Raw genomic sequence first — 144,179 nt, forward strand, 5'->3', positions numbered from 1 at the left:
ACAGTTTCACTGAACACTTTAAAACTATGGAGCATAACTTATATTATCTTGGTATACCTCTAACAAATTTTAAAACAAAATGGTGGAGCAAGGCATTCTATTCTAAATTGCCCCAAATATCTGTGACACTTCTGAACTTCGAGGACCTCTGTACTGCCCAGTGGTCACAAATGTATCTAGTAGAGTGTCAGCAGCGGTAACAGAAACCGCAATACTCCCTGCAAGACACCAACAGGGAAAGAGAAGCACAATAGGTTAGATAGATATGAAAAGTTAGAATAGTGGTACTGATAACACTTAATATATTTAATTTGTCCTGGCAGCAATGCTAGTAGAGAAGGATTAGTATTATGCCCATTTGATACATAAGAAAAACTGAAGGGTAAACACTGGCAATGTGTCATCCAAGACCACCAAGTTAGCAGACAGAAAAGAAAGTGTTTTAATCCAAGCAATAGGATTTCCAAAGCTGAGAATTTTCTAACGTGGATGTTAAAAACCATTTCTTTTCTGTAAAAGTTAGCTAGTAAATATTTTCAGCCCTGGGGGTTTTTATGGTTGCTGTTGCAACTATTTAACTTCGTCACTGTAATGTAAAAGCAGCCATGGACAATATGTATACAAACAGGCATGGCTCTCTCCCAATAAAAGCTTATTCCAAAAACTGAAATCAGCCAGACTAGACCTACAGGCCATAGTTTGCCAACCCTTGCCTTCTTTTAACTGCTGTGGCAAATGATTTGCTCAGCCATGAAAACATGTCATACAAAAACAGGATTTAAGCCCCAAACACCCTCATCTTCTTTGACTCTTAACTCTTGTGAAACTGCTAGATGTTTGTAAGCAGCACTGATTTGTTTCACATGGTGAGACTAGTCTCTTTGGTAAGAGCTAGAAACAGACCCTGGATGTGAGTTTTCCATAATAAATCATTAATTTTTGCACCTCTTTGGCTGCACCTGCTCATCGCCTGTATGCTGCTTGCTTACATTTACCATGATCTTTTCTGACACCTGTCCTGGCCCAGCTCCTCTTTCCCTTTTACTTCTAAGCTACCTTTTTATTTTTTTCTTTAGATCTATGACTTTTTTTTCCCCATTAGTGGTCCCTATTTCCCATTTGCAGCTGTGATTGCAGCACATTTATTTATACCTATAGCATCTGTGTTTCTGTGGACGCTCCATAAATTCTATGAACACTTCACATGATGAGAGGATTAGCACTGGGTGGGCAAACTCTTAAGAGCTCAATGTTGTTCATAACTTGAATTGTGTTAATACGGTAGGAAGAAGCGGAGAAGGACCTACAGGATGAAACAAACAGGAGAAGGACCTACAGGATGAAACAAACAAAACCTAAAGTGAAAGTAAACTCAGCACATTCCTCAAAGAGACTTGGATGAGAGCCAAAAGGAAAGTAACTACCAACACACACACACACTTTCTTTCAAAGAAAAAAAGGAGAGAAGAAAGAAAATAAGGGAGGGAGAAGGAAAGGAAAGAAAATGAGAGAAATCTGGAGATAATTCCCGACTACTTACAGAGTTTATTGCACAGCTGACCCTTAAATTGAAGTCTGCTGATTCACTATCTAGGGGTTTTTTTCTAGAGGCCTGAACACCTGGAAAGAAAGAACATTTCTAAAATGTTCCTTCTATTGCTCTAACACATTATATCGTTAGTCCTAGTTCTAATCACTCAGGCAAAATGACTGGGGCTTCTTCCCACATCTGGAAACATAAGGGTTAGAGTTGGTTATGTCTTTAAAGAAAGTCCAATTTTATTTTTATTTTTATTTTTTTTTTTAGAAAGTCCAATTTTAAATATTCTTTTCAAATCAAGCGTCCTTCTTTCTTGCTGACTTTCACCTGCAAAAAATTTCACCTGTCCTTTAAAGTCTTTCAACCTATAAGATGAATTTTCCTAAAGCACAATTCAGAAAATGCCACTCTATTCACTCAAGAAAAACAAAAACAAAAACAAAAAACCCCCAACATTTAGAGGATCCTCTCTGCTTCCTCACACAAGTATTTCCTAATCTTCAAATTTTGCTCTCCGTTTTCCTTCACCTACAACTAAAACAAACACACAAAGCATCTCTTTATCTCTCTATTATTTGGTCAGAACCCTTGTATAGGTTTACCAGGGCTGCCCTAATGAAGTGCCACGGACTGATAGCTAACACGACAGGACAGTAGTGTCTCATGGTTCTGGAGGCCAAAAGTCCAAAATTAAGGATAGCAAATTTCCAGAAACACATTTGAAAGGGTCGTTTTCTCCTGAGCGTCACGAGGGAGAATCTGTTTGAGCCTCTTACCTAGCTGGCAATCTTTCACATTCCTTGGCTGTGGCAGCACAAATCCAATTTTACATGACGCTCTCCCTGTGTCTCTATGTCCAGATTTCCCCCCTTTTGTATAAGGACACTAATCAGATTAGATTAGGGCACCCCCTAATGACCTCATTTTAGCTTGGCTACATCCACAAAAACCCTATTTTCAAATAAGGCCACCACACTGGGAGGTATTGGGAATTAGTACTTAAAATATGAAGTGGAGGGCAGAGACACAGACACACTATTAAACCCCTAACAACCCCACTTGTATTTCCAGGCCTTAAGCAAAAGCAGTATCTTCCACGAAAAATTTCTCTGCCTTGACTGAGACAGTGCTTTCCTCTGCTAAGCCTTTTTGCGATGATTTCCTCCTCCCACTTTATGACAAATTTCTCAAAAGAGATTGTGTTTTTCTCCATTTGCTACTGGATTCCCCAAGTTGATCCTGCTGTTTGACATGCAGCAGGCCTTCCGAAAACGTTTGCCAAGTTGAAGAGAAGGTTTCTGTCCCCTAGAGGCCAAAAGGAGTTTTACGTGGGCCGGGTCCTGCAAAGACTCTGCATCTTCGAGTCGCATTTGACACCAAAAAGGCTGAGAGACAGCAGAATGTCATGGTTTAAGAGGACTATGTTCAAACAGTGATTTTTGTCCCTTACGTATGTGTATAGCCTGAGGATGCTACTTAACCTCTCTTAAGACTCTCTCAAATTTCCTCATCTATAAAGCGTAATATTTAATCCATGCTGCCTTGAAGAATTTGATAGAAATATTAATACTTAGCACCTCCTAAACAATGGCAGCTAATACCACCGTTGTGTAGGGCAGCTCCAAGCCTCAAGTGCTGACACGGTTTTAAAAACTTGCAAGACGATGTGAAGAACTTGGTAGGACTAGAGATCACAGAAAGGCCTCCATGCACTCATAAAGAAACCTTGTGAGCCAGATTCACCAGGAGAAAAAAAAAAAAAAAGAAGAAGGGACACTTTGTATAACATTAAGGAAACAGTGGTCACCACTGGTCAAGGAGAACAGACGGCAATTGTGCTGATTTGAGCTACAGATCCTACCTTTGACTTTTTAGTCATGCCACACAATTAGCCAGAAGAGCCGTTTTCAAATATCAAGGGCAATACAAATACGGTTATTATCATCACTCACTCTTCAAAGCAGTGACCTTTCCTTGGGGCTAGTTTCTTTGGCAAGGAAGTTTGGCACGGAGCTTCGAAAGTAACATTAAGCAGCAAAAATCTGTTCTTGTATCTACGCTCTCTTAATGGCAATTTAACAAAACACCTAACTTCAGGCTCAGAGGTAAAAATGCTTAAGATAACCCACCTGAGACTCGCAGGAAGCATATTTATCAAAACGAGTTAAAGTCACCTTCTGAGTAATTGCTGTGAAGGTGTTTTAGCACAGCAGACAGGCACATTTTCTATGGGTTGAGCGATTGATCACTAAGTTCTAGTAACAGGTGCATCTTGTTTCTGGGGCCTTGAAACATGACAGCCTGTAGAAAGACTATTAAAATCGCTTTGCTAACAAAGAAAAATCAATTGTTCTCCACAAGGAGGTGCCCTCCGGCACAATCAATATACAATAGTACAATGCTGGGCTGTAAAGCCTGTGAACAGAGTTAAGCTTTTGATTAGGTAAAAGGTGGCTGTTTTTCATCTCTGATGGACAAAGCGAGATAAAGGTGTATTTTGCTGCCAGTTGCATTTGGTTTTCCTCCGGTAGATCAACTTATTAAAAGGACAGTTTTTTCTTTCAAGTACAATCCTTTATAAAGTATCATTTTGCTTGTTTTCAGTTAAAGTCTAGGGGAGGGAGTCAGAGTTAGTAAGGGACATATTTATGAGACTAGTCTCAGACTCAAAATGAAGAGAAACACGGGAGTGGTGACACTATCACTTCCATTGTTAAGAGCTCTCGCCGAAAAGTACATAATACTTGTGATTTTTTCTGCTAAATGTAGGACACGTATGAGTTGAGATGTCGGTAAGGTCTTGGTACTTTTTGCGCATTTTTCCACCAATGAATCAATAATCATCTGTCATTTACAGACCTATATTTCAAGAGTAGAGAAATAGCATTTTCGTGGCATTTACAACCTCCATGTATTTTCATGAAGCTTTATCTGTGTGCCAACAATCTTTGAAGCAGGTACAAAACCCAAAATAAAACTCAATTCAGGCTGTTTAAATGCAGAAAAAGCACATTCCCAGTAACAAAGAACTTTATGCTGAGAACATGAAGTCCCTTTTTTACTTAAAGGAATGTTACAGTTGAATAGTGCAGCTAAAACCCATTGAGCAATTGTCAGTAATTTTTTGTAGTTATCTACAATGTGTATACATTAATAGATTTGAAATTCAATGTCAAAAACATGTTAAATAGCCTTAATTTTATAAAATCAGCAACATAAAAAAAATCAGCAACATAGTTTAGTATTTTCATGGAAAATCAATTATATATGTTGTTCAGCACAAAGCAAAAATAAAAATGTTCTGTAGCTTACATGGTTTTGAGAAGTACACATTATTAAGGGGGTCAATTTTGTTCTGCATAGATCAACTAATAAGCCTCATTTCCTAAAACTTCCAGACTCATGAGTTTAACCAGATTAATCTATGGTTAATCTTGTCCCTGTGAATCTGTTCTGGCCATAGAGAAATCAAGTAGATTGCCAGAAAGAAAGTAATGTTGTTCTCATTCTATGAATCCAAAATAAAGATCTGGAAGTATAATAGGTAGTGGTGGGAAATGAGGCCAAAATTTGAGGACAGAAAACTACTGTAGAGTTAAAAACCAGGAGAGGTCTAAAATTGTGTTTACCCTAACACCCACAAAGATACTGCTGCAAGTTCTCAACTGGAAGGAATTAGACATAGCTATAAATCATCCCTGATCTGCATCTATGGAAGAGGGCTATATTCATCTCTGATCAGGTACCCACATTGCCTATATTTTTTACTCAACATATTTAATGGGACTCCTTCAGGAAGATGAAACTGATGCAAGAGGGAAGCCTAGCAATGAAGGAAAAATATTTGGAAGAGAAATATATGTGGAAGGCATAGGCAAACCTAAATGGATATTGACAATATAAAGGAAATAAAATGTTTTAGGTTTAAAAAGCCTAGTATTTAAAGGTCACTGTAGGGTCTTGAAAATGGTAACAAATTAATTTATATTTGACTTTAATTAGCCAAAAAGGTGTGTGAAAATCTGGAGTAGATGTTGATATGTCAAGGAATGTTGTAATAGTAAAAATAGTGTAAGAATGTGTAACTAACAAACTAATGGATATTGAGTTTAGTAAACACAAACACAAAAAGTCTAATTTAAATAAAAACAAACAAAAGAAAAAATACACAAAGAAGGCTTGGAGAAAACAAGGTACAGAGAACAGATAGAAGAACTAGAAAACAAATTGAAAGATGGTAGATTTAAACACTAATATACAAATAAAATAAGTGTAAATGAACTAAAATTAATTTTTTTTTTTATTTTTTTTATTTATGATAGTCACACAGAGAGAGAGAGAGGCAGAGACACAGGCAGAGGGAGAAGCAGGCTCCATGCACCGGGAGCCCGATGTGGGATTCGATCCCGGGTCTGCAGGATCGCGCCCTGGGCCAAAGGCAGGCGCCAAACCGCTGCGCCACCCAGGGATCCCTGAACTAAAATTATAATTAATAAATGAAGATAAAATACTTTAAAGAAACTAAACTAAATAAATGTTACTTATAATAGACATACTTTCAGTATTAAAATTCAGAAAAGTTAAAAACAGAAGAATACTAATTATTGAACAACACTAAAAGAAAGATTAAAAAAACAGAAGAATAATAAAAATTATTGAACAACACTAAAAGAAAGATTTTTTTTAAAAAGATTTTATTGGGATCCCTGGGTGGCGCAGCGGTTTGGCGCCTGCCTTTGGCCCCAGGCGCGATCCTCGAGACCCAGGATCGAATCCCACGTCAGGCTCCTGGTGCATGAAGCCTGCTTCTCCCTCTGCCTGTGTCTCTGCCTCCCTCTCTCTCTCTCTCTCTGTGTGTGTGTGTGTGTGTGTGACTATCATAAATAAAAAAAAAAAGATTTTATTAATTTATTCATGAAAGACACAGAGAGGCATAGACACAGGCAGAGGGAGAAGCAGGCCCCATTTTGGGAGCCCGACGTGGGACTCGATCCCAGGACTCCAGGATCATGCCCTGAGCTGAAGGCAGATGCCCAACTGCTGAGCCACCCAGGCGTCCCTAAAAGAAAGATTTTAAAACCACATTAATATCAGACAAAGCAGACTCTAATGCGAGACACATTATTAAAGATCAAAGAGACATTTCATATTGATGAAAGGGTAAAACCCCTAGGAAAATATAATAGTTCTAAGTTTGTACACACCTTATAACATACCTTCAAAATGATGAAAAATTTTACAGAACTATAGGAAAAATAGTTTCACAATGATACTGAAAGACTTTATTTATTTATTTATTTATTTATTTATTTATTTATTTATTTATTTATTTATTTGAGAGAGAGTCAGAGAGCACAGGCATGCCAGCCGGGGAGGGACAGAGGGAGAGGGAAAGAAAGGGAATCTCAAGCACACTCCCCACTCAATAAGAAGCCATTGTGGGTCTCCATCTTATGACCCTGAGATCAGGACCTGAGCCAGAACCAAGAGTTAGCTCGTCAATGGGCTGAGTCCGAGTCAGCAAGACACCCTTATATTGAAGGACTTGAAACAGCTCTCTCAGCAACTGATAAAACAAGCAGATAAATCGGTAAGGTAAACATAATTAACCAACTTGACATAATGACAAATATAGAATATCCAACCCAACAACTTCAGAATACAAACTAATTTAAGCTAAAAGTAGAGGGAATTTATTGGCTTATTATTATTTATTATAACAGACAGGTATGTGCTCGTATCTTTGGGTTTCAGACATTGGACCCAGGGAGTTAAAAAATACCTTACAGATTTTAAATTTGTTTTCCTAGCTCAGTTCTGCTTTATTTTACATGTTTGATCTCCTTATCTTCTGTTGCAAATAACCTGTCTTTCTCAGGCCTAGGAATATGGACCCAAGCAAGTCTAAATTTACATTTTAGCACTTAAATTCCAAAGGCAAGAGATGGTTATCCATATAGTAGCACTTGTTAAGATTTGGAGAATACTCTTATTGACCTGGCTTTGGTCTCATGCTAACGCCTGAATTAAACATTGAGGACAAGAAGATGGGTCCAGGATCTAATTCTACAGCAGCCTTATTAAAATCTCATGTCACAAGAGAGGAGTTTGGCAAATAAAAATGTTTCATGACTTCATAAGAAGTCCTAAACTTCTGTTTACCAGAACTATGACCACCAAAGACAGTCTTTGATAGTGTATCATAATGGAAAAATTACAAGAAGAATTCTAGTTGGTCCATTTTGGGTCACAAATGCCTCTTTGGATAATGTTAGCCAAGGGTATATAATATTTTTAATTTTTTCCTTCAACTTTTTATTTGGAAATAATTTCAAATTTAAAGAAAGTTAAAACAATATCATAAAGGATCCTCTTATTTCCTTACTCAAGTTCAATAACTTAATTAACATTTGGTCACACTTTTTAAATTATTATAATGTGTGTGTGTGCGTATACATGCTTATGTTTCTAAACAATCTCAAAGTATGTTGCAAAAATCATGCCTTTACCCTTCTCAGCAATCATTTGCTAAGTACAAGGGCATTATTTTGCTTATTAGAGTACAATTGTAAAAATCACAAAATTTAACATCAACACAATACTATTGTATAATGTATAGTCCATATTCAATTTTGATTAATTGTCTCATTGTATTTAATCAATTTTACAATGTTGGATATTTAGGGTCCTCTTTTTATTACATACTAATTTTTTAAAAAGATTTATTTATTTATTCATGAGAGACACAGACTGAGAGAGAGAGAGGCAGAGACACAGGCAGAGGAAGAAGCAGGCTCCACACAGGGAGCCCGATGTGGGACTCCATCCCGGATTCTGGAATCACGACCAGAGAAGAAGGCAGGCACCCAACCGCTGAGCCACCCGGCATCCCTCACATACTAATTTTGATCCTATACCTTCTGTACCTCTGTATAGATAGTAGATTATTATTTTTCTGTGTCTCCTTTTCCTTATTGCCTTCTGCTATTTCCTTTTCTCATTTCTTCTCTGTGTTGCCTCCATGAGACCCAAATTGGTGTCTCCTCCTTTCTCCTACTATACATAGCTGCACCACTGTGTTTATGCCCTTCTGATGCCAACAGCTATTCCTAGGTCTGCATGGACGTGGGGATTCTACGAGTCTACGGACATAAGATATTATTCACCCTAAGGAAAAAAAATTTCCTTCAGAAGTAGAAAGGAAACTATGTTCCCAGGTCTTCACCAATGTCCTCCTAAGCCCAGAGTATGTTTACATGTCCCTGTAGGTAGAAATAAGTCAATTACTTGAATATTCAATAAACCATCCTGAACTTGCACTTACCTTAACTGAAAAAACTTCATTGATTTGTTTTTGCATGGTTACCTCTTATTCGGGAATATGGCTTTGTTATTTTCTCTAAAATGACCTTGACATGATTTTTGCTTAAACTTCAGTAAAAGTTAAAATAATAGCACAGCAGCATATCCTGTGACCCAGAACTTTCACTCCTGAGACTTTAAACCCACCCTCAAAAAACGATAAGATAAAAATACAAAGATAGTCTATCTGAAATTTATAATAATGTAAAAAAAAAAAAAAGAAGCAACTAAATGTCGTTATTGGAAAAAATAGTTAAATAAACCATAGAACTTCTATACAATTAAGTATTATGTAACTTTTAAAAATCGCAATGTAGGGCAGCCCCGGTGGCGCAGCGGTTTAGCGCTGCCTGCAGCCTGGGGTGGGATCCTGGAGACCTGGGATCGAGTCCCAAGTCGGGCTCCCTACATGGAGCCTGCTTCTCCCTCTGTCTGTGTCTCTGCCTCTCTCTGCCCCTCTCTCTCTCTCTGTGTCTCTATGAATAAATAAATAGAATGTTTTAAAAAAATTAAATAAAAAAAATAAAAATCACAATGTACAATAGTACTTAAGAACACAGAAAATTGTCCAGGTCAACAAATCAGGTAATAAACTATTATTCTAGAAATACTCTATGTTAGGTAGCAAAAATTGGGATTAGATAGACTTCTTACTCTGGAGACAAAAGAAAAACAAAGCCTAAAGCAAAAATTAGAAACGTTCTTGAGGTAAACGATAAATGAAGTATATGAAGTCCAAAAGCCTTCTGTTTTCTGTGCCAAAATCTGTCTTGATGCAGTGTCTTCTTCTATATTAATAATCTTCAATAATACTATACATTGATAAGAATGGCTCCCTCATGACTGCTTGTCTGTCAAATTCAGGACTTCCTTATATTTAGTCTCTGTGCCTGTCACACCAAGGATTTAACCCAGGACCATGCCAAGCTCAGTAGGAGAGCCAGATTCTCTCAGTAATGTATACAGTTTATATTCCTCTTCTCTAACCCAATACTATTGGTCAACTCAAACACTCTTGCTATCTGGCCTAAGCATAGTGGCGAAACAAGGAACAAAACAAAACTCTCCCTTGCCCTTCCTCCAGCCCACAGGCAAAGTTGGGGGTATATCTTACTCCGGAAATAAAATGACTAAGTTCTCAAAGCAGGAAACACTACATAGTATGGGCTCACAGCTGATTATCCTCAGCAAGGTAAAGAAGAGCAATCAGGTCTAAAGTACCCAGTCAACACAGTCCAGGATGATTTTGCATATGATCTTCATGATTTTTATCTTCTGCTTCAAGATGATAGATGCAGAGAATAGTAACAGATTGATTTAATGCCCTATTTGGGCCACATGGAAAGGTAGCAAATGACTCCAGACTGCTTATCTCATTTTATCCCTGATCTTCTTCATGTTTATATACATAAGATATTTGGAATCCCATTGCCCCAATGTCCTCTTGCCATGTTTATCAAACTAGCAATAGAACATGATAATTTAAAAAAAAAAAGGACATATTATTCAATGTTTGCTTAAAGTTTTATAAGTAGATCTTATAGAAGGTCAATGTTAAACAAGTTATTTCAATTAGTTATGACATACTAATACAGAGTATAGCTAGAACTCGAATTTCTGCAAATACTAGCAATATTTTTATCATAACATACTGTCTCCCTGAAGAGGAAAATTTGCCCACTCTGATCTGAAATATGGGAGGCATGACACGAAGGTTCCTTCCAGTTTTCCTGTGTTAACCTACATATGTATATGAATTGACTCTGGCTGGATCAAGCAGGCTTTAGGTCCTATTATGATCCTTCCTATTCCACTGGCTCCTACTCAGTTTGATGATGGGCCTTGGATAGTCACTCATTTTGTTTGGGCTATTCCATTCCTTGTCCAGCCCCCATCCACTCCTGTTCATGCTGTAATGCCGCCAAACCATTTATCTGGTTTCCACTGGCATCAACGATTTTCAGATATCCTTTTTTTTCCCTCAATACCAGTTATTATAATACACCCTAGTTATTATAATAGAGATAATTTTGTTGTTTTAACATTCTGGTTCCAACCTGTGTATGACTTGTAATTGGGGCATTGGTAACAGAGGCCAGATTGATTCACTAACTAGCTGGCTAGAGATCTTCAAATATATGCAGATGCTCTATCAAATAACGTATAAAGGGTCATCTCTAAATATACTCAAAGACATTCTATTCAATAACGAATAAAAGAGTCATTTTTCTCAAGCTGGAAGCCCCCTAACCTCAAATCTGGAATCTTCTATTAGAGCAATTTGATGGACCGTGATGCGCAAAGAATTAAGGGACACTTTCAACTCCCAATCTTCAAGCCTGTGCAGTATTCTACAGTAAGTTGCAATGCTGAATAAGTGCTTAAATAGACCTGTCCATCTAAATCTCTTCTGTCATTTATAAATGAGCCAGGATGCTACCATTGAGCTGATTTGCGGGGCAGAATTTAAAAGACCTTCTGTCAGCTTGTTTCAGATCTGGGTACACTGATCTCTCCAGCATCATTGGTGATGTATTTAAAAGCAGTGTCTCCACACCAGGGTACCACTGCTCTTATTCTAGAGCAACCCTGTACTCAGGACCTTCCCATACACATTTTCTTGATTTGTTTCTTTTTGTCTTGAGAAATGTCATATTTTAATATCCTTGAGAACAGAAATGAAGATGATACTTTTATATTCTCCACAATCAATTTCCTTGTGCTTTTAACATAGAAAGCAGACAATAACATTGGACTGGGGACAAGGAGGAGCCGAAACCTAGGGCCCTTCCCTCAGGCTTTTCCCAGAGGAACTAACAGCTCCTAGAAAATGAGGCTCCAGGGTCTAATTACAGTCCTCTTCTATCTCTTGTGTCAACTAATTGCATCCTAATTGATCAGCTTGCCTCCACTCTTGATAAGCCCCAATATAGCCTCCACATATCTACAAAGGAACATTTTTAAAACAAAAATATCACTCTTCACCCTTCTGCTTAATAGTCTTTGATGACTCACCTTAGCCAAAAGCTGCATTTCTAAAATGTGCTTTATATTAAGAATCACTGGAGTCTTATTTTATTTTATGATTTCAATTAGCATACAGCAAAATTGACTTTTTTCTTTTGGTCTACAGTCTATGAATTTTAACACATGTCATTGTAGGCAGAATAGTGGCCCCAGATTTATAGGCACCCTGAACCGTTTTTCTTGCCAGAGAAGAACATCAAACTCTGGTTTCAGCCCCTCTCAAAACCCTTAACCCCAGACATACTTCCTCCTATCTTCCATCCCATATAAGGTCAGTGGATCACTTATAGCAGAATCGTATGGGATTAGGATTTCTAGACCCAATCTCAGACCTACTGAATCTGAAACTTAGGCATCTTTATTTTAAAATAAAACCCCCAAGTGATCTTACCTGACTGCTAAAGATCCTTGTTTTAGTAGATCAAAACACAGAAATGTTGTGGTGTTCATCTAGGTTGAGGGTACAATCATCTTGGAAGCTTTATAAGAAGGAACGTGTCCCAGCTCTTTTGTGTGTTATTGGTAGTTGGAGATTGAAGCACATATCTTAAGAATGTTTCCCAGGAGGGGCAGCCCCAGTGGCCCAGCAGTTTAGCACCACCTTTGGCCCAGGGCCTGATCTTGGAGGCCCGGGATCGAGTCCCACGTCCGGCTCCCTGCAGGGAGCCTGCTTCTCCCTCTGCCTGTGTCTCTGCCTCTCTCTCTGTGTGTCTGTCATGAATAAATAAATAAAATCTTTAAAAAAAATTTTTTTTAAAGAATGTTTTCCAGGAGATTCTGACAATGCCAGGTTTTCTTTCTCTCTCTTTCTCTCACCTGCCAGTCCCTATTATCTACCTGAAATTGTCCACCAAATTTATATGCTAGTGTAATATATCATTTCATCTATAAAGATGTCTCCATATCTATATTCAGGAAAGATTAACTGCTCTCATAACTGTACTCAAATACTTATTAGATATTTATAATACAAAATTTCACCTACTGAATTATAGTCAGTGATCTGTTTCTTTCTTCCTCCTGCACTGTGAGTTCATCAAGAGAAGGAGCCGAGTCATCTGTACTTTGTCATCTCCAGAGCTGGTTCAATAAGTATGTGTTGAAGTAATTACAAATTATGCTTTATATTTTTTAAAGATTTGTTATTTGTTTGAGAGAGAAAGAGAGATAGAGGGAGAGGGCACATGCACAAACAGGCAGGAGGGGTAGAGGGAGAAGCAGACTCCCTGCTGAGCAGGGAGCCCAATGTGGGGCTCAATCCCAGGACCCTGGGATCATGACCTGAGTCAAAGGCAGATGCTTAACTGACTGAGCCACCCAGATGCAAATTACATGTTTTATAAACACGGCAAAGCAAATAGCTCAGTAACAGCAGCAGGAAAGTCACTGAGAGAGTTTCTAGCATGACAAGTCTAATTCTCCAGTCTCCAGAAAATAAAGCAGCTCTGTTCCATGTTTTCCTAAATTTCTTTTTTTTTTTTTTAAGATTTTATTCATTTATTCATGAGAGGTATACAGAGAGAAGCAGAAACATAGGCAGAGGGAGAAGCAGGCTCCCCACAGATGGCCGATGAGGGACTCAATCCCAGAACCCTGGGATCATGCCCTGAACTGAAGGCAGACACTCAACTGTTGAGCCACTCAGGAATCCCTTCCTAAATTTCGTATTATAAATACCAGTGTAATAAGTTTCATCTCCTTTAAAGATGTCATTTCCACTATGGGAAACTTTATGATAAATTTCAATATTATTTTCCCTGGAATTCAAAAAGGATAGTAAGGGCTGATGGTAATTTGTTTACTCATATTAAATACCCCTCCCTGCAGAAAGGTTATATATTCCCACTTTCTGGAACTCAAAAATGGGTAAGTCCATTCGGTGGCCATTGACTATTAAGTGCTAGTTAGTGTAAATTCAGAGCAGAAGCCAGGAGATGGTTACCATGTTCTTTTTCCCGATGCCATAACAACCATCAGTGTTCCGGCTTGAGACTGTACCGTCAGTGGTAATTCTGACACAGCACTGCAATTGACTCATGGCGGGTATATATAGAGAGAAACATGGTTTGTGTAAAACACTTAACACAATCTGGAATAAACTGGCTGATACAAGGCTCTGTGACGTTGTATCCTTGAACAATCACAGCATCTGTGTTTGAGTTCCCAAACGGGTATGACAATAAACCTGAATATTGGGGTTGCTATGGTGAGTGTGCTTAAAAATTTGTTGAGCTTTTTTGGGGTGGGGGTTACATGAGGGGCACTTAGAAATGTGTGCATGTGGGGAGGGCTTGGCTGTTATAGTTACTGTAGTTCTCACTGGCATGTAGTGCCTTTGGGGTTCCAGATGCTATACATCCTACAATGCACCAGAATCTTGCTCAAGAATTATCTAGCCCAAATATTCATTGTTCTGGTGGAGAATACTGGACCACACCAACTACTTAAAAACCTGCAAGTTGATTATATTGAAAAATAAAAGAAAGAGTGAAAGAGAGGAAGGAAGGAAGAGAGGGAGGGAGGGAGGGAAGGAAACATGCAGATTCAATAGTTATGTTTATAATGGATAAATGAAAGGTGGGTTTATCAGAATTTGAATTTTTATTCAAGAAGATTATTGAATCTGTTTGTGAAGAATATTCTGTTGTTCCTGACAAATCCTTGTTCAGAAAGCTATTACATTTCCAATTTTATGGAATATTCTTGAATCAGTTCTTTAATCAAAGGCTGAAATTTGAGGACTATCTTTCAGACATATAGTGTCTCCCCCCCCCCTCAGGATTTCAATTTTTACTAATGTGGCTATGAATTTATTTATTATCTTTTTTTCCCATCGAGTGTTTTTCCTGCCCTTTACAGAAGTATTTATTCTATTTTGCTACTCTCCTTAACAGATATTATACATCTGAAGACAAATGTTACATATAGTTCTTTCGCCTTTGAACAATACACACCTTGATCCTTCACCATGAGCACTTCATGGTCATTATTACTAGGCTATGATTTCCCTCTGTACCTTTTTGTTGTTCTAGAAAAGGATGTTTCCAAAGGGAATAAATTCAGTCAGAAGGGACTTTAGCATTGCATTCAGAAACTGATGAATCTTTTTCAACCTCATCTATTAGATCAAACATCATGTTACATCTCTCGGGTGATGGCTGACATTGTAAACTCATATGCGCGTTGCTGTTCCCTGTCACCTTGTTGCATCCTTTGGCATTACTGCCGAATTTCTCTCCTAGTCACTTCAGTGCTTTGTATTTGACACAAGCATTTCTCAGTTGTGCCAGGGCACCTCTGTCATTTTTTTCTTTTTTTTTTTCTTTTCTTTTCTTTTCCTTTTTTTTTTTTTTTTTTTTTTTCACGATTTATCCATTTAAGCACCACTGTCATTTTACTGGCCTCACTGCTTTTAGCAGTACTTCCTAATTTAGTATCAGCTGTGAATTTCAGTGGAAAACATCTACTCCTTTCTATTTGTTTAACTAGGTATCATATTTAACTTGCACCTTGCGGGCAGTTTCTATCAGGAGGCCCATGCACCATAGTGGAATTCAAGTCTCCCGAATGCTGAAGAGTCAGGCAACAAAGAGTCGTGTGCTATCTGGTCAATCTTTTGTTTAAAGCTAGGCAGATTAGATGATAAAGCATTGGCTTGTCCTGAGACTCAGAAAAAGATCAAATAACAGCATCAGGATAGAATCTTGGAACGCTAAGTGAATTAAATGATCCAGTGACATAAGTAACTATTTTCAAAAGCAACACAAATGTTTGAGGTCAAATCTATTTTCTCCTTCCCCTAAATCTGGATTTATTGTATACCTTGTCTGAAATCCTGGGGTGCATGCTGAATCTTTTATTCCATTTATTTTTATCAAGCCTGAGAAAGCTGTGTGAATGTTAATATGTACTGAATAAATCCTGTGATCACTGTAGCACCTTATAATGATGTGTTCCCAAGCTGCCATATCACGGTTGATTATTACTTCTTTTTCTTTGCAATCCTTCATTTAATTACCACTCCTTACATCGGTGTTAATATTCCTGACTATTTGAATTCATTTTTGAGTTCATGAGATGCTGTATCAAATATTTTGCTGAAATCCAAACGTATTACATCCCCCACATTGCATTCATCCACTAATCTTGTAATTTAATAAAAAAAGCAATCAGATTTGTTTGGCATGATTTGTTCTGTGTAAACCCATGCTGCTTATTGCTCAATGGTGCTTAAATGATAAGTAGTGCTCAACGCAAATTTCCTCATCTAACTTCTCATTTTAGCTCGGAAAAGTCTATAGTGTTTTTGTTCATAGATTTTCTCCTGGCACATAGTTAGTTTCTAGGTCCTAAACACCAGAGAACAGCAAGGATATATTAGTTTTATTACAGTACCATTTTTCTTTTCTTTTCTTTTTTTTTTGCTTTTCCATTATTTGTTTTTCCCATTTATTACCCCTGCATTTTCTCATTAGATTTTCATTAAATTTATTATGTGAGTCAATGAGATACCACCCCACACCAGTGAGAATGGGGAAAATTAACAAGGCAGGAAACAACAAATGTTGGAGAGGATACAGAGAAAAGGGAACCCTCTTACACTGTTGGTGGGAATGTGAACTGGTGCAGCCACTCTGGAAAACTGTGTGGAGGTTCCTCAAAGACTTAAAAATAGACCTGCCCTACGACCCAGCAATTGCACTGTTGGGGATTTACCCCAAAGATTCAGATGCAATGAAACGTCGGGACACCTGCACCCCGATGTTTCTAGCAGCAATGGCCACAATAGCCAAACTGTGGAAAGAACCTCGGTGTCCATCGAAAGATGAATGGATAAAGAAGATGTGGTCTATGTATACAATGGAATATTACTCAGCCATTAGAAACGACAAATACCCACCATTTGCTTCAACGTGGATGGAACTGGAGGGTATTATGCTGAGTGAAGTAAGTCAATCGGAGAGGGACAAACAGTGTATGTTCTCATTCATTTGGGGAATATAAATAATAGTGAAAGGGAATATAAAGGAAGGGAAAAGAAATGTTGGGAAATATCAGGAAGGGAGACAGAACATAAAGACTCCTAACTCGGCTATCATAAATAAATTAAAAAAATTAAAAAAGGGATCCCTGGGTGGCGCAGCGGTTTGGCGCCTGCCTTTGGCCCAGGGCGCGATCCTGGAGACCCGGGATCGAATCCCACGTCGGGCTCCCGGTGCATGGAGCCTGCTTCTCCCTCTGCCTGTGTCTCTGCCTCTCTCTCTTATCTCTCTGTGACTATCATAAATAAATTAAAAAAATTAAAAAAAAAAAAAAAAAAAAAAAGACTCCTAACTCGGGGAAACGAACTAGGGGTGGTGGAAGGGGAGGAGGGCGGGTGTTGGAGGGGAATGGGTGACGGGCACTGAGGTGGACACTTGACGGGATGAGCACTGGGTGTTTTTCTGTATGTTGGTAAATTGAACACCAATAAAAATTAATTAAAAAAAATTTATTATGTGAGTAATCCCTTTATTCTCATTTGTCTATAGCATCTTTTGAGGAAGGTGGTAACTGGTGGAGGGATGAGGACACTGAGAATAAAATTTATTTCAAACATCTTTGAGAATAAAGGGCAATGCCTTGGTATATTTATGCAATGTCTTTATCCACTTTAGTCACGTAATATAAGAAAGACATAGCTGTCTTTTACCCCTTAAGTCTGAATCTCATACTTACCGTATAATATTTATTTCATTTTAATGGATTCTTTCATTTTCATTTGACCATAATTTAAATACTTGTTATGGGTTGAATCGTATCCTCTCTCCAAAACAGAGGGCGGTGGTAAGCTAACTGCAGTGCTCTGGAATGTGATCTTCAGAGAAAGGGTCTTTACAGACAGGAATTAAATTGAGGTCATTAAGGTGAGCCCTAATGGAATATGACTGACATCTTTCTGAAAAGAACTTGGACCATGGGGCAGAATCAGAGGGAAGACAATGTGAAAGGCACAGGGGGAAAAGGCCAACCACAAGCCAAGGAGAGAGTCCTACAACAGATCCAGCCCTCAGAGGGTACTAACCCTGCCAGTACCTTAATTTTAAACTTCCAGGGCAGCCCCGGTGGCTCAGCGGTTTAGCGCCGCCTTCAGTCCAGGGTGTGATCCTGGAGACCCGGGATTGAGTCCCGCATCAGGCTCCCTGCATGGAGCTTGCTCCTCCCTATGCCTGTGTCTCTGCCTCTCTCTCTTTCTCTCTGTGTCTCTCATGAATAAATAAAATCTTTAAAATTAAAAATAAAAATAAACTTCCAGGCTCCAGGACTTGCCACCACATTTCTGCTGCTTGAACTACCTAGCCTGTTTGTGTGACTTTGTTATGGCAGCCCTAGCAAACTAATATAGTACCTGTCCTCTATGCATATTGGTTTGTTCTCATCATTATTCCTCTTAGATTATACTTTTTGAGAACTTGCTAAACATTTCCACTTCTTGTTAATCACTGCTTTTATGTCCATGTACTATATCAGCAGCCTTTAAGGGCCTGTAGGAATCAAAGAACTCTTGAAGGAATGGGAAGAACAAAAAGGACATTCTATATTCAGCAGTTTCCCCATTCGGGAGATGAATGATAATATTATTATTTGGGACTGTGAAAAAGACTGGACAATTCTGTTTCTTTTTCAGTTGCCAATGACTTGGGAGAATTGCTTCTCATCAACTGTACAAGGGCATGATGGGGCTGGTGGAAGAAACCAAACTAAGGGCCAACTCTTGGGTTTTCTCCTCAGGGCTCTGAATCGTCAGTGAAGTGATGTTAGCATGGGAAGATAGTTAGTAAAAATTTATTTCAGTAGTGGTGGCCTGCAAAGATTTATCATTATTTCCTGCTACTGGGATTTCTTAAAAAAACGAAGTTCTTTATCATATCCATTAGTTTTGCCATCTTACTATCCTACTAAGCTTCTTTTCCACTTAAAACAGGTAGAGTCGCAGTGTATTCATTTTCATGGGGGTGTAGCTAAAATTCAGAAACCTTAAAATCTATCCGGCTCAGCCCCACAGATACTCATATAGATGCCTATGTCCCGCATACTTATAAACATCCACCATTCCCCGACTGATAAAATAGAAGATACAGGAATATATATATATATATATCTTGATAAACACCACAGATATGGAGGGGAGGGAGGTTAATTTTGTCAGGTCCAAGAAATAATCCCTCAAGTATATCTGTCCTGGAGGAACGGTATGATGCTTCAATCACAAAAAGTCATTCTGTGAGGCAACCCAAATGGAGCATCTTAATCATGCTTTCTGATCTAGAGTTCAGGTAGAGTGAATTTACTTTCCAAAGTTTGAGAGTGAGGAGTGGGCGCTGTTAATAACACACAGGGACAATAAGTGGATTGTCCCAGGCAAAAGGGGATTGATTATCTCAGTATCCCAGAGGTTCTTAGGTGGGTATCAACCTATGAGCTGTCTGCTACGAAATAGTCATTGCCACTGTGAATTTGAAATGGAATGTATCAAAGACTAGAAATAGCTCCATCTCAGAAGATGCTTTTTTCATTTCTATTGACCTTTTTAAGCATCAATGGTAGGTTGGGGACAGGGGGGCACTTGTCAGGGCAGATAACAAGGAAAACTACAGCACCTATAAAATGGGACCTCTTTGACTTGAAAACCTTCAGTTATTGTTGCTTGGAACCATCAACCATAACTAATACAATAACCCCTTCATAACACAGGGAGAAATCCTAGTATGTACACATACACAGCAAGTAGGCATTTGATTAATACTTTTAATCAAGATGTTTGAGATCAAGGCAGTCCAGAAGTGAGAGTCAGCAGTCTTCCCTGCCCTGATTTATAAATTTTGGCCATTCCCTGCATTATGGACCACATTACACTTAGTGACTAATTAAATGCTTCATTTAATGGTAATAGGCATGATTGAACATATAAACTCGTTATATATATATTTTTAAAAGTATCCTTGCTTCCTACTGTCACTAGCATTCTTAAGGCTACTTCTTTACCACACTCTATTTGCATAGAGTCCATACACTAAAGGATGGATACACCACATCCACTAAGTGATACACCACACCATATAATTATCTAAGTGTGTGTTAGATTTACATGGGTTAGTCTTAGTTTAAGTGCGGGGATCACTTTTTATAAATCTGTTGTATATTCCATACGGCCTACCTATGGAACGGGGCATTTATTTTTTTCTAAAGATTTATTTATTTATTCATGAGACACACACAGAGAGAGGAAGAGACATAGGCAGAAGGAGAAGCAGGCTCCCCACAGGGAGCCTGATGCTCACGAGACTCGATCCCAGATCCCAGGATCATGCCCTGAACTGAAGGCAGATGCTCAACTGCTGAGCCATGAGGCATTCCTGGAACAGGGCATTTAATTTGAATGCAGAAAATGCACAATCAGCTGATTTTGAAAGCAGTGTTTAATACCAATTTGTGGAAGATTCTTATTAAGGGATTCTGAGAGGTTAAATCAATGGATTTCCCAAATTAGAGCAAATTGCAATGAATAATCTCAAGTCTGTTCTAATATGAATTAATATTTACTCAATGAATAAATTAGTTCACAATGTACTTTTCCTTTGGGATCTACATATCCAAACATTTATTTTAATTTTTTCACTTGCTTTGGTTTTAGAAATACTGCCTCGGGTTTTCTACATAATCACAAATTTTTGTGAAAAAAAGTAAACAGCAAGTTGTGGGGAAGAAGTCATTTTTCAGTTGGTTCTATTTCATAATTTTCTTGATACTGAATTTCAGAGGTAAGTAGGCAAAATAATCAGAAGGGCAATTATGTGTGTTATTTGTAACATTTACTGTTTTACAAGCTATTCACAAAACAAGTAAAAATCAACAAACAAAATTGGAATGTATCACATTTGGGCCTGGTATTATATATCTGAGAAAAATTTAAATATAATAATAGAATCTTATCTCTTCACATGCTACCCTTTCAATAATGAAGTAAAAGTTTATTCTTAAGTGAATGATTCTAAACAAGCCACCCTAATCTATATATGATCGAGTACCACAATGCAAGAAATAGATTTTGAAAGGAATCTTTAAGAGATTTGGAGAATGCGAGAAAAATATTCTATTTCTTTTCACTTGGAAAGTTTTTAGTGCTTAGACCTAAAAATATGGTGAGAGGACAGTGGAGAGATGCCCATTTTATCTTGATAGCCTACTTTAATTATTGTTATTTAATCTAGGATGTTTGTGAATTAAAAAAAAAATCTGAAATTATCACTGTCTTGAGTTTAATCATAGCTTCAGTATGTTTGTTTTTATGATGTTAATCAAATCAATCATTTCAAATTTAAAAACCATGAATGCAAAATAGTTTACTGCTTGACATGGTTTGTGTAAAGGGATTGTTTTTACTTGTTAACCTACACCTAAATAACGGAGTTATTTTCAAAACAGCCAGTAAGCTTATTATCTAAATGAACTTTTCTCCCTGCAACAATAATTGGGGCTTTGTAGATACAATGTTTATACATGTTTATTTTTTTCTTTAATAAAGCCATTAAATGACAGGGTAATACCAGTAACAATCTATTAATGAAGAAACTGCAATATGAATTATGAGAAGGCAGAAAAAAACTGCATTTTTACCTTTCAATTCTAATATATAATAAGGTATTTTAATAATACTTTAAGAATAGAAGGATCTAGATGTTTTGAAAATAGTGGTGATGATTGTACAACATTCTGAATGTAATTAATGCCACTGAATCACACACTTAACATGGTTAAAACTACAAGTTCTAAGTTATATATACCGTACATTTTTAAAACAAAACAAATAATTTAATATTTATGATTATTTTAAGTATAAAGTGAAATATTTTTGTAGTATTAAAAAGTAGGATAGTATTTTAGTATTTGTAGTATCCTAAAAGTAGGATAGTATTTTAAATTACAGAGTAAAAAAGCAGTGCCCCCCTGTGTTGTCTCCTTTTTTTCCCCCTTTTTTATTCTGCCATTTAAATTTGTTAAACTATAGGACAAGTACTTTTACTAGCTTTTCATAAAATTAAAATGTATATAAGATGTCACAGTCCCCTTTGCAGTAATGTGACATTTACAAAAAAAAAAAAAAAATCAAGATTTCTTTATAAAATAGTTTCTATGCTTTCAGTTCTACTTTCTAATTTAAACATCTGTCTCTTGCTTCTTCTGAATCATGTAAATTCAAATTTACTGTGCCTTAAAAGTTTTCTGGAAAATCTATTACTTTCAGAAGTCATGTCTAATAGCATAAATCACAGGGGCAGTGTTTACAACTTTCTGACGAATTTGATCAGTACATCTGTCTCTTTTGGGAGCGTTAAGCTGTATCCTTCTCTAGTAGGGGGGAAAAAGCCCACCACCAACAAAGTGGTACTTCAATCATTTTGATTTCTAAATGCTTAAAGACTCTAAAAAAAAAAAAAATCACGGTTTGATGTTGCTGTGTTTAAATAGCACTTGATTTCTTTGTCAGATTTTTCTATAAAGACTATTCAAGAATGGTTAAAGAAATGTTTTAAGTAAGACTGTGTTTCAGCAAAATGTGAATCATTGTTACATACATTTTTAAGTATTAGAAATTTAAATCGAGAAAGTAGTTAGGTCCAAGTAACAGAAAAAAAGTACAGCTTATGAATTTGCCTGTGATCACATGACATCTTGACACAAGGACGTTTTTGTTTGCCACAAGCCTAACTCAGCTTCTCCTCGAGTGAAGCCAATCAGTGATAGAGGCAGTAGCATATGTCATGCATGGTTGCTGGCTGGCACATGGGAGTCACTGAAATAATTTGGGTAGCTCCCTTCTACAAATTTCTTTCCGATATAGTTGCTGAAAGGGTTACGTGAAATAATATATTAAAAGAAATTAGAGCTTACAACTAGAAAAAGATTTATCAGATGTCCTGGGACCTAAGTTACTGGAAAGAGAATAATACATGGGAAGTGGTAGAAGGGTAGCAAAAACATTACTCAAATGCCTTGGTCATAAATTAAATGATTAAAATGATTCAGATGATTAGGAGCAAGTCAAAAATTTAGACAACATTTATCAGTTTTAGATGTGCCACCATTCAGAGTGATCACAATAATACTTTCAGTTTCTGGGCTTTTATTTCAGATTTAAGTTTTGAGCATATTTAATTTGCTATAATCACAAATTTCATAGTATGTGTTTCCAAACCATAATTTCAATACATCCAAGTGGATTGAAAATGTCTTCTCCATAGAAATATTAAATATCATTTTAGAATGGAAGAATATTGGAGTCTACATGCAAAATAAAAACAAAAAACTGTACCCAATATATGAATTCCTGAACCATAGCTATTCTATATATAATTTAACATTCTAAAATCATTACTTCTATAAAGGTGTCCACTCTCAAACTCTATTTTTCCATAATTTTTTATAAATAAATCTTTCTAAATGATTCTTATGTTTAAAAAAAAAAAAAAAAAGGTTATAGTCAAGCCCTGAAAGTACCAGTTCAGTTCTAAGTATTAGGCCAAATTCCTCAGGATCCCGTCCAACACTGATATCTTAGGGAATCTTGTTATGAAATTCTTATCACAATTGCTTAATATGCTCAATAGGCTTTTTAATTCCCTTCTCTTATTTTGAAACAACTTTTTTTTTACAACTCTATTTTTCTCATCTTCACATCAAACTGCAACTGGAAAATAGCTCATTCACTTATTTTCAAGTTTTACTTTTCCTCTTTTAAGATACCCAGTATGAAACATTCAAATGGCCTTCTCCTCTAATGTTTTGTCACTATAAGTTCTGAAAGTGTTGCTAGATAGACAAGTAGCTTATTTTAGACACGCCCAAAATCTAGTTAAATGCTATTAACAGTGGGTAGTAGATTTCTGTCTTTGTCATATAGATGACTTATACTTTAGAACTAAATAGTAATCCCTTGCAGATGTTGAGATCGTATAGTAACAACTCATACTAGGACAAAAAGAAATTTATTTAAAAAATATAACTCTGGCTTGGACAACAGATTTAACTGAGCTACTACTCTGTAATTATCACACTTTTTTTCTCTCATTACATAATATTTACATGAGCGGTTATTCAAATCATGTAAAAGCTTGATGCGATTACCAGATGCTTTAGTGGAATAGGTAAACTTGAATAGAATGCTTTCAGTACCATTTATGTGAACTAAAACTATTTCAATGGTAAACAAAAATGTTTTTCAATAACTTCCAATCCTATCTTCATCAATAAGACTTTTTGCCCATAGGTAAATCAATCTGTATTTTTACAAGTGTCTTCATCTACATGATAGGATGAGTAACACACCCTCCCCACACCCCTCCACAGCCCAGTCCTGTGAATGATACTAACTTCAAAGATGTCATCAAGTTAAAGATCTTGAGATGAAGAGATTATCCTGGGTGGACCCTAAATGCAATCACAAGTGTCCTTAGAAGAGATAGGCAGAGGAAGATAGTAGACAAAGGGATGTGACCACAGAAACTGAGACTGGAGTGATGAAGCCAGGAGCCAGGAGCTGGGAGCCAGAAATGTCAGCAGCCTCTAAAAGTGGAAGAAGTTAGAATGAGATTCTCCCCTGGAGCCTTCGAAAGGAACAAGCCCTATACACACCCTTTGATTTTAATAGCTTTTGACTCATTTTGGATTTCTGATCTCTAGGGCTACAAAAGGATAAATTTGTGTAGTTTCAAACCATTAACTTTGTTATAGTAGCTATAAGAAATTAAAACAATCTGTAAAAAGGAGGTTCAAATAAATGACCTCCAAAATCCTTCTAGGATTTGAGAGAACTGCTCTGCACTGTTAGCTTTGTGAATTTTTATTTTTCAGCATAACTTAAGAAAAATCATTTTTCATTAGTTATTTAGGATATAACATTCTTTGTTGTAATTAGTCTGTTGGGTAATAGGCAGCAAACTCTAGGAGGATATTTCTTTTAGTTTATTTTACCAAGTTGAAGAAAAAAATATTTTTAATTAATTTTCTATGAGTAGCCAATTAAATTAGAAATTGAAAACACAAGAATCTTGCAGAAATCAGCTGCCAGATTTATTAATCTATCTGAAAATAAAAACACAAGCAAACAAAAAGTAGGATAAAAACAGAACTTAAAAAAAAAAAAAAGAAAACTTTAGATACATTTCCCAAAAGAGTTTATAATGCAATGTTTTGAACCCTTCCGTATCGGAAATATCCTTAATGTTGGCCAATTACTTATTTTGTTTTGTGATTCACTATCTTAAGCAGAAAAATAATTTGTCCTTAAATATTATATAATTAATACCAGTTCTTCCTTTGATCCCTTAAGATAACTCATAGTCCAATTCCTCCCCAATGGGAAATTAGAACTTGAAATTTGAAAAGAAAAAGAAAAAACGAAAAAGAGGAAAATAAAAAAAGGAATCCTCAATACAATTTCATTTAGATATTTTAAAGACCCACTTTTCATTTCTCCTTTAATTTCTCCAAATATGTTCTCTTTCCAATAAATCTTCAGCTGAATATGTTAAAATTTGTTTTTATTCTAAGTGCTGTAAATGGCCACATGAGCATAGTGAGGGGAAAAAGTTCTCATTTTTAAGGCATTATTAGCCCAAATGGGCCAAATGATATATAATGTATATGCAGAACAATCATTGAAATCACAGGTTACATATATACGTTGAAATTAAAATAGTTTTTTTTTTTTTTGTAGGATTAAATGTGAGTACTATTGATTATGGTATGTAAGTTTCCCAATACCTGTTCAATTTAGATACAGGAACTGTGACCTGTGCCATGTTGGAAAATCGGTAGCCAGGCAATCATCTTTCATCAGTCTTTCCTGTGCTTGTTAAGAAATGCTTTTACAAGTTCATTTTGGCTTTGTGTTTAAGATATTTTTCTTAATATTTCATTATAGACTCTTAAAAAATGTTGTTCCTCTGGGATATTGATGGATTGAACAAAACTCATGCTTCTTGTTTGAACGGTTTTAGCAAGCTATTCAAAGATATTATAACACCACTTACTTTTTTTTTCCAAGGTGAATGAAACAACATATCCTGCTTTCAATATTTTCTCCAAATGCCAAACAAAAACAAAACAAAACCCTTTGAAACTTTAAATCTTTAAATCTTCTTTCAAACAATCCAATCACATTTACACAAGAGTCCCAAACAAGATGAGGATCTGTGCCAGCACTATGTCATACAACAACTTCCTCAGATTCTTCGACAGTTTGTAAATAATTTTCTATTTCACCAAAAGTTACAAAAGTTTCCACAGTTTCCCTTAGCAAGCTGAAGCTTACTCTTCATTTGTCAATGTGCATAAAAGCTGCTTATAGCATAGCATGGCATAAGCTATTTTTTAAGCAATAAATGGTTTGAGTCATCTATTTTGTCCTGAAATGCTATCTGTAGTTAACTGCATTGCTTATAAATGGTCTTAGTAAATTCAGCATGAAAGAGAATATTACAGAAAAGACAGCAGCAGAAGCATTAGCATTATCTAATATTTATATATGTTATCAACATAACACAGCAGTAAAAGGTTTAAATGCATATCAACGGGTACCATGTCTAAAAATTACTATAGTACCTATTTAGTGTATTGGATATTTTTCTTAAGGAGTGCTTGCTGTATCTAGAACAGCATAATACGTGATTTAGTACAGTTAATTCTTATCGATTAAATAATGTTTCTTTATGTACTGAAGGAAGTGAGATAGATATTTTTTGCTTCATTGTGATCCCAGATTTAACATTTAAATGAAGATCTCAAAGGACCATGACATATCATTATCTAACTGAAACGGGCTTCAAAATATTTAAACAAGAGTATGATGTGTGTCTAGACAGCAAGGTGGCACCAGGTACATGGGATGCTACTGGCCTGTGACTCGATTTGGAGCCAGAGTCCAAAACTGTGCCCCTCATTTACAGTCATGGTGATCATCACTCAACTTCAGAGAGAATGACCCATTTAATGGTTATCCTCTGTGAGTCATACAGAAAGCAAAACAAAACAAATAACAGCAAATGCGATCTCTAAATACCTTTTTACAACAGGTGCAAAACCAGTCATTTCTAACAATTAAACTGCCATTTACAGTAGGTTTTTTTTGTAGTTTTTTTTTTGTTTGTTTTTTGTTTTTTTGTGGATTTTTTTTGTACACCTTGCAGAGACTCAGAAATGACAGGGGAAAATGTCCAAGGCAAATAGTCTCCAAGTGGATATTTACACAATGTGAATTAACTGTACCATAGATACCCAGAGAAAATGAACATTTTCTTATGTTGTTATGAAATCAAATAAACATGATATAGCTTCATCATACTTAAAACCTGTAGGACCCCATCCCAAGCCTAAGTAAAAAGTAATCCCCATATCCCCCCACCCATTCACCCATTATTTTCCTGTTACACAGAATAAATGTTTAGATTACTCCCACCCACCCTCAAATAAAGTGCGCAGTCCATGGCAGACCATAGAATAATGCAACAGGAAAGCCCCTTTTTGTGTATTATTATTTAAAAATAAAATACAAACAACGAAAATCAAACAAAGATTGAAGAGAACTCAGAGATTCTCTGCATCCTGCAAAAAGAGGAGAAGCGCGAGGAGGCCCTGCGTGACTGTCACTTGGGTTAATATACATAGCCTTCATTGTAGGGGTGGGGGTTGCAGCAGCCCCCTTCAGGCATGTAGGCCATGCTCTCGTCAAAGTGAGACAGAGGCACTGTGTCCTCTTCATTGATGTGACGTTCCATGTCTGTCTTCAGCAGTGGGCGCTGATTATCTGGAAAGGCCATGGAGAACAGGGCTTCCGGATCACACACAAATTTGTAGACATATCTCTCTCCGGCCACCTGATGAAAACACAGAAGAAAAAAATCGATCCTTATGTATGGTGTGGGATGTTAACTAACTAAGCTTCCTGGGGTGATTATGTCATGATATATGAAAACAGTGAATCCCTATGCAGACACCTTAAGTCAGTTAACCTCAGGTGAGCCACAATCTTGACCATCCCCAAATGGTAAAGAGCAGAGAAAGAAAAGAACAAAAATATGGTTATACACCAGAAAGGATGCATAACAAAAGGAAAGTAACCAAGTGTTAGCAGGTATCCATAAAAGAAAAAAAAAAATCTTACTTTGTGGAATACACTTCAGTCCAATAGAGGGAAATGAGACCTTGAGCAATGATTGACCTTGAGTAATAATTACATTCATTCCAGGCACAGCTAGAAAGCTTAGCAGTTTGTTCATTTTAACATAAAGGTAAACTTACATTGTTATTTGGGGGGAAAAAATCAATGATTTCATGCAAGCATCTCACAGTGAAATTTTTTTCCTTTGCTTTAGATAGTAGTATCTTTATAAAATAACTGGACCTTTACAACATAGTGTTTCCCTCTAAATATTAGATTTCTGAAATTCCTTAAAAGAAAAATGTGCTGTGTTCCTAATAAGACTAGACTAGTGACTCACTGATTCAAAAAAAGAACTGGTTCTTTTTTTCTTTTATTTTATTTGGGGGGTGGGGGGAATGACTGCATATTTCCATCTAAAGAAAAAAAAAGAAACAAAAACCGTAAGATGCATAGCCTTATTTAAATGAAAGATGGATCAAGAGGACAGCATGATCCTGGGTACATCACTTTTAAAAATGAAGGCAAGATGCATTAGACAGAAGTTAAGGATGTGTGTAAAGTGTCAAATTGAAGTAAGAGGTGTAAAAAAAGTGAAAGGAATTTAAAATATACAATGATAGGGAGGAAATGAGAAACAGAAATGTGACAGCTGCCTGAAATAAAGGAGAAGTAGCATAATTTGTAGGGAATGACATGTCCCAAACTTAAATTTTGAAGAATAATGTTTCTCTAGGAAATTATAAACAATTGAATGGAACAAATATGCACCCTCCTTCCCCATTAATAGACAAAACAGAGGTTCTCAAAAAACTGGGGCAGGTTGGAGATGGAGGGTGGGAGTAGGTGTGTGTATGAATACAATTCTTCGTATTGACATTGAGGTAACTCTTCATGTAGATGCAGAGATTAGTAATTTTAGAAAGGTGAAAATTATTCAGTGCCTCTGGGTTCCTAATGTATCAAAAAAAGGCACTGCTAGCTGCTTTGTGATGTAGGAGAATGCTAAGTTCATGGTTCACAAACTATCTGTATATGTTTGGAAAATAAGAATCAACTACCAAAGACTGCTACTGTTCTGGACTTAAGATTTATAACATTTTTTTGTCCTGGATTTTTTATCTCGGAACAGGAACCAATTTAGAGGATCCAAGTAATCTGAATAGTCTTAGGTTTGAAAACAGTGAGCATTTAGTTTTTATGAATTTGGATGTGTTTTTAACCGGGCCTCAGTTCCTCCTTTTTTGTGAAATAGAGGTGGGAACGGCTCCCTTTGGAAAGCCTTCTGTAAAACTGAGACGGACAGCTCTCCGGTACACTGCATGACAAACAGAAGAGTTGGCATAAATTTACTTACCTCAGCCCCTTATAAAAAGGAAATTAAGTTCATAAAGGTGAAATTGCCATAAAAATAAAACTTGGCAATGTCAGAAACAAACCCAAGATATGAAATCCTAGTTTTCCATTTTTTCTTTATTCAAACCAATTTGAGAAAAAAAAAATAAATGGCCTGCATATTTTAGAACATTTAATAACCTGCTTTGTTTTGTTTGGAGCTGCAAAGAAAGAGGTATTTGCTTTACGCTACTGGTAGCTTTTTTATCCAACCTGTTGCTATTGGTTATAATTAGAACTGATTTGAAAAATCACTATGGGGAATTAAATGTACAACATGCAATCAAGATTATAAAATCTCTTAAGGAGTCTGCCTTGACTCATTGCTTCCTACTATTTTTCTTATGAAAAAACATTTTTGAAACTACTACTATGTTAAATGTCAGAGTTTAGAACAAAGGCTGATAATTACCATGGGAAATAATGTCTTTCATTATTAGCAATACGATTACAATCTAGAAAATGCTGCACATTAAATATACCCAAAGTGCAATGCTGAGATAGATAAAACATGAATTTTATAGGAGAGATGAATCAGAAATTAACAAGGAAGTATCTTTTGAACTGTGCTTTGAAAGACTATATATTTGAATTAGGTGTTAACTTTTTAAATATCAGAAGTAACAGAAAAACTGGAGGAAAATTAAAAATTACAGATCAAGCCAAAAGAAAATAATGATCTATCCTTATATAGTCCAGAAATAACTACTGTTAAAATATTTGCATAGATTTTCCTGGGAATTCCTAGGTTTTGAAATAGAAGTGTACACATATAGTCTAAAAGCCATACTCCAGGCACCTGGGTGGCTCAGTGGATAAGCGTCTGCCTTTGGCTCAGGTCATGGTCCCTGGGATTGAGTTCCATGGAGCCTGCTTCTCCCTCTGCTTATGTCTCTGCCTCTCTCTCTGTGTCTCTCATAAATAAATAAATAAAATCTTCAAAAAAATAAAAAGATAAAAAATAAACAAAAGCCATACTCCATCATTTTTTATCTCTTTCAGAGCTACTGAAATAATCAGGGTTTTTTTACATGTTTAGATTCATTTGATTATTTTTATTTCAATGTCTCATCTTTCCATTTAATTTTCCTTAACATACACCACATACATACATAATGTTAAGTTTATAAACAAGTGTGGTCATATAAACATTTTCCCCTACACACTGAAATATAAAATTCTACATCATAGATTTTTTCTTTTTTTAAGGGTAGCATAATTTTCCTCTGAATGGCTCTGTTGGAACTTATTTAACCATTAGATTGGTACAGATGTTAGGTAAAAATCAGAAGGTAAGAACTATAGAGAATCATAGAATCATAGCAGTGAAGCAATGAGGGAGTCACAAGCGTGTCACACAGTAGCAAGTAGAATGGCTCAACAAGTGAAGAAGAGTAAACATACTGTAAAAACTGTAAAAAACCTTCACTTTTGTGCTAGTTACAAGTAGACTTCAATTTTATATGTTTCATCATCAAACAACCTATGCTTTCTTATATTATGTAGCAATACCCCAAAAGGTCTGTCACATACAGACACTTTGCTATTCTATATTAGCTGATAAATAAATAGTTGCAAATAGTTTCTTTTACCTTATTTCATTTAATAATGACAACAACTTCATGAAGTAAGACCACCACCAGTTAGCAGAAGAGGAGTCTGTTCAAAAAGTTGATTCCTTGAGAAGGCAGCATGTAAACTTAAATCATGACTGTGTTTTCTGTGACAGCACCTCAACACTGCCCAGGGAAACTGGCGAGCACCTACAGTGACAGCCCACCTGACCGCCAGAAGCATCTAGATGGTGAGGGAAATGGAAGGAATGGAATGCATCTGGAATGATGCACTGAAGGGTTTGGCTGCAGATGGGAAAGGTGAATGAGAGGAAGGGAGGAATTAAAAACAACCCCAGTGTTGAGGTGGAGAAGACAGGGGAGCAAGTAAGAAACGGTTACACATCTTGAAGGCGAGATTCAGGGAAATAGGAAGGGAGAGACTAATTGAGCCTTATCTTTCAAAGATTTTGGGCATTCTGACTCGTGAGCCAGCAAACTCCAGAGCACTGATTTCCTTTGGTCTAAAAACTCAATGATGCTGTTCCCTCTAGTCTAGTATGTTTCGTGTAGCAACTGGTCTAGTTTTTCTTGGCATAACTATAGTGGTATAAAAATATGCCACAATCTGCAATATATAACTATGTTTGTGTCCCCCAACTGAACAAAGGATGCACAATAAAAGAGTAATGTTCACAATGGATAGATCATAAACTTAGTCCACAATCTAGACATTGGAATGAATACACATGCAAGGCTAAAACATGTAATAATAACAAATATCCAATGTTTTATCTTTATTCATGTATTCATGACCTTGTTCAAAATTTTATTTTGTTCTACTTCATTTGTTTTATCTTATTCTTTTAAATGTACATTTTTTGTACTTCATTTGTTTTATCTTATTCTTTTTAAAGCCACCTTCAAATATTAAAAGAAGCTCATTTGAAATAAAATAAAATACATTTAACTCAACTTCATTCACCAATGAAATAATATCAAATATCGATTTTGAATAAATGGTTTAGGTTTCTGAGCTGTCAAGCAGCAAAACTGGGCAAGATTTCAAACAAGAGAAGATTTTTCAGGAGAACAAGAAATGTTCTGAATGTTTTAAGCATCAAAACACGGAGAGGAAAAGTAAGAATTCAGTTAGTATTAGAATCTATAAACAAAGGCATTTCAAAATTATGTCATTGGGGAGAATACAGCAGACTACCAAAAACTTCTGGGAATATGTGGGAATATTAGTACTGAAACAACATTTTTTTTTTTTTTTTTACCAAATACGGTAGAGTTGGGACCTCCAGAAAATCCACTAGTTTCTATATGACATTATTACATAGGAGTATAATGCTCATGAATTTATAAATAGAAAGGCTTGTCATACCAAAACCAAGAGCTAAGCATATGTTAAAATGAGTGAAAACCTTGCTTCAGCAATGCGATGATATGTGGCTTTTAAAGTATGACATGCAGATTAATGTGCAACATTTCAATGAATTTTAATGCTGTTGTAGCTGCTCACCTTTTGCATGATTCCTTTCTCATAATAATAGCGAAGCGAACGGCTAAGTTTATCATAGTTCATAGCTGGCCTGTTTTTCTGAATGCCCCAACGCCGGGCCACCTGTCACCAAAACAGAATTACGTTGTAGTGTTAAGCATTACCTTATCGAGATATTTCCTAAAACATTAGTAAATTAATCAAGGACTTCCAAATCTTCCAAAAACACATCCAAATTAAAGACATAAGTAAAGAGGCAAAAGCTCTCATGATCTGAATTTTCCTGTGTCCTGGTTTGCTTTTAAACCAGGCGTGCAGTGATCATTCTGAAACTTCACAATAGAATTCTTTGTCACTATTGTTTTGGATACAAAATTAAATGGAAATAAGGGGATGTGTTTACAATGGGAATGAACAGGCTGCAATTCACTAAAACGAGGCAAGTTTCCCATTGTGAGATCTACTGCCTGTTGTTTCCTTCTTAGTTTTTCAGATAAAACCTATAGATCAAGCACAGCTTAGTGATTTGTGAAGGTGTTTTCTGAGGTTATGATAAACTAAAGAAAAAATACCCTGTTAGATACTCAATGAAACAGTAAACAAGTGGCACTGTGTGTGTAGCAAAGGAAACAGTATACAAATTCATAATCTGAACTGCAAATAATTTTTATTGCCTGAAGCAGCACCAGAATAAAACTGTAACCAATACTGAACTGAGGAATTAAGCATTCATTTAGAGAACAGTAATTGGACACTAAAAATAAAAAGGAAGTGGAAAAGGTCACCATGTACATGAGTCCACAAACAAAAACTTCTAAAGCAGAATGTCCACTTTGTTGTTTAGTGAAAAATCTCAGAGTTTTTGAGAATGTGGCTTTGGAGGAGCAACCTCTCTGGCAAAGCAGAGCTCTTCAAGGAAACCTCCTTCTGCAATGTGTCTGTATCCCCGACCTCACCACCATCCTAGGCTGCCTGAAACGCTACGTCCAACACGTAGCTTTGACTTTGCCTCTGCTACCCCAGTTAGAGACGGGTTCTCATTGATTTCCATATTTTATTACTCTGAGCAGAAACTGCAGCTGTCATGCATACCTAGGTGACCCCAAGAGGACGTTATCTAATAGGGTTAGGGTTTTCCTTCATTTCTATGAAATTCCAAGTTGCTGCTATGTCACATCCTATACTAAAAATAAAATGCTTTTCAGAGAGATCATTTCTGTCTCCTCTCCTCTTTATTAGCAATAACCTTTCCCCAGGGATTGTTTTTTTCTTTCAAAAATACTGATCCTTGCTATTTTCTCCCCCTGCTAATTTGTATTTCCTGAATGAAGATACAATGTAATTTAGCCACTTGCATCAGTAGACTTTTTTAAGAGCAGAGAGATGTGATGTAACAGGAACATGATTACATATCCAAGCAGTCAGCATGGCAGGTATATCTGAATTTTCCAAAGATAAACTTCATTTTAATGTAAGTGTTCTTAGCAATAGTGAAATAGGAGGGTGGCAATAAGAAATGAAAGCAATACTTTCTAAATAAAATGTCTTTTAAAAACCTAACAATGGGGGGGGGGGCACCTGGGTGGCTCAGTGGTTGAGCATCTATCTGCCTTTGGCTTGGGTCATGATCCCAGGGTCCTCAGATCCCACATTAGGTTCCCCACAGGGAGCCTGCTTCTCCTTCTGCCTATGTCTCTGCCTCTCTGTCTCTCATGAATAAAAAAATTAAAAAAAAAAACAAACAAACATAAAACCTAACAATGGGCATCAGCAAATCTTTAATAGACTTGGCAACTGAACAGCACGCAAACATGGAAGGGACATAAAAATAAACTACTAATATTTCCTTAAATTAAATACAAGTTTCTGACTACCTTTTCATTTATAAATGATTCTCCTCTAGAGATTCACCAGGATGCACATAGGAAGTAAAATACTTGCAACCAACTTTGAGACAACCCAGTGGAAGTCTCTAGGGAGAGAAAGATAATTTTTTGATACCATCAGCAGAGTCTGATTTTTAGGATGCCAGTTAATTCTCAGCACAAGTGGTTATTAGTAGACATTTTTAAACAAAAAAATATATTCTTCGAGCTGTTTTTATTTGTTCAATGTCACATTTATCATAAAGGGAAGTGGGACACACCACTGTGCCTATGGGATGGTCATGCAAGGTAAGTTCTAGAGATCTGCTCTACCACAGCATGCCCACAGTTAACAATACTATATGATACATTTAAAAATTTGATAAGAGGGCAAATCCCATGTTAAATGTTATTACCACAATAATAAAAATAAAAAAGATTGAAACTTAAAATCAATAGGTAATACAGATCATTTCCTAGATAGCTTAGACCACGTACCAACACAGAAAGCCCATTTGGCCCTCATGTATGAGCCACCAATCACTGCTAGCACCACTAAAAGCCAAGGCAGCATTCTCAACATGGAATGGGTGCAGTGATGGCAACACTTTCAGTAACTTCCTTATGATACTCCTTCAACTCCGACTATTAATAAGGAAACTGAAAAGGCAACTGAACTATAAAAATCACTCTAGGGATGCTGGAGTGGCACAGTCAACAGGGTCAGACTCTTGATTTCAGATGAGGTCATGATCTCAGGATCTCGGGATCAAGCCCCACATTAGGCTCTGTGCTTAGCAAAAGTCTGTCCTCTTCCTCTGCTCCTACCGTCATTCATGCTCTCTCTCAAATAAATGAAGAAAGTCTTTGAAAAAAATCACTGATATTGTCAAATGAATTAGAAGGAAAATATAATAGCTCAAATATTAATTTATTTTTAAAAATCATGTTTGAATACCCAACAGTAAACCTGGAAACCATAACTAGGTCCTGGTTATCAGACTTCCTAGTAACTAATGTAGCTCAACAACTTTGAATATCTTTGAAAGACTTCTTCACTGAGTCCTAGGGATGTTGTACTATGTGAACAACTGTTCCCTGAGACAAGTCCCTCGGATCCATGATTAATTTGAAAATAACATCTCATTATCTCAAATATCTCAAAAAGAGAGCTGTCAAATAACATGCGCTTGCTTGAGTTACTCAAGCACACTGAGCAGATCATCAGCACAAGACAACAGGCTTCCTCAATATCATTTTAAAATGCAAAATGAACTAGAAAGAAATGAACCAATGAGTATTTCCTACAAGGATGGCTTCAGAGGCAGCTTTCAGGAGCTGTATTGACACAGACACTCAAGGAGCTACTGTGTGGTTCAAGAAGGAGGGTGACCATGGGCCACAGAGGCTAAAGGAATTTCACAAATGCTTTCCAAAAAATAAATGTAAATGGTACAGCCATAGTCTAATGGAAGGGACTACAACAGTGAGCAATGCGGCATTAGAAACATGTTTTATTTTGAACAAAAGTCATAGGAGACTTAGTACTTACTGAACAATTATCATTGAGTTAGTTACTGCTTGGAAATGGTCTACTGACTCTGAATTACTTGGCCTTTTTATAAGTCATGAGTCTACTGCAGAAAAGGTATCTAAATGTTCGTTTATTGTATTGAACAGATGTAACTGTGTCTTTCTTGCAATTAAAAATCACTGAAATTTAGAATCTGATAGAAGTTAATGGTCATCTGTTCAAGTCTTCTTATTCATGATTAAAATGAAAGTCAACAATTGCTAAATAAAAACCTTAATGATGTTCGTAAGAACTTTATTCTTCAGAGATCAGTAATTACCAACATAATTCAGAAATTTTTCCACCTTAACAAATATATGGCAGGAAAAAAAGTTCTGTTTCTGCTCACTTTATTTTAGTCATAGGTAGAGGAAAGAACTGATAGAAATTGCTGTTGGATATACTCAGGTCTAGGATGAACCACCTCTTGCAGCGATTATTAACATGTTTGATGAGGTGAAGAACACACACTCCCATCATGTTAAAGGGCTTTCAAGTTACTTTACATTAAGTGTTTCTAGACTCCATTTGTTAGTGCTTCACATTTTTATGGGTCTTTCACTTACATCATTTAAGTACATCTACATAAAAATGAATTTCCTTTGAGAGCCAAATTAAGCCTTAGACACACTATGAAATTCAAACACCCAAACACTTAGCTCATACTAGATAATGGATATTTTCAAAGTCTGATACTGAGCCTTCTGTGTGTTTGGTGGAGGGCAATGGAGATACAAAGCTAATCCCTCTAGACTACTAGTGTATTCATGTCATCTGAAGTAGACATAATTATGCTAACCAGCTCCTCTTATTTCAAACTTCTTTTAATACAAATTTGAATCAGAGAATCTCTTAAATAAGGAAAGCAACTTATTTTCTGGATATCAAATGAGGACATGTCATCTGATTATGCATGAATACATGGTTTCAGAGGGCAGAAAATTGAAGATGTAAAGTCCTATTAGCCTAGATTGTAGATGTCCAGTCTATACTAATCGAAACTAATCACTTTGGGTTCAAAATTAGCTGGATATCTTACTAAGTTTTACATGTTTCTGAGGCATTTAGACCCTACAGCCAATATGAGCCATCATAGGCATGCTAATTGAAAGTCGTCCATTGCTTTCTTGGCTAATGTAAACTAAAGTCAATTTTAATAGTAGCCGAGAAAGCACCTTTAGTAAGATACAAACATTTTACATAAAAGTCACCTTTCTATAGAGGTCCAAAATGATATTAGTGGGTTATGCTGTAATAATGGTAGTAGTTTTAAGCCTCAAGCTAGACCTGGGGAGAATAAAAATTGAACTGAGAAGATCTTCAGGAAAACTCCATTTGTACATGCATAGGGGTTGGGAGAAGGCAGCAGTAAGCCAGGTGAATAGTTAGTTGAAAGTGTGTTCCATTTATCCATATTCTCTCTCTCTCTAGAATTATCTCATTCTGGTAATTTCTTAGTTAATATGGTGATACTCTCTCCTTACCCTCCAATGGAGTGTACACAGCCCAGCTGACTTGAAAAGATGTTACCAACAATCAAAGAGAAACAGTGTTATTATTAGGTTGGCATTTCCTAAGAAACACTTACTGACTAAGAATTGTCTACTGTGGCCTTTGTGTGCCTTTATCCCACAGCAATTTCTCCCCCACCTCCTCTTGTGCACGACTTTGGTCTCTAAATGTTCCTCTCTAATCCCTTGACAAAATCAAGATTATCCAAATAATAACTTTCTCAAGAACAATTCCTTCATGTGCAAAACTAGCTGTCAACAGACAAACCCTCTCTTCTTCCAAGAATATCAAACATCCACAATTTAGATATTCTTTTAGAGACTTCCCAACAATCATATTCTTGAATCAAGTCTAAAACCAAGTCTAGGGATCCCTGGGTGGCGCAGTGGTTTGGCGCTTGCCTTTGGCCCAGGGCGCGATCCTGGAGACCCGGGATCGAATCCCACATCAGGCTCCCGGTGCATGGAGCCTGCTTCTCCCTCTGCCTGTGTCTCTGCCTCTCTCTCTCTCTCTCTCTGTGACTATCATAAATAAATAAAAAAAAATAAAAATAAAAAAAAAATTAAAACCAAGTCTAGCTGGTTTTCTACAACATCAATCCTGCAGGATGTCATTCAACTGGAAAAATCGTGCAACATATTTATTGCTTATTTTAAATGTAGACATACTTTTCCTTTGCCCAACTTCTAATTCAGAAAGTTTCCCTAAAGTTTTAAAATTAAAAAAAATAGGGGATCCCTGGGTGGCTCAGCTGTTTAGTGCCTGCCTTCCACTCTAGGCATGATCCTGGAGTCACAGGATCGAGTCCCACGTCGGGCTCCTTGCATGGGGCCTGCTTCTCCCTCTGCCTGTGTCTCTGCCTCTCTCTCTTTGTCTCTCATGAATACATAAATAAAATCTTTAAAAAAATAAATAAATAAAATGAAATAAAATTTAAAAAATACATTTTGGCACATTAATCAATATGTTTCTTTATATTATAATATATCTGATTTTCCTAATGAAAATCTATTAGACCCACCTCTTCAGGCTCAATCAGTTTAAATTCCATGCCTCGCCCAGTCCACGCAATGAAATGAGAATTTGAAGGGTCATCCAGAAGAGCTACCAAAAACTGCCAGAGTTGAAGTGATCCCCGCCGCTGGTATGTGGGTCCTTCCCGATACATTCCTGGCTCCTGTTTGATGTCTCCTAAATTAAAAAACATTAAAGTTTCTATTACTAGCACTATTAGGACATTTACGTAAAATTCTCATTAGACCAATCATTAAAATGGTTAAATCACAACCACTTTATGGGTTTCTATGAAATAAAATGTTACCACTAAATAGGGCTTTAAAATAGTTAAAGGATTTCATGTAAACGAAGAATCTGTACAAACTTACAAACAACTATATATAACATATAAGGGTCAGAATAAATGCACACAGATGCAGAATAAATTCACATGTATAATTTACTCATTAAAATTTTGTGTAACTGTTTGTTTTCACTTATTTATTTAAAAACCATACCATCTAATCATACTTCTTTTTGTTTTATTGTTAATGACATTATTCACTGCTCTAAGCAACACTGAAGAAAAAGTATTCAATTTTAAGCTCTGGGCGCTTTATTCATACAAATTCTGCAAACTATAATTTGTAATACTTCACTGGCATGCACATGAAAAATGCAAATTTTAATGCAAATATTTCAAAGCAAATTTGTTTATTCATCCATTCATTCATTCTAAAATATTTATTTATTTGTGAGAGAGAGAAAGAGAGCAAGCAGGGGTAGGGGCAGAGGGAGAGAGAGAGAGAACCTCAAAAAGACTCCAGGCTGAGCACAGAGCCCGATGTGGAACTCGATCACATGACCCTGAGATCATGACATAAGCCAAAATCAAGAGTTGGATGCTCAACCAACTGAGCCACCCAGGTGTTCGATCTCAAAGGAATTTTAATAGCATCTTAAACTCTGAGTTAAGTAATCTGTACTTTATATAAATTAGGAAAATCTCATAAGTAAATCAGGGCATATTGGATTATCATCACACCATCTTTTTCCCACACCTTCATACTGGTACTACTACTTTCTTAACTGGGAGCAAATAAAAATTCCTTCGTTTTTCTTTGTCTTCTTTGCACTTCAATCACATGAATTTAATTTGCTAGTCTCTTTCTAAAAGTGCAATCTAAAAACACATATACAAGAGCTTTCTGTCAATCTATATTTTTAACCAAGAAATGTTGCTTTGTGTTACATTTATTTGTTATTTTTATATAGTATAAAAAAACCTATTAAGTAGATTACAATAAGGGTGTTACTGTTCGAATTCTTCTGGTATAAATCTGGCCAGTTATCTTCCTCATACCAAACAAACAAAAATTCAGTCATAACTCCTGATTATTTACATCTGCCTCCAGCCAACCATCCCCAAAAGTATGTGGAATCGGTCACACTGGGGACTGAATGTCTAGGGCCCTACAAACATATCATTATTAATGCGCGAACTTCTCTATGCCATGATAGAAACAATTCAGAAAATATATTCACAGTGTACGTGTGAATTATAAAATGGACCAGGTCAGAAGCTTCTTAAAACTTTCCTTTGGTTGGGGCAGCCCCGGTGTCTCAGAGGTTTAGCGCCACCTGCAGCCTGGGGTGTGATCCTGGAGACCGGGGATCGAGTCCCACGTTAGGCTTCCTCCATGGAGCCTGCTTCTCCCTCTGCCTGTGTCTCTGCCTCTCTCTGAATAAATACATTTTAAAAGTCTTAAAAAATATATATAAAAAAAACCTTTCCTTTGATTAACAGATAGAAATGTGCCTCAAAATAATTACAAAGAAAAAAACAAAAAACAAAAAACACAACACTTTAAAAACCACAACCAAAATAAAATTATTCGGCCAATCATTATGTCATTTTGGTCTAAGCCAAATAATACAGAAGTGTCTCTTCATATTGATTTCAATGACAGTTTTATTTATCTCAGTTTTTCCTTCTGAGACTTACAAATTTTTTCATGGGGGTAACTGAGCAATTATGCAGAGAGTGAAGCACTATCAAATCTTTTAATCTCTAGATTGCTTCTGCCTATAAAAGTGACAGGCTATCCTAGCCTTGTCAATGAAAAAATAACCCTGTGCGTTTCTAATCTCTTGCTCTCTATTCCTTATAAAATTTAAGACTATCTTCTAAAAAACATTTTCTTAGTAAAAAATTGAAGAATATTTAGTAGTCAAAGGGAATAAATAATCAAGATAGACAGTTCCCCTAAATATTAGTGTGACTTAGGCTTGTTAGATTATATCATAATCCAATTGGTAGTTTTGAGCTATTTTTTCTTCCTTAGATGCCCATTCTGGTCATCAAGAGTTTTTTAAATGTTAAGCTCACTAAGAATGAAAAACAAAACAAAACAAAACAAAACAAAAAACTGATGAAGGTCATTCCAAAAAGTAAAGGCTTTATGCTTTGTCTTAAGAGAAAAGGCTGTATTTTAAGAATTGTGATGCTCTGCTAATGATGCTAAATAGCACATATCAAATTGAAGCTCGAAGCTTAAAAAACTAACATCTATTTAGAATAAGGCCAAAAAAGTGACTCCTAATGGAGCTTAACCCTGTGACCTTGAATGAATTTAGCCATTTAAAGGAAGACTAAGGAAACAGATCTTTCCCAAATTATCATTCTTTCTGAGAAGGACCAGAGTAGCAAAAGCCTTAGGAACAGAGTAGTCTTCAAGAAACTAATTAGAGATGGAGAAGCAATCTGAGCATGCACTTTGCTGTTTAAATAATGACAATTAAAAACTTCTGAGAGCTACCAAGTCATTACAGCCATGATCCCCAAAGTTTGTGCAATCAGCTAATCAGAGGGTCCCTGCTCATTTCCTGTTAAACAATCAAAGCAGGAAATATGGAGACCACTCTGAAGAACCACTAAATCAATTAACTGTTCACTTTTTACCCAAGCTTCCTCGTAGATGCTGACTTCTGCCACCTTTGTCAAGGAAAAAATATTTTTTTCTAACTTGACACTCATTTCTAAAATCTGGGACTGTTTCACTGCAAGAAACAGTGATAAAAAAATAAAAAAAATAAAAAGTAATGCTTTCCTAACTCCATTTTAAGCAATTACAAAGTAATTGCACATTAGTAATGAACATCTTCCCAGGGAAAGAAAAGGAAAAACAAAAAAGAAGGACTAACAATCACTAACTAAATGGGCAGCTATGTTGTTCCTGTGTTCCATAATGCATCTTTTCATGAACAATAAAAGGAAAGAAGCTGCATTAGTCATCTGTGCATCCACAGTAGCATGCTTTCTGTTCTGCTTTGTTAATTATGGGATCAGCTTTCAATAAATCTCAAGCAACAAGCTGCATGTGCTCTGCAGGGCAAAGGAAAGACCCCTCTTACTCTACACAAAGCTCAGCAAGAATGATACTCTCTGGTTGGATCTTTAAAAATGAGACCTCTCATGGGACAAAAGAAAAAGCTTCTGAATAGGGGAACGAAGAGAGAATTTATAAAAGGCAAAGTTTAGCAAGAGTTAAATGCATCGTAAATGATGTGCATAAAAATCGTTAGGGCGCAATGTCAACTGTTTTCAGGGGAGTCGACGGTGATCTTTCCACTCCTTCTTAGAAAAATTCAAACTTGAAGCACAGTGAGAAACCTACCATCAAATTTCTCTGGGACAACACAGGTGTCATCATAAAACTGCCTGGGGCCCTTCTCAAACATACAGCCTGTGGGAGGAAAAGAGGATACATTTATTCATGATAGAAATGAAGCTCACAAGCAATTTAAAATATAGCCATTTGCACAAAACTTGGGGTAGAAAAGGACTCTGCCAGTTTTCAGCTCTGTGACCTTAGACACACTGTTAAGCCTCACTGTCTCTGTTCCCTCACCTATAGAATGGGAATAATGATAAATCACCTATCTCAAAGGGTTGTTGTGAGGAATAACTGGTTTAATATATGCAAGTTTAGAATAGTACCCAGCACACAGTGATACACGACAGATATTTATATTATTACCAACCCAAGCACAGAGCAGTTAACACTGGCAAACCTAGAAATTATACAGTATCATCTCCTTTTTCATTTCCTTCCAAGTTTTGTTATTTATGAGATAGTAGGAAAATCAAGATGAGTTACTTGTATTTACCTTGCACAATTACTTCCTGATAAACTGAAACACATTCTGTTTACCCCTTACTTCCCTGGAAAAATTTTTAGCCAGGTTAACCTCCTCATGTTTTCATCTTCAACAGACAAGATAGTTTTGATTTTCTTTTTCTTTAGCTTTTTTTCCCCTGTAATAAAACTAAGTCCATGGAAAAAATGCAAAATAAATCAACAGCTTTTAGCAATCATTTTCTCCCCCATGTATTCATGACTGTGACCCTCACTGAATCATTGTCGTCCTTAATCACCAGTAAGAAACTTCATATACGTTAGTCACAGTTTTCTTTCTCAGATGTACTGGTCTCTACAGCGAGTGCATAATATTAACAACAGTAGTGACAATAATCGCACTGCATTTTTGCTAAATTTCTGGTCCCAAATATTTTGGACTTACCAGCTTATTATATACTCTTCTTTATTTTTTTTTAATTTTTTTTAATTTTATTTATTTATGATAGGCACACAGTGAGAGAGAGAGAGAGGCAGAGACATAGGCAGAGGGAGAAGCAGGCTCCATGCACCGGGAGCCCGACGTGGGATTCAATCCCGAGTCTCCAGGATCGCGCCCTGGGCCAAAGGCAGGCGCCAAACCGCTGTGCCACCCAGGGATTCCTATACTCTTCTTTAAAGACAAGCATTTACTTCTATCGATACCACTTATACAAAATAACCAGTATTAGACCTAATCTAAAAAGATGCATCTGTGTCATCTTCCTGAGGACACAGAACGTTTATGTCATGAACTATGCACGCATTTCCAGAAACTCCTTAACAGGGAATGTATCTAAAGAAGATTATTCATTACTTTGTAGGTTATCAAAGTCCATTAGATCAAAGCTTTCCCACATGATTACCATGAGCACATCCACAAAAACTCCTTCTATAGGTCTCTGATGTGAAATTCCATTCTAGCAATTACTTATATAAAAATGAAAAATCCAGAATATTTAAAAGCAAATATATTTAAAACTACTCTCTTTTATTTCAAAACACAGACTTGGGTCTATAAAGCAAAACTGAAATTCCTCGAAGATATATTTCAGTAGAGAGTAGTAAGGTAGGCTAATCTATAAAGCACATGTTCTATTTTAAAAGGATGTGGTTGTTGGCAAAAAAAAAAAAAAGAAAAAGAAAAAAAGAAAAAAAACACAGAAATCCACTTTCCAGCTGTTTATACACACATGACTCATGTTAACCAAATTCAAGATAACATGAACTGAAACATCTTCCTTTTACTTTAAAAAGATAAAGTTTTTTTAATAGTGGTTTAGGGAACATAAAATATGATGATTAATCAAATGACTGCATCTTTGGTACATCTGATTATTTTGACCATATTTACAAGGAATTTCAGTAATAAAAACTTAACTTCTGTTCTGCTGGGATGAGCCAGGAAGCCTTCTTGCCTCATATAAATGGAGTGGCAGCTAGGCACTTCTGAAAGAAGAAACATCAGTTAAAGAGCAGTTTGGAGCTGAAAATGTTATCAATAGACAGAGCGCAGTGGGAAAATAAAAGAAACTGACATGAGTCTCCATGAAGGGAACTTGTCAACACTCAGTTAACATTTCAGGCAGGACCCACACAAGAAATGGAAAGCTGAGGGGCCCCTGTGTGGCTCAGTCTGTTAAGCATCCAACTTGATTTCAGCTAAGGTCATGATCTCGGGGTTGTGGGATCGAGCCCCATATGGGACTCCATGCTCAGCAGGGAGTCTGCCTGAGATTCTCTCTCCCTCTCCCTCTGCCCCTCCCCCACTCACATACTTGCACACATGCTCTCTCTCTCTCTCTCAAATAAATATGTAAATCTTTTCTAAAAATTGGAAAAATGAGAAGCATATCATGGCAAACACTGATTCTCTCCAACAGGCATGTAAATTCAAAGTTTTACCCACATTTACTGAAGGGTGGATCTCCTGTAACCCCATGTGAGTATGAGAGTACCCTTAAAACAAATGGTGTCATGAGTTTAGATACGTTTGGGGACATTTATGTGATAAATTTGTATGTCCCATGGTATTCAAAGCAAAGATCAACGAAGACTCATTCATGGTTTATTTCATGAACATTGGTAGAAATTATTTTTTTTTAAATTAATTTTTATTGGTGTTCAATTTACCAACATACAGAAAAACACCCAGTGCTCATCCCGTCAAGTGTCCGCCTCAGTGCCCGTCACCCATTCCCCTCCAACACCCGCCCTCCTCCCCTTCCACCACCCCTAGTTCGTTTCCCAGAGTTAGGAGTCTTTATGTTCACTGGTAGAAATTATTATGAAAAGATGAAATTGCCCCATCTCTTGAAATTACTCTAGCCTTTAAAGGTGACTGCTCTTTTTCACCCCCAGATAAAAGTATGACTGCTGTTTTATTTTGTTAGGCACACAGATCACATTCATAACGAATGAGGCTATAAAACAGAAACCCAACAATTTCATAGCAAACACCATTATTACAGCAGGAATGAGGCCTTGCCTACCTGACCAAGTTAACTCATCACTGAGAAAATAAACTTGGTTAATGGTTAAACTAGAGTCATAGTGACGGCTGTGTATTTAACATGTTTAGTAGCTTACAGAGGGAAAAGGAAAGAAATATGGATGAGGAGGCAAAAGATTAAAATTCAAGTCCTTAATTTACTACTAATAAAGCTACATGACTTTAGATAGGTCATTCTGTATCTAAGATTACATAAAATAAAGGGTGGGATCAGGGTTATCTAAAATCTATTACAGGCTCCAGTTCTTTGATTCTGAAAATAAAATGTCATTCACAGTAACAGAGGTTGATTTCTGGTAAAGCCAATGCAATTCAGCTTTAGGCAGGACCCTCCACTTACAGGAATCCCTTCTGATGCCCTACACCATTTTGTTTATGCTATTTCTTTTTCTTTCAGAAGGTTCCCCAATTTTTATGTTTTAGTTCCCACAAACCTGTATATTACATATATAACAGATCCTATAGGAATTTATAAATATATATGACTAAATTAATTCTATCCTCTTTATGTATACTCAAGATTTTGAAACTTTTAACACATACAAAACTGGTAAGATACATATGACAAATGTCCTATTTAATATAAAAGTATGTCCTCCATTCTGCCATTTGTAGTAAGCACATAATTTCTGAACAAGTAATAAAGAATATTTAAATGACTTGGGGTCTAAAGCCCCTTATCTCTTCTTAACTATCCGAACATAGATTTTCATGTTATAACAGATAATTAGTATTATTTCTTTGACCTAGAGGTCATTCTTTCTTGGTATGGAGTGTTTCATTTTTAAAGTCTACCTGATTTTTTCAAAATTTGCCTGGTGACTAATATCAATCAAAATATGAGATAATGTTTTCACAGAAAAAAAGTTTACGTGGTTTGAGTCAAAAATATCTTTTTTTTTAATTTTTATTTTTATTTATGATAGTCACACAGAGATTGAGAGAGAGAGAGGCAGAGACATAGGCAGAGGGAGAAACAGGCTCCATGCACTGGGAGCCCGATGTGGGACTCGATCCCGGGTCTCCAGGATCACGCCCTGGGCCAAAAGCAGGCGCTAAACCACTGCGTCACCCAGGGATCCCCCTGAGTCAAAAATATCTTAATTGTAATTCCTAATAGAAATAACTTAAAAATATGTAGAAATCAATAGCTTATGAGTTGAAAACAATATCAAACTCATTATCAAACATTTTAGAACACCGTATCTTTTTTATATAACATATTATCTAGTATGTAATTCTGACCCCACAAAAGACAGAGTTAATCTTGTTTCCTGATATCAGGAAACTTAAAATGGGGTTGCAGAGTAGTTGAACTTCTGTTACCAAATTTAGTAATCCACTTTATCCATACTTTTTAACCAGTGGTACTTCAAATTAATTTTTAATGTTACGTTGATTTATTGCTAGGCAAGGACCCTCAAAGCAGCTGGGCCTAGAAGGGACAGTGTTAATGACTCTGCCATCAGCTCAGCAGCTGTTTAGAGGTAAGAATTTTGTTGTACCAATGTTGACACCCTGCCACAAAATACTTTTACTGACTGCAGCCCAGCTGGAGTATGGCTGTAAAAACAGCTGGCTGGCTCTGGAGGCAGCTAGAGGAAAACATATAGATTAAACTCTATTATATATAAGTGTGACTAAATGTAGTCTTTCCTCCCCAGAGAGGGAGAGAAAGAGGAGGAGAGGAAATGCAAGCTTTTGTAAGAAACCCACTATTCAAAGTCAAAGAATATCTTATAAAAGTACTCTAACATAATACAAAATAAGCATAATCTTGGACATTTGGTGTCAAAGATAGAATTTGATGATCATTTCACTAATCCTCATGTATCTATTGACCTTGCTGATTTGTTATTTATTTTACTAATTCTGTAATATTTTTCATAAATTCCATTATCGATATGACATTTAAAGAATACGAATTTAAAATTCATAATAAATTAATGATTTACAATAAGGCTAAAGCCAGAACCTCCATTATGGTTCCAGAGGCCAAACTTTGATCTAAGTTCTAAGAAAAGCCATGAAGGAAGGGCAACTTGAGAAAAAGATTATATACATATATATATATATATATATGTATGTATATAATTTTGTTTTTGCCATCCTTAATACTACTTATTGCACTCCAGAGTAAATAAGATTAACATCTAGCTCTTGAAATTGAAACACGTGGCTAGCATTGTTTAAATCCAGTCTAACCTCAAAATTGGTATCCTTTATACAGTCCAGAGAAGCCTGAAAAAATATGGCTAAGAGGAGTTTATTCCCCTAAAGTAACTAAAGTCATGTTATCCTAAAGTGGTATCAGTTAATTTATGACTATCAGAGTGGGTCAGACTCTAATCAAATTGTAGAAACATTTCCAAAGTGATTATTCAATCAAATGACTAACATGGTTAATTAGGAGCCATAAACATTGCTCTGAAGTTCATCAAAGTAATGACTTGCCCAGAAAAATTACTGCTAATTAAATTGCCTGCTGCTTTCATTTCTACCTTATCTAATAAAAAATCCAACCAATGAAGTTTGGCATTACATTTTAACTTTTGCTAAATGCTCAACTAAGATCCAAACTAGCTAAGTGGTGACTTCAAAGGCAAATGTTTTGTAGCAGGGAATGGAGGCACTGCATACATATGCATTTGTGTTTTTTTCATGGAATAAGCTCACAAATTCAGCAACGTTAATAAACTGCAGTTTAACTTATGCATAAATGTTACTATGACAGCATATTTATACTGTTCTATTATGTCCGCAGCTTATAATTTTAGGATTGTGAGCACAGCACTGTGATTACAAATGTGCACCTTGTCTTCTAACACACCTGGTTTTGAACCACAGTTCAGGTATTTCCTGGGAGTACGACGTTTTGTTAGTTATTTAACATCTCCAACTCTCAACTTCTCTATCTATAAAATGGGAATAATAAGGATTTCCTTTGAGGGTTGTGGAGAGGGACCATAAGGGCAACATTTAACTCAATGCAAACAGTGAAGATTCAAGATATGGTGCTTCTCATTAATAACAGAAACTATTTTTAAGTGACCCTCACGGGACACCTGGGTGGCTCAGCGGTTGAGCCTCTGCCTTCAGGCTCAGGGTGTGATCCCAGGATCTGGGATCGAGTCCCACATCGGGCTCCCTGCGAGGAGCCTGCTTCTCTCTCTGCCTATGTCTCTACCTCTCTCTGTGTCTGTCATGAATAAATAAATAAATCTTAAAAAAAAAAAGGGGCCCTCACAAGTGAGTGAACCACAGGACTTAAAAATAATTACATATTTAAACTATTTTTATATTGTAATTTGCTGTTCTTAAAACAATTATCTACTGAGAACGCTGATTTGTTGCTTATTAGTGTACTTAGTGATATTCTTCACAAGTCTATTAATCTATGATATTTAAAATATATTGTTTTAAAATTCATTATAAATTTATGATTTACCAGGTTTAAGTGAGAATCGCTATTACATTTTCAAACTATTTGGAGGTATCTCTTTTGAATTTCTATTTACAATGTCATACCTTGATATTTACTGCTAAATGACTTTTGTTTACAAAGTTTTAAATTCAGGGGTGCCTGGATGGCTCAGTTGGATAAGCATCTGACTTTGGTTCAGGTCATGATCTCAGGGTCATGGAACGGAGCCTGGGATGGAGCCCCCTGCAGCCCCCATTGCACCGTGAGCTCAGTGGGGAATCTGCTCACCCCTCTCCCTTTACCCCTCCCTCCCACTCGCGTTCTATCTCTCTCAAATAAAAAAATAAATATAAAAAGTTTAAAAGTCAATCTATAAATTGCATTATGAAAATTTAAGACAAATGATTTTGTATCTTTTTGAAACTTAGGTAGGGATCAAAAAAGTACTACAATGTGACACTTAGCATGGGCCTAGTCAGCTTGCAGAAACTAAACTGCCTATAATTTGTCACACATGAATTCAGGGGATGCTTAGCCAATTCAATATGCTACAAAAATTCAAAGCAGTAAAGCACTGTTCTCACTGTAATGCACCCGTGAATGTAGGGGCAGTTAAGAAGAAGAGTAAACGAACACCCCAAACTATCTGATTTGATTAGTTTGCACCTTTAGAAGCAGGGTTAAAATTGCCTTTCAATTTGCAGGTATGAAACTAAAAAGTTGACTTTTCTGTCTCAAATTTTAAAGCCATAATGGGAAATACAGGGCTGACTTGGGGAACTTCACCAAAGGTTTGACCACAAAGCGGAGTTTTGAATTTGCACACCTTATATAGCCATACACTGCTCTGATTTGCAGGTTCACATACTGCCCAGAGGTACAGAAGGAATGATCACCTTCAGGGCATGGTTTACCTAAACCTTCTAGGAGCTGTATTAGGCCAGATCAGAGACAAAATATTTGCCACGACCATCTGAACCATCCCTATAGTTGGCTGGAATTATTATCAAGTAGTGTGCAAACCTAGAAATATTTGATATTGTAAACTTTGAACAAGGAGGAAAAATGCCTCTCACTGGATGCTTTTGGTTAAATTACTGTAGCAATAATCAGTGTGATAATATAATAATGCATTCAAGTCTCTGAGAGTAAATGAGAAATCCCTATAAAACAGGAATAAGTTCAATGTTGTATTTTAATGTGATTTTACTTTCATATGAATACACAATGGAAAAAGATCGATCTTCTGTACTCCTGAGGAGGTGATATGACAAAATCAAGTCTACCTAAACTTTTGTGTAATACACTAATAATGGTAGAAAACTTGGCACATTAAATGTCCAGGAGAAAATATGTTTGTGGACATACATCTGAAATTATGAGATATTTAGTGAAAAATATGTGTGGATATGTATTAATTCAGTGCATACAGAAGAGTTCAAACAAGTTTTTCAAAAACATATATCTATTATCGTAAGAAATACTGAGTTGTACCATGAACTAATGACACTATTTGCATTCAAGAAAGATGAACATTGTGACATATCTTGCCAAAGTTTTAGCCATCTTAAATTTCATGTTTTACAGTTTTGTTTGTTTCTTCCCATTTCCTGGCACAGAGTTTAAAATCCAAAGCTTAATTAATCAATTAATTAATTAAAATAAAATCCAAAGCTTTTCTAGAGTGCATAAATAACATAAGTTTTATGAAGATGTATTTAAATGCAAATACATTCACATATATGGTAGTGTAGCATCCTTTTACTATGCATTTCCACTTGCCCCATGAATAGATTTCACGTAGTTAATTGAGAAAATTATATTTCGTAGAGTTTTCTGAAAAGGATACTAAGGGGAAGGAATTATTCTTACAACCATATGATCTGTCCATGATAGAACAAATCTAAAAGCAATAAACTCTAAAAGTAAGGCCCAGGCTGAATATGGCTGAATTTGCTTGAGGCAATTTGAAGGCAAGTGGGATGACACAAAGATGAAGTTTTGTAAGACTTGTTTGCCTTCAGTCACAAAAGCTCTACATGGATGTAATAACATCTTAGTCACTGGACCTTATTTAAAAAGGCAAAAAAGTTGGAGTTGGCTAAAATCTTAAGAAGAGAATGATGAATTTACTATGACCTCATTCACACTTAGATGGAATCTTTTTCATTAGGATTTTTAGTCAACTGTGAATATAAATAATGTAAAATCTGCAGAGATATTCTCTTCCACCGCAGCTCAGTGATCTATAGTTGATACAATATGAGGACAGAAAGATTACCATGTTAGTCTTTATATGCCTAGTGTACTGTTTGCAAAAAAAAAAAAAAGTAATGCTGTTATCTGCATTCAAGTACACATAAAGGCTACTTAACATGAACGAAACAGTATAGAAAAGTGTAGCTAGGAGACCACAAACTTCTCTTGTAAGCATGTGGGTTTTGAGGGGGGACCGTATCCTCCACAAGTAATGGTCAGATTCAGGTTTCGTTCATATGATCTAGTAAGCTGACAATTTTACAAGTTTTAGAAGCCTGTGAAGGTTTTATTAAGTTAGAGTTAAAAGTAAAATTGAAGTGATAGGCAATATAAGAACAATTGTAACTGTTTATTAGGTATTATTGTACTCTGACAGTTCACCGAAGTTTATAAGAAAATATTGCGATTAGCTGTTAAAACAGGGCTACAAAAGAATTCTGAAGAAGGGAAGGTTGTAATGTTGAGTTTCAATACTGAATTGTTCCCCTTTGGAATCTATGTGATGTGAAGCAAACGCATCACAAATTGCTTTGTCCTCTCCCTTTCATCTCTCCTTGGATCACTGTAATATTTAGATATCTATTTTACTTGTTCTGAGCATGAATAATACTAGTGTGGAGTTCTGTGTGATGGCTTCACTCTGTTGCAGACACTGTAATAGTACAGTATCCTGTTGATCTTGCACAATAAGATTGTCTTCCCAGAAGAATCTCTCTCTCACTTTGTCTTATCCACTAGCCCCCAAGAGGGTATTGGTAAATGTTAGAAATAATAATGGCATCTTATTCAAGGACTGGCAGTCTTTCAGGAAATCTCTAGAAGTAGTCAAGATAAAATTACATCTACAGAAATCCCATACTATTACCTGGATCCCTGCTACTATACATTTTAGTAACTTTACAAACATAACCATATCCAGTCCTTACAAAAACAGAAAGGCATAGGAATCATCTGCCTCTTTTTTTATAAATGAGGAAATGGAGGACAAAAGGTGCAACAAAACACGCTTAGTATGACAAAGAGAGTAAACAGTCATCAGGCCCAGAATTCAGTATAATATTTCCAGTGTCATACAAAGTGGGTGGTTTTGTTTTTTTAATGCTAAGAATAACAAAAACATGTGGATGAAGCAGTACATGGTGGAGGCTCACATTGAAATGAAGGGTCACCAGAATGAAGTACTCAAATCTACTTCTCCAAATTCAAGAAAATGGTAAATAAATCACAATAGCACATGCTTGCCATTCTCTCGGTTTTGTTTTGGTTGATTTTCACATCTATCTTTGAATACCACTCTTTGTAAAATTTTCCAGACTTTATTCAAAACAATTAACTAAAAATCCTAACACACGATAAAAACAATTATCATCTATTTAATGTGTCAAAAATTTCTTGAGAATGTTTCACTTAAATGATCTATGTGTTGGATAAAAATATTGTATGGAAATAAAGTCTTCCTTTTCCTCTAAACTATTAAATAGTTAACTCACTTAAGTATACAAATCCTTTAAATGAAAAAAAAATCTGTAATGTTTTATACCTAAAATGCATATTCAAATAATTTTAAAAAATAAATAACACCTATCTTACCTCTCTCGTTCTCATTCATATGAACACATACATGCATGCATGCTCACACACACACACACTCACACGCACAGATCCAAATATGCATCCATAAACTGTTTCATTTAATTTCAAATCTTAGTTATACATATAAAAACAGTGGTCTGTTCATTCCATCTACTAGCAATAAGCAGTTCTAGGCCTAACCATCCTAATGGTCTTCTTTAAAAAGAAACTAAAAATCCTACACCACAGAAGTACTCTCCCCTCCCCCTTTAAATTTCCTTGTTGACGCTAGTATAACTCACAAGCAGATTATCTCTCCCTTCCCCCTTTCCTGCCTATAAAATCCAAGTTAGACAAACACTGTGTGGCTGAAATGACATATTTGAATGGAATTCAGACCCACCAGTTCCTGTTTATGTTTCTGATTTGAGAATGTTGTCTTCTCATTCACTATACATTAGGAACACTGCAAGGCCATAAATAGTGTTGGGTTACATGCAGGCAGGACCAATGAGCATTAATCATTACTTCCAGTCAACTGGCAAAAGCAGCAGCTGACGGAACACTACACCCTTCAGCTCCGTGTAAATGGACATTCCAGAGAGTAAGAGAGTGTGTGTGTGTGTGTGTTTCCTTTCAGTCTCCATTTTATGAATGAAACTCCAGGCTCTATAGAGTCCATTCATGTAAGACAAATGCTTACAGGGCTCTGCCCCCAGGGATCAATCAGTCATGGGTAAAACTGATATGATTGGTTTAAGACAGGCTTCAGCCTTCCATTACTGACTTAAAATGCAGTCCCTGTCCATTTGACCTGTGTTAATGCATAAAGAGTAAATCCAGACCATAGTCTCAATTCTCAAATCAAATCACTAGCCAGTGCCACTTACTGTAACTGTAGATTTAGAGCATATTTAAGTATTTCTTAGAAAAAGCGAGAGTAGACCTGAGTACTGTTTTGGTAGATTTGCTATTTTAACTCGGATAACTGAGGAAAACCCATATGTGGCATGCTGGACAATAAAAAGCAAAGTCAAGTTGTGAGGCCAATCCCTGACCTTTGTAATAACAAAATCAATTAGGAAGGCATCACTGTCACTTTTCACAATTGAAGCACCTAAAAATCTGAGATTAAATGATCTGCTCATCCACAAATCACTGCCTGAGTAAAAGAAAATTATCTTTGGATGTTAGAGAAACAGAATGTTAACATTTTCTGAAGGATCAATAGCTCATTCCTTTAAATTCCCAAGTGATTCTCCAGTTGAATTTCTTGAAGCAATAGTTTTAAAGTTAGGATGGGGAGGAAAAAAAAAAAAAAAAAAGAGCTGCCATGTTTCAGGAGAAAATGTAGCCATAAGCAAATGATGCTTGCTAATGGAATAGGGCCAAGCGTTGGCCTCTGGGAGTGTTGAGTATCAGGTACAAAAAGCCAAAGTTCATGAAACCGTAACCATCACTGCACGGGAAATTACTAAAGATGGTAATGCTTAAAAATATCTAGAGTTTTTAGAAGGAAAAAAGCTATTCATGAGCAATTATGGGAATGATTTGTGATGAGTTAGTCATATACCAAACACTGTTATACACAAAATAGGTTTTATCAGCCATCTGTAACTTGGACATTGACTCAAGAGGGTAGAGACCACTTCTCTCTTCCACTGACTTGAAGCCATCTCGGAAAACAGTTGTAGTCAACAATCTCTGTATATATCTTTAAACAATTTCTCACAAAATCTTTACCATGCCTATTAAAGAAGGAATGAGGAGAAATGAAAAAGATGCCTCGTCTTTGGCTTTAAAACTGTGAAGGACTGTCTACTGTGGCCTAATGACTATTTAATACATATCTTTCAATTTCTAATATCTGATTAATAAAAGAGCAGAGAATATGTAAAGTTACCAAGATATTTTGGAATTCAAAATTGAAACACCTGGCAACATCAGGCAGGGAGATAATAAAGAATTCTATCATCTCCCAGCCGAGAAAACAGGGAGCAGAGGCAAGACCACTGAAGAGTGAACATATACTGAATTATTAATTTCTAAATAACACTCTTTATTCAAGGCTTTAAATTTTTTTCTTCTATTTAATGTAGTCAAAAGACATGTAAATAAATGATGAAATTAAGCTGAATATTTTCAAAGGTAATATTTCATATTTAGAAATTTTAAAAGTATAATTATTGGCCATAGAACCTTCCATTTTGGAGATGAGGAAGCCTGCTGGTTTATGGCAAGCCCGGATGTTTAAAATAAGTATCAGGAGCCCTTACTCCCTCTGTTCCATCTGACTTTAATTAGCATTTTTCAACAGTTTCCTTTTGTAATCACTGCATTCCTTGTGTTTCCGGAACAATATGTTTGGTTGTTTACTTATGTGTAACTCAATTGTTCAGAAAAAAATGTATAAAATTTATTAGAAAATAATGCATGAGGTCAGTATCTCTAAAATGTATGTCTCCACTTGTAAATAAATAATAAAACATCATTTTAAAAAATAATAAGCACTGATGACAACACTTCGGAGATCCTACTCTCATAGTAGTAGTAGTAGTAGTAGTAGTAACAATCATTCTAGTAATAATTTAGAGATAAACTACTAGGGAACTGTGGTCTTCTGAGTTTTGTTCTTTTGTTTTCACTTTTTTGAAATTTTGTATAAGTTGAATCAATTGACTGAGGCCCTAAAGAATTTTCTCTGAACTCATAAAGCAATATTTACTTATATTTCCATGTGGTTGCAGAAAATAATCATGTTCACCTTCCTCAGTTATCCACTTATTTCAACCTGTATCTTTTTTAAAAAAAAGATTTTATTCATTTATTCATGAGAGACAGAGAGAGAGGCCTCTGCCTCTCAAGGAGCCGGATGCAGGACTCCATCCTGGAACCCAGGAATCACGCTCTGAGCTGAAGGCAGACGCTCAAGCACTGAGCCACTCAGGTGGGTCTCAACCTGTAACTTTCACTTTAAAACCTTATAAACTAAAAAAAATAAAAAATAAAAAAAAAATAAAACCTTATAAACTTTGCAAAGGGAATCCCAAACAAGCCTCTCTAGAAGCAGCATAAGGAATTACTTGACTACTCTTCCTATGATTGACTAAGATGAGTCACCAACTGGAGGGCGATCACCTCCACCAGCCACCAACACAGAATAACAATGACAATCGAAAAATCTTCCTCCATTGCCATTTGAGAAACCTGAGAGTATTTATATTTAATTATCTTGTCTAAAGTGCCAGCTTGGGCCCATGAGTCCCAGATATATCTGTCAGCTCTGACAGTTGAAAGTTGAACGTATTCTTAGTTTTCACATACTTAACATGAAGTAAATATGTTTTCAGTACTTATTTCATCATTTCTATGCCTATATAATGTTTCTACATGCCAAAGACAGAAAATCTTTCTCTAAATTTAAAGGTTTGTCTATTGGCCTTTGTCTAAGTCCTAAGGTGACAAAGAAGGATATAGGGAAACTTGGGAAGGCTGCTTGGGTAGAGAATGGGTTTAAAAACAGAGGATGGAAAAGTCCTACCTTATTTTTCCAAATGTAAGCTTTCCTTATAGCTGTTTTATACAATGTGGTCCCTTATAAGCTTTCTGGTGAAATGTGGATTCAGCTGATCAAAGTTTGAAAAGCCTGGTCTAGTTAAATTTTAAGCCTTTGAGAGCAATCAAAAAAGTTTTTTTTTAAAAGATTTTATTTTTAAGTAATCTCTGTACCCAAAATGGGGCTGGAACCTGCAACCTCGTGATCAAGAGTCCCATGCTCTATTGACTGAGCCAGCCAGGATAGCCCTGAGCTATGAAAAATTTCAACAAAGTGGGCAGCCCTGGTGGCTTAGCGGTTTCGCACCGCCTTTGGCCCGGTGATCCTGGAGACCCAGGATCGAGTCCCACATTGGGCTCCCTGCATGGAACCTGCATCTCCCTCTGCCTGTGTCTCTGCCTCTCTCTCTCTCTCTCTCCTTCTGTGTCTCTCATGAATAAATAAATAAAATTAAAAAAAAAAAATTCAACAAAGTATGAGTGATACCCAATAAATAGGCCTATATAAGTCTAAGTTCATATATAATCCAAGCATTTTAGAGCTGGATGAGCTGTTAATTAGCTGACTTTTCCTTCCAATTATTACTAAGCTTTTTCCAGAAGGCCTACTATGAAAAGTCACTCCCTTGACAACCTCAACTCTTGACAATACTTATATTTTTTTAGACAGGAAACAATGTATTTTAATCTCCTAAATGTCATTGGAGGCCCCATGTTTTCCTACCTTACAACAGTGAGCACTTAATAATTAGATATGAATTTCAGGATCAGCTAATGTAAAAAGTACACCCCCCCCAAATTAGGAAAAGCACACCTTTGGTCTCAATGCAGATGCTTTCATTGCTCTGGATCAGGAAGAGCTTTTAAAAACCATATAGAAACTTGGTCTGGGGGAATCCCTGGTGGCTCAGCAGTTTAGTGCCTGCCTTCAGCCCAGGGAGTGATCTTGGACTCCGGGGATCGAGTCCCACATCGGGCTCCCTGAATGGAGCCTGCTTCTATCTCTATGTCTCTGCCTCTCTGTGTGTGTCTCTCATGAATAAATAAATAAAATCTTAAAAAAAGAAAGAAAGAAAGAAAGAAAATTGGTCTGAAAATTAGAGCATAGGATCAATAATATATGTAAGAAATGGTGGATTAAAGTACCTTATTTTCTATAACTGTGTGGAAAAACGGTGGTGAACAGTGTACTAAACTAAGACTAAGAAAATGTTGTTTCTAGTTCTGACTGTTTTATGAAATCCCTGTGTCCCTGGAGGTAAGTCAACAGGAGTGAACCTCAGGCATTTTATCTGAACAACTGAGGCATGGGGAAGGAATGTTAACTAAGTGACCTCCAAGAGCTTTCAGGAGTTTAAAAATTTCTAATTCTCTGAAACAACTATTTGTGCCAATTTCCTAATTTAAAATACTATTAACAACCTTTACCACCACATACATGTTACATGCCTCCAAACTGAAGGAAGGCCTCATCAGTACCTGCAGATTGGCCCTAAAAAACACCATTAAAAAATATAAAGCACTTTCTTTGGGAGACACATGATGTCCACTTCCTCTACTACCCGCTCCTTCTAATTCCTCCTCTCCTGAAGGTCAAGACTTAACTCCCATTTTTTGATGGGACACCTTTCTTTATGTCCCTAAAAAGTTCTCCTATTCCCCTCTCCATTTGTAGATTAAACAGCTCCCCCACATGGCTGGGAGGCGTCTTTTAAACTAATTAGAGTAATAGAATAGGCCCTATTCTACATAGAATAAGACTAAAAAAAAATCTTATTCATGTGATCACCCTCCAGTCAACTCCTAGGTTGAGATTTTTAGTGCACCCCAAAATGCAAAGGAACAAAGCACCAATCATGGATTGCAAACACCGTGCAGAAATGAACCCGAAACCCACTGAGTAGCATATTAATTCTATTCCCACCTTTAAGGCAGTCCTGGACACAAACTAATAGCAAGCCAGCTGGGTTTGCAACATGTGGGACTCTAATATCCTTTACTTAGCACTTTTTTCACTTAAAGGACTGATGTAATTGATTTGGACACTTCTTCAACCTCAACTAGGTTGATATTTTAAACTATAGTCCTTATTCTATCTGATTAGAAAAGCAGTAGCTAAACTCTACCAAGTACTGTTAAAATGCAAAGCACTTTATAGACCTAATAAAATTGCTTAGACTATCACCACCCATATCGAGCCACAGTATATCCATACTAGGTCTTATTTTGCATGAGCCCTACCTTATACGTGTCATATTCTTTTTTACTCAGGTCTCATTTCATTATTTTTTTTAAATATTTTATTTTTAAGCAAACTTTACATCCAACATGGTGCTTGAATTCACAACCCTGAGATGAAGAGTCACAGGCTCTACCAACTGAGCCAGCCAGGTGCTCCTCATTCAATATTTTTTAAAAACCTGACTTCAAATGGCTGCATAATATTTCTCTTACAGAGGGCTATAACTTATTCTACCATTCAATACTATATATTTATAACACTTCTCTCTCACTCCAACACTCATTGTGCCCTCCACTGCTTAACATAATTTCCAGAGGAAAATGACCTGATCACAGTGTTATGAGTGTATGAATATCATGTGCTGATACTTTCTTGAGTCAAACTTTAGTTTCATGTTCTCATGCCTCCCTTAAAAATACTACCCTGTAAACTATCAAAAAAAAAAAGGAAGAAAAAAGAGAAGAGAAGAGAAAAGAGAAAAGAGAAGAGAAAAAAGAAAAGAAGAGAAAGAAAAAAGAAAAGAGGAAAAGAAAAGAAAAGAAAAAGAAAAGAAAAGAAAGAAAAGAAAAGAAAAGAAAAGAAAAGAAAAGAAAAGAAAAGAAAGAAAAGAAAAGAAAAGAAAAGAAAAGAAAAGAAAAAGAAAAGAAAGAAAAGAAAAGAAAAGAAAAGAAAAAGAAAAGAAAGAAAAGAAAAGAAAAGAAAGAAAAGAAAAGAAAAGAAAAGAAAAGAAAAGAAAAGAAAAGAAAAGAAAAGAAAAGACCAACCACCAACCAATCAACTAACACAAACAACTCCACAATGAAATATGTTGCTCTGGGTGTGGGTGCCTGGGTGGCTCAGCTGGTTTAAGTAGCTGGCTGCCTTCGGCTCAGGTCATGATCCTGGAGTCTGGAACTGAGCCCCACATCAAGCTCCCCGCTCAGCGGGGAGTCTGCTTCTCCTCTCCCTCTGCCTGCTGCTGGTGTTCTCTCTCTCTCTCTCAAATAAATCAATTAAATCTTTAAAAAAATATATGTTGTTTTGAATATATAAAGCACTTGCCTCGTTGGGCATTGTGAATCTGCAAACATGAAAACGGGAAAATAACTATGATTCTATGAAAATGGGCCATTGCATAAGGCACTCGCACTGACTCAACCCTTTTAATGTAGTCACCTGGCCATTAGGGCAAGAAAGAGAAAATCACGTTGGATTCAGGTGAAACTAACCAACTAACAAAAAACCTTTGCATTGCTTTGTGCAGTACTATTAGGCTAGAGAAGAGGAGAAAGAAAACAATAATAACAGATGTAATTGTTTAGAACTTAATATCCTAATAGAATCACGATCACACTGTACTGGGTCACCAAATTGGCCCTCAGTATCATTTTTTTAAGTCTTCTTAGTGTCTTCTGATCCAGGTTTTCTTCTCTTTTCCCAAAGAAAAATTCCTACTCTACTAACATAATATTTTGCATTTTTTAGCTTGAATATTCGGCAATTGAAATTGCATTCCTGTAATTATAATTATAACTAATAGACCTTCCATTTCCCATGTCATAATTAATGTCAGGCTTTATTAGAGGATAATCATGCTGCCTTTTCACTTACAAAGCTTCTTTTATTTTCACAACATTTATGTTATATTGAATTAAGCAATAAGGAGTTCTAGAGGCCTTCTGAAATGAAAACCTCTGGATAACAGATGCCGAGTAAACTATGAAACGTTTTTGCATTGTTTTTAAATCACATAAACTATTTTCTAATGTCCCATTTGTTCAATGTTAGTAAGTGAACCAAGAAATCAATGATCCAGTGATAAATACATTAAATTCTCTAAAAAGGTTATTGAATGTGCTCTCAGCAAAGATGAAAGAACTAATGACCACAAAACAAAATATCTGGAGATCATACTTGCTGACTGCAGTGTATAAATGTATGACATGTCCAGATGTGTCACTACTGAACTGCAGTGATTTGGTGGCCAGGAAAATACATTTTGATACTTGTATATTAATTTTTCACAGGCACTGGTTACAAACTGTTACTTAAGTTTTTTTAGACCACAACCAGAAGATACAACTTTGCAATTTAACTGCTGAAACAAGGCAGCCCCCGTGGCGCTGCCTGCAGTCTGGGGTGTGATCCTGGTGACCCTGGATCGAGTCCCAAGTCAGGCTCCCTGCATGGAGCCTGCTTCTTCCTCTGCCTGTGCCTCTGCCTCTCTCTCTCTCTCTCTCTCTCTCTGTGTCTCTATTAATAAAATAAATAAAATCTAAAAAAAAAAAAAAAAACTGAAACAAAACACAACTGTATCCTATTGGCAATACTGAAATTAGAATTCAAAGGTGCTATTCAACTTGTTTAGTGGCCTGCAATAGAATTTAGCGAGAAGAAAGGAATATAAATTAACAGCTTCTCAAATATTAAACAACTATTCTACAAGTCATTTGTCAGATATATGGTACACCTAACAAAAGACATACCCTATATACCTTTAAAACAGGATACTAGACAGTTACTGACAGAATGACTATGTCCCCCACAATTCATTACAGATGCCCTAATGCTTAGTGTGACCAAATTTGGAGATGCGGCCTATGAGAGGTAATTAGGGTTGAATTAGGTCATGAGGGTGGGACCCCCATGATAGAATCAGTGCTGTTATAAGAAGAGGGATCAGAGCTTGCTTACTCTCTCTCTCTGCCACATAAAAGGACACAGTGAGAAAGGAGCCATCTGCAAGCCAGAAAGAGGTCCCTTCCCAGCAATTAATTCTGCTGGCACCGTGATCTTAGGACACCCCAACCTGTAGAATTGTGAGAAATAAATGTATGTTGTTTAAGCTTCCCGGTCAATGGTAATTTACTATTGCAGCCTGAGCTAAGACATGGACTATGCTTTTTTGGCTAGAGCTGTGCTTTTGAGTCAGACAGTGACTGGCTCTGAAGTTCATATTATTTATGACCCACAAATAATGCATCTTCTCAAGAAAAGTTACACATGCTCAACACCATGTTATACATAATTTTGCATGAAACATAAATGTAAGGCAAAGATACATATATGTATTTATATATATATATATATATATGGAGCTAACTACAGAATCAAGAAAATGGTTTCAGTGTAAATCTTGCTATACATAAAAACATTTCTACAACACACAGAGATACTCTCTAAATGCTATGCTTTATAAGTCCTTTTGAACAAATTATTTTGGCTATTTTATATGATTTCCATGTAAAGTTTCTTGAAATCATGGTAACTTCAAAAAAATGTGCAGCCAATAAAAATAGGGTTTGGGGGGAAAAAGAGAACACCAGTTAAAAGGATTTGATATTTACAGAGAAATATGAATCCTATTTATAATAAAATCCATTATATTATAGGACTCTTACTTATGGACACAAACTATGGACAAATATTAGAAGTTCTAAACTGAAACTGCTATGGTACATTTCAGGTACATTTAGTCCCTAATTACAGAGCATTACAGACAAACATTCAAATGAAGGCCTCATGCCATATGTTTAAATTTTTTAAATTGTAAACCAACCAACAGATAAGTAAATATGTTTTCTCCTCTGATGTCTTGGAAATATATCATTTACAACAACCTAGAAGGCCACATCAAATTTAGAATTTGAGGAAATCTCTAAGATTAGCATCAGAATAGAATGGTATAGAACCAGTTTCTAGTCTTCAGAATCTAGCTCACTCTACTTCCTTTCTCTTTTCCCATCCCTTAACCCCACATTGTCCCATATACCATGAGGGCCTCACACACAAGCACATGGGCACATCCAAGCTCCATCCTCATTCTACTACAAACAGCTACCCGGTGGCCATATAGGTGGACCTAGGAGTGAACACAGGAATGATGTGTTCTGCCTTCAGAAAACTGAGCCTGGGATGAAACTGTCCAGGCTTTGGAAGTGAACTTAGGGCCAATTAGGCAGGGGATTCAGGGGCCCTTGGTAGTTGGTGCTTAATGAAGTAGGAAATAAATAAATAAATAAATAAATAAATAAATAAATAAATAAATCAGGTAGCTTTATGCAAGTTAAAAACTCAAATTAGAGACAATTTTTTTTCCTCAAGTAGATATGATAGAAAAATCAGCAATTATTCCTAGAGAAGCAACAGTTCCCTCACAAAGAACATCCATAATGTTGCATCTAAATGAGAAAATTATACCATTTTTAAGTATTTTCAAGTTCACAACCATCTATTACAATGTTAATAGTGTTTTGTAGGAGCATGGTACCCTTTTTATAAGCATTAGCTTTTATTTCATACTTTCTTTCAAAATTTCTGAGATGTCTGAAAAGCTGGCATCCTGATTTTGAGATTATAACAGGTAAAAATGAAGTGAGTTAAGTAATTCTTCTAAAGTCTCAAGGTCACATGTTGGTGAAGTTGGTCATCATACTTGTAACCGACTCACATTTCCTTACTTTCAGAAGACTCCTTTTCTCCATCTTGATATATTATTCTATGGGAGCTTTCTGGTTCAGTGAGAACAAAGCTAAGCTCTATGAATTAACCATTTTGAAACTCTTCTTCTAATATGTAAGAATCCTTACTTCTGGACCATTGGAATATTGCCATCAATAAAGGAAAAAACAGTTATAAGCAATAAATTGAGCCAATACAAAAGAATATTACTTTCTGGAAGCATTGTCACTAAATAATGCTACAGTAGCAAAATGGAAAGAAAGCTCAAAATTAAGAGAAGAACTACAATATTACTCTCTTGGACTGAGAGTGTGCCTAATTTTACAAATTACACTTCTCTTTGGACTGGATTCATATCTAGACACTATTTCAACCATTGGCTCAAGTCAAAATGGTTTAATAGTCCAACTTCATATAGAGAGGAGGATTCAAAGAAAGGATAAAATCAGGAAGATTCCACACCAAATGGTCATGTGCTACTTATTCTGATGCCAACACTAATCAAGTGACAAGCAAGTGTAAAGATGTTTTAAATGTCACTTAAAGCATGGGCCTACCTGAATCATATGCAAAGTCTCTGGGTTCCTGTTTAATCATCAGAGGAGGAGGGAAGCTTTGGCTGGCTGCACCACCAACCATGGTGTTGTGTTCGTACACTGGGTCGTGGTACTCCTGCTTAAAGCCTTGAGGTGGGAAGGGGATGTTTGGCTCAGACATCTGCCGTTGGTACATAGGACGTCCTTCCCTTGGCATTGTTGGCAAAGGAGGAAAAGAATTACAGGGTTCAGAAAGCTGGCGGCGAAATCTGGGAAATAAGAGAGCATGTTTTAAATAAAAGGGTAAAAACCCATACTGCTTAAAATACTGATACAATTTTCAACTATTTGATTAATGAGCATGATACCAACTGTCCCGAAGTGCAAATCTTTAACAAGGACTAGATTTCTCCTTCCTGGGTTAGGGGCACCATGTTTTTAAATCACAATATGACTTGTGTTCCTTGATAATCTGTCTCTTGAAGCACCATTTTAGTACACTACAGTGAATTAAAGGTGTGTTCTGAGTAGGGATAGGAGAACAGTGTACTATTTTGAGGAAACACACATCCTAACAGCTAAAATTCTAAACAAACTGGATCATTTACTAAATTTCCATATTAATAGAGTCTCAAGTAATTATATACAGAAAAAACAAACCAGGAAAAACAGAATCTGATTCCAAATTGCATCATTTGTCCCTTAGCTGTTACCAAGCTAACCAACAAACATACCAAAGATCAACCAGGTTTTTATTAACCTACTTATTGGTTTTCCTTCCCTTACCATCAGTTATTGAGGAAGCAAGAGAGGAATGACCTTCCTCTCAAATGGCAGGATTCTTAAATCACCAATAATGTTCTAAAAACATTGTATTCTGGTGAGAAATAAAATGGGAAATTTTACAGAGACTAAAATCTAAGCTGGTTTTTAAAAGACCACCTCTTTAGCATCAAACAACAGCATGGAATACATCAGCTTCCGATACCTTCAAAGAAGATATCAGATTGATAAAAAAAAATAAGCATCAAATATACAGCAGGCCTCCAAAGATGGAAACAAGATGTATGTGTTGAGTAGACTTAGGACAGGTTGCCCTGTAAGGTCATGAGAAAGTTCTGACGCCTCACTAGAAGGCTGGCAGCGAATCCCCATCTTCCTTCCTTCTTGGTTATGCTGTGTAATGATTGGCTAATCACATAATCGTTTGGTTCTGTGTTTCTCATCCATAATATCATTGACCCACCACAAAGATGTGGATTAATTAAAGATTTAAAAGTACTCTAAAATGCCCCAAGAGTGCTTAAAAATAACCTACCCAACATTTCTCTGAGCAAATATAAACCTATTAACTGATCCCCTGCCCCCAACACTAAAAGCATTCCTGAGACTTTAATTTGGAAAGTTAACATTTAATTTTGGTAACATTAAATGAAAATAAGGTAAAAGCTAAAGAATGGCAAAGCAATCGCTTTAGCATTTCTACAAACGTTCTTTCTTCTCTATCCTGTGATTTAACTCTAAGTTTACTGGCTGCCATAGAAAGCACTGAAATTCCACCTACACCTGCAGAAAACAAACTTAGAAACTCGGATATTGCAAAACAGGCTGACTGGCACTGCATTCATTTCCCTTCTCTTGCTTATTTCATTAGCCAAAAAAAGAAACAGAAATTATCATTAAGAACTGTCAAGGAGTGAATCAGAAAATTGTAACTTGAAGTTAAAATAAGAAACCAGCTCACTCGTGAAGCCTTAAATGGAAGTTAATAATACTTATATTGAAAGCTTTGTAAGGAATCAAGCCATTTGTTATTACGAGTCAACCCCATTCTGGTTGGTACCTGCTGAGGACTGCATATATATGTAACATGCATGCTGCATAGGAAGCTACAAGTGTCTCGTGCCATTCTTAGGAGACACTGGGCAATGATAAAGGTAAAGGGACTCAAGGAGCTTCTAGGAGAGAGTTAATGGGTAAGGAGAGCATGCTGATGATTCTTGGATACAGAAAAACAGCGTATAAGTGGAGGGAAACACTGACAAAGAGAGACAGGGCTCCTGCACAGTGGGTTTAGGAACACGTGCCAAAGGGCTGGCCCAAGGAACAGAATGAGCCTGAGGAAAGGAAGCAGGGGTGCAGCCCAGTTGGCCATAAAGCATTCCCAGAGTGAGGTGGGGTGCCTGGGCTGGAGGGGGCTATTTGGAGAAAGGATCTGTTCCCAGAGCAAATTTGCTATTTATAACTGAGGGACTGTCATTTGTTGGCTAGAACCCTCCAAGAAATCCTCCTCAGAAACATACGGCTTCAGAGATTTTCCTGGGATTGGCCAGCTGGTCCTGTCCTCAAAACTCAGTAGGGGGCAGTGGGAAAAGACCCTGAGCTTCCCTCTTCTAGTTCCGGGCCGGCTGTTCTCAGTCTCAAATATTTGACTTCAAGTGGAGAAACTAAAATGGATTTGGCTAAAGCATTTCAAGTTAGGTCACCTAAACACAGGCATTCTGCTGGTTCAGCAGTCACCTTCCCTAAGAAATAAGTGCTCCACGCAAAGGGCCAACATCACAAGCTGTAATGCCTATGCTCACTGCAAGCCCAAGAGCCTCAAGAATTGGAGACTCTGGGAAGTCACCAGAAGTGGACAAAATAAAACTGGCTTTTCTTGTTTGGACTCCTTCTCCCAGTTCTGCACAATGTGCATCTGTTGAATGGCCCACCCTGCAATAAGATTTCTTTCATCTGTATTTACAAAACTGTTTACACAGATGCACATACCATCATGCGCTGACAAGGTCTCAAGTCTACGGAGTGAGAAGGGAAAGATCATAGGAGGCATTTCATAACCAAAGCACAAGAGGACTTAGTGATGGAAACAAAGGTAGAAAAAAATCCGGCTTAGTTTCACATTATAAAGAATGCTTTTATCTTATCCATCATACCAAAAGAGATTTAACTGCATTTGAGATTGAATCACATTAAATAACCTATAAAAAAGTAGATCTGAGTATTTCTGTATTTTCAGAAAGTTGCTAGTGACACATCTTCTGGTTTCCTCTGCTGATCCAGAGGATTCCTTCGGCTGAGTTATTTTTACAATGGTGTGTCAGAGCCAGTTTGCACTGGCTTATTGTTAAATTTTCAGAAATACTGTGAGCCAATTGTTAAACACAGGATTATTAAGAATTAAATGATGTCAATGTATAACTTTCTAAAAATTGTATTAAAAACAAAGACCATAAGTACTCAAAACTCATCGCTTACAAATTGTTCTACTACATTTTACTACTAATTATGCTCTGGAGCTTAAGTCTATTTTATCTAAACAGCAGAAATACTAAATAAAGGTATCCTACTACAGATCTCTTTCGGACTCTACCTTCAGGGCTGTCACAAAGACAGCTTGGAATCGGAATATTTACATCACAGACTTATCAAATGCTACAGATGACGTCTTCTGGCTTTTGTCCCATCAAGCCCACTGTTAAACATTTCCCAGCACACCACTGGCTCTATATAATTACAAGGCAGAAGGGAAAGGAAGGATGCTGTATACAATCAACCTGTGTTTTAAGCTGTATTATTCAAAGTGCTAAAGGTACTCTAATATTTTATTTAAATATAAATTCATCTCTAGGAGTCCAGAATTATCCACTGCAGCAAACTCCTTAGGTCCACGTTCTGGCTCCTGCCTTCCTTCTAAGTAATAATAATTCAGTCCCTATCTCTTTACTTTATATTTGAAGTGTCCAGGGTCATGCATCTAGTGACATTAAATATTCATCACTTGGAAAGGATGGAAAATAGTTTTAATCAAGTAAGTTCTATTCTGCAAAACTATGTACAGCTAAACCATTCAATCTAAGGTAAAGAACCTAATTCCATAAGCCACCTACTAAAATTAGTCTCCTAACTTTATAGAACAAGTACACACATATGCTCATAAAAATGGGATGATCTGATTTAAAGTTTAAGTGAGGCAATTTAATTCAGGCAAAGCGAAAGGGAAATGTTCAAATGTCAGTATATAGATTAATTTTCCACTTTAGCAACCAATTTAAATGTTTATAAAAGGAATGTTTATAAATGACCTTCTCCACAAATTATTTATAACTACAGATAGAGCAAGCTCTTTCTAAAAATATTTTGCAAAGATGTGCAAAATTAATATGCTCACCTTAAATCTACCATAGGTCCTAAGAATTGGTAACAGGAATTTCTTTCAAGATGCTAAAAACATTAAAAAAAAAAAAAAAATAGTACTTGCAGTTTACCTGTGGTCCATGGGGTAGCTGCTGTCTTGTATGGGCTGCGAAGGAGGGAGGTGAGCCGGGAAGGTGCGGTCAGGCTTCGGAGTGTGAGTGGAGTTTGGAGATGCATGATGTAGTGGGGACACTGGGGTGCTGGACGGTGTTGGGGGATTGGAGGGCCTCATTCCCACTTGTGGCTTCTGATCATAGGCACTACCCAAAGAACAAAAGAGAAGAGCACATTTGTTTCTTTGGAACGATTAAACAATTTTTCTTCCAACCCAAGAAAAGCAAAAAATATTCCAGGCTCAAGTTATAAGAAAGTGAGAATTTTAAATCTATTGGTTTTTTTGCAATCCTAAAACACATAATCTTTAGAATCATCCAACACTTAAGCAGAAAAGAGGATAATCAATATATAACTCGGTATCAGCATAAAGAGAAAAATGTGTGTTTCAATTACTACACAAACAACTTTGCATATGGAAAATCACTAAGAGAAAAGTGGAACTATGGAAATAATTATTGATGTATCTATTCTTGATATGCCTTCTCAAGCAAGTTGGATAGAGCTTTCCTAAGTCATTAAATATTTCTGATATTATCATTGTTCCATATCACATAAGATTTTAGAACAAGACACTAACCTCAGTTTCATAAGATGGAGACCATTCCTGGCTTGCCTTTATTTGTGATATAATTTTAAGAAGGCATTCCTTTTGCCTTATTTTCATTTTTTTATATAAAATAAATGATGCCTGGCATTAACTTCCTCACATGGGATAATAAAGAGTAATGAGGCAAATTAAAATGTCTCTGATACAGTTAAATTTTCTTGGAGTATAGGAATAGGTACAAAATGAGGTTCTTAAAAATAAAATCCTATTATCATAGTCTAACTTCTAAACACAATTACCGAAGAATAAAACGAGTAAGACTGTTTTTACATACACTATGAATTTAAGTTGCTTTCCTTTGTGTAGCTCTTGGGAATATGATTTAACGAATTTTTCTAATCTAAAAAATAATTTACTGATAATAAATTTTACTAATATTACTGAATAAGAAAGGTATTTCTAGGTTAAAATAATATATTTTCTTTCAAAATAAAAAGCAATTATCAATACATAGTTTTGCTTCTTAAAAAAGAAACATTCTTTTTGGATTAACTTATGTAATAATTTATTCAGTTGCCACATCTATACCACAGAATTACATCCAAGTGCAAAAATACTTCACAGAAGTGTAGGAGTGTGTGCTGGGTAAGTCAACTGTTGGCTTTAAAACAAAGTCAACAGTACTCATATTATGTTTGGTTCTACCTATTTCCCTTACCAATATTTCTGAATGAGAAACCACCTCTTCTACAAAATAGTTTGCCTGTCTCGTGCCCTATAAAGAAAAAAAAAAAAAACCACCTCTTCTACAAAATAGTTTGCCTGTCTCGTGCCCTATAAAGAAAAAAAAAAAAAAAGATCTATCTTCTGCCCTGGGACACTACTTTCTTTTCCTCTGTGAAATACTGTATTGAGTTATCTTGTTTGTACAGAGATGGAAATACTAGAATTTAACCCATACATTGCTGTGGAAATTATCGGTCTCCAAGAAGAACCTCAAAATATTCAGGTGATGAATGTCAGGTATGTCATCCAAAGCAATAGCAATTTCACAGTTACACGTCTGATCAGTACCGAAATGCAATGACAATTCTACATATCTGGTTCATTAACTTGAAATTTTTCAGTATGTTAAATAATTATTCTGTGAATATACTACTCTAAAAGAGAGAATGCAAAAATAAAAACACTACAAATAAAAGTCAGATTGATCAATATGATTTTTAACTGAACTCAGTATGCTTTATGCTTTAAGAGCTTCTACAAGAGATCTTTTTAAATAAAAGCTTTGCAGTTTTAAGTAAGCTGGCTCATAATTCCAGGCTCTGGTAATCTTCCTAAAAAAGCATATATAAAAAACAAGTTTATAAGAACAAATAGCAATAGAATATCCCAACACTGGTCAGCTGCCATGAAATTGCACCATTCTAAGTTTCTTGAATCTTATATATCTTGGATATAACACTACATGCTGCAAATAGATGAGAAAATAGAACACTTTTTGGATCATAATGTATTATGAACTTGAATCTATGTAACTTCTAAAACTGCAAATATTTGTAGTCATTTTTATAAGTTTCCAAATGAGGTCCCTTTAAGAACTAAGTTTCTACTGTAATTGAGAATAATGATGCTCAATATACAGAGCCAACTTCTCCTCATGCAATTAGAGGACAATATGAAAAGTAACAGAATGCAATTTACTATGAAGGGTTTTTAATGAACATATATGTTATCAAATCTTCTAACAAATGAACAAAGTAATTTTACTGCTCCACCCTTTATTATCATCAAAAGGAACAACTGGCTTTTTAATAGATAATAGCCTGTACTAAGCCTTATAAAATTCTAACTTTATTGCAATTCTCCAGGAACGCATCTTATAGATCATCTGCAAAGCCTGTCAGATAACTAATGTACTGCTCAGACCTGCCAAATGTTTCATTTTTTTCTACAGACTCTATCTAAAGTGCATAATGCATTCATTCTAATGAGAACTTTCAATAGCTGTTCATGCCAAGGAAGACCCTCGTTTCAAATCCAGGATGCATTACTACAGTAGAAAAGCAACTAATGATTTGGATGAAAATTATTGCTTTAAAATGATTCTAAAAGTGTACGATCAGATAGTGTACAGTTCTTCAGAGTTTGGCTGAACACATTACCTAATTAGCTTGTTATCTGCTAAAGATGTAATTCATATAAAATAGAACTTGAGAACTGATAGTATTCTGGATTTTTAGTTTTAATTAAAACCACCACCCCCTATATCCACCTGATGGCTTTACCTGACATTATACAGGCACTTCTCTCCATAGCTGAATTTAAAGGGCTGCTCCTGACTGCAGGCAGACCCAAGTTCTGAACATGGACTGTGGGGTTCCTTCTTGATTTTCAGTGGTAGGCCATGAAAAGCCACTAGAAAACAAAACAAAAAGATCCACAGAAATGAAATGTATTAGAAATTAAGTAATCTGTTCGACTTCTCTTGGTTAAAATGTCACTAACATTTCATACTGAAAATGAAAAATCACATTTAGTGAATTTCATGGAAGAAAAGATTCTAGAGAATCTCTGTAACTACATTCTTTTTCTGCTTTTACTGTTTAACAAAATGCATGCTTGAACTCTCATTACTTAAAGTGAATTACTTATAATTTGCTTAGCTGTATTAACAAAATTAGAAGCTCAGTTTTCAGAAAGTTTTAAAAACATTTCCAAAAAATTCAGTGATTAAAGAAGAAAACTGATTAAGAATTAAGTGAGGACTAAAACACAATTTTCAGTGTCTTTGAAAGGAAAATATCTCAAGCCCATCAATAGTAATGGTTTCATGGAATGGCAATTGAACTATAAGAAAGAAAATCAAAGTGCAGGTCCAGTGGTAACTGATGAAAGTTTGGGCAAACAATTCAATGTCTCTGAGGCCAATGCTCATTTATAAAATAACTCTGCTAACTCTACTTAGCAGAATTATGAGATAAAATGTGAGAAATATGTGAAAATGATATGTCAAATGTAATCTACCACAAAATAATTCTTCTGTATCAAAGGCTATTTTCTCCTTTTTCATATGACTTAATGGTTATACTTATATATATTAATGCTTAATATAATATAAAGATCATATAAAATATGAAGGCTATAGGAATATGTATGTTTGGGAAGAAACAGCTTTAAAGCCAATACATAACACCATATATATGTTCATTCTTCTTTATGAAATTGAAAACAATTCCTGTTAGAGATCCTATTAGAAGTTTTAGTATAAAAGGAAAATTAGTAAAAAGATACACATGAGAATGGATTTTATTTTCATGTACAATATACACAAATGATTAATCAAGAAAGAAACACAAGAAGAATAAACATTTGGGAGATTAATTCTAACTCCTTTAAGAACTGGAACTAAAACACAAAATACTAAGTCTGTATTCTATAAAGGACAGTATGACAAGAGAAACTTCATGGTTTATGATGCCATTCAATCTTGATTGTGACATAACAAGCATTATAAACTTGTACTCGTTTGAATGTCGTATATAATTTAACATAATAATTTGATATCAAGAACTACCAAGCTATAGGCAAATATATGCTACTTGTTAAAATATGCACATGATTTTGAAAGAAATGTTCTATGGTATTCAAAAGCCACCTGAAACATTGTAGAGTATACATTTGCCAAAGAAATAGGCACATTTCACCTAAATTAGTTATCTAAGAAAAATTTAACAAAAAGTAATAAAATAATTCCAGTGGATGGTCTATTTGAAAGTATTTTCTTGATATACTCTGAGTTTAACATGCCTACTTAAAGTAGAGAGTACAGGAACAGAAACAAAGGAGAAATTACATGTGTTTTCACATGTCAAGGGATTCATGCTCACTAACTTTAACAAGTCAGAAGTTATTGAGACAGAAGAGATTTGAGAACATGAGGACTTGTTAGGATTCTAATTGGAAAAAAAAAACTATAAAAAGGCAAATTGGTAACAAGACATCTACATATGGCCTAGATATTAGATATTTAAGAAATTACTGTTAATTTGTTGGATGTGATAACGGAATGGTAATTACACAAAAAAAGATTTAATGTTAGAGATTCATACAGTGTTCAGAGAAAATAATTAGATGTCTGAGATTTTCTTTAAAATAGTCTAGAGGGTGGCTGGGTGGCTCAATAACTGAGTATCTGCCTTTGGCTCAGGGCATGATCCCAGAGTCCCGGGATGGAGTCCCATATCAGGCTTCCTGTGTGGAGCCTGCTTCTCCCTCTGCCTATGTCTCTGCCTCTCTCTCTCTCTCTGTGTCTCTCATAAATAAATAAATAAAATCTTTAAAAATAATAATAAAATAAAATAGTCTAGAAAAATGTATGAAAGATGAATCAAATTAGAAAAATATTGATAAATGTTAAAAGCTGATTGATGGGTAGGTGGGAATTCATTACATTATTCTCTTTACTTTTAACTCTCAAATTTGCATGATAAAAACTTTTTAAAATGTGAAAAAATCCACAAAAGATTTAAAGTAGTATTAAATAAGAAAATTTTCTGCCTGTGTGGGTTTGTGTACTGCTTCTTAGAATGATAAATATTGTATGATGAAACCACTGACTATACATTTGTTGCTTTCTTAACAGTTTTCAACTATTTACTACTTCTTTGAACATATACAGTAAAATGGTATGCCCAAGTTCAGCACTTTGGGTTACGTATTGGGTTTTACACTTTTCTTAAGAAAAAGCAGTAGCAACACATCAGGAACTCAATTTGTCATTCAAAGTAGTACCAAATCATTATACCTGAGAGACTGCATCTAACTCGTATGGATAAAATAGGTGAGACTTCAAGAATAAATATACAGTATGATGTAAAGTGTATTATATTTATCAAAATACCAGATCTATCACAGACTACTATTATATCCAATAGTAGTGTATCTTAAAAGTCTTTGAGGCCTTGAGAGAGAATAGGGTTAGTGAATGGGACACTAAAAGCACTAACCATAAAAGAGAATAACCTACAAATTATGCTTCACTGAGATTAAGAATGTCTCTTCATCAAAAACACTATTAAAAGACTACAGAGTAAGCCACAAACTCCAAGAAGATGTTTTCAATAGAGAGATGACAAAAAGTTCATATTCACCATAATAAGAATCGCTACAAATTTAAGACAAAACAAATGACCCAATTAAAAATGGTCAAAAGCCTTGAACAGGCAGTTCATAAAATAAAACATCCAAATCATAAAACAAACAAATGAACAACAATAAAAAGCCTATGTAAAGGTATTCAACATCTTTACTTATCAGGAAAATGCAAATGAAACCACATAAGATTATCATTAAACACACACTAGAATGCTAAGCTCCAAAAGACTGACATTACCAAGTTTTGAAGAAGACCTAGAGCCAACAGGAACTTTTATATATGCTGCTGAGAGTATAAATTGGTATTAGCATTTTGGCAAACTCTTTGGCAGCATCCACTAAGGCTGCAATATAAATGTACCCATGACCCAGTCATTTCACTATTAGGGATAGATCCAAGAGAAGGGACTGCATATGTTCACACAAAGCCATGTCTAAGAATGTTCATGGCAGCTTTTTTCAAAATAGCAAAAACTGGACAAATTCAAATGTTCGTTAGCAGGAAAATGGGTAAATGATTCATGGCATATTCATACAATGAAATACTATGCAGGAACAACAATGAACAAATTACTGACTCATGTAGAAATATAGATGGTCTCATAGACATGGAGTAGAGTAAAACAAGTCAAACACAAAAGAGTATGTAGGAGTAAAACAAGTCAAACACAAAAGAGTATGTAGTAAGTTCATTTCAAGAACAGACCAAACTGACAGTGAAAAAATTCCCTTCTATTGGTAGATGGGAATGTTAATCACTGAGAAAGGGCACTAGTAACCTGCTACAGTGCTGGGAATACTTATACCTTGCTCTGAGTGCCACTTCTATGAATGTACACATATGTAAAATTCGTCAAACTGTGCAGTTAAAAATTTACATAATAATGACAGCATATCCCAACTAAAATGTTAAAGAAAATATGAGGGGCAACAAGCAACGCTACACAACTTAAAATACTTGAACATGCCTGGCCTCTTCTTCCAGCAGACCCATCTGAGAATGGGTCTTAGAAGTGTGTTTTATTTTTAACTGGACAGGATAAATCATTCCAGATGAGTCAGGGGAGGAATGACAAATCTGGGGTACCATCAGGAATGGTTGCTAGAATAACGGTAGACTCCTATCAAAGTATCTACTGATATCAATTTAGAAGAAAAAGTACTATCCATCCTAGTGAATACACTGCCTGCAGCTCTACTGCTCTCAGACTGGTTCCATGAGCTTCCTAAATTGACTTTAGATGAAAGGATGTAAGGAACCCTCCAAAGCTATCAAAGGCAAGTTGATCCCAAATCTGACCAATCATAAAATTTAACCAGGTACTTTTGAGAAAAACAAAACAAAACAAGACAGAACTGGGACTCCCAGGCCTCAGATGCTATAGATTGAATTAGGTCCCCTCCAAAATTCACGTGAAAGTCCTAATGCCAGTACAACTCAGGATGTAACTTTCTGAGAAGATTAGTTAAGATCAGGTCATTAGGGTGGAATATAATCCAATATGATTCAAGTCTTTATAAAAAGGATTTAGGATATAGAGACCCTCACAAAGGACAATGTCACAGGAAATAAAGGCAGAGATGATGTGATGCTTCTATAAGCCAAGGAGTGCCAAAGACTGCCAGCAACACCAGAAGCCAGGAGAGACGCATGGAATAGCTACTCTCTCACAGCACTCAGAACCACCCTACCAATACCCTCATCTTACACCTCAAGCCTCTGGAACTGCGAGGCAGTAAATGTCTGCTTTTTAAGCCTCTCAGTTGGTGGTACTTTGTTATGGCAGCCCTAAACAAACCAATACACCACTCCCAGAGGTGATGATTCATTAAGGCTGGGATATATATCAGGATTCTGTATCTTATAAAAATTTCTAGGTGATTCTCCTAACTGGGCTAATTTCAAATCCACTGTGATGCTTATCCCTACCTGGATCCAGTGTGTGTGGCACTGAATAGATCCAGTACTTGCAAAGACTTAAAAAAAAAAAAAAAATCTAACAACCTCTTTCTATTTAATAGATGCGCACACTTGAGGATTTTCACAGGTTCTCCAAATCCAGAAGTTTGGGGCTCCCCTACTCCAAACATAACTCCACAACAGGAATGTGTCTCTAACACATGCAACGTGTGTGGGCCTCTTAATCATCCTGGGTCCTCGGAACTGTGATTTTTTTTTTTTCCTAAATGTAAAACAAATAAGTAATCCAGTGAATTTAAGTTGGCTTGGGATTTTTAATTGCTGTGAGGGAAAAAAAAAGGGGGGGGAGCCAATCTGAAGATCTCCAGCACTCTGCACAAGAACCACATGTGACTTTATTCTCCCCATTTTCACTTTCCATCTCTTTCTTCCTAGAGATTCTAGATCACCAAAGTGACTTCTCCCATTTATTCCTAACGGAGGATAGTAGGAGACTCCCCCCAGGGCTGAGCCGAGAACGGGTCGGGTGTTTCTTCACAGGGCTGAGAGGCTGAGCGTCTGCTAACAGGCAGTTTTCCAGCTCACTGGCACTGGCACAAGTGAACGCAGCACATTCATTTTGTGCAATTTGCTTTACCTTCCCACATGGAGTTGGTGCATGTAAAAGGCTGTTAAGTACTAAATTATTCCTTATCAAATCACCATCATCTGGAGTCATGATCAACACTAATTAAATTACTTTCACTGAACACGGCTCCAGCCTGCTGCCGGGCTGCTAGGTACATTTCATTTCGCTGACTGTACGGACCTTGCTGGGTCTGACACAGACGGTGCCACGCATCTGCATTGTTTGCAAGTTTTAATTAAAGTGAATCTTTCTGTCTTCCACCGTGTCAAATTGCGGGAGTTAACTCCTTCATTTCATTTACAAAGAAAAGATCATTCAAATAATAAATACCATGTTCTATCTTTACCCCTGACTTTGGACAGTTCAGAAAACCTATCTGTGAAATCTGCAGCCTCCCTCAGGCATTCCTCAGGGGCGTTTCCAGGCAAACTTTTATGACCCCCGGCTCCTCCGGACAACCAGATCTTTAGGAGGAGGAGCCGCAGAAAGAGTTGCAAGAGCTGCATCTTGCATTTTTTTCTTTGATGGAGGCTTGACCTTTAAAACCACATCTTAAGGCTGACTAATGATGACTGGGTTCTTCTAATGGTTAAATTTAAGAGCTCCAAAATACCAGGACTTTTAAAAGTGCACTTCCAAAATAAACTTAACGACTTCTTAATTTTAAAGTTTACTTGGGGTTATGGTACTCGTCATAAAGGATTGGTTAAATTAATAATGGTTTTCACTTTAGAACTATGAACTGCAAGGCATCATCTTGCTTCCATTTTTTTTTTTTTTTTCGGTCTACATTCTAGAACAGAGGCAAAATCTTGTCCTCGTTCTACTGGGGCGCAGAGATGCCCTCCACCTTTCTAAGTGCCAACAATGCTTATATATAACCATGTCTTTGGTTCAAAGTACATTTGAACACCTTAAAACAGAGATGATGATAATGAATTTAAAAATTTACTCATAGGAGAATAATTTCCTAAACAATCGTGACACTGGAACATTTTTCTAGCATTAAATTGAAAACAGACCATGTTTGTTTTAATGGACTGGTTCATGTTAGTCTGGAGAATAAACAATTTAATCTATACACTGAGTTTCTGCTTATATTTCTAGAATGAAGATGATGTCGTCTTCTGATACATTTAAGAAAGATAATATGTTTATAAGTAGTGACTTATTGAACTGTGCTTGAACTTAGAATCATGATAGAAAACTCTAGCTATAATGCTTTTTAAAACCTTCAAATTTATATAGTATTACAAAGTTTTCAAAGAATCTTCACCTACTGTATTTGATTCTCATCATTCAAGACAAGAAGGACCTTTATTATACCTCCCACTTTTGCAAAAAATTTTCAAAAGGTATAAAAAAGCTAAGCTTAATACCTATCCAAAGACCTAGGACTAACTTATTTATAACAGGTTAAGAATAAAAGCCCTAGACTTCTGATGACAACTCTTGAGCACATAATTCAAATTCATTTTGAATAAACACAATTATTATTCCTTCACACACATAAGCCCCACTATAACCTCCTATCAGATGTTTATCCATTCATTCTTTCATTAGTTAATTCATTTACTATGGCCTAGATACGATGCCAGGTGCTGAGAGGAGGAAAGACGATAAAGCTATAGAATAAGGATGAATGGTAAGACACAGTCTTACCTTCAAGAACTCAAAGAAGGCCAATCAGAGCTTTATTTTGTTTTTTAAAGTGTTTTCTATAATAAAGATATTAGCCAGTGTCCTTTAAGTTTGAGTAATTCATATGTGTGGAATGCATGTTTACATATATATGACTTTAATAATATATTCATGCCACTTGTATCTAAAACACTTCTCAGAGTATTCATGCTTACTGCTAGGCATTCTGCTTTCTTTCAATTTATTACTGTGACCAAAAGCATTTAAAAATTCACACCACTCATATGGAACTAAGGAAAAATGCTGCTATTCAGCCTCTAAAGCTTCCCCTAGAGTCTGATAACCAAAATGTCACAAGTGATGGGTCCCCTTCTATATGTGGACAGTGAATATAATTACAGTGATAAGTTGCCTTGGCTCTGACCTTTCACTCTGCTTTCTTCACAATCCTTATCATAAGAGTGAAATAGTGGAGCAATTTCTGTGAGTACAAAACAATTTACTCTGAGAAGAGAAACCCATCACATTTTTAATTACTTCTTCACTAAATAGAACTAATAAGTCTTTGAATCAAATCTGTAGGTTTAAAATTTTTTTTTGAATGTGTAGTTCTTAAACAAAAATAACCTAGGAATACAGAGCCTTTTGATGTTGAGATTTCTGATCTGCTCAAAAATTCTGCTTTAGAATAATCTACTTTTCGATATTCCAGAACAGGGGTTGCCAAATTACAGAACACGGCTTCCCACCTGTTGTGGTAAATTAAGTTTTACTGGAACACTGTCCCATCCTTTCACTGAGGTATAGTCTAGGGCTCCTTTGAAGCTACAATGGAGTATTTGTGACAGAAACCCCATGACTTGCAAAGTCTAAAAAATTTACTTTCTAGGGGCACCTGGGTGGATCAGTCGGTTGGTTATCTGACTCTTGGTTTCAGTTCAAGTCATGATCCCATATATTTACCGTCTGACTCTACAGAAAAAAAAAAAAGTTTGCTGACACTTGTTTTAGATTATGCTAGATTATGGTCTACAATGAAAGAGGAGAAAGAAAATGTAAAAGTGAATGGTTAGAATAGTGACACCTCCTACTGACAAGGTTTAGGTAAATTAGTTAACAAAGGCCCATTGATTTGCTTTATTAACTCTGTTTACACTGACTCTCAAAACCAAGTATGCAACCTTATGCAGCCAATTTATAGGAATATACATGAACAAGATGATGAAAAATGACATGTTGTTGAGTCCCTAAAACAATACAAATTTATGTTATTTGAGGAATTTTAAGGCATTTACATAGACCATGTATAGTTTTTTACACTTGTCTACAAAACATAACTGAGAAAATCAAAACAAATCATCCTGTGGACACTAAAGTGCTTATAAAAAAAATACTTTCACTTGGCCAAGCAGCAAATTAAAAAAAAAAAAAAGAAAAAAAGAAAAAACCAACACTGTAAAAGTGGAAAAAAAAAATCAATGGTATACATAAATTAGATTATTTAAGACCAGATTCAAGCATGGCATGAAAAATGCATGCAGCCTTTTATACAAATATATGTAGTTGGGAATACACTCACTAGATGAAAAGCATTCACTTTAAGTTAATATCATTTCAATTTCAGGTGATAAATGGATGGCAATGACCTCAATTAGTACTCAGTTAAATTCCAGAAGCAAAGGGGAAGGCCTGTGTACAAATAAAGACAATAGTGTCACATGTTCCGTAAATCCATCTTCCAAGACACACAGAAAAACAGAAGGCACTTCTGCTGCAACTGAGCCTCTCAAAGAATCTTTTCCAGTACATTTACCTCTTGCAGGCCCTCCCCGCCCCCACTGTGCACACATACCACTCACAAATACACGCACCAACATCCATTACTAACGGGCCTAATCTCAGATATCAGCAGAGTGCCTTTATGGGGCCATTAAACCATTTCTCTTGTTTACAGTGCCTGAAGAAAGATGTGAATTATGTCTGTGACAAAACAAGCGATAACATTTCTAAACTGCTATCAAAATGCAAACTGAAACACATTTAAGGACAGGGACCCTGATTCGAGTTTTCATGATTTTCCATTATTTGCAGCTTCGGGAAATACATTCAACTATACTATTTCCAAGACAGGAATTTAGACTGTAGTGCAGCAAGGTGATATTTATTTTTTTCTTAAATAATGCTCTTGAAGTGGAGTGGTTATTTTAGAAAAGATGATATAATGTTTTTAAAGGAATATTACCAGTTGGCCTAGGTCCCAAATCTAGTTTGCCCTCTGATGTTATTTTGGCAATATACAAGATGTCACTTAGTTATAATCAAAAGGCAAAATAAGGGAAACTCTCATTCTTGTTATGAATCTAAGAATTTTTTAATTATAGAGCATATTAGGTAAGATCCAGTTTTAGGGATTAAGCTAGTGTTTGTACTTAGAAACCACTATACTAAAGAAATCACAAGTAGAAAGAAGCTGATTGGGTAAAAAGATTTTTTAAAAAAGAGGAGCTACATTTATTAGAGGAAGACAAATGATCATGAATCTGTCCATATCTTGCTCCTGGAAATACATATTCAGCACCTGCAAGGAAATTTCTGGGCAGGCTGAAAACCAGAACTGAGCTCAGAGAAACCATGCATTTCTCAGAAGAAGGTATCAAAGTATTTTTTCCCCTAATACCAAACTCTTCTATTGGTTTCAGTGACCACACATTCTATTGCAGATTCTTGAAGGGTCTCACCGGGGCTGCTTCTGAATAAAAAGAGATGTACTTGGACAAAGTCCGGGAAGTGCTCCTGCACCTCACGGCCCCATCCAGAATCAGGAATCCACAGACTTGGAAACCAGGGCTGAAGTCGGAAGCCACAAGTCCTCATAATCTACAGAATAAAGCCTTCTGATGATGTTAGAGGTTCACAAGACAGTTATTTCTTAAAAGTACACTTAATTCGACTTTCTCTACATTATAGAGTGCCATTATGCCATCTTAATAGGCAGAAGAGAATGGACAAATCTTCTGGGTTTGGGCCTGTGTTGCTTCTCTTCAAAATATAGCATTGATACAGAGATGCGGCCAACTCTTCCTCATCTGAAGGTCATTTATCTACCAGTCCTGATTATCTAAACCACAGGTTGCCAATGTTTCCATTTGGCTCATGGAATGGTTTCAAGTAATTTCTTATTGCAATGCTTTTCAAAATCTCTTTCTGGTCTAAAAATCCAAACTTCTGGCTTCTCTAGGGAAAAATACAACATCCAGCAATACTGAGTCTACTTTCCAGCCTGAAAAGCAGGACAGGACTTAGCTGAGCCCAGTATCAGCTGCCTCTTTGGCCACGATCTGCATTTTCCTATTTGCTGCAGTCCCTATCATCCCCACTACTCCACATCCCATTATCTCTTGCACAAAATTTGCTTCAGTCACTTATAACCTCGGCATGCGAGTTTCCTACTTCTGGAGAACGCATAGGAAAGAAACCAAATCACCTCTAACCAACAACAAAAATACTATAAAACTCACATCACTCTGTGTGTTAGATACTCAAGTACTCATTCTCCAGCAATAAGGCATAGTGGAGGAGCCAACAGACACACCAAATCTTCCACTGTTGCTGACCAACTATAAGAAGGGGCAAACCAGTTAACTTCTGTGTTTCCCTTTCCTCATCTATTAAATTAAAAAATAAATTAAAAATAAAAAAGGAGATACTAGTAGCATCTGCCTCACAGAGTTGCTGATATGATTAAATGAGCCACTATGTAAAGTGTAACAGGAAGTACTCAATACTGTGAGCCATCGGTGCTGTCATCATTCAAACCGATAAAATCAAGAATAGAGCATAGACATCATTCAGAAATAAAAGAACAGAGTGGTTAAGAGCATGAAGGCTTAATCTTGGCTTTGTTATGTACATGCTGAATGACTTCTGGTAAACTGAGTAACTGCTTATGTGACTCAGTTTCTCCCTATGTAACATAAGACCTTCCCCTTGGGGTTTGTGTCAGAATTGCCTAAGGTGAGGCACACGAAAACTTAGAAAGGGACCTGGAATATGGCAAATACTCAGTAAATGTCAGTCACTATGGTTATTAGTTCAAACACTTCCTTTCATGGAGGATAAAACAAAACTCGAGGAAGTAAAGGGACATTCCAGAAATATGACTACCACCCATCCGACTAGTATGTTACTACTTCTTTTTTGTTTTAAGATTTTATTTTATTCATGAGAGAGACAGAGAAAGAGGCAGAGACATAGGCAGAGGGAGAAAAAAGGCTCCTTGCGGAGAGCCTGGTGCAGGACTCAATCCCAGGACTCCTAGATCATGACCGGAGCCGAAGGCAGACACTCAACCACTGAGCCACCCAGGTGTCCCTATGTCATCACTTCTTCTATTTTGCCCTGTCCCCAATTTTATTTTGTGCTCATTACCTATACACCAAGAGCAAAAACAAATATTACATATGGAGAAAAGTCTGACAGGACGAAAGAGCAAACAGGGTGTCCTGGAAGAATGAGCACTAAGATCAGGAATCAAATACAGCTGACTCTTGAACAACACGTGTTTGTACTGTGTAGGTCCACTTATATGTGGATTTTTTGACAAATACAGGACAGTAGTGTATTCCCTGGTAATTTTCTTTAAAAAGTAAGATTTATATGACAAGAGAGAGAGTGTGCACACAAAGCAAGGGGAGTGATAGGCAGAGGGAGAGGGAGAAGCAGTCTTCCCGCAGAGCAGCGGCCCGATGCGGGGCTGGATCCCAGGACCCTGAGATCGTGATCTGAGCCGAAGGCAGATGCCGAACCAACTGAGCCACTCAGGCACCTCTCTCATAACTTTCTTAATAATGTTTCCTTTTTCTCTAGCTTTATTGTAAGATATAATACATAAAGCACAGAAAGTATGTCTTAATCAACTAATAACAGAAGGTTTCCAATCAATAGGAGGCTATTCGTAGCTTTGGGGGAAGTCAAAATTTATATATGAATTTCCCACTGTGCTGAGGCTCAGCCTCCCTAACCCCTACGTTGTTCAAGAGGGAACTGCAATATCTACCTAGTTCCCACCTTACCTGTAATTAGCTGTGGGCTCATGGATAAACTGTACAGCCTTTCTGGGCTTCCATTCCTACCTATAAAATGAAGAAGCAATCTTTCTTTACAGCTTTAAAATTTAACATCTGGGTGTAAGTACCTGCTTACTTACTGTCAGAGTGAAGAGGGAAATGTAAAGACTTGATAGAAGAATTCAAAGGGCGTAACATTCTGAGTCCATATAGAACTCCACACACTGCATTAATAATTGAGGGCATTGCTGCGTTTTAGCAAGTAGTAGTGAAATTTATAATCATGAGCCTTAATCATCACGAAAAAGCAAAATCAGGTGTAATCTACTATAGTCAGAAGGGAGGGTATGTAATGCATATTAGAAAGGTGTATAGGCGGTAAGACAGCATTTTAAAATGCTCAATGCTTTAAAAGGTGTTTCATGAACCACCTACTTTCCAGCTGATGCAAGTAATATGTTATTATATTAATAAAACAAAAAGTAGAGTCAAAAGACAAAGTCATATTCCTAATTGTAAAAGCATCACAGGCACCATTAATTGAAAAATAAAGCGAGTACAGATCATATTGATTCATTCCTCTAAATTTTAAAGCCCAATCGTATTCTAATAGGACTTCAGTAGTAGTGGCACTAAACGATCTTCATCTCCACAGTCTAATTGCCAGGAGAAAGTGCTCTGGGGGGAAACTGGTCTTTCCATCTGGAAAAGGGTAGGAATGGGGAAAGGAAGGCCGAATGTATGAACAATCCAAATCTAATCAGTTTGCATTTTGCATTGGCTTCAAATCAGATCTTCCTACCCCTACTGGTCCAGTAGATGGAAAGCAGCACGACACTATTTTTTTGGAAACAAATTCTGTACAGTGAGCCCAAACATACAGCACTTCATATCCAACTGGCAGGAATAAAACCTGAACAAGCTGCAGCTATTTGAGAAACAGATCTAATAAAATGAAGTAAAGTTCTGAATCAAGATGCCTATCCAAATCCATACCTCTCAAAAATTGCTCCACTTAATAAATTACCTAATTATGACCTTTATGAATATGGAAAACACCTCTAGTGCAGAAACTGTTCCACTTCGCTTTAATATGGATACTCTTTAAGCCCTACAAAGTTATTAAAATAAATATTACTTCTCTGCCTAGCAATTCTGTAATTCCTTTCTAATAATGCAGAATGTTATTTGGAAAAGACTGGGCAGTACTTACTATTCCTAGCTGAGGAGAGGGTGAAAGAGCCCATCACTACCTGGTGTTTCTCGGTCTAGCATGAAGAAGTTCTGAGGAATGCTATGACAGATGGGCCCTGCATAATACCCAGACACCAAGAGTGCTTTGTCCTCACTACCAGTCACAGACCATGAAAACAGGTCCTTCCCAGAGGAAGAACATGTTAAAAAACAAAACAAAACAATGGTAGGCATCCTCTATCTTGCATCCTCTGCCCTCTCCAGGACAAATCCCAGAGTGCCACCCTTTGTAGACTAACAGTCTAGAACTCTAACAAATAGTTTTGGGGAAAAAAAATCCACTGATGCAAAAAGAAGAAGAAGAAGACAGGTAATAACAAAGAAGAATCAATGTGACTGGTAACATCCAGAGATATTTACTAAGATGTAAGAAGTGATAAATGTGATCTTTAATTTTCTCTTTTTATTACATCATAAACACAGGAGCTCTGACCTAAAATTTTACACTAATTACTCCATAGTCCATAGTAACATAAAAAGACAAAATGAAGATAACGTTTCATTGCCAAAGAAGACTGCCAAATACTAATCTGCCTGTCATCACTTTGGAATAATAATTACTAAAAAGACCAGCAGTTTCTAGGGTTTGTAAGTTTCACTAAGAACAAGTATTCAAACAAGTTTTTTTTTTATGAAATAAAGTATAACTCTTGTATCCAATATTATTTTAAAAGCAATGAAGAATTTGTGAAGCAAATACTTGCTTGAATCAATTTATTACTGTGTTCTTCAGAACTAAAACAATATAATTCTAAATTTAGAAATCATCTCACATGCCTCAGATGATCTGAAAGAGTCTTTAAATAAGCCCAGAGATAAGAAAAATGGTACACAGCCTTCAGAGTCCACCAAGCCAACTGAAACTCTAAACCTGCACACCTCCCTGACAAAGCTAATAAAATTCTATTATTGTTCCACTTCCTCAAATATTTGTGGTTTACTTGTTTTAATATGTACCCCCTAAAAAGGATCTTTTCATTTTTAATTTGGTGAAACTGTACTGCTTGGAAAATTCTAGTTTCCTTCACGTTAGTGAATCTTCACATTTCATTCATAATTTCAACACACTTTTCTTCCAGGAGGTATGTGAAAAGAGCCTGTAATTTGCATGGTCTTACGTTGACCACGTCAGTACTTCAGTACTAAAATAACACACTGGATAAGGAAGAAGCAACACTCAAATGCTCAAGTACACCTGCAGCATTCTGATGTCACGCACTGAAGACATGATTGAGATCAATTCAGTTATTATTAGCCACTTGGCTCCTTGTTCAAAATATCCCACTGGTAGACAATCAAAGTTGAAAATATGTTCTGAATACCAGAGCTAGAAAAGTTTGCCCAAAAAAAGCAAGCCAGCTGGCTAGCACGAAAAAAAAAAAAGTACCTTTTCAGTAAATGCCAATAAAACTTTACAGGCTGCCAAATAACAATGATAGAATAATTACAAAGGAAACTTTGCAATTTTCATGACAGTAAACACGTTCTTAAAAAGAAATTATCTGTCACCTGGCCTCAATTGTTAGAGCTGTTAATACTAGCTAAGGTAAATCCTACAAAAGCAATTTATTTGAACCAACTATGAATTTGTCACAAAAATTTTATAATGTCTTCCCTAAAATAAACTTTTGGATTTTCATTATTTTTTTAAAGATTAATTAATTTGAGGGAGAGAGAGAGAGAGCATGAGTGGGGGATGGGGAGCAAAGGGCGGGAGGCAGAGGGAGATGGAGAATCAGACTCCCAACTTAGCAGGCAGCTTGATGCAGGGCTTCATCCCAGGACCTTGGCTCATGACCTGAGCCAAAAGTAGATGCTTAACCTACTGAGTCATCCAGGCGCCCCTTAGATTTTCTTTAAAAGTAACTTGTTATATTAATTTCAATGTATATTAGAGCTCTTCCCATGAGGAACCATCATTTCTACAGAAAAGCTTTCCCCATCATAAAAAATGTTCATTTAAACCCCTCAGATTAAGAAGCCTCCCAAAAGGAAATGGGAGATAGAAGAGATGTAATAGTAAAGACTATGACTTAGAAGCCACATTTTTAACCCCAAAAGAGTTTATAATAGATCAATGTGCAGGGGGAGAAAAGATTTATGGATATTACATAAAACATTTAGAAAAGTGCACTTCATTCTTCATACAGCAGATAATATTGATATTGGCCAAATTTTCTTATAAAAGTCCATGAGACTTTCTTATAAAGACCCACCACTAAGTACCAGTGTTTGTTTCCTCAACTGTGACAACACCATCATCACCTTCAGACATCAAGCAAGCCCTTTTTTTCATTTCTTAGCAATATTAACTTAAAAACATCTACAGCTCAAGAGTTATGTCAGAATAATGAACTGTAAAAAGTCTCTAATGACACAAGCTCAGCCTTCAACAATAAAACAAGAAACAACTGAATGGTTATAAAGAAAACCAACCCAGGGAGTGATGCGTAGGCTTCACCACGGCCATAAATCCCAAGAAAACTGTCACTGGGACAAAGAGTTTTAAAATTATATTAGCATTTGGTGAGTAATTTTTGAGATTTCTTAACATTCTTATTTCTTAATAGATTGTTTCCTTTGAATACAAGTTTGTTTTAAAAAATGTGTTATGTGTTAGATTATTTTTTTTTTCACCTAGTGGAACACATCTCTAATTTTTGACTGGCATAACCGCTGGGAGTTACAAATTACCAATGAATAAGTCAGGTAACAGGATTTCATAAGCAGTTGAAAAGATTGTTCTTGTCCACCTTTACAAACTTTACAACGAGCAGTTATTGATAAGTACTCTAATCATGGATAAATACTTTAATCTTGTTAAGTCTGATCTCTCTACCCTGAAGCCCAATTTATATTAAAACATATTTGGGGTGCAACTGGGTGGCTCAGTGGTTGAGAGTCTGCCTTCAGCTTAGGTTGTGATCCCAGGGTCCTAGAATTGAGTTCTGTGTCAGGTTCCCCGCGGGGAGCCTGCTTCTCTCTCTGCCTCTCCATGTCTTTCATGGATAAATAAACAAAATCTTAGAAATATATATTTATAGAAAGTTACAATTCTATTTGATGTAGTTGATATGGACCTAGGAATATGCAATTATTAGAACAGCTCAAAATATAAAATCAAGTTTTATGTCACTATTCTTTAATTATAGAGACTTGTAACTAAAGACATTTTCTTCATTTTCACTCTATTTATAGTATTCCAGAAAGGCGTCTTAAATGTGTAGAAAATGATCCTTAAATTTTTATTAAACTCTAGAGAGTTCTTGATGTAACTTCCTAGCTAGTAGTTCCAAAGATGCCTGTTTCTGTTTTTGTCGACTCTAGAGCCTCTCTACTGCACTATCACACAAGTGCATTCTTGAGGCTACAGAACAGGAGAAAACTCCTCATAATAAGATCATTGTGATCCTTCAGGAATCAAGCCCTGTCTGATGGGAATCAAGACAACTCACCAGTTACTAAATTTGGCTCCGTAACAATAGTGTCATGGCAACATTCCAATGTATATTTTTTTACTTTGAGTTGCCAACTGCAAATAAGGGGAAATCAGATTACCACATTAAACATAAAATAAAAGGCGTAACTAGGTAGCAGTGTTGTACAGGTGTTATTGGAAACAGAAAATTGCAGTACGAAGGCAACAATATTTGAAGATTACAAATCTTTTTACTTCTGTCTTCAGCACAGCGTTTCATGGTGACATTAAAATACATACCAAATCCTACTCATTCTTACACAATGCAAGTCTTTATGTTATTCAAAATATACAAATGTACTAACTAGGATGGAAAGTTTACATGTGATTTGATTTTCACATAAATTTCACTTAAACAAATATTGCATCACTAATCCTTGTGGGTTTTTAAAATTTAGAGGTAAGGTATATATAAATGGATCTCTATTCTTCAATGAAGCATTGTATCCAAACACTCAATGTAGTCTCATATTTAACTGCTTTCGTCTAAATAGTCAAACCTATATTTACTGCTGTCAACCTAAAGCACTATTTAAACTTCACCTTTTGAGACTCTCCAATGTTACCAGCATGCCTATGCGAATGAACAGGTATTACAAGGCCTGCTGTAGGTCATAGGTTATAAAAGAATAATCATTTTTCTGTCATTTAGTGATCAAAGAGGATGATAAGCAATGACAACAGAAATCTTCCAAACCCCTTAATGGTTTACCAACAGAACGCAATGCAGTAAACTCATGAGTAGAATGGGTTTCTTTTTTACATTTCCCTTTAATTTCATATTCTAAAAAACACTCTAATTCTTCAGAACACAGACTTCTGCCTTCGGGTCTGCTGTTAACTCCGTGAATAAGGGGACCAGTAGGTGTGTCAAATACTGTAGCCAGATGATATATGCAACAGCTTATATTAGCACTTAAACACACAAAGAAGATTTATACAATCCTCCTTTGTAATTGATAGTTCCAAGAAACGAGAAAAATATGAAGATGAAAGAGTCCCTCTGCTCTCCTTCCATGTGTGCAAATAGAAATGAACTTTGGAGAAACACATGGATACCACCTGCAAAACGACTGTGTGATCACAAACATAATAGGCCTGGTTTGCATTCTCTTTCTTGCCCTTTGAAGTTAATAGAAGCTTTGTAAATTGAGGGTGTGCACAGGGATAAAAATTAAATCAGATAAAGCATGATTCAAAAAGTCTTCCCTTACAGTGCATGCATAAATTCTTAGCCAGTAAACATTTGTTTGAATTGCCACATTAGATTAAACAAACAGAATTATAAAATTTCTGATATATGTGCATCATGTTATTTGTTTTAAATATAGTTAACTACAGTGTGCATATATGCTAAAACACATTTGCCCCCCTCCCAAATGTATTTTCCCCTTTGGGTTTTTTTTTTTCCTCCACTTTCTCTTGCTCAATAATATGACATCAAATTTCATGCTTAGGAATTTCCAGGCTGGCCCATTTGTTCTTAGGATAAATCCAAAATACATCTGACTGACTTTTGCTGACCCATAAAAATTGACTTTCTCTGACCTATCAAACTTCATCTCCACCACCAGCCAACACACATCTCTATCTCCAAACACTGCTGCATTCTCTCAAGGGACAGAGAATACACCTGCCTATTTCATAGCAATTAACACTTGGTCTTTATTCCACCTAATAGGTCCTCCCTTCATTACTGTATAAATCACACAAATAGTGAAAGTGGTAAGCACAGATACATTGAAAATTAGACATTAAGGAAGATTAAGTTCCACTTCTGTAACTACTCAGGTACTAACTTTTTGTCACCTTGGGCAAACTATTTAGCCCTGACCACCTTATTTTGGGCACACAGCTTTATCTGTAATAGTGGTCAGGAATGTAAACTCCAGAGTTGTATCTGCAACTTGGTTGCTGTGTGACAAGAAACAATCTATTTAACTACTCTGGGCCTCAATTTTTTCACCCTCCAAAAAACGTAGAATAGCTCCCACTAATGGGGCTGTTGTGAAAAGCTTAGAAGGGTTTAACAGAGTATCCACAAATAGTGAGCATTATACAAATAGGAGATATTCTTACCCACCAAATACAGAGATACTGGGTGGATAATCTCTAGGTTCATTTCATTTTGAACCATTGATGAGTCTGGGTTTCCACTTCAGGCCATGTTTAATTTTCTTTATGAAGCCATTCTCAACTATTCCAATCTATGTTGACCTCTTAAAACACACACACACACACACACAAACACACTATAGAAGTTACTGTCTATACCATTCATTTAATTTGTAGTCAATCTTTTTGTTAATATTATAATAACAATGGTATTAAGGAGCATCTGGGTGACTCAGTTGGTTAAGCATCTGCATTTAGCTCGGGTCATGATCCCAGGGAACTGTGATAAAAGCCCCACATAGGGCTCCCTGCTCAGCTGGGAGCTTGCTTCTCCCTCTCGCTGCCACTCCCCCTACTTGAGCTCTCTCAGTCAAATAAATAAATGAAATCTTAAAAAAACAAAAACAAACCACAATAGTGCTAATAATTTTGAATGTCCTGACTTATCCTATCCTTGTTTCACATCTATGGCACCCTTACTACTGTGAGCCTCTCAGTAAGATGAGGAAATGGAAGTATTCAGAGATAAAGCGACTTACCAAGGTCACAGAGCTAGAAAACAGTGGACAGGGGGCAACGGACTTCAGAACCTGCACTCTTAGCTGCTGTGTTAACTCCTCCCTCTAATGTATCCTGCCTATCTCTATCATGTTTTCTCCTCTTCTCGAACTTCCCAGTATGCTTTTTGATGTCAGGAATCATTTGCTGGGAGAGGTTTTGTTTTGTTTTGTTTTGTTTTTTAGTGTATATGAACTGTATCCTAATTTAATAAATATTGAAGTATTTGTCTATCTTTATCTTGGCATTTCAACTATGCAAGTAATGTATACAATTATTTAAATGAAATGACTTAAAACATGGCTTAAAAATGGTTAGATCTGTCGAACCATTTTTTTTCTAATTGTGAGTTATGAATAGTCATGTGTGTTTTCTACAGGGCACTATGCAAAGACAAGCTACCATACAAACTAGAGAAAGAACTGGGTCTTTCACAAATTTGTAAAGTATATGCTGCCACAACTGTAGTGTTTCCTCCTTTTTGGTTGTTAATGGAGCAAAATGGAAAGAAGGCTAATGATTACTTTTTGGAGAACAACTGACTCACTATAGTTATCTACATTATATATACTAGTAACATTTGGTAGGTAGACTAAATGACATTGCAAACCAAACTTTTTTCACTGCTAGATCAATCAATTGCAACCATTTTGATTTTTTTTAACTGTACTGTTGATGTTACTATTTTGAAACCTGACACTTATGAAATCCTCTGGCCTCAAAATAATATGTTAAATATATACTGACAATGCCTTTCTTACTTCTATAGGACCACTGAGTTCTCAAATACTAAACTGTGTACCCAAATGTTGACATAAAATACCTCATTTAACCACATCAACCCATTTACTTTCCCTAACTTTTACTTAAGAGGCTCAACAGAGTTACATAATTAGCACAAGATCACAAAAATGGTAAATTGTAGAACTACGAAGTGAACCTATACAAGTTTGCCTGCAAATCCAACCGGTTGTCTCAGGAGGTTAGAGCAACTTCTGGATCTCTTCTACAGTGCTGAACAATGCTCTAATGTTGGTAATTCTAGGTACGGCTAGAATCTATTTTTCTTACATTTAGTGTGCAGAGGCCAACTGTTGAAACTCTCAAATTTGAATTTGTTTTCCATGGATTTTGATTGTCTTTGGAAACTTAAAATACAGGAATTTGTTATCCCAGAAGAATGAATACATTAATACCTGTAAAATGCCTTGAGTCAAACACATCCAGTCTCGTAGAAGCCAACCATTGTCTAATAGTTACTTCACTGGAGTAGCGGCTTATTTTATAAGAATGGTCTTAGGTCATTTCACAATTTCATCAGCCAATTACTTTTATATGGGCTTCCAGAAGGCCATCTCTAAAGCCAAATATCATTTTATCACAAGTGGTGTTATAGCAAGGGTCCCGTGGATTAATTTTTATTATTTAAATAAGAGATGATCATAAAATTAGAACTCTTCTAATACAGTTCTCATCTTGATTATTGTTATTTAACTAGTGAAATTTTTTTTCTTCGGGCTGAGTGAACACTATAATTATTTATTGCTTTGCATTGTAAAGGTTGCATCTTAATTGAAAAATCAACACTTTTTTCCCTTTCAGTGAATACATCAACTTCAAAATCACAAAAACATTGAAGATGCAAGCAATTTGCTAGACCCACAAATTAGAGTGTCTTCGATCAACCAAAATTCATAACCCATAATCTTAAACATAAGTTGTTAACTAATCCTATAACCAGGCCAGTATTATAAGCATGGAATGTTTTCAGCTCAACTTTCTGGTTATAAATCCCTATGGTCAAAGCAACAGTAGATTTGACAAACACTTTTGAGTGTCTTCTGACAGTGTCACTGTGGATAAGTACTGAACTGCACAGTAAAAGGTCAAGTTGTTCTTACAATTATTTTACAGTATGTGTAGAGACAGCCTAGAAGTCAGTAAGTATAGATATCATTTTTGAGTATGGCAAAAACAAAGAAAACAAATACAACACAGAAAAGTAAACTGATCAAAATGAAGGCATTTCATCATAAAAATTATAATATAAATTGTAATTTCATATATTTCATATATATGTATATGTATATGTAAATATAATAAAAGCTTATTCCATTGCCTTTTATGCCCAAACACATATGTTTAATACATATCATATAAACTCACAATGTTATGCATGTGTGTGTGTGTGTGTGAGAGAAAGAGAGAGAGAGATACTTATTTAATATTCAAGTTATGCGAGGGGAAGGTAATAATACTATTCCTGGTTTATGCAGGAAGGAGTTAAGGCACAATAACATGCCTTTATACAAGGTCACATACTATTAAATTGCAGAGATTTGAACTCCAATTCCCAAGGTCCAATACCTTGCTCATATGCAGTACACTTACTCAGTCCCCTGAGAGAATCCCATCACTTCATATTACATGACACTAGTGTTTACAGCAGTAATACCATATAAGAGCTTGAAGAGGTGTTTAAAAAGTACTATCAGACAAAATGCCAAATGTGACGTTCAGCGTAATAGTAGCACATCTTTCTGACCTACTTATGTGATGCTTATAGATAGTGTACCAACCAAAATTTAAAAATTCTCTTTGGAGAGCACCATTATTTTGTTAAGCAAACATTCAGGATTCCTGAAACTGAAGGCTTATGTCTACACAGAACTTAACCATACTCTACAATTCAAAGCATGAGGATGAAGATTTTCATAAAGTAATAGGGAACTAAGAGAGCTATCTACTCCACCCTTGCTTTCCATATATGTGTTACTTTGTACATTATGGTAGAAATTAGGAGAATTTATAAACATTTTATGTTTTTTATTTTTCCTTAATTTATATCATATAAACATGCAAGTTTATATATGGCAAAAATATCTATATGATTTTTTTAACTTGTAAAATCATAGCATTTCAAAAAATGAGTGGTTGCCACATTTTGCTGTGCACTATCCTGTGTACAAGAACAAATGTTTCAAGATGAGTCTTGTTCTGCCATCCACTACTTATAAAACTTTGGATATTGTACTAAACCTGTATGATCCTTGTCTGCTCTGCCTATGTCCCGGGGCCACTGTGAAAAGCAAATTAGATGACGGATGTGAAAATAATCTATGAATTCTAAACTGTTGAACCAAAAAGAAAGGAAGAAAGAAAGAAAGAAAGAAAGAAAGAAAGAAAGAAAGAAAGAAAGAAAGAAAGAAAGGATGCCTGGGTCGCTCAGTGGTTGAGTGTCTGCCTTTGGCTCAGGGCGTGATCCTGGAGTCCCAGAATCAAGTCCCACAAGAGGATCCTTGCATGGAGCTTGCTTCTCCCTCTGCCTGTGTCTCTACCTCTCTCTCTGTGTCATAAATAAATAAATAGATAAATAAATAAATAAATAAATAAATCTTAAAAAGGGAGAGAGAGAGATTGGTATCATCACTACTCTTGTTTTTATCTTTCATTCCATAGGATCTAGTACAATACCTGGCATTATGAATATTTGTTGTCCAAACTTATTTTTTCATTAGGAGGGAAAAAAGCTTTCTGCTTCTTAACCAAAAAAAACATGCTACATTTTACCAAAATAAAGATGTCAGATCTTCACATTCTAAAACTGTTATCCACTTATGCAATTAATAATAAAAATAAGAGTATTTTTTCTGATTTCATAATCAAGCATTTGTGTATATTTTACTATGCTTACAATTATTTCAATTTTGTGTGAAGGGGTTAGGAGGCACTTTACACGAGTCCTAACAAAAAAGAAGTGTTATACATATTTAGAGAGAAGGGGGGGGGTGGAAGTTGCTGATGAATAAAATTACACAAAAACTTAAGAATGCAGTATTTTAAATAAAATACAGAAATTTGTATATGTGGGTCTCCTTATGTGTATATCACACGTATATAAATTCATATGACAGCCTCAAAATATACATAAACAGATAGGTCTATACATTCCATAAACACATTATCCAAACCTTCAGAAATTGCCATTTAAGAGCCAAAGGCCTAAATTTTCACTTTGATCAATGAGACAGCTCTATCGCAAAATGAAATGACTGAAGTTTATTGATTAGCTGATAACCTTCTAATGCACCAGCCTTTAATCTGCAATAGAACAGTGAATGTAAGGAAAGCTTTCAGAAAAGAATACAGGGTTTGATTATCCTAGAGGAAAACAACGTGGAGAGGCTCAGGATGGCAAAACATCCAGAAAAACAGAGCAATGACATCCAGTTACTTGGCTTGCCCAGCAGATCTGTGAGTTGAGACAACTGTGTCACCTGACATTCTAGCCCCAGTGCCAAGAACCAGAGTGAAATCAAATCAACATAATAAGGCTGTTGTGTCCATGAGGATGGAGAAAAACAACCTCAAACAGCAGTAAAAGTTCACTTCACAGCATGACTGCCATTTCAAAGGAAAAGCTAACACTATTGAAGTTAACATTTCAATATTATCCATACATCTTGATAGGAACGAGCCATTTTTAACAGAGTCTGGGGCCTGAATAGTATTTTGACAGAATTTTTGCTGGCTACTCTGTGGCTCAAAGAAAATCTAAGATGAAAATCTTATGTTTGGGCCTTAAAAATCAAGACAGAAAGGTTCAGGGGGGAAAAAGGGCAAAGGGGGGATATATTTCTTTCTTATCAAAATGTATCCAGAATTTGGTATTGGCTTATAGATCTTGATCATAATCAATATGAAAAAAACTAAATAATAGTAAACTGTGAATCATACACAAATACATTAAAACTGATAAAGTAGATTTTAAAAACTGGTATAAAGATATATTGAATGAAATTCATTCCCTCCTACAACAAAAATATATTTGTCCCACAGAAGTAGCAAAGTTTAAAGTACCTTCTGTAACAAGAAAATGGCTGAGAAAAATATTTCTTCTTCCAGTGTTATGGAGTATTTGATAAAGAAAAGGTCATCACTAAGTCAAAGAATCTAAGTTTGTGTAATTCATATTTGCTATTTTCCCAACACACAGGTAAAGACATACAATCGTTCTTGTTTGAAAATCACAAAACCAACTAAGCTTTCTGTATTTCACCTTTTCATTGTGAAAACAAGAGCTCTGATACCATTAATCTCTAATGTCTCTTCAAGTTGCAGCTCTGGAATTTTTGTCGATATTTACTACCTCTGTGGGAACTCCATGAATCCTACTACTCTGACTAGTACTAACACTATTACTTCTGCTATTGCCACTACTACATTTGCCCGAAAGGTTCTTCTCCCACAGTGGGGAAAATGTACCATGTCTGAAACATTCTTAGAACAAAAACTGCACAGAAGCAACAAATATATGATATACAGTAAATCTCTCTCAAATTCAAGATAAGAACCCTCGAGGCAGGGAAAAGCAAACACTATAGCCTAGATGAGAAGTGGAGCAGTTCCAAGTACCAAGTCCTCCATAGCTATTAGCTCAAATATGTTCACCAAACATCTTCCTTTGGACAATCCCCTATGGGAAGGTTCTCTTGGTCTCTCTCAATCTATCATGCCTTGTTATGAAGAATTTTCAAACAATATCAATGACCTGTACGAAGAACATTCTCTGTAGTGATGAAGTTCTTTTTTTTTTTAAGAGTAGGAAACAGTTGGTGCCCAAAGGAGAGGTCTTATATTTTCATCTTTTGGGGAGCCTGACCAGCTCAAGTCAGTTAAATGCCTGACTCTTGATCCCAGCTCAGGTCTTGTTCTCAGGGTCAAGAGCTGGAACCCCCATAGAGTTGAGCTCTGTGTTGGCCATGGAGCCTACTTAAGGGAGGGGTAAAAGAGCGCTACCAAAAAAAAAAAAAAAAGTAGTGAAATGTTTTGAAACCCTTACAAGCAGACTGAGTACTGGCCCTCAGGGAAGGGAGATAGGGAGATGTCCCCAGAATACACAAGTACGAGCTGGGGATCTGACCTATAGAATTTCAATCATCCTAGGCCTTAGTTAGTTGATTACTTTATGCCCTAGGTTTCTCTCTATAAAAAAATGGGGGGGGGGAATCAAGTTATTTCAGAGTATTTGTGTTAAATAGAGATTACTGAGAAATGTGTTATGATATATAAGTATCAAAGAATATTTATTACAGAGGCCTAATCTGATAAAAAAAAAAAAAAGACTGATCCCTGATAGCGTTACATAAATGCAAATGGCTTTCCATTCTCCCTCAAAGACAAAGCATGGGAAAATACAAGCAGAATAGTTGCATGAGATTTCAGACAACTTAAGCCATCTGTGCATGAATATGTTTTGTGACATTTTTTAAAGACTCTAAATATCCAAGAAGCTAGTCATTCAATTCACTGAATACCCACAACATGTGAATTATACAAAGATGTGTAGGACATGATCCATCCTCTATAAGCCATCTAAAATAATATTAAAATTAAGATACATCTCAATATATACTTGCCACTGGAGTTCATGATCTATTAAAAGACATAAGATCATCTTGGTCTCTACCACAGGAATTTATGCATGGGCTAAGATAGACACTTATGGGAAACATAGACATTGACAGTAATCCAGTGGCCCTACCTTTGAAGAGTGCTTTTTGTGGAAATAAACATAAAATTTAAAAAAAAAAAACCTACCACCTAAGCACATTTTCTTCAGAATGTAATAGATCAGCATATGAATACAGAATGACTATGCATACACACTGACCCCTGCAAAATTTCACATCCCTTGGCATGGGATGAATAAGACTATTTATCAGTTGCATGCAGTTTGGAAGGTAAGTTCCATGAGAGCAGAGGTATTATTCTCATTTGTCCACCACTGTATTATCAGTGCCTAGACAGAACATGGCATATAATAAACTCAAAACATGTTCATTAAAAGAATAAACCTTTAGAGTCTTGTCAACCTACTTAGCATCCTCAATAAAAATATACAACTATGGGTATTTGTATCAATAAATAATTTAAACTAAAATCTCATTAAGTAAAGTGAGAATTGTTACACTATTAAGGTTTATTATTCATATTTTAAATCATAAAAATCAAAATAATGGATATGGCTCACATTTCTAAGAATATAATCATTCCAACTTTGCAAACAATTATGAATATAAGATTTCCCTAGTAAGACATAAATAAAGGAGCAATCACAATTGAAGCCTCTTTCAGGGATATAAAAAAATCACCCCTAACAGGATTGTAAAGCCAGAAACTAGGAGTAACTATGAAACAAACCTCTGACTGGTTTAACAATGTAGTAGCTACAGCAAAATGAAGTTCTTTGCTAAACCTCTGATTTAAATAAGAGTCAAAGATTGCATATAAAATCATTACACAGGGATGCCTGGGTGGCTCAGTGGTTGAACATCTGCCTTTGGCTCAGGGCGTGATCCTGGAGTCCTGGGATCAAGTCCCACATCAGGCTCCCTGCATGGAGTCTGCTTCTCCCTCTGCCTCTCTGCCTCTGTCTCTGCCTCTCTCTGTGTCTCTCAGGAATAAATAAATAAAATCTTTAAAAAAAAATAAAAAATAAAAAATAAAAAATAAAAATAAAATCATTACACAAAGGCACTCTTTCTACTTTACAGTTTAATCAGACATTGTATAAACAGGATTTTTAATCCAGCTGTTTCTGATATATTATCAATAATTGAGTTTTGAGTTAACATTACCTTCAGCTTCTGTCAAGTGCAAGTAATGCTTGTTGGGTGTAATTCATTAAATTTTTATTTATTTTTTTTATTCATTTATGATAGTCACACAGAGAGAGAACGAGAGAGAGGCAGAGACACAGGCAGAGGGAGGCAGGCTCCATGCAGCGGGAGCCCGACGTGGGATTCGATCCCGGGTCTCCAGGATCGCGCCCTGGGCCAAAGGCAGGCGCCAAACCGCTGCGCCACCCAGGGATCCCTCATTAAATTTTTAAAAAGCAACCACAACTGGTTCATTACTGGGTTTTGGCAAAAAAAAAAAAAAAAAAAAAAAAGGCACCCAACCATTTTTACTTACTGAGACACAGCACAAACTCTTGTTAAGAAAAAATTCAATAACAGAAGCAAATAATAAGCACTGTGCATCTTAAGTAGATGTTTAGTGCTATAAGGGGAAAAGTAGAAAAATGATAAAAATAAAAACTTATAAAAACACTAACCATGTAAAAAAAAACACACTAACCATGTAATTATGACATACAGGTTCATATGTACTACTTTAGCTCAGATTACTTCTTCTTTAGGTCTGATTTCATAAAATTTACATGTTTTATGAAATGGGGTCCAGATATGTAGTTATTTTCATGACTGCTTTGGCCTTATTTGCAAATACTCGCAAATGTTGTCTTTGCAATTTGTAATCACCACTATACGTAAGTATATGCATACATATTAAAAATACAGGAACAAAGAATGTAATATTTGGTTCTGCAAATAATTTCCTGCCATCATCCCCTACCTAAGCTTTCCAACGAGTACTGTTTGGCTTTCAGCCTCATCAGTCCAGGACGTGCACAGCAATATGCTTATTTAATATTAAGCAAAGTTTAACCAAAGATGGCACAGATCACTTGCCTCTAAATAATTTGTTACTAATTATAGGCAGGGTAAGTGGAAAAGATTTGTTGGCATACTTCCTCTGATCATGTTTCTGAAGTCAATTTCTAGGATAATATATTAAACTAAAGGCAAAATTTAAGAGGATAAATAAAATAGGAAAGAAAAAGCTAAAACTTGGGGCAAAATATATCATTTTGGCTTTCAGCTATAATAAAGCCACAAACTCCAGTTTTGTGAGGGGTTTGGCACTTCTTTGCTTTTTGGTTTTCACTTTGGCATTAAATCTTAATTGTCTACCTTAGGAAGAACAAGCTGCTAAAACTAAAAGTTTTGAAAAGGATCTACCTGAACAGACTTTACAAAAATTGATGCAATCTTCTAGCTATAAGTATATACTCACTTACAGGAATTTCTATTTATACATATTTCCCCATTAATGGTTGGCTTTTTTCTAAAATCTACCTTTTTATATTTTGCAAGCATTCACCATCTTTAGATATTATCTTTTCTTTTTTTCTTTGAATGTGGAAGAAGTGCCACTAAATCATAATGTGTTCTGGGCCTGAGAGATTATTTCCTTGTCATTTTACAGATAAGTAAATAAAGGCTAACTGACATGCCTGAGGTGTGTGATTTAGAGTTTGTTTCTTCTATTGAACTTGATCAATTTTCCAGGATGTTACCTAAAACAAAATTTCTTCTGAGAGGTAGCTTTTTTTCCACTGGGTTTCTGTTTTCATTTTAAAAATATGTTCTTTGTCAAACAATCAAGCACCAAACTGTTTGTTTTGCTTAAAAGGTGGCCACTGGACTGTAACCTGTGCCAAGCTTAGGTCAGGTGTATGCTACCAATGAAAGAGTAGATGGTCTGATGCCGGGAACCCCCAGTGGATACACCTGGAAGGGTAGGGCCACCGATGCTTGGTTCTCATTAACGGTAAGTGAGGATTGATTCCTTCTAAACTAGAAATGATTCTAATATGATAGGGATCTACAGTGAGCGATCACTTCCTCAAGGCAAAGGTAAGAAAAAATAAGCAAAAAAGAGTCTTTGGAATTGGGTAATACAAATAACTCTAACAAAGATAACAAAAATTAAGGAACTATTTTAACAATATCATGTCTACGTATACTTCATTTTTTAGTTACCTAGTATTCTTAAATAACAAAATGACAGTGTATTACTTACATAAAAATTTTCAGAAAGTCTATCACATAATGAATTCTATATGTGTATGAATAATAGAATCCATCCTACAACTTAACTGCTGAAGACTGATACAACTGTCATTGTTCCCCAAGTAAATAAATGACAAGATAAGCAACATATCTACATTTGTGTTGTATGGAAAGCCTGCATCAGAATCATCTAAGAGCTCATTAGAATTTTGGGGGCCCAATTCTAGACCTGAAAGTGAAATTCTCATACAATAGGGAATATATGAAGCTGCATTTGAACAAGCTTTCCAAATGATCCCTGTTCATACTCAAATGTAAGATTACTGGACTCCTGTAGAATTACATAGTTGATTACTTTCAGTAAAATAACTAAAACACATCTCCAATGCTTACTTTCCTGAAGAGGATGCCAGATAAAAATCTAAAACATATATCAAGAAGTTGCAGGGTAAGGATATTATTTAGTATGTGGGACAAATGAAAAACATTTAAGGAAAAAAAAAAAAAGGTCGCTGTAGAGAATAAGAAAGACTGTGTTGAACAATCTTATTTGTGTTTTTTTCCAACTCTGTGAACATGATGCTTTGATAAAATATAAAAAAGAAAAAGACAAAACACAAAGAAACAAACAAACCCAAAACAACTGAAACAACAAAAAAACCCACACAAAGGAAACAGAACCTTCAAGAGCTAGCTGTAGCTTAGATCTCAAGCAATAATATCTAAGATGAGGAAGGCACCAGGCTATTGATCCTTGAAGTGGACAATCTGAGGCTGACTACAATGGCAAGTTTAAACATGACTCAATTTTTTTAAAGAAAACAAAACACACTAACAAACTTATGTTCTCAAATCCCAGAAATGGACTTACTCTTTGAATGTATGTTCACTTTCTGGTAAAAGAAGCTGTAGGAATGAAAGACAAAGTCTTCCCAGCCAGTCATGACACCCACAAATTTCATCAGGCAAGAAAGGTTTCAAAATTAGTAATAAAAAGCAAACTTTTGTCAAGGACTCGCTATGTGCGTAAAAGGGAACTCAATGCAAGAAGGTAGCTTAGTAGAAAAGTAAGAAACACAAACCACAAATGGAACTTCCCAATCCAGGGCAAGGACAGGTTAATATAAAAGAAATATTTAGCCAGGTTCTGCATATAGACGTCTCTGACTTTGGTTTCTTAAAACATATTTGTAGTCGTAATCTGTTAAGGTGTCCCTCCCTGCCCCCACCTAATGTTACTGCAGAAAGGACCAAGTACTACCATTTTTTTTTTAATTCCTAAGAAAATGAAGTACAGCTATGAGTTTTATTTACTTGAACAAAGAATCACCCATGTAATAGTGGCTTTAGACAGTTGAGATCCCACACACTGGTTTGCCCGGATTCTTTTCAGTTGGGTCACCAGCACCATATATTGAATTTCAATTGAAGCATACAAACTTGAAAAGTTTTTAATATTTACTTTCTGACATATAAACATATCAGAGTCAAGGTTATTATTATTCCTTTAATGACACTATTCTGACTGACTTGCATTCCAGTGTTCTTTCTTGAATATAAGAGAAAGGAATAGAGTTTCAAAGACCTATTCTGCTGGGAATTTTTACATAACCTTGGTTATGCCCCTGGGAATGTTCTGGAAGAGGTAAAAGGTAAATGTGAACATCATCTATCCTGTGAATCACTGTAGAGAAAACACTGAAAGGAACTAATGTAACCAAATGGAAACAAATTAGTTGGAAAAATTATATTACTGTAATGAAAAAAAATGAGAGGTAGTGCTATGATTGCATTTAAAGTATGTGATTTAAAATAGAAGATTATTAATGTATTAAACTTAAAACACATAATTTACAAAAATTCAGTTTATATACAAAGTTATATCTATTTTGGAACGATAAGGCTAATTTATATTCTAAGTACTCTTTAAATCCTCCTTTCTGAAAAGAGAATTCTACTTCCTCTAGACTAAAGCATATCTTAGAGTAATTCTGCTTTTTTTTCAGCAGAGTGTCTGAGTTCTGAAAAGATTTGTTTCTAAGAAATAAACAATTTGTTAGAGCCAAGTAATCTTTTCTCTTAGCCTCTACTCATTCCTAGGATGGACTCGGAGGGAGTATTTTGTTTTCATTTGGCTTCAATGACTATAGATGCTTCAAAAGTCAGCACCCTTCAAAGGTTAGCAGCAAGCTATAGATCCTTAGATTCTAGATTTTCTACTGACATATTTTATAAGTAAAAATAAAGGATGTTTGGGAATATTTTTAGAGAATACCCAAGTGTTATGGTTGAATCTCATTTTTCACAATTCTGAATGCTCTGCTCTCTACTCTTCTACATAGATTTACACATTACAGTCTAATATATGTTCTATAATGCAGTGTTAAGCAGACTTAGGCTGTTCATTCTCCTTACCTACATTTACCAAAGAACTAAAGCAATAAAAAAGAGAAGCATTTTCCTTGATTGAGGTATGTCAGGAAATCTGATTATGTTTGAAAAAAACAGTCCCATAGAGTTTACAGACAGGCCATACAGAGGAGGTGGGGTTTCTTTCTATTCTTAGAGATAGCATCCCTCTGCTTCACTAACCATTCCCAGAGAAGAATCAAACATTTGTAAAGGCATTTAGCAAACAATCTAACCTTTCAGTTCCAATATTTGATAACCTCCTCTACCCAAAAAACTTAGAATTTAATCCATACACCCAATTTCTCTTTTTAAATCATTTCCCTTTGTTCTGTTCTCAATGAATGTTGAAATTAGATGTTCACCATCTGCGAACAATAGTCTTTTATATGTCAAAGGAAACGTGAAATAAAGCACACCTCCATTTTCTTTTTATTAGGCTATTTCAGATTTATTTTTACCTTTGTTTAGAGGTTTCCTTTAAAATTAGGTGTTGTATTCACAAGTCCCAGAGCCTGATTTGTTAAACTGTAAATATTCACTATTGGATAAAAATAAAACCTCAGCATTCCGAAAATGTTTGGTTAAACATTCATGGTTTTAGCATGTTTTTCCAGAATGAGACTATATCTAGTGTTTTAAGGCATGATCATGTATTTTCCACCTTAAGAAGGGAATTAGGGCTTTGAAAACACTTAAGAGGAAAGGAGCTGACCACATTTATGTGATCCAAGTTTACTTACTGTGCTTCTATAACATGCTAGGCAGGACATGCAGTCTTATTGAAGAAATATATGTGTCTAAAATGTTCTAAGTACAAGATACAAGATACTGTACAGTCTAACTCTGTAGGACAAGGATGGCAAGGAAAAGCCAAGAAAGACTTCAATGTGGTGAAGTCTAAGCTGAGTCTGAAGTAGGAGGTCTACCAATACCACCAAGCAAAAGTAAAAGTTTATAAAGCATAATGAACAACACGTGCAAAGGCAGAGAGACATAAAACAGCTCCATCTGTCTGGATAACTGAAAAATTAGAAGGGCTCAAATTCAGGGGACAGGCATGGCAAGAGTTAAAACTGAAACAGCAAGTCAAGGCCCAGATGGTAGAATAATGTTCTGTAGGAGTTCACTCTGAAGAAAGTTTAAGGAGAAAATTAACAAGGTTGGACAGCTATGCATTAATGCCACTGCAGAGAATGGACCCAGAGGAGGGAAAATTGAAAAGAACATCACCAGTCAAAAGGCTTACTCACAGGATCAGTCAAGGTAGAATGTAGGTGTGAACTCAGAGACTCAGAGACAATGAGAGACCACAAAATTAAGAGATTTTTGAAAGGTAGAATCAACAACTTGGTAAGCAAGTAGAAGGGTATGCTAAAGAACTGGGAGGAATTGAAGACAAAGATTTTCAGCTTAGATAGTGATGCCATCAATGTGGAAAGGCAATAGAAGTGCAAAAGAGACGCTGATCAGGAAAAATAAAAATAATAATTTTCGCATCGGCCTGGCTGAGTGGGAATTGTCCATGGAGCATCATGCGTAATGGTGCTTTATGCCGACACTTAGCTAAGGGCTGAGGGTTGACTCCCAAGGTGTTGTTTTTTTCTGACTTGGCACAAGGATCACAGTGGATCAGGGGAAGATGTCCAACAGACAGGGGCAGGAGAACACCCAGGCCAGCAAGAACAACATAGGAGACACCCTATACAGAACTGTGCTGACCACTACAGCAACCAACAGCCACATGTATCTCTTTAAATTTAAAGTCACAGAAATTGGGCAGCCCCAGTGGCGCAGCGGTTTAGTGCCGCCTGCAGCCTGGGGTGTGATCCTGGAGACCTGGGATCGAGTCCCACATCGGGCTCCCTGCATGGGGCCTGCTTCTCCCTCTGCCTGTGTCTCTGCCTCTCTCTCTCTCGCTCTGTGTCTCTCATGAATAAATAAGAAATAAAATATTAAAAAAAATAAAGTCACAGAAATTAAATTTAAAAACTCATTTCTTCTGTCCCATTTACTACAATTCATGTGCTCAGCAAGCAACATGGTTAATGGCTACTATATTGAATGGTACAGAAACAGATTATTTCCAACATCACAGATAGTTCTATGGACCATACGAGGATGGCCCAGGTTAAAGAACAAAGACTCAGGGACAGAACCCTGGGGAAAAAAGAGGGAAAGAAAATGAATGGAATGAGAAGAAGTAATCCAAGTAATTAAAATAGAAAGGAAAATTCATCCCACTGTGGACCAAGAGAAGAAAGAGTTCAAGGAAACGAAAGAGGCAAACATGAAAAACTAAAGAGGTCAAATAAGAAAAAGAACAAAAATTTCTTTCTGGTAGTTATTTTACTCTGGCATTTGGTATAGTATTGGAATCATTACCAATTTCTTCAGATGTGAAATGACTCAATGAGAATAATTCTCCCACTCAGATGACAGGTTTAGCTTTTAGAAAGAACTCAAGTGTCCCACAGAAAGAGAAATGCTGGAAATGTGACCATTCCCTTCCCACACTTTAAAGAAGAAAGGAAGGCCCTGCCTAGCCGTCATCCTTGGCTGTCATCTTTCTAGAAATTTCTAAGGGTCTCTAATTAAGGTCTATATCATTGCCGAATAGGTTTCTTGACATCATCTAATAACTATAGTTGACATCAAACAGCACACAAAATTCTCTTCTCTGATCAAAAATCAAGCTGATAGAAGAGCAGTTACCAGGGGCTCGAGGCAGTGAGGAGTTATTTTTTAGATAGTACAGAGATCAGAATGAGATGATGAGAAAGTTCTTTAGGTGGGCAGTGCTGATGTTTCCACAATGTGAGCACCACTGAACTGCACACTTAAAAAATAGTTAAAATGGTAATTTTTCTGTTAGGTATATTTTACCCCAAGTGAACAAAAAAATTTTTAACAAAGCTGAACTAAAAACACAGGAGGGAATCTGGACATTACCTCTTACCACCCTTGACACTTGGTAAATTTAAAATAGCAAACGTAAAGGGGAAAGTATCGCTCACAGACCTCTGTTCCTCAAAGTCACGTATTTGTGTGAGATTCCATGTGAGATAAGGGTTTGATAAACTTTATAAGGCACTAAGCATCTCTAGTTGCTGTTGAAACTGCCCCCTGTGAAACTGTCAATGGTCTGGAAAAATGAAACAAGTTAGAGCTCTAAATGGTACTATGAGAATGAAAACATATCAGGTCACTTTCATCATCAAGATGGCATTTATAGGGATGCCTGGGTGGCTCAGTGGTTGATCGTCTGCCTTCGGCTCAGGGTGTGATCCCAGGGTCCTGGGATCAAGTCCCACATCAGGCTCCCCCCAAGGGAGCCTGCTTCTCCCTCTACCTGTGTCTCTGCCTTTCTCTCTGTGTCTCTCATAAATAAATAAATGAAATATTTTTTTAAAGAAAGATGACATTTATACCTCCCTTCTTTACTATTTACACATCAGGTCAACAGCTGCAGTTAGTTGGTAGAAGGGAGAGCATAAATAGGTGGAGGAAAGCCCGAGATAGCCACGTTGGTAGATGCATTAATGCTCACTCAGGGATTACGGGGAGGCCACCGTCCCATGAATCATGACTCGCATTATCTGACAGGCCCTGGAGCAAAGCTCAGGGAAAGAAACACCCAAGGGATCCTAAGAGAAGCCATGGGCTACTTCCATTTGTGTTACTGTAACCAGGAAGCAGAAAACGAAGCTAAAAATTACATCAAAGTAGGTGAAAGTTCATGAATATAAAATAGTACAAGCCAACAAATTTTTCAAAGTCATTCAATAAAGTCTCATGTGGATCTTTACTGGCTTTCTCCCATCAACATTCAGACTTTATCTCGTGAACATACCAAAAAACTGGAAGTAAACATTTGTACATTTCATCGATCACTGCCTATTTCTTCTCCAAAGGTATTAGCCAAATACAGAGAATCAAAATCAAAACGGTTTTCCTTAGCTACTATTTGGAGCTCCGCTCAGATCATACAGGGATTCTGCTAATGTCACTACCTGACACACAGAATCACCTCATGACTATAAGCTAAAAAGGTACCAACATAATACGAGAACAGACACTGGAGGTAGAAACCAACCAAAGAAAAAGAAGGAAAGAAGGAAACAAGGAAGACAGAGAGATTCAAGAGATGAGTCATACTATACTTACAACTTTCAGCCTGATAGTCTGGCACAAACTGCTCATCATTGTCAGGTACCTGAGCTGAAGAAAAAAAAAAAAAAATTAAAAAAAAAATTAAGAGAGAAACTGCCAAGGCATAAGGAATGTCAAGCAAGATCTTTCAAAGTAAGATCTTTTTTCGGCTCAGACCAAACCTATGATTATTTGCCAATGAGCTCCCATTTAAAATGGTATTGACAGCAATACTTGGGAGGGAAAATAGAAGCAACCATTGATGTCAACTAGAAAACATAAGTGTCAGAAATCTAACTGTGGCAGTTGTGTCCCTCTGAATATCACTTGCCAGACAGAAATAAAAGAGACATGCAAAATAGAAGAAGCTACAGGATTTCTATTAGCTGCAGTGCTTCTTTGCAAGAATGGAGTAAGAAGTATTTCAATTCACCCACTGCCAGTGCTTCAGCAGCCCATCGAAATTAACTACAGCACTCTTTCAAATGATGTGTGCAGTTACACACATCCCTCTGCTTTTACAGAAATGCCTGCTTTTGGTATATTCAGTCAAGTGCAAATCAGACTACCATAATTAAAGGTGTTCCATCTAAACTTGGCCAAGACATGCTACAAAGATTTTTTCATGAAAGCATGTCCATTGATTTTGCTCATATAGAAAATAAAATATTTTAGTGATTGTGTCATAATAATAAAATTATAAATAACAAAAATAAACTCCATCTTTTCATGCAAAATATTTTCCGGGCAACTATACAACACTAACGAAAAGAGTATCACTATTTCATCAATCCTAATGTCAAGCAACTTCCCTATTTTTAGCAAAGGAAAAAAATACTGAATAGCAAGGACTTAATGCATTCGGCAGCAATCAAAACATAAGTACACTTTTTCGCTTCTAAAATATTTTCATCACGGCTGATTTAGACATCAAAATAACCTATTTCGAATTGATAGGATATTAGTAAAATACATCTTCACATGCACACAGAAGTATACACACTCTCACACACACACACAAACTACATAAAATAGAAGTTAGTTCCTTTTAATTTGGTGAAAATAGGAGTTATCTCATTTAACTTTAGCTATGATCTGATGACTAGTATTACTTTAGTAGTAATATCGAACACTGAAATGCTTTATCCAGTCAAATTATATTAAAATAGATTCAATTAATTTTTTAAAAACAGCCTACTGTGAATAGGGAATGTTTATGAACATAATCATTCTCTATGGAAAAAGTTTCGGGTAGGTAGTTGAATGAGTTAAGAAAAATCACCTATAAAAAGAAATTCTATATTCAAAAGAAATACAACATAAATAGTATTAAACATCATTTTGTATCAGCTTATGGAATCACATTTTTAAAAACAGAAATATGTGGCTGAATAAAACTTGTGTCATATTTATTAAGAGCAGAACAAATGATAACCTTGCAGATTGTTAAAATATATATAGTCTGACATTAAATTATTTCCTAACGATCTATGTACACCCATACTTCAACTTATTAAAGACATATTCTATCCTCTGTCACCAAAAATATTAAGAACCTTCTTCCAAGTTATAAATGATCAGCATATAATGGAAGAAAAATTTTTTTTCTCTTTATATTCCACTGACGTCTGCTACCATGGGTAACTAAAGCCATGCAAACTTCAAAGTCATAGTTTTATGACTTTCTATCTGTAAACTGTGTACACTATTTAACCTATTTGAAATGTATTTCATTCATCAGTTTAATAATGATAATACAGGGGCTTTGTGACAATTAAATTAAATCCTCAATGTCACTTATCTTTTTCAAACTTTCACCTCCCACCCATTTCTTTCAATTTACATACACAAAACTACGTCAGTCATTACAATGAAAGTTTAAAATCTTCACTTCTCCTAAATTATACTGGAAACAGATAAAAATAACAGCTAAAATTTGTACATTAGTACTCTCTTAACTATAAACACTTTTGACATTACAGCAAGCTTCATTTTTCTCACAGATTCATGTAAGTGGGGAAATACCCTTTAAAATAAGTCTTCACACCAAAAAAATACAAAAATGTTTTCAATATCTATTTAATAAATAACAGCAGGTAGACAGAACCAAATCCTACACATTTTTTCCATCATACCCACATGTTTTGGTTTTCCTTCTAAATTAACAGCTAAACAGACATAACTATTGAGATGCAAAATTATCAACCACAGCAATTTACTATGCTTTTAAAAAGCCAACATTTACAAGAATCTAATAAAAATGTAATATCCCTTTACAGGAATAGTTAAAAATAGCTGGTGAGTAACAAAAATATATTTGTAACTAAATATGCTGGTATGAATGTCCTAAAAGCCAGACATTATTTTTTCCCTACTATCGTATCACAAGACAAAACTGCAACTCTGTGATATGTATCACTGCAAGAAAGACATAAAAATCACTGTGTTGGGATAGGTGTGAGGGGAGGGGAAAAAAAGCAAAATTTTAGAAGAAGCTGGAAGTCATACTTCACAAATATACAGAAAATAGGTCCATAACAATTTGTAAAAAGAATAAGAATTGCTATAAGAATTGCTATTTCTGTTCTAACTCCTTAACATACTGAATAAATACTTCACACTTATGCCTGAACATATTACAGCATTTTAACAAAAAACATATGACTCACATTTTCACAGAAGCTAATCTTAAGAAACGGAATAGACCAAATGAAGCAGCATGCTACTTAAATAGACAAAGGCTTAAGTATACTTCTAATTTCAAGTTAGGGTAAAGGGAAAGCAGTTAACGAAAAACACACGTTGGATCTGGGCAAGGAAAATATGACAAAGTATTGCCACACTCCTATCATTCGCTTCCTCTTTTCCTCAATTCACGGGAATTCTGTGAAGTAGCAAACTACAGCTGCCTGAAAATTTGTGGCAAGCCGTACCAACTCCAAAGTGGAAAATTAACAATAGAGGCCAACCTTTAAAAAACACAATTTTCACTGCTATCTCTTATAAACTAGGCTTGGAATAATCACCTTTGGGGAATGAAAATGTTTCCCCACACCATGTAATTAAAGAGGAAGGGGAAGAGTAAGAAAGGGCAAGGGGGAAAAGTACAGACCAAAAGACCAATAAAAGGCTTTCAAGAAGATGAAGCATGTGGATTTTATTGGTAATAGCTGGAGCGGCTCTATCAGTTCATTGCACATTAATAGACAAGTTGCCATCAAGTCTCAGGACTCCGGCTTTAAAAGGGTAGTATCTGCTCTCTCAGCTATTTGCTTTACCTAGATTATTATCCGAAGTTGTGGTGTTTTCTCTCTCTCTCTCTCTCTTTTTACTGCAAAGCAATACATATTATAAGAAACAAACACATGAAAATATTAATCATGATCTAGACATCACAGAATCACTAACCCTCGTTTTCAGCTTCAACATACTTTCTTAACACTTCCTGGGGTGGGGGCAATTTTTAAACAGGGTTCCTTGATTTTTATGCTTAAACTTCCAGAAAGAAATTATAATTACTTAAGAAAAGGTGGGAGTTTACATATTTTCCAAGCCTGGCTGCAGCCAAGTAAAAAGCCCCTGGTTCCTGACAAACCAGGGGTCTGCAGAGTTTTCTCCCAGAGGTAGGGGTGAAAAAAAGCGGAAAACTCACAAATGGAACACACGTCAAGTATAAAAGGGGTTAATATTTAATTAAAACCAGTTCTATCCACTGTAACAATGACCTGGAGCCAAACAAGGCGGAAGATGTATGAGTCATTCTTTCTGCCTGTGAATGAGACAGCTGATCTCCTCAGCAATTCCTCCAGACAAGCAGGCAGAACTGGAGTTCTGCCTCCATTCACAAAAACACAGTCCAGCATGAGCCATGTGGCCCAACCGCAATCTTTTCATGTCACACCCTTCCAGGGAGCTAAAGCAAGTCAACTTGAACTTGCAATAAACACAGCGATTTTACTGCTCTGTCTCCTATACAGCTCAGATCCATTAAGGTATATACATTTGAATAAATGACAAATTTACAAAATTAAATCAATCTATAGCTAGATAGACAGATATAGATAGACAGAGAGATAACCCATCCTGCTTTATACAGTAACTTACAACAAAAACTTAAATGTATAAAACTAGGAAGGAAGGAGGAGAGGGAGGAAGGAAATAAGAGAGTGGTGGGGAGGGAGGGAGGGGAAAAAATCATTAAAGAAATGTCTTATTTTTCTTGCCTATTATTCAGAGTTTCTTTAGCCTGAGATGATAGTAGATTTTTGCTGACCTTTGTGGCATTTCTCTTTGAATCAAAGAATTAGAAACAAGTTTCTCTAAATAAACTTAAATTGTATTTTAAATAAAAGTAAAACAGCGAGAAAATCAACCTTTGCGTGGTATTCTATTTAATCATGAAATGAAGCTTCAGGCCATGGAACAAAATAATCATGAAGCCACGAAGCCTGGTTTTATACCACATCCGCTTTTAAAAATTAAAAATGATTGTCCTGATGTATGAACATTAATTAATACAGTAATATAAACATATGTAAAGAAACAAAAAAAAAAAAAAAAGGGGAGGGGAGCTACTTCCCCATGACAGAAACATCTTTAATACTTGATACTCTAGAAGAAAGAAAGCAGTAAGTTCCGGTTGTCTTCAGTCTCAGGGCAGCTTCAATGGTAATTCTACTCTGACCTGGAGTGACTTAGAAACAAGCATAGCTTACAAGCTGTTGTTTCTATTACCTAATACTACTACGGAGGTCTGACATTGTTATTATTATTATTATTGGTGGTGGTGGTGGTGGCGGTATTATTATTATTATTATTTTAATCATAAGCTTGTACACAGGTCAAAGGAAATAAAATTATATTACCAAATTCAAGAAATGACACATTGCTTGTCACAGAACCAGAAAAGCAGTATTTCATGAATCCTGATTAGGACCCTCTGGAAAACATAGATCTAAGCTATACTACAACCAAATTCTATTTTTAACCAACTTTTTAAATTTGCTAGTAGACCCTACATGAAAAGACATTTATATAATTCCAAAAAATATTTTAAAATATAAAATACTTACTCTACCTGCTACCTTTTAATCAAGTCCAAGTAATAAGCAGTCTTCCTTTCGTATCTTAGACTATTTCCTGGTGCAATAAAAAAAAAAGTAGTAGCTTGCCCCTCCCCCCATACAAAATAATTCATACTGAGAAAGAGTATGGACTTCTGTAATTTAATCCTTAACTCTCATTTCATTTTTTATGTAAGCCACATAAAATAATGTAGCTTTTAAAGTCTTTAGTTCGTACCATATCACATAAAAAAATTAACAAGCACATATCCAATGTATGTGCGAGAAACAGCATAATTGTTGAAAAATAAAAATAAGTACATTAGGATTATGTGCATTGTGGATGACTAGTGAGTAACAACAGTACACGTTATTTAAATGAACTTCATAGTAAGCTCTTCTGAATGTAAATTTAGTATCAGCTACTGAAGTAAATGGAGAAGATATAATGACATCTCTACTGTTAAGTCAACCTTTATTTGAAGGTCACACAAAACAAAAGGAAAAAAAAAAAAGCTTTATCTGCATGAAGTAATAACCTGTGGTGTAGGGAGGTTGTTCTTGGACATAAAAGTTCGATTCAAGTGGGGAGGCTGCAGGAAACCTACTTGCTATATAACACCACTGAAAACATCCTACCCTGTGGCAGCGAATCACTATTGACTTTTGTCCTTAATACTACTGGTGAAAGGGAACCTCAAGAACATGTAGCCCCACACCAAAAACAATGCTCAAAAGTTGCTGTGAGTTTGCATTAGATTCGTATTCAAAATTTATTCTTTCTCTTCAAGCTGCGTTAGTAGGTAAGCTCTAGTCAGCAATTTTAGAAGAATGCAATCCTTTTTAAACTCAATTCTATATCCTTCTGTTTGTCTCCTTCACACACAAAAGAGTCCATTTTAACCATGAATTTCTAGGACACCATTCACTAAAGCACCACGTAAAACAGGTTGTTAAGAATAAGATGTTACCGTGATGCTGATAGGATTGATATATGAACTCATTATTTCATGGGATCAAATAATTGAAATCGCCTTTCTGTCAGTAGCAATCTAACTCAAAAGACCAAAAAAATCAATAAAGAATTGTACATAGTAAAATAATATAAAGTAGCTATGCAAAATTTAAAATATACACTTTCTTTAAGTGCTATGGTGGTCACTGAAAACCTCTTCATCAGGAGGAGGTGTGAATAGATTTCGTCGTGGTAGATACGTTAAAAACATTTAAATTGCAGTGTTAGTACTCAGAAAGTGATACCAATACAAACATATTCTTTACAAACATATTTTATCTCTTCTTCAGGATGAGGTGTGAATAGATTTCCTCGTGGTAGAGATGTTAAAAACATTTAAATTGCAGTGTTAGTACTCAGAAAGTGATACCAATACAAACATATTCTTTACAAACATACTTTTTGATCCCTGTTTGGAAATTAAAAATATACTTCCATGCTTCCCCTCCCAAATTAGAGGACTTTAGCAAATTGAAAGTAGGGGCTCCTACCCTCACCCTCAAATATTCCTGCCTTATCTACCCTAATCTGTCATTAGACATAAAACACGTTGCATAATCCACAATAATTTACCTATGACTAATCCATATGTTGCACTTTGAGTCTAATTTATCAAAAACTCTTATAGGAAAAAACAAACATGTTGGGACAGATCATTTCCCAAATATTCAGGGCTTTGATCACTTTTTAAAAACATGGTTTTCATATGACACAACTTGACTCTCATGTCTAATAAGATTTTTAGACCTGTTTAACTTCCCAGTGGGATGCTAACTCATGAGAGAAACTTGGTTAATTGCCAATGATCTTTTCTAAAAGGGTCAAGATGCCTTAAAATTCCACGGTCACTTTCTTGGCTACCAAGCATTATGAAAAGAAATATATAAACAGTCCATAGTCTGCCAATTTGGCAATGTTTTAATTTCTAGATGTCCAGAAGGGCAGAAATGGACAAATCTAGCTACAAATAATCTAATGTAATTTTAAGATCTCTTCTTAATTCAAGATGTGAGATAAGTCAAATTAAAATGCTGAAACAAAAACATAATTATATAGAATTGCCAAAAACAAAAATAAATATGCAGTCTATTAATGAATAGTAAAAAAAAAAATCTCCATTATTAGATTTTAAAAATCATAATAACAACATTTTGCTTATATCATGATAGGATAAATTAATGTAAGCTATTTTGAAAACTGTTTACATTATCCTGAAATGCAGTCTTATCCATAGTTTGTAAACAGTCGCCCACCTGAGTATTCAATAAAACACCTCCAGGATTAATTCCTTAAAACTAATTTAAGCTTCTTAATTATTTTCTGAGTAAAAGCCCATGTTCCTCCAAAGACATCAGTCATTTCCTAGATTTGTTTTATATAAAGGTAGATCTTCAGATCTGATTTACAGGTGCGTTAATAAACATGGATAAAAATACATTCAGTGCAGAGTTTTAAAAGATTAACTTGGATAAGTTATTCAAATCACTTACCAAGCGACAAATAAACAAAACAAGTCAAAAGTAGGAGACTGTACTAAAACTGATTATAAAATGGCAAGAGTCTGTCACAGAATACACATTTTAAAATTCCAGAAACAGAGTTGCTATGCACATGCAAAATCTGCCAGCAAGTCCAATGACTTGGAATCAATGAGACTTAAACATCTAAGAACTAACAAACCTTCGAGAACTATTAAAATAGATATTTCAAGTTATTTTAGATAAGCGAATAAATGTCCTCATAAATGTAATGTCCTTACAAGCCTTCAACTTTGCAAAACTAACAGATCAAAGTTAGCACCACAATCTCTGTGTAAATTTTTCTTGAAAAAAGTTAGGTTTGGATATATAGTTTGTGTTGCAACAGTAAGTAACCTATTGCAATAAGTTTCATTTACAGAGACAAGCAAAATGACCTTTAAATATAACTAAAACTTTCATTAATACTTACCTTTTTTGAACATGCAAATACAACCACCCTTTCAAAAGGCTACTGGGAAAGCTACTTAACTTAAAAGATTTATAAAGACTGCAAGAGCTTTTTGGAGAACCAGAATATCAGCAAAACAAAGAAACTTATTTTACATGCTAACAGCAACTTGATGAACTGCAAGCAAGACCACCGATCAAATACTGCAGTCTGTTTCAAAGTAGCAATAGCAACACTTGGGTTCCATTTAAAGAGACCCTCTCTCTTCTTTTAACAACCTTAAAAAATCTGTTCCAAAAATGCCATGTTTCCCATTTAACATACAGACAGAAATATAAATTATACTCAATGCTAAAATGTGTATAATTTTCTCTTCGTGTTTCCCATAAAACACATCCTCGGATAAAATTAATATTTCACATTTATGACAAACCCAAAAGAAAAATCAAATTATGGACACCAAAAAGAGCCCGTCAACATTAGGCATTTCTCAAGTTGTATCAAGCTGTATTGAAGCAATATCTCATTGTTCCTATAAAATAAAGTTCCAGCCAGTAAAAGATCCAATAGACTGTAACACAAAATTTTACTAAAAAGTAATTAAAAATAAGAGTAAAGCCTTTAGATGTCACATTGCTGTAGTAAATAAATCCTAATAAAAGTGACACAAAAGCAAAAATCAATTTCAGCAAATATCACATAATAGCAACAAATAGAAAACATTTTTTTAAATCCTCAAATCCCCCAAAGATTTCTTTTAAAGCCATAGATTTCCTAAGTATTGCATACACACCTAACGTTCTGTGTTGCGAGCAAGGTGGAAAGAAGACACTTGCACTTAAATCTTGAAGCATCCCGTCCTGATGAACCCAGAGAAACTAATTTCTGCCATCAGAAAAGTCCTCCACCAGAACACCAAATAATGATATGCGCTGCTCTAAAAGAAACAGCAAGCCGGGATCTGGCTCTAGTAGGTCTCTCGAGGTACAATAATATAAACCTGATCAATTGCAATTAAAATCTGAACAGAGGCTTAGAACTTGAAGTCTTGGTGCATTAGTTCTTGCCAAAAGCAGATGTGATTGTGAGCTGGAAGCAATTTCTCCTGGTAATTTGTGATGACACTGGGTAGTGCAGCCCCAGATTCCCCAAAGACAAACTCATCAGAGACTCTAATGTATGCATGACACATGAGGTGGCTCTTTTAGAGCTCAATTAATTGGGCTGAACATTAAGACAGCAACTTCAGGACTTTTTTCCCCCCTCTAGAGTTGCTTTTCCCCTCCTTTTAAAGCATTTTTTTTTTTTTTTTGCCTTACCTTCTGCAAGCCATGTTTCCTGTAATTGACTTAGATCTTGAAAGAGTTCTAAAAAACAAGTCAGAGACATAAACAGAAGATTTGAAAAACCTTTAGGCTCCATTAAATGGAAATGTTTGTCATGAAATTGGTATTAAGTATCAATTTAATTTGGGGAGGGGAGTCAATACAAAAAGAAAATAAGATTCATGACTTAAATAGCTCAATAATCCTGCCATGTTAATGGCTATTAAGCAATACTCCTTTAAGAGATTCTTTTAGTGAATTAAATAACGAAGGCAATATTTTCCCCCTTTTAACAACGTAATAATAAGCTCAGGGACACACATACACTAGGATTCAAAAAAGGCTGAGGTGAAGGTGTATCTGTCCATGTAAACCTTTCTTAAATAGAGTCAATTCTTGCAGAGGAAAGAGGAGAAAGGCTGACAATCACTTTCTTTTTATCTTCTGAACCTTATATAAAAGATGTAACAGTACCTGGTACAATTCTTAAAGCACCATATGTTTTGAGTTTCAATGGCTCAAAATTAAAAGGGACAACTTTTAAACACAAGATCTTAGAGGAAAATTTCTACATGAATAGATTTACAAAAGTAAAAGTAAGATAATTCCCTGGCACCTGTTTATTATCAAGTCCAAAACTCTGAATTCTGTCATAGTAGGAGGGAGAGGGTGTCCAACATGTATGAAGATTTGAGTTAAGTTTCAGAATTCAATATGCCTCATCAAAATGGCAAAGTGAACTTTGATAATTAAATCTCAGTATATTAAGTTCATTATGAATGCTCCTGTATGGCTGGAATAACTTATAAAATATTGACCTCCTAACCAACAGTGCCTTAAAAAAAAAAAAAAAAAATCTGTAACCTAATTTCCCAAATAGGTATTATAATTATAAATTAGGCCTTAATTATGATTCAGTGAACACTCAAAGGCCTATAAACAAGATACTATGACCTCACCATGTAGTCATCAAAATTATCCATGAAAAGTTTGATAACAGTAAATGGTTTTAGTGTAAGAGGAATGGGAAATCAAACTACCATTCACATCGTTTAACTTCTAATAGAGTAGAAATGAGAAATTAAGTAGTATACCTAGCTGCTTACTTTGTCTCACTGAGTTGGATATTTTAAAATTGTGACCTCAGTGTATGGAATTAGTTATGTGCCATATGGACAAGAGTATTTAAACACAAAAGAACGATTAAGAGAAGGATGTCACTGTTAAGTTTTTATTTCCTTCTTTCATTAGTTTGTGACAGGGCCATAAAATATCCTCCAATGCAAACTGTCACATTATGTGAACTGCTCCAAGTAAAAGTCTCAGTTAAATGCAGTAATTTGAAAGATTGTTATTTTTAAGCTAAGACTGAAGTACTCCTCTGCTTTATGAAGGTGGGGAGGATAGGTAAAGAGGGAGGAATTCAGCCCAAAATCAAACCTCACCTTCTGAATCATGAGCCAGATCTCTGTTAATGAATTTTCTTTTCCTGACATTTGTTGGTTTCTCGTTACAATTTCTCCCACGCTGATTCTACAAAGGGAAAGATAAAATCCTTTTAAAAAATGTAAACCTCAGATGTCACACACAAAAAACCACATGCATACATAAGCCTACCGGATCCTCTCTCTAAATAGAAAAATAAAAGTCCATAGTATCAATTCCAATATTCATTTTCTGCGTTCATCTGACAGTGAAAGCTTAGGCTGAGAATTCAACAACCAGGGAGAGTTGCTTCCCAGCGCCAAGCTTAACACACTACTACTTATCAGTCATATATTCATGGCATCTCAGCATCAAAACAACATTAAGCAATCACACTTAAAGTCGTTTTTAGCTGGATCAAAGCTAGACTAAAATAGAGTGAATTTTATTCTCTCTGATACCACCCCCCAAAACAAAAAAATAAAATAAAATAAAAATAGAGTGGTGAAATTAAAAACACGAGGAAAAAAAGGAGACGACAAAAAAAAGAAACAAAAACACCCCATGTAAACAAAAAGTGTCAGCATTTGTCTCAACTTCATTCTTTTCAATGTGGCAGACAAACCCAGCCAAAAACTTTGAGTGCAGCAGCTGCTGCTGCCCTGCGTCTCCTCTTCCACTCATCTTGGGCACTTTAATCAGAAAAGAAAAGGGGGGGGGGTTCTTAAAAACAAAACTATGCCTTATCCAAATCACTGAAAGGTAAGCTCATTTTGAAGATTGGGCTTCTAGAAGCAGAGTCGCCCTACAGTGGCAACAAAGCAGATAAAGTATCTGCAATCCCAACCCCCTTACCCCCTCCCTTCTCATTCTCTCCCTCCTCCCCCCACCCCCCCCCCCTCCCCGTTGGAGTCAAGTTTATAAACAGCAACTTTCGAACTGATCACTCACATTGGTGACCATGTAAGGCACTTGCTGGTCATAAAATCCATCCATTCTGCTGCTCTTCGCAAATCTCAGCTGAGTGTTTTATATTTTGAGCATTTAGCTGGAGATTTCCTCGGGATCTGGACTTCTATCAACCTAGAGGGGAACAAGATGGCTTTTAGGCTAAAAAAAAAAAAAAATCATGAATGAAGCTCTTGAATTTGCATAACTAATTACCCTCCGACAGTCCCATTCACAAAAATAACCCTCCCTACACCGCCTCCTTCACCTGGATCCAAAGAGAGCCAAGAGAGTTCACAATTTACATATTTTCGGCAGTAGCAAAAATCCGAACCAGAGGCGATGTATTTATTTACACTCTCGATGTTTCCCTGCGCGGTCGGTGTACCCCGGGCAGCTCTGATTCGCAAACGTGTGCAAAACTAGCAATGGCGATCAACGAGACTTGCTTTGCACCTAACGGGACTAAAGAGACGGAGACACCTCTTTCATAAGGATAGTTTTTGCAACCCACAACCATGCAATTATCTGGAGAGACATAAAAAGTTGCTGGAAAGACCCACCTGAAGGCCACGCTAGGCGAACGGCTGCAAAAAATTCCCTCCAAATTTAATAAAAACATTAATTATTGCCCAGCACTTCCCCCTTTGGAAGCCGAAAGCGCCTCTGACAGAGCTCAATTCGGTGGTTTTTCCTCTACTTCTCCTCCAGGGGCCTCCAATCCAAACTGATGGATCGCTGCCTCCCATTGGCTCCGCGTCTCTTTCACAAGATCAGATTTCGAGCTGTCAATCAGGCGGCTCGCGGCCCCTTCTCGTGGATCTCTCGCGCCCCTCGCCCGAGCGGATGCTCCGCGGGCTGGCGCCGTAGCCGCAGCCTGCGAACGCCACGGAGCAGATCACCTGCCTCCTACGGCGCTGCGGGTCGTCGGGGCGTCCGGGACCCTGAAGCCCTGTGTATCGAGTCGCTAGTATTCCTCAGCGGTGGCGCGTTTGGTCCACTATTGGGCTAATTGCCTAAACCACTTTTGTTCGGTTCGGGTGTACAACTCCCAAGTGCGACCCATCCAGCCCAAGCCCGTGCCTCCTTCCTCCCCCGAATCCTCTCCCTCAGCATCTCCAGCACCCCAACCCCCACCCCCTACTTTTAACCTGATGGGGAGCCCCCTTGGCTCTTGCAGACTCGTTCCTACTAAGCTTTTGGCCCAAATTCTTTTCCCGTTTTCCGGGCATCCAGCACCACTTTTGAACCGCCAACCGTCACGTAAAACAAGATCGTACCGTTCGTGGGGCAGTGAAATAAAGAAAGAGCACCCGGGAACTGAGCGGCTGCGCTGGGAGGGCGGTTTAGCAGGACCCCGGAGCAATCAGCCTAGAAGAGGAAAAGTATAAAAAACCAAATGTGTCCCACGCGTGCACTGGGGCAAGGTGCTGCCAGTCCGCTGTGGAGGTGGGGGGCCGGGAGGGATGGGGTGGCTCGGATATCCCGGGCACCCGCAAGTTTCCTGAGCTTTTGTTATGTACACACGGAGGCGGAGGGTGTCACTTACTGTACTTGACGCTCTCACTTCCTCTCCAGCTTTTAAACAGCCGGAGCCCGGAGCTGGGGGCGAGCGGCGGTAGGGCTCGGGTTTCAAGGACGCGATCTGGACGTTACTACGTGGGGGCTGCAACTCTGAAACCACTCGCCCGGGCGCGCCTAGGAGGCTCGGAGCGGTAACAGGTCGCTCGGAAAGCAGCCTCGGCCCAGCAGCAGTAGGTGGGAGGCCGTGCGGGTGGGACCAGGGACTTAGTGGTGTTGAAATTCACTTGTGATCCTGATGGCGTCCAGAGCTAGAGACCAAAGGACGTTTCCGGCAGCTGTTCCGCCCGTGGAGAAACGTGCTGCAGTTCTCAATTTCTATTGCAAAGTTTCCTGCCTTAAATGGAACGTGAGAGACACGCATTTAAATGAGAGTGTGAGCCCACAAGACTCCACTCCGGACCCATGGAGGGAACCTAGGAGGGTAATGTAAAAAAATAAAAAATAAAATAATTTTTAAAAGTGCTTTTTTTCTTTTTTTTTTTTTTAATAAGCAGCAACAGCAAAAGTGTTACTGGGTAAACACCCAGTAACTGTGGACACCCACCGTGCATTCCCTGAAACTAGTAAACCAGAGAGCCGGTGCACACGCGAGCACCCACAAGCATTTTGAGCGGGAACTGCACCTTAACCTCGGCCCCAGGGAAGGGTTCCCCGGCCCTCGAAGCGGAAGAGTGAGGCTCTGGGGTACGTTCTGAGGGTGTAGTCAGGCGGCGAGCCAAGAGCAAGGGTGCCCCGCCGCCCAGCATTCCCGGGATAAACCAGCCTCTGTAACGTGAGCAACAGTTTCCAAAGACCTTCTCGGCGGCCAGAGCCTGACGGGTATCCAGGGTAACCGGGAGGGGGCGGAGCTTCCCGCCTCAGCCAATCACGTGTCGTATGTTCCCAGCCCATTGTTGTTTATTGCTGACCCCGCAGCGCTCCGCTAGCGGATTGGCCGCTTCGGGGAAGGGGGCGGAGCTTCTCCCGCCCCTGCAGCCACCTTTCGGCTCCATTCACAAAATTCCGGCCTTTCTTGGTCACGTGGTTGGGGGCGTGGCGGGGCAGGGGAAATGACACCACAAAGGCCCAAGTTCCCCAAAGCCAAAAAAAACTTTTTCCTACCCCGCTACCTCCTCTGTGATCCGTCCCTGAACAAATACTATCTGAGGAAAAGGAGGCTTAGGTCTGAGAACAAGAGGAAAAAAAAAAAAGTCGGAAATTCCAAGAAGGGCTCCCAGGGCGACAATCTCAGGGTGCACTGTCTACCAGAAAAGCTGCAAAAGAGGAAAGGAAGAGAGCTAAGGCGAGTGGGGAGAAAGCCCAAGGACAGACTAGTAGCTCATTTCCAGCTTCAAGCCACTGCTTTCAGAAGTGCCAACAGTTCAACTGCATATAGATTTCAGTTTTCTCACCCAACTTTCCATTTTTACCTTTAATTTATCCCACAGTTGCTTGTGAGCTTCTTGAAGTTTCATGGAGGAACACTGCAGGATTTTTCCGGCTGACAGTGTTAGTTTCCATTTCCCAAGTGCTCCCCTTTTTACAGGCTCCCCAAAGCACTCCCCCTCGTCCCCACCAGCGCTGGACTGGCAAACAGAAGCAGCGCCCTAATCCTCCCGATTTTGCTCCCGAGTGAGGGGGATCTGTATTTCCGCCTTTGGATTCTTCAAACGCACTCAGCTCTGAACTATTTGATCTTAACAGTAATTGAAAATGATGGTATGAGAATAAGCAGACAGTCAGTCTCACTACAGCTCAGTTTTGTTGAGACAGCACAATTTTTTTTCTGAAATAAATGGACCCTTCTAAGCAAGTGAACTATTGGAACATGCTCCTTTCTCTCACTTTCTCTTCTGGCCTTTCTCTTTCCTTCTGTGCTGTGATACCTAGGGAAACACTAGAGCTTTTCCTTGGGCTCCTGTTTATTTTCTATGCTTGGCCCTGGGGGTGGGGAAACCACCAATAGACCTAGTTGCTGAGGACACTGCAAGGACTGAAAATTCGTTTTTCAGAAAAAGTGCCATTGTGGGAAATGTCCACAGAGGCAGCTGTTCTATCCACAGAGAGGAACGTCAAAAGTTGCACAGAATTTCCACTACTTTTGAAAGTGAGTCTTAAAAAAAAAAAAATCAGCTTAGTAAATGCCAGTCCTTGAATGGAAAATTTCATTTTGGCAGGATTTCAGGCAAAGAATGGCAGAACAGAGGCCAAGAAGCTTTGACATTTATTTACTTGTATTTTGAAATCCCATCTGGGTTTTGAAATAGGAGCTCTTGAGAGAAAGCCCCCCCTCAAAAAAAAAAAAATCCATTTCCGAGTTTGGAAAGTTTTTAACTTTCATATAAGCTACTTAAATCCTTATAGTTCCTTTGCTGATATTTAATAAAATAATATTCATTAGGGCTTTTCTGCAGTTTCTTATTATACCATTATACTGAAAATGCATGATGTTAAATAGAGTGAGTTTCTAAAAGCAGCAAAAAAAAAAAAAAAGAGAGAGAGAGAGAGAAAAATGATACTGCCTGTTTTAAATGATTAATATGATTAAAATGAAATAAAGTTTGTTCAAATTGGGTTGATTATTAACTAAGATAGTACCTTTTATAATTTGCTTCTTAAAAATATTATATAAAGCAAATTGTTAATGGCCTAATTTGCAAAGAGCTACATCAAATAGGTAAGGAAAAAATTGACTATTAAGTAGACAAATGTGCAAAGGAAATAAACAAATGACTATAATTCCAAAAGAAAAATTAGAGACCTGCCAAAATGGTGAAAAATAATTAGTGGCTTAGTAGACTCCCTGTGAGAAGAAAAAGCAGGGATTTAATGGAAGGGTGGAGCCTAGGAAGAAGGGAACGGTATCAAAGAAACTGACATTGTGTACAATGTCTTGGCTCCCACTTTCAAACCTGCCATTGTCAGCTTGAGGATATCTGCAAACTACCCAAGAAGAGGAATTGCAAACATGTGATTATAAAATTCTTAACTGCACCAGAAGTCACAACATTATACATTTAAAAAATAAAGAGCATTAAAAAAATTTTAATACCTGGAGATGTCAGTGTTGGGATAAGGACACTTATATATATTGCTGGTCAGACTGTGACTTTAACGCAACATTTTTAAAGTAATTTTACAGTATCTACTGGATCCTAAAATTTACAATATTTTTTAGATCCTAAAATTAGACCCTATAATCTGATTTGGGATCTACCCTATAAAAATAAAAGCAGTGTGCAAAAGAGCATTTATTGAAGTATATTTATAGAGGAAAAAATTTAGAAGCAATTTTAATAGCCATCAATAATGGAATGGTTTTTGTTTTTTAAGTTTTTATTTTCGCTCTCATTAGTTAATATACAGTGTTATATTAGTTTCAGGTGTACAATATGGTGAATCAACACTTCCATCCAACAACCACTGTTCATCACAAGTGCACTTTTTAATTCCCATTACCTATTTAACTCATCCCTCCCCCCAACCACCCCCTCTGGTAATAATCAGTTTGTTCTGTATAATTAAGAGTCTTTTCTTCTATTTCTGTCTCTCTTTCTTATTTCTCTTTGTTTGGTTTCTTAAATTCCACATGAGTGAAATCAAATGATGTTTGACTTTCTCTGACTTATTTTGCTTAGCATTATACTCTCTAGCTCTATTCATGTCATTGCAAATAGCAAGATTTCACTCTTTTTTATTGCTAAGTAATATTCCATTGTATAAAAAGCTTCTCCACAATGAAGGAAACAATCAACAAAACTAAAATGCAGCCTATGGAATGGGAGAAGATATTTGCAAATGACATTTCCAATAAAGGGTTAGTCCAAAATATATGAAGAACTTATAAAACTCAATACCCAGGTATCCCTGGGTGGCTCAGCTGTTTATCGCTGCCTTTGGCCCAGGGCGTGATCCTGGAGTCCCAGGATCGAGTCCCACATCGGGCTCCCCTCATGGAGCCTGCTTCTCCCTCTGCCTGTGTCTCTGCCTCTCTCTCTCTCTCTCTGTCTCTCATGAATAAATAAATAAAATCTTAAAAAAAAAAAAACTCAATACCCAGAAAACAAATAATCTAATTAAAAATGGCCAGAAGACATGAACAGTCATTTCTCCAAAGAAGATATCAGATGGCCAACAGATACATGAAAAGATGCTCATTATCACTAACCATCAGGGAAATGCAAACCAAAACCACAATGAGATATCACCTTTTACCTGTCAGAATGGCTAAAATCAACAACACAAGAAACAACAAGTATTGGGAAAGATTTGGAGAAAAAGAAGCCCTGGTGCACTGTTGGTAGGAACATAAGCTGGTACATCACTATGGAAAACAGTATGGAGTTTCCTCAAAAAGTTAAAAAGTGAATTACATTATGATCCAGAAAAGAATCAAAGAATACAAGAATTCAAAGGGATAAATGCACCCCTATGTTTACAGCAGCATTATTTACAGGAGCCAAAATATGGAAGTAGCCTAAGTGTCCATCAATTGATTGATGCATGGATAAAGATCCTGGTATAAACAAGGAAATGGTTTTAGAAAAGTATGATAGTTTCATGCTTTAGAATTCAATTCTGGTTGTGCAGCTGTTAAAAAGTATGCAATGTCCTTGGTTCTCAAACTTGAGATTACATAAGAAACTCCTTGTTAAAAATTCAGATTCCTGAGTAGATCCATAAAGTTTCTAAATCAGTAGGCTTGAGCTGGGCCCAGCAAGTACATCACATGCAAATTCTGTTGCAGGGGATTTTATTGAAAGGGGTTTCAGAATCTTTCTTGAGAAATCCTGGGTTGGACTTTTACTAAAGCCCGAAGGAAGGGTCTGTATGTTTATTAGCAAGAATATGTATGCTTGACCCAAGTAATGCTGACCCTCCTGGGGAATTCACTGTCAACTTCTAAAATTCAGATTTCCAGTATTGCTTGACAAATCACAGAATATGATAATGCCCCGGTGGCTCAGCAGTTTAGCTCTGCCTTCAGCCCAGGGCAAGATCCTGGAGACCCGGGATCGAGACCCACGTCGGGCTTCCTGCCTGGAGCCGGCTTCTCCCCCTGCCTGTGTCTCTGCCTCTCTGTGTCTCTCATGGGTAAATAAATAAAATCTTAAAAAAAAAAAAAAAAAAAGTTGGCTCTAGAAAAAATATTGAAGATGTAAAATTTGGTATTTAAAAAATAAATAAATAAATAAAAATAGACTAAATCCCGTCATGGCAACCATTAGCTGGAGCTAAACATTGCTATTCTGTAAGGAGTAGAGGGTAAAGAGGCATGGGCTCTCAATTTTGCTATGGTTCACATTCTTCTCCAATCCCTATTTTTTTGTTTATGTTACCCATCTGACCCCTGTAAGCATTTGCATGTGCCAACCCATTATCATGTCAAGTAAAAAAATCTGGAGACGGAATATAGAGAATAATATAGAGAGAATTTATAGAGAATATTATATCCTGCTTTTGTTCAAAATAGAAAATAATGCACATAAAGGTGTACCTATATAGACATACACAAATATATATACACATATATATAAGGTGTTTCTCAACATTGTTTCATTATTTCCCCCTAAGGAACCTTTTCAGATATTTTTTATTCCTAACTGCCCTTCTCCCTTTAAATTTTAAAATCACAGATATACTGTATGTCTGTTCATGTCCTGTATTCTTTGGAGAGTCACAAACTATTGTAATACCTAACATCCATTACTCCAAGATTCAATTTTCAACATGTGGGGGCAATATCATTCCCACTGAGACTGTATAATATAAATATATACTTCTTTTTTCTTTTTTTGGATACTATATTTACCTAAACTTGTTGATTTATCATCAAAAAGAAGGATATACCCCTCTTTTATTTTTAGTCACATGTACCTTTAGTAGATCTGATTAGTGTGAAGTAAAAGATAACTAAACTTTTCTCCTAGAACTCAGAATGGCTGGTTACAATATGCATGTATTATAGTCATATTTTTAATCCATTGAATGAATGAATGAATTAGTAGTTTAAATTAGAATTAGTTTTCTAAGAAGCAAAAAAGTCTCCATTTCAAAAATAGCAATATATGAAGGCAGTCAGAGATCATAATTTCTAAGTGATACATAATTGGGAATAACTAATAAGCAAAGAACCAAATACAAATCCTTCACTTTCCTTTAGAAAGAGGAAAACTTGCATTTCTTTCACGCCTGAAGGCATGTCACTGATAACTTTAAAATGAACAGCAAAAATAATAAAATATAAAATTAAATTAAATTAAATTAAATTAAATTAAATTAAATTAAATTAAAAACAGCAACAAAGTTCACCAATCTCTACTCTTATAGTTCTTTTCTGGACCATACCAAGAAAATCAGGTGTGGTTGCTACACTTTCCTCAAATGTAAAAGAGCGGTTAACTAACTAAGGCAAAAAGGGCTCTGAAGGTCTATTTTAGAAATGGAATTTTAGGGATGCCTGGGGGTGGCTCAGTGGTTGAGCACCTGCTTTCAGTTCCGGGTATGATCCTTGAGTCCCAGGATCAAGTCCCAGGATCAGGTCCCAGGATCAAGTCCCTGCACAGAGCCTGCTTCTCCCTCTGCCTATGTCTCTTCCTCTCTCTCGGTATCTCTTATGAATAAATAAATAAAATCTTAAAAAAAAAAGAAAAGAAAAGAAATGGAATTTTATTCTCCTGAGACACAACTTGATTTAGAACAATCTAAATCACTAACAAGTTAACCTTTTTTGTGTATTCGACATTGAGAGGAATAATATTTCCAGGCTGGCTTCCCAAAATCCCTCCTCTAGAATGTCTTCCTGGAAAGAGTTTATTTTACCCAGTTATGATCCCCAAAGTAGAATTAGGAGAATTCCTCCTTGTGGGCTTTCAAAGCTGACATTTTTCCATAGCTCTAAAATTATGTGTAAAGGTTTCTTACTGTCCTTCATTTGATAAACTTCTTAGGATCTTGATTACAATTGTGTTCTTAGTCATTGGCATAGAGAAGGTGTTTAATGCTTGTTGCAGGATGAATGAATCAGTAAGTGGATACCATGCTGCTGAACTGCCTTGCTCTACAAATATAAACAGATTATAAATATTTAAGCAATGTTATGAGCAATGACTTTCTGAAAGTAAATAAAAATTCACTGGACAATTGAAGAGGGCTAACTACTCACGTACAAATGGCTTTTAGATAAAAGTTGGCTCTTAAAATTATTGTCAAAAAGAAAATTAAAGCTGAATTCAACGATATATTTCTCATATTTGTAGGTTTTCTCATCTTTTTTTTTTTTTTTTTTTTTTTAGATTTTATTTATTTATTCATGAGAGACAGAGAGAGAGAGGCAGAGAGAGAGGCAGAGAGAGAAGCAGGCTCCATGCAGGGAGCCGGACGAGGGACTTGATCCTGGGTCTCCAGGATCAGGCCCTGGGCTGAAGGCAGTGCTAAACCCCTGAGCCACCTGGACTGCCCAAGTTTTCTCATCTTAAAAAAAAAAAAATTCTTTGTGACTTCTAAGGCTGCAACATAAAGTATCTGAAATACAAAATTCAGAATCATAGCTTATATGAATGTGACCTTTTTAAAAAAAATTATTAAATGCAAGGTTTGTACTTGATGCCCTTAGATCCCTTATGAAAGCAATCTCGATTTTCTTATTTTTAATCAGTAACTGTGTTGAACTCAACGCCAGGCAGAAGAGAAAATAAACAGTATAGTAGAAAGAAGATTTGGCATCAGAGAGTCATGGATTTGAATACTGGCTCCAACACAAGCCAAATCACTTTATCTAAGTCTCAGCTTCCACATCTATATAATGGACATAAAATCTATTTTTCTAAATTGCTGAGGGGAAGAAATGAGCTAATGTATTTAAGCTGCAGAGTTGTTACTCTATAAAAGCCACCCTTCTCATCTGTTGGAACTTTTCTCTTGTGTAGGACGATAGATCTCAACTCTCAGTCCTCATTGTTGTCGTAGTTCTATCCCTCCAACCTTTTGGATGACTTTTAGAAATGTCCTTGACACCTGGGAACACCAGCCTGGCTTCCAACCCATGTTTAAAACAATTTTCTACCTTCCCATCTACGCAGGGGCCAATTTCTGGTCTCCAATACTTATCCTGCTCAGCGGGGGAACTGACACATCAGAATCCTCTCCCTGTCCTCTGGTGGTTGGCTGATTTGATGGTGACACAAAGGACCAGGGATCTTGTCTTTAAGGTCTCATTACTGAGTTCAAAAAGTCTAGCAAAGTAGTTGAAGGAGAGAGAAAATGTTGCTTGATGAGAACGCACAGTACAAGAATTCATCTCAAGAAATTAAAAAAGAACAGTTGTCCAAAACAGAGCAGTTCCTGAAAGGGGGGGCAAAAAATGGCCTTATGTCCATAACTTCCTTAAAACCTAGAAAGTCTTCCTTGAATGGAGGTCACCAATGATACTTAAGTCAGCTTCTTGGTATTTGAAGAACAATGTGTCTTTGAACTCTGTAATAGTGATTTCACTTCTTTGTGATCTTCCTGAATTCCCTTTTATATTTAAAATGTTCCTTTTGTCCTGAATTCCTTCTCAAGTTTAAAAATAGCCTTTGACTACAGGCATTTCATGTAAGCACATCAAAGAAAGCTACAAATCTTCTTTGTATCTGTATGACACACTCTAAATAAAACTCAGGTTTTTATTCTTGGTTCACTTTTATATTCCAAACTGAAGTTACTCCCTGTTTCTCTTCTGTCAAATATTATCAATGCTTATTGGCTTATCAAATATATTTTGGGACAACATAGTCCACCCAGAAAATAAGTTATTTATGAATGAAAGCCTTACCTTTGTTAGGAAAGATAGGTATCATTTGAGTCAGTAAAGGAAGGCATTATGAGAAAGGCATTCAGGAAGCAGAACCCCATTGCTTCAGGTATGCGTATGGATGAGACCTAAAAATAATTTTCCCATTTAGAGTTAAAACAGATATTTTTTCCTATACATATATACATTCTTACACCCCCTCCTACTCAGAATTCTTAAAATAAAAAGTGTTATCAATTAAAATAGAGGAAAAGGCCATGACATTCATTATAAATAGCTCTTGTTATTGTTATTTGACTCACTTGTGACGTAATTGGAGATACCAGTGCTTGGATTCTGGATAATTTAGTCTTACAGCAGGAAGAAGCATCCATAGCTCACCTAGTTTGTTATCAGTGCCATCCATAACTGGTCTTATCCCCCAACACACCACCATACCAGCCATACTTATTAAGAATTTGTTAGTTCTTACTTACGCCTTTGATAGCTAATATAATTGTCAGAAATGCTCCACACCATTGATTCTCAAACTAATTGCATTAAACCTTGCAGTGACCCTCATCAGTTGTCTGCACTGAGTATCAAATGACCCCCAAATTTAGCAGCTTAAATCAAACTGCAATTATTCTCTCCCAGTATCTATCAGTCAAGAATCTAGAAGTAACTCATTGAGTGTTTCTGGCTCAAGGTTGCTTTTGAGATTGTAGTCAAGCTGTGGGCTAGGGCTGCAGTCATCTGGAGGGAAATCTGCTTCTAAGCTTGCTCATGTGGTGGTTGGCAGTCTCAGTTCCTTATGACTACTGGCTCTACAGCTCAGGTTTTCACCATGTGGGTTTCTCCATAGGGCTGCTGCTGACATGACTTCCCAAGTGCAAATAGTTAAAAAGAGAGAAAGCTCAAGATGGAGGCCGCAATCTTTTATAACCTAATCTTGGAAGTGACAACCCATCAGCTCTGCCCTAAGCTATTGGCTACATAAACCAATACAACGTGAGGGAGGGATGGCACCGAGCTGTGAATATCAGGAGGCTGTGATCATTTGGGGATCATTTAGAGGCTGACTACAAGAATTATTATTTTTTTAAGATTTTATTTATTTATTAGAGACAGCACGAGTGGGGAGGGGGTGAGAGGAGAGGGAGGAGCAGACTCCCCACTGAGCAGGGACCTTGCCATGGGGCTTGATCCCTGGACCCTGAGATCATGATCTATCACAAAGTGAACAGATTTATCTGCCATTCTAATATGTGCAAAAAGGCCTCCATAATTAGACCTAAGGCTCTAGGGCAACAGCGATTTGATGTTATTCATGGTTATATTTCTACACATAATTGATTGATGACTTGAAAGATTTAGTAAACACATACTATTCTTAAAGCTGCTAAAACAATGTTCTTGGCTAAACATTTATATCCCCCCCAAAATGTGTATGTTGGAGCCCTAATTGGCACGTGATAGCATTGGGAGATGAGGCCTTTGGGAGGTAATGAGCTAGATTAGGTCATGAGAGTGAGGCCCTCAAAACAGATTAGGCAGCTTTAAGAGAAAGAAAGAGAAAGGGATCTCTTTCCTATCACCCCTCTTCTCCACCTTCCCTCCCCACAGACCCCTCGCCTTTCTACCTTCTCTCCTCTCCCCTCCCCCCTTTTCCTTCTCTCTCTCTCTCTCTCTCTCTCTCTTTCTCTCTTCCCACAATTAAGCCATGTGAACACACAGAGAAAAGCCAAACCAGGAAGAGAGATCACCAGAACATGACCATGTTGGCACCATGATAGTGAATTTCCAGTATTAAGAACTGTGAGAAAATAAATTTTAGTCATTTAAGGCACCTATTCTGTAGCGTTTTGTAATAACAGCCTGCGCTGCGCAGACTAGGACACAAAGGAAATCCAGAACTTCAAATGACAATACCATTTAGGGATTTAACATTTTAGGGTTGAGATATGTCTGGTAATAACTGAACTAAATCCCTTATGCTGAATTTAAATTTATTTCCTCCTATTAAATTCTCTACTCAGCATTCATTACCACAGCATACCAGGCATTGAATTATAGGAGAAATACACAGGTAATATTGCACCCCCAATCAAATGGGAAGCATAAACTAAGGTAGAGATACAATAACAGCAAAACAGGGCCTTTGGAGGGGCCTTTCATGATATCCCCCCATGTTTCTCCTAACTTACTCTCCTCTAGCATGTTAAGCTGTTTTATTTTCATCACAGGATTTAGCTTGTAAATATTTTCCTACTTGGGTACGTATGTACCCCTAGTTTTTCTTTGCTTCCCTACCCCTCTTCTCTCCCCTTCTGCCGACTACAGATATAAGCTCTGGAAAGTGGGGTGGCTCCCAGTGGTCTTGACTGTTATTTTATTTACACATCTACCTAGAAAGGGACTTGGCTTAAACTAAGCATGTACCACATACATGTTGAATAAATGCAGTTAACTAGAGGTACCTTCAAAGTGACAAGGAATCTTTTACTCTTTTCTATAAATCTTGTCTCAGAATGTCCATGACAGGGCCTCGAATTCTACTTTTTTTCAGTCTTAAAGTCTTGCCTTTCAGTGTTTTGATCACAGACTTATTTTGCCACTGAGTCCCCTTCTGCTAGCTTTTTCAGTTGTGAGGCCACACAGCATGAGCCCAATATTCTTGCTTCTGTGCAGTGATTCTGCTTTTATCATTTACATTACCTAATTTAGTTTGGAACTAAGTGATGTCAATGGGAGTTTTGCATGAATAAGGACGGCAAATGAATCTGTTCCAATTAAATGGAAATTAAAGAGACATTTTCGAGGACATTTATTCTAAAAATTTATCTGCTTTGCAATTAGTCTCATGTAAAATTATTTTTTCGGTAGTCATGGAAATCACAGGTAGCCCACTAACCCAAGATGAGTAAATTAGATGAGTTCCTCAGAATTTATAAAAACTTGGATGGAAAAGTTGTTTTTTTTTTTTTTAATTAGAATTTTTTTGTTACTAATTTTTAACTGTTCATTTTTGAAATGTAGCAGGGTAAGGGATGGTTGGGAAGAAGCACTGAGTTCTGCTCTGGGCACTGGGCACTTTATATACTGCTTGATTTTCTCACTGGATCTTGAGAACAATACTGCCACAGCAACATTAGTGCCCCAGTTTATAGCCGAGGAAACCAATACTCAAAAAAGTGAAAGGCATCACCTGCAGCCACAGAGCCCACAAGTGGAGAAACAGAGCTATAAACCCCAGTTCATTGGACTCGCATTCACCTCAAGACCATGAATGAATGATCTCTGAATAATTGTTCAATCCTGATTTCAAGCACTTTCTAATGTGTCCTCTTGACCACTATGATTACACAATAAAGGTAAAACCAAAGTTTGCCCTGAGGGAAGGATATCATCTTGGAATACTAATAGCTGCTATCTGGGGCGGGAGGGGTGAAGCTGCTGGGGAAAGTTTGAGAAATGCTGAGCTGAATTCAATTAAGTCAATTTAAAATAAAACAAAACAAATAACCCTTTGGCACTTATCAGAGCTTTAAGATGCTAATGTTCCCAATGAAGTAAATCTCAATGGAGGTGGTTTAGTGTTGAGACAGAATAAACTTAACAAAAGTTTTTGAACATCTAATATTTTCCTCTGGCAGAACATTGTATAGGGCTAATGCTCTACGGATTAGAGTGTGTGAAATGCTCATGTAAATCATCCGAGCAAAAAACAAAGTAGCAAAGCAGCAGTTGAAGGAGTCAACCAGGAGGGTTACTAATTCTACTGACATTCTTTCCTAAAAAAAGGTTATAATAAGAATATGAGAAAATTGATTGGTATTGGTGAACTGATTCCCTCCACCCACACTCCTGGCCTGTGCTTCTTCTCCCATCTCCATTTTTGTTTTCTTTTTTCCTTAGTGACCTCTTTCAAGTCTCCCAGGCATCTCTTGCCTTAATGAGCTCACCACTCAGAAAAAGGAGAGATTGTTCCTCACCTAGAATACCAGAGCATCCTTTATGAAGAGTTGAAGGTTCTTGAGTAGTGCATCAGTTTGGTCTGATTGGGGATTGGTAAAATTAAAAAAAAAAAAAAAAAAAAACTATATAAGGGTTAACATAAAGTTAACAGTCTTCATTTCACCAAATAAGAAACCAAGTATAACAGAAAAGGCAGGGGTGGGGGCAGGTGGATATCAGCGAAGAGGGAAAATACTTACCTTTGACTGTTAAATTCTCCATTAAGGAAGAATACATTTTAACAAAACACTTAAAAAGTACAAAGAGCATATACTTGAAAACATTCAATAAATTAACTACTACTATCTCTCACACCACCTATGTATCATATATATACATGTTTGTATGTGGGGTGCCTTTGTCTATTCAAGCTGCTGTAACATACACTGGCTGACTTATAAACATTAAGAATGTATTTCCCATCGTTCTGGGGGCTCCAAGTCCAAGATCAAGGGACCAACATGGTCATATTCCAGGGAGAGCCCTCTTCTGGGTCACACACTCCCTACTTGTATTCGCACACGGCAGAGGGCGGAGACAGCATTCTTGCAACTTTTATAAGGATGTTAATCCTATTCATGAGGGCTTTACCCTCATGACTTCATCTAATTCTATTTATTTCCCAAAGGCCTGACCTCCTAATACCATCATATTGGTGGATAGAGTTTCAACATATGAATTTGAGGAGGACTAAATATGCAGTCCATAATAACTTGTGAAAAAATTTTACTCTATGGGCACTTGACTGTGAGCCAGAAGTAGGGGACTATTATCCCTACCTGAATCCCCAAACCAAAGCATGGGCTCTCAACCTCTTATTTGAAACCCTCATTATTTTTCAGAGCATAGAAAAGAAATATGCACTTCAGTACACTGCATGTTATATAACACTTAACAGGTAGAGAACTCTGGAATGTAATACAGCACTATTTCTCCAATAAAGCATGAATATTCGCAGAAATAATCAAGTGAATGTAGATTGTAACAAGGCTTGACATCAGAACAGATCAGGATGCAACATTTCAACTACCTTTTAACTTTCAGAGTATTTTTAGACCTTTATCATCAATCCCCGACCCCCACCCCCAAATATGGCTCAGCGAAATAATGTACTTGATTTCAGTCTTCTGTTTTGTGAAATTGACCTCAGTTACATTTTATAGTCTACAAGCACTTTCTCTTATGATTCTGAGTATGGGGTTTAGAAGTAATGAATGAAATCTACAGAGAAAGGAAGATTCATATTTCTTGAATCTTTTTGGTTGGGAAGAGTTGATGGAATGGTAGGTAACCATGAAAGAAAAGTATTCCCACAACTAAACTGAAGAATGGGTGCCTGTGAACTTTATTAATAAGAGGGAGCATAGCACAGCATTTAAGAACATGGCTGTAGTTTGATATGTGGGGGCCACAAATGCATTTGCTTTCATGGACTGCTTTCATTGAAAAAAAAATGTAAAAATATGTATATATAATTTTGTTATTGTATTTTAAGTCTGTGTTGTCATAAGGAATCATTACTAGATATCCAATGTTATTATATTCATCATATTTATTATATAATCAATGTTATTATATCCATTTTTTACTTCTGATTTTAGAAGAAATTAAACTTGAAACATTTTTTTGACACCCCCTCCCCCCCTCAAAAAAAAATAAGGTAGGGCCTTAGCGCTGCCTAACGGAGAAGTCGGCCCCAGTTAAGAACACAGATTCTGGAGCCAGACTGCCTTGGTGCCAATCATAACTTCTCTGCTTAGTAGATGTGTGACCTGAGGTAAGTTACTTTACTTTTCTGCACCTTCATTTATTCTGCAAAGTAGGGAAAATAAAATACCTACATCACAGTGTTGATAAAAGGATAAAAGGAATTATCTTTTGTCAAGCAGTTAGATCAATGCTTGTCACATTCACTTTCTCTAAGATTATACACATTTATTTGATTATTAAAAAGAAATTTGCTATCACAACTGAAATTTTTCTGAATGGAAACAAGCTGCTTCTTGCCTAGGAAGACAAATAATAATAATAAAAAAGATATGTTGGATACAGCTGAGCGAAGATGAGAGGGGAGAAAGAAATTGAGAAGGGATACATTCCTGGGGTGAGATTGCCTGATTCCAGAGCTTGCTTCTGTCACTTAATAGCTGTGTGTGATCCTGCACAGGTTGTTTAATCTCTCTAAACCCTGTTTCCACACTTTTGAAATTTAGATTAAAAATAGCATCCCGTTTATAAGGTTACTGTTGGCTTAAATGACCATGTAATGATTTACTTAATAATAGAGGCTACATAATAAATAATAATAAAATCAACACTTATTTTTATTCTTAACTTTTCCACTTCTTCCTTATAACTGCCACCTTTTTTTGGAATCCAGCTCACAGTTCCAACTCTAAGGAGTGACAGCTGTCGATAGGCAGACAGCAGTGGTCTCCTGTTCCTCTTTTGATCCAATGTGTGTAAAGAAATATGAAACCTGAACACTAAGGAAATCCTACAGTAATAAAAACTCGTTATCATTAAAAAATTATCTTTGTCACCATTTTCTCACTAATCTCTACAAACACGAATCCTTTCTTAATATGTATTATCAATTTTGCCATTACTAAAAAACTGAAAAAGGGGAGCCAGGGAGGTAAGGAGAAAAAACAAGGATGTAGGAAAGAAAAGTTAAGTATAACTTCCAATTAATTTGCTGTATGTATCATTGTTTCTAAAGAAGAATCTTAGATAAATGACCATTGTCAAGAAGAACTAAAATATTTATATGCAAGCCAATCCCTAATATTTTCAAGATAAAATAATATTTTAGGAAAAAATTCCAAATGAAGGCCCATGTAAGTGTTGGGTCCTGGAAAGTGCTGAGTCCCCTCGTGTTAGGACAGGACTGCTTAGATGTTTCATAATTCTCTCCTGATCTCTTCTACTCTTCCACACTTTTAAGAACGAAAGGGGTAGGATGTATATGTATAGTTAGTATTCATAATCTCATTTTAATGGTTGGCTTGTGTTCAACAAAAGTCTCTAATTCAATGAAGTGGCATATCTTTAATGGAAGAATAACAGAGAAGGGGGATTTGCATTTCCTGTTTGGTAAAGTGAATACAATATATGGAACTTAGGAGTGGCCACTAATATTGTCAGGAGGTGGTTTATGTACTACTACAAAAGATTTGGTTTCCAACTGAAGTCATATATACTGGCATCATTTTTAGGTCTGTAAAGCAAAGAGTTGAAAATTTTAAATCAGATTGAAAACATGCATACCTTAGGATAAACTTCTAATATATGTAAATATATAAATACTTCTTTAAAATATTGGGCAGAGGAAAATATTTGTAACATATTTGTCTATTCATAAGAGATTTTCCTACATTTTGACTGGTTAGCTTATTTTCTGTGGGTTAAGGAAACCAAGGATGACTTCTGGTGATATAAAGATTTCACAGACACTTTTTAAAGGCAGGCCAAATCCCAACACAGTATTATTTATTTGGGGTTACTTATATTTGTATTTAGCTATTTGTATTATTATTTCCTTAGGGAGTGGGTGAAAACTTACTTTATAGGCTAAAAATTCTTGTACTTTCCATAAGTACAAAGTGTGGCCAGGAAGTTTTACTAAGAGGATTAATTCTTCTGACTTTATTTTCATAGCCTGAAAAATAATGGCTTAAGATTCTTTATGTTCTAGACTTAACATTGCCTACTCTCTAACTTTGTGGAACTCACTTAATAATGTCTCAGCTTGGGGCACCTGGGTAGCTCAGTGGTTGACTATCTACCTTTGGCTCAGGTCCTGGTCCTGGGGTCTTGGATCCCGCATCCAAGACTGTCAAGTCCTGCATCGGGATCCCCACAGGGAGCCTGCTTTTCCCTCTGCCTATGTCTCTGTCTCTCTCTCTGTGTCTCTCATAAATAAATAAATACAATCTTTAAAAAAAAATGATGTCTATGCTTTAGTTGTGCTAACTATAAAACAGAATTACTCCCCTTTTTTGCTTTCTTTCCTGCCCTCAAATCCTGTGGACAAATCTGAGTGTTCAGAGTTTCAATGAATGCCTTTATTTTAGTCTCATTAAAGGAATTGCAAACAATTCCTACTGATAAAAGCTAATGTGAAAAAAAATGTATGCACATTGTAATTATACAGTTATTGAATTGATTTCCAGAAAGCATCCCAAATCTTTAAATTAAAAAAAAAAAAATGCTGGCCCTTTGATATTGTGGGGCTTTGGTTAGCAATGGGCACATGCCTAACAGACACCTCTTTAAAAAGGTATTTCTTGAAGAAAATCATAAATAAGGTTCTGGCCAAGATGGTGATGTGGAGAGATCCTGAACTTACCTCCTTCACAGAACATACCCTATTATACCTATTTAGAGAGTGATTCCTCCTGAAGAACTGAAGGCTGAATGAATAGCTTCTGCACAACAAAAGATAGAAAGAATGACAACAGAGAGTAAGTAGCAAGAGGGACAATCCATTCCTTCAAGTATACAAGTAAATGTTCTATCTAATCTACACAAACACAGAAGTCAAACAAACTGGGGAGGCAGAGAAATATGCTCCATAAGAGAGAACAAGAAATATTATGAATAAAAATATATAAACTATATCAGCATATATATAAAATATGGAAGAGAGAATAAAAAACATCTTTTAAAGAATATGTTCAGGGACACCTGGGTGGCTCAGTGGTTGAGCGTCTGCCTTTGGCTCAGAGCATGATCCTGGGGTCCCGGGATCGAGTCCCACATGGGGTTCCCCACAGGGAGCCTGCTTCTCCCTCTGCCTTTGTCTCTGCCTCTCTCTCATGTCTCTCATGAATAAACAAAATCCTCTAAAAAAGAATATGTTCAAACTTAAATGACCATGTGATATGCTATATCAACAAAACCAAAACATAAAATTATGTGATCATCTCAGTAGATGCAGAAAAGGCATTTAGCAAAATTCAACATCTGTTCATGATAAAAACTCTCAACAATGTGGGGGAATAGGGAGAATGTACCTCAACATAATTAAAACCATATATGAAAAATCTGCAGCTAATGTTATACTCAGAGGTGAAAAACTAAGAGCTTTTCCTTTAAGATCAAGAACAAGTCAACAATGTCCACTCTCTCCACTTTTAGTTAACATATTACTGGAAGTCCTAGCCACTGCAATTGGATAAGTAAAAGAAAAGGCATGTTGATAAGGAAGAAGTTAAACTGTCACTATTGGTACTATTATACATAGAAAGCACTAAAGACTTCGCCAGAAATCTGTTAGAAGTAACAAATGAATTTAGTAAAGTTTCAGGATTCACAACAATTACCCAGAAATCAATAGTGTTTCTATATACTAATAACAAAGTAGTAGTAAGAGAAATTCAGGAACTATTTCATTTATAATTGTACTAAAAATAATAAAATACCTAGGAATATATGTAATCAAGGAGGTGAAAGACCTATACTCTGAAAACTAAAAGACGTTGATGAAAGAAATTGAAGATGACCAAACAAATGGAAAGATATTCCATGCTAAAGGGACTAGAAGAATTAATATTGTTAACATGTTTATACTACCCAAAGTAATCTACAGATCCAATGTATCAAAATGCCAATAGCATTTTTCACAGAACTAGAATGATACCAACATTTGTATGGTAAGCACATAAAATCCTAAATAGGCAAAGCAATATTTTATTTTTTTTTAATTTTATTTATTTATTCATGAGAGACACACACACAGAGAGGCAGAGACACAGGCAGAGGGAGAAGCAGGCTCCAAGCAGGGAGCCTGATGTGGGACCTGATCTCAGGTCTCCAGGATCACACCCTAGGCTGAAGGCAGGCACTAAACCACTGAGCCACCCAGGCATCCATAGGCAAAGCAATCTTAAGAAAGAAGAACAAAGCTGGACCTACCACAATTCCAGATTTCAAGATATACTACAAAGCTATAGTAATTAAAACAGTATGGTACTGGCACCAAAATATACAACAGAGATCTATAGACCAATAGAACCAAATAGAGAGCCCAGAAATATGTTTATATCATCAATTAATATATGACAAAGGAGGCAAGAATATATGATGGGGAAAAGACAATCTCATTAATAAACTAGTCAGCAACACACAAGAAAATGGACTGGACCACTTTTTTACACCATACACAAAAATAAACTCAAAATGGATTAAAGGCCTAAATGTTAGACCTGACACCATAAAAATCCTAGAAGAGAGCATATGCTCTCTGACATCAGCCATAGCAACATTTTTCTAGGTATGTATCTTAAGGAAAGGGGAAAAAAGCAAAAATAAACTATCGGGTTTACATCAAAATAAAAGGATTTGCACAGTGAAGAAAATCATCAACAAAACAAAAAGTCAGCTTACTGAATGGGAGAAGGTAAATATATATACTATTTATTGTTATGTATAAGATATGTTATTACATATTACGTATTGTATATATAAATATATATCATTGTAAAAATTATATATCAGATAATAGTTAATATCCAAAATTCATAAAGAACCTACAAAACTCAACACCAAAAAACCAAAACAATCCCATTAAAAAATGGGCAGAGGACCTGAAAAGATGTTTTCCAAAAAACACACAGATGGCCAACAGATACTTGAAAAGATGTTCAACATCACTAATTATCAGGAATGCACATCAAAACCACAATGAGATATCACCTTATATCTATCAGAATGGCTAAAATAAAAAAGATAAGAAATAACACATGTGGAAAAAATGTGGAGAAAAAGGAACCCTCCTGCACTGTTGGTGGGAATGTAAATTGGTGTAGCCACTGTGGAAAATAGTACAGAGGTTCCTCAAAAAATTAAAAATAGAAATACCATGTGATGCAGTAATTCTACTACTGGGTATTTTCCCCCAAAACCCCCCACTAATTTGAAAAGATATATGCACCCTTATATTTATTGAAACATTGCTTATATAATATCCAAGATATGAAAGCAACCTAAATGTCCATTAATAGACAAATGGATAAGGGAGAGATCACACACACATGCACGCACACACGCACACACACACTGGAATATTACATAGTCATAAAGAGGTTGAGATCATGCCATTTATGACAATGTGGATGAGCCTAGATGGTATTAAGTGAAATCAGTCAGACCAAGGAAGACAAATACCATATGATTTCACTTATATGTGGACTCTAGAAAACAAAACAACAAGTAAACAAACAAAAAAGTAGAATCAAACCTATAAATACAGAGAACAAACTGATGGTTGCCAGAGGGAAGTAAGGATGTAAGTAAAGTGTGAGGATGAGCAAAATGGGTGAAGTAGAGTGGGAGATACGGGCTTCCAGTTATTGGATGAAAAAATCATGGGGATGAAAAGCACAGCAGAGGGAATGCAGTATTTATATTGTAATGGCATTATACGGGGACAGCTGGTAGCTACACTTGTGGTGAGCAGAGCATATCACACAGAGATGTTGAATCACCATGATGTATATCTGAAACTAATGTAACACATGTGTCAACTATATTCAAATTAAACATTGAAAATATATACATGATTTTGCAGCTTCTCTGGTGTGTTTTATTGGTTTCAGTCATTATCTCTTCTAAGATCTAGATCTTTTCTAGAAATCCTTTTTTTAAAAAAAATTATTTATTTATTCATGAGAGAGACACAGAGAAATAGAGGCAGAGACAGAGGCAGAGGGAGAAGCAGACTCCATGCAGGAAGCCTGATGCGGGACTCGATCCTGGGACTCCGAGATCACACCCTGAGCCAAAGGCAGACACTCAACCACTGAGCCACCCAGGCTTCCCCTTTTCTAGAAATCCAAATTGAAATTGGCATTTCCATAAATATTGGGATTTTTTTTTGCTTACCATGTCTTCCTGTATACTTTGGTATATTGTTTATTGTCTTACTTGGAGTCTTGCAAGCTATATATATAGTTTTTTAGTTCTTCTAGTACTGCTGTTACAAATTTAATTAATATAAATGCATTTATATTTGTCATTTACTACTTATAAAGTAAAAATAAACAAAAGGAAAAAATAAATAAAAGGAAAATATTTAATGTATTGAGAAAAAAAATTGGCTAGAACTGCTATTTTTCACCTTTTGTTAAATTAGTTCAGAAATTCCAGATCAGTCTCCCTACATTTCTGAAGTATAATCTGTTCAGTTAAAAAATGTATGTATGCAGAAAAATGCAGTCTCTTTTGCTAAAAATTGATAGAAGTATGGTATCATTACTTTTGATTTTGAAGAAGAGCAAGTGACATAAGTATATACTTTTTCTGGCCTTAGGCTAATACTTTCTATAATTAACAAAACCTTCCTGATATTTCAAAAATAAAAAAATCCTAAATAAGGCAAAAATATATTCCTTACATTAAATGATATGAATACAATATATAAGCTAAAGGTAGATGCTTATTTCAAGACATTGTCATTGCCTCAAATACTTTCAGATTTCATCCTTTGAAGATGTCACCAATGCTGGCAACATATTTTTGTTGAATAGTTTTAATATAAGAGAGTCTTTGAGTGTGGGTTTTCTTTCAGACAACTTAAACCATTTGGAAGGCATCTTCTGAATAAAAAGAGGTGGGTAAAGTTGCCTTTGTTCAAATATTGGTGTGAGTTTAAAGTCATAGTATTGATACCTACTTTGTTGTAGAACTCAAATAGACTCTGAAAACAATAAGAAAAGGGAATTCTGAAATTGTTAGCTGATGTAAGCATCATAGAGAATTCTTTAATTGGTGATATTGATATATGAATGGCAGTGAAGATGGTAGATTTTAGGATATTTGACTAAAGCCCAGGAAAATAAGGTATTTGAAAAATTTTAATTATAATAAAAAAATCTGAGTTAGCTAAAGCCTTGGCATCTCTCATAATCTTTCTAATATGCACATGATACCACTGACAGTCAGAGAAGTTAGGCAATTTAACCATGTCAGCAGAGTTAAGATCAGAAACTGGGAAAAAAGTCAGGGTACTTGACACACAATAGAGTGTTTTTCCCCCACTACATCATGCTGACAACTTCATTGAACTATATCACTCAACGTAACTAAGCTTTGTAAAGGCAAATCTCTTGAATACGTAGTGATGTACACCCATTAAGTACTAAAAATGAATGAATGAATGAATGAATGAATGAATGAATGAATGAATGAGTAGGGGATGCCTGGGTGGCTCAGTGTTAAGCATCTGCCATCTGCTCAGGGTCATGATCCTGGGTTCCTGGGATCTAGCCCCATATCTGGCATCCGGCTTTCTGCTCTGGGCGGGAGCCTGCCTCTCCCTCTCCCCTTGCTTGCCTGCAAGCACTCTCTGTCAAAAAAGTAAATAAAGGGATCCCTGGGTGGCGCAGCGGTTTGGCGCCTGCCTTTAGCCCAGGGCGCGATCCTGGAGAGTCAGGATCGAATCCCACATCGGGCTCCCGGTGCATGGAGCCTGCTTCTCCCTCTGCCTGTGTCTCTGCCTCTCTCTCTCTGTGACTATCATAAATAAAAAAAAATAAGTAAATAAAATATTTTCTTTTAAAAAAGGATGATTTAAAAATGTAAAAACAAATTTGTAAAAACAAATTAGAGAGCTTTACATTTTTCTGTGACTACAAAATCCTAGAGAATTTATATCTGCAGTGATCCATTCTAACAAACAATAGCACTATTTTCACTCTCTAGTTTGAACTTTGCCTTTTGATGCTTAGAGGGAAGGAGAATAATTCTAATTTAATTATTCAGAGTTATGTTTATAATTCATTTTCAAGGAAATTTTTACTGCTCAATACTTGCTGCCATTATAATTTTTGGTTCCTAAACTCACAAGCAATAAATGTCACATTATCTCTCTTGTCATTAAATCAAATTGAATCTGACTCCAATCTGCTTCTTGCTTGGTTGGTGTGATTCAACTTCCAAGTAATTTTGGCAACATCTATCTACCTCTCTGGGACCACACAGGAATCCAGCAGTTTTAACTGGAAAATGGCGGAGGACCTCATTTCTTCGTGACTCTGATGACATACTCAATATGCAAGCCTACTTCTTCTTAAAGGTAGGTAGTAACCAGTCAAAGGAAGCTTTGTCAAGTATTTTAAGGCCAGCCTCCTTAGAAGACCCATGTCCTCAACCAACCTCTCCCAGCTTTTTCAACACTTTTGGGTTTTGAGCAAGGAATGATGTATGGACCCCTGTAAATCATGGGTCCAAGAGCCATCCATCACCTTCATAGTTGAGATAATCTTACTCTACTTTGATGCTTCTGCCTCTCTGTATTTTCTTCCATTCCTCTCTCTGCAGCCTCTGGCATAACTCCTCAATAAACAGAGACTTTTAAAACAAATGCTGGGAGGGAAGTCTATCTTTAGGTAACAAAAGAAAAACAAATTCTAGCTACTTTCTGGAATGAGGAAGGGAATAAAATAGAGATACCAAAATAAAAATAGTTCTTGTTTTTTCTGGTCCTTCCATAGCAATGAAAATGAAACACAAATTAATATCTCAATAAATTATTCTGTTACATGTTCTATACTCAAAACCAACACAAATATGCTCTCTATTTTGACCATGATGCATACTGGTATATAAAAATAGTGACTAAACACAATTCTCCATCACTACAATATCCTATCAGAGGTAACCCTGGAGCGAATATAATTCTAATTCTTCATTTTATAAAAAATGAAATTAAGAACCAGAGTTTTAGTATCATCACATACATTCCTGGGGAAAGGTAGTATTATCAGTCCAGCATTCTTTGTACTGAAAAATTCAAACACTCTTCTTTATGAGTATAAATAAACGATGGTAATAAAAGCCAGATAATGTTTTAAAGCACCAACCTTGTCAAAGTTGACTACTGTTTCAGCTAATTTGCACACAGCTCTTGCCTGATATAGATCTGAACCCTCATTAAAAATCCAACAATACGGGATGTCTGGGTGGCTCAGCGGTGAGAGTCTGCCTTTGGCTCAGGTTGTGGTCCTTGTGTCAGGGATCAAGGCCCACATCAGGCTCCTCGTGGGAAACCTGCTTCTCCCTCTGCCTGTGTGTCTACCTTTCTCTTTGTGTCTCTCATGAATAAATATATAAAATCTTAAAAAAAATCCAACAATACAATATTGAGTAATCATATGGAAATAAATGACTTATTTTTATTACAAATTACTTCAGGTTAGAACATATTGCCAGCCCCTCCATCCCACCTTATAAAGATAGCAGACAATAAAATTTTTGTTCTCTCTTTAATGATAGAATAATAGTTTGGGGGGGGGGCTCATTTTCCTGTGGTATTTCTCTTATCTGTCTCTATTCATGGCAAGTGGGGGCAAACAACACATGTGATGAAACATACTCTTCAGGATGGTAAAAAGAGAGAACTGGCAGTTATTAAACCTTATGTGGCAAAAGAAAAACAAAGGCTGAACTGCAAGGCTCATTTCGACATGAAATTAACAATAAAGCTAGGCTAAAGATTTTTGGTAGGTGATCTAAACAGATATAAAATAAGAGTTAAAAAGACTTCAGTATTAGATCTTTAAATTTGCAGTGAGATAATCTTACTCTACTTTGATGCTTCTGCCTCTCTGTATTTTCTTCCATTCCTCTCTCTGCAGCCTCTGGCATAACTCCTCAATAAACAGAGACTTTTAAAACAAATGCTGGGAGGGAGTCTATCTTTAGGTAACAAAAGAAAAACAAATTCTAGCTACTTTCTGGAATGAGGAAGGGAATAAAATAGAGATACCAAAATAAAAATAGTTCTTGTTTTTTCTGGTCCTTCCATAGCAATGAAAATGAAACACAAATTAATATCTCAATAAAATTATTCTGTTACATGTTCTATACTCAAAACCAACACAAATATGCTCTCTATTTTGACCATGATGCATAGTGGTATATAAAAATAGTGAC

At 36.3% G+C, this 144,179-nt stretch overlaps 1 protein-coding gene across 13 annotated transcripts; it reads right to left on the reverse strand.

Moving 5' to 3' along the window:
- Nucleotides 1-21,455: 21,455 nt before the first annotated feature.
- Nucleotides 21,456-119,813, reverse strand: ETV1 (ETS variant transcription factor 1). Of its 13 annotated transcripts, XM_041727989.1 has the most exons (15): nt 119,439-119,813; nt 119,170-119,260; nt 118,158-118,354; nt 117,893-118,024; nt 116,962-117,049; nt 115,511-115,558; nt 106,200-106,253; nt 70,396-70,525; nt 67,515-67,703; nt 63,268-63,515; nt 44,087-44,155; nt 42,206-42,274; nt 38,554-38,723; nt 32,604-32,705; nt 21,456-27,843 (listed from the first exon to the last, which is right to left on the reverse strand). In XM_041727989.1, the coding sequence occupies exons 4-15, from the start codon at nt 117,935-117,937 to the stop codon at nt 27,622-27,624; spliced, it is 1,434 nt and encodes a 477-aa protein (XP_041583923.1). In that variant the 5' UTR covers nt 117,938-118,024; nt 118,158-118,354; nt 119,170-119,260; nt 119,439-119,813; the 3' UTR covers nt 21,456-27,621. The 13 variants fall into 13 exon arrangements, with proteins under 13 accessions (XP_041583923.1, XP_041583926.1, XP_041583924.1 ...); XM_041727992.1 differs by lacking the exon at nt 118,158-118,354; XM_041727990.1 differs by lacking the exon at nt 119,439-119,813 and having other exon boundaries at nt 119,170-119,361.
- Nucleotides 119,814-144,179: the final 24,366 nt, after the last annotated feature.

The sequence above is a fragment of the Vulpes lagopus genome, chromosome 13, assembly GCF_018345385.1.
Source record: "Vulpes lagopus strain Blue_001 chromosome 13, ASM1834538v1, whole genome shotgun sequence".
Lineage (NCBI taxonomy): Eukaryota > Metazoa > Chordata > Mammalia > Carnivora > Canidae > Vulpes > Vulpes lagopus.

Coding starts and splice junctions, on each gene's coding strand:
- ETV1 (XM_041727986.1), bottom strand. CDS start 117,625: ATGAGTGGAAGAGGAGACGCAGGGCAGCAGCAGCTGCTGCACTCAAAG. Junction 44,156..63,267: donor AGACTTTGCATATGATTCAG/GTAGGCCCATGC, acceptor TTCTTCTTTCAG/AAGTGCCTAGCTGCCACTCC. Junction 27,844..32,603: donor AGAAAGGAATCATGCAAAAG/GTGAGCAGCTAC, acceptor TGTTTTCATCAG/GTGGCCGGAGAGAGATATGT.